The sequence below is a fragment of the Harpia harpyja genome, chromosome 8, assembly GCF_026419915.1.
Source record: "Harpia harpyja isolate bHarHar1 chromosome 8, bHarHar1 primary haplotype, whole genome shotgun sequence".
NCBI lineage: Eukaryota > Metazoa > Chordata > Aves > Accipitriformes > Accipitridae > Harpia > Harpia harpyja.
The window spans coordinates 36,274,415-36,407,389 of record NC_068947.1 but is presented as its reverse complement, the minus strand read 5'-3'; the positions used below and the strand labels follow the sequence as shown (position 1 = coordinate 36,407,389).

Sequence of the window (132,975 nt, the reverse complement as noted above, 5' to 3'; positions counted from 1 at the left end):
AGTGTTGCCTTTACCCGACACAAGCATTTTTCACCCAAAAAACTCCAGCAAGTATTTTGAAGTTTCAGAAGTGCATCGATATCTCTCTGTTACAAATAAAGGCACCCAGCAGTTAAACAGAGCAAAGTCACAACGGCAGTCGGTAGAACAGGAAACAAAACCCAGGAGCACAGAAGCTAGAGACCTGCTCAAATCCAAGATACGGATTTCTGCTTATGTTTTTCCGCTTACGACCCTTGCTCATAAAGAGAAAAGTACATAAGCAGTCTTACCTCCTGCCGAAGCATAATTACTGATGGTGCTTTTATTGCGGTACACAGACAGACCAGTGCTTGCCATGCTGCAAAGATAAGGCACAGAAGAAGTCAGCAGTTGCACATGGAAGAAGACAGGTAGCAAAACACAGCCTGAAATAAAGCCGGATTTCATTAAGCCAACCCTCAGGTTGCCTCTAACTGCCTTGTTGCCCATCTGTCCAGAGCGCACACACCCCAGCCACAAGTGCCTCGATTTCTGTGACTTTACTGCAGGCAGGTGCACAGCCAGAGGCCAGGGAATACCAGGATTCCCAGCCTGGATCTGGGATATTCTTTTTCTTTTTTTAATCAAAGATTTTTTTTTCCATCGTATATTCAAGGATAGAAGGAATTGAGCAATGAAAAGGTCCTGTCAGTCAGCCAGTCCCGATGTAGGACCTTACCCCCAGAAGCGGAACCCATGTGTCGGTAAGCACTTGCCTGAAGACAGTCCCCACCACTAGAGCTAAGTCACACTCATGACGTCAGCAGGGTCACCTACTCTTGCAGCATGAGATTTCCCACCAGGGTAGGTACACCATCTCCTCCAAAAACATCAGCAAAGCCCCAAAACACTCTCTGTTCTCAGTTCAGCAGCCACATCCTCCCCATCACTTCAGCAAGCCTCCTGCATGACATCTACAAGTCAACAGCAATCTTCCTCTCCTTCCCAACACCGTAACGTCATCCTAGCCTTTGTACAAGGTAAAACGAAACAATTTGGTTTTAAACTGCGAAACTCAAAATTCGCACAACTGCAGGATGAAATCTTCAACTTGGACTCTACAGAAACAATTAACGCCGAGTGACGAGTATCTTCTTTCAAAGCCTTTTACAAAGGGGTAGTGGAGAAGGGCGACGATCGGACCTCAGGGGAGACACCTGGTGGAAGATGACGCGGTTACACGTCAAGCCCAGGAAAAGCTAAAGAAATCAAAAGTTCCAGGAGAGAAAGCAAACCGTTTGCTAACTAAACCTAAGAACAGACACTAAAGCAAAAGGAGCCAAAAAACCCAAGAGAGATCGAGGAAGAAATTCAGAAAGGAACAAAAAAATTAGGGAGATGATGGAAATACAAAACAATGCTAGTCAATATTGCTGGTATGTTAAAAGCAGAAGGGGAATTTAAACAGAACAGACCTGCAGATATCGTCAATGCAGGTTTAGGACTACATATAAATTTGCCATTTTGAATGTTAGGGAAGGAGATACTCCTAGTTTAAAAGGGCTTTATTCAGAAGAGCATGCTTAGTTTGATGCTATATTGTCAGAAATGCACTGACACGTCTGAGGGAGAAAATCAGGGAAGCGGAACAGTATCTCTGCGGTGGTGGTGCGTGTAGGAAAAACGTGAAGGCCCGAATAGGTACATACAACTGGTAGGTCTGATGTTCAGTGACTGCTTAATATCAAGATGATCATCTGCAAGCATTTGAGGACAAGAACAAAGAATTGTGAGTAATGCTAGTGTATACAACCTAGGAGTAATGAGACCTAAGAAAAAGGAGAAAAATTAGCATGGGATAGAAAGCTCTTCCAGAAACAGCCAACAGACTGTAACACTCTCCCAGAGAAAAACACAAAAAAAGAGATGAAGCAAAAGCAGAACGAAGCCATCAAGTACAGGGAAGAACAGTATTCAAGTCAGTAACAGCATGGATTAGACATAAGGAACAGGGCTTTTCCAGTTTTAGTTTTTGTGTTGGTTCATTAGAAGATTTGAATTCTGGGATAATTAGAAAAGGTTACATCCTCTTCAGGTTCATGTCTTATTAATCATCAGACTCGCTATTAACACAACACTTTGAGCCTCAATCAATCACCAGCAGTCTCTCAGGGAGCTGCGAGCACTGCTGGCACAAAGGGCTCCTTGCTGCTAGTGCTTAAGCATCAGCCAGCTCTTCTCCCACTACCACCGGGAAACACTTACTTACTTGAATATTGTCACAAAAGTGGCTACTCTCCAGCTCCAGCGCCAGCCGTAGCGGATGAAACTCCTGAGACCAGCCCGATGCGCAGATTGCTAGGGGGAGAGAGGAGACAGGTTACAGATGACAGCCCTGCTCCCCCTCGCCAGCACCACCAGCCCGCTGCAACCCTGGCTATTCATGACAGGTCATGGGACTGATGTCACTTGAGAACAACACCCTGACCCTCAGGGATCAAGTCGGCCACCTTCAGAGGAAGAGCTGCTCATGTTTACCCCAGCCACCAACAGGAAAACCAAGAATTAATTCCGGTTTGTAACATCAACTGGTCTTTCTAATCCCAGTGCAGAAACACATCTGGGGGGACAGGGAGAGCTTTCTGAGGACAGTACGGGAGAGTGGCAGAGAAGAAAGGGGGATGAACTAGAAACTAGTTCTCAATTATTATGAGTTTATAAGTATTAATAAATAATAACCATTAGCCATAATAAGTAAATAATAACCACCTACTTTAAATGTTACGAGACCATGAAGCTCTGCAGTTTAGCACTGGCACTTAAAAGTTTGGCAAGAATCGGCTTTTAAAACGATGCGATAAACAGAAGCTTCATAAAAATTAAAAATATTCCAGTTAATACCATGAAAGAAAATAAATTCTCTCTTGCAGTGCCTGTGGCGTAAGTAAGTACGCCCAGGTGCAGATACACAAGAGAGTCAGCAGAAGGACAGTGTGAAGCCACGCAGCAATACTTTGCAGACAGCTATGTCGGGGCCAAATCTAAACAGCAAACAATGTAAAATTCAGATTTCTAAAGGGTTTTTTTTTCTAATAATCCAGGTAACCAACATTTTAATTGAAGGAGAAGCCCCTAAAAGTTCAAATACACCTATAAAATATCAAAAATGTTAAAAATGTTCTTTGTTATGCGGTACGGTAATAAGCCAGAAGAATTTTAAATGGTCTTAAAATAACTCACATTAATGACACTACCAATTTGACGCTACGGTGTGAAGTCTCTTGCCAACATATTAAAATTCAAAAGCCAAAAGGCTGTTCAAGACATATTGTTTACTGAGCCACGTAACAGAACGGTAAAAGTTGTCACCAACTTTTTCTATAACTAAGGACAATTTCTTCAAGTCAACCGTGCAGAATTCACGTAACACGGGACAGCTAACTTACGCAACAGGTGACTAGGCAGCCTGCACGTATTCACGCGCGTGGAGCGAGCACCGCGTTGGTTTTTTTTTTTGCCACAAACCGTACAGAACCCCGGCACGGGCTCAGCGCTGCCTGGCACGCACCTCACAGGAACGAGGCCGTTCCACTCGCTCTCCCACGGAGGCCCGTCCGCCACGAACCGCCGGCCCCGCCGGCCGCTTCCTCCGCGGCCGGCGCCGCTCGGAGGCGCCCGGCCCCGCACGCCTGCGGGGGCTTCGGGGGGGGCTGCCCCGGGAGGGGAGGACCGGCGACGCTTCCTCCGGTCCCCGGAGCGGCGGGCGATGCCCCGCGCTCCCCCGACGGCAACCCCGGCCGCTCCCCCGCGCGTCATCCTCCCCCCCTCCACACACACGGACACGGACACACGGACACGGCGGGGCTCCCGGCTTCGCGGGTGGGCCGGGCCCGCGCAGTGGCGTGGGGCTCGTACCACCGCATCGGCGCGGTTCTGGAAGAGCTCCCCGTGGCTCCGCTCGATGAAGGCCTTCCGGGCGTGGTAGAAGGCCGGCAGCCCGCCGTACATCCAGCCGACGACTCCCCCGGTGAAGGCCGACTTGACGATGTTCACCGTCTCCTCCGGGTACTGCTGCCGCTCGCTGCAAGGGAAGGGCAGGGCTGGGCTCCGGGCTGGGGCGGGGGAGGCACGGGGGGCCCGCGGGCAGCGCCGGGCCCGGCGCCCGCGGACGCCCGCAGCCGCCCGCCCCGGCCCGGTCCTCACTCTCGCCGCCAGAGCTCGCTGAGCCGCTCCCAGCCCGTCTGCGGCGGCGGCGCGGGGCGGCCGAACTGCGGCTGGGCGCCCACCCCCTCCGCCATGGCTCTCCGCGGCGGCGGCGGCAGCGGCAGCGCTGGGGCTGGGCGGGCGCGGCAGCGCCCCCTGCCCCCCCGGCGGGGCACGGCGCCGCGGGACAGGACAGGACAGGGCCGGGCCGGGCCGCCCCGCCGGGAGCGCCCGGCCTCCCCGCAGGTAGAGGCGAGGGTCTCGTCCTCTCGAGGAAAAGCAACGAGTCAGAGCCCGTTCAGCAACGCGAAAAAAAAACCGGCATCGGACCGAACAGGCCCCCGCTCACGCAGGCGACCGACCAGAGGAAGTTTCCAGCCACCGAGACTGGAAGTAGAGACACCCTAAACATTGCTGTGACAGAGCAAAACCAGAACGCCCCGCGTCCCCATTTTGGCAGAACAGCTGGGGGCTATCCAGATCTTTTAGTACGGTTCTGACTAAGCAATGATGCATCCAACAAAACTTCATTTTCATGTTTTATTCCAAAAACACTTCATTAAAAAGTTTAAAAATATTATACATAGCTGTTTCAGTTTCTTAGAGCGCAGTCTCTCCCTTAACTAAAAATACACAACCAAAAACCCTTTCCACTCTCGCACAGTTATTTTCCTCGGAAACTAGGCTATTTTAGTACCCTGATTCGTTTCCTTTGCAGGCTGGGATAACCCAGGCGCCAGTCACATAACTGGCGTGCTGCTCCAGCAACTGGCACTTGATGAATAGGTCTGGCAACTACGTCCCTGCACCGGGGCTTGGCAGTGCTGCAAGGCCTCTGTGCGAGCACAGACACGTGTAGGTGCACTTAGCGTTATTGTTCCTTGTAGCGTTTTCTCCTTCTCTGATCCAAACTGACTGCAGAGGAGACCTGAGCTGTGGCTACCACTCTCTTCCATCAATGTGCTGCTTCCTACAGCCTTGAGGCCGCTCGGCATCAAGGGTGCTCACCAAGGAGGCAGTGGCCCTCTCCTGGGACCCCGTGCCCCTGCTCAAGCTCTTCTGAGCACCTGCCTGGATGCCAAAGACACTGCTTCCCACCAGGCCTCTCAACTCAGGGGCCACAGAGCATTTCAGAAATGGCACTCCCCCTGGGCTGAGCAGCCCATAGTGGGTATAAATACAGTGAGTCCACGCAACCTGTGACTGAACTCAAAACTAGCTGCCACTGTGTGGCTGAAGACATTCCCTCAACCAGACTGAAAGAGATGAGAAAAGGAGTGCAACGGCAGTGTGAAAGAAAAGCAAATACTGAAGTGAGCAGATGTGTTACCAGCCTCAACCCCCCCCCTACAACAAACCAACCCCCCCCCCCCCCAAACAACCCTAGACAGATTATAGAAGAAGATCAGAGCAGAGAATCTGTGAACATCTGGGAAAAAGAAGAGCTGACTCTACCTCTGCATATACTTTCTCTGGATTCTTAAGGATGTCTGGCCAGGCAGCTGGCAAGAGCTTGTTAACAGGGGCTCAGTTCTGTGTGGCTGTGCAGGCACCCAGCTCATCTGTCAGAGGATGAACCGTCTTTATCTCAGTTGCCAACTGCTTGACTGTCTGCTACTCAGGCTTAGCGCTGTGGCAACATCATCATCACCAACTGCTCCCCTATGAGGTAGTTTAACTGTGCAAGGATCATTTGTCCTTTCAACGGCACATCAAAGCCCTACCATCAACTTCTAAAACCTGACATAAACATAATCTCTAGGCTATCTAAAAAGGTTACCCCAAATCCCAGTAACTGCTTCTGTCAGGGAACACCTAATATCACAGGTGAGAAAACATTGACCATTTGCCAAAATAGGGGCATGTATCTCCCAGCTGTGCATAGCTGACAGTCTGCGTACCTTGCCCATGAGGTACAGCGGACTTGGTAAAAAGCCCAGTAAAATTAACATACAGGCTTCTCATTGACTGAATGGGATTTAGGATCATTCTGACACAGGTAGTAACAAAGTCCCAAATGCTAACAACCCTCTCCCAGGCATGACCATAACCACCCCATTAAATAGCCATAATCCAACATTCTACTTAACATTCTTATGGTGACAGCATAACTGGGTCCCACTGTATGGGAGCAATTTCAAAGTTAGCCTATTGCTGTTCTCTGTAGTTGCAGCGTGAAGGATAAGAAGTCTGAAAGAACAAGAAAGAAGATACACTGATCTTCAGATTTCCACAGAGATCAGTTTGAGCTGAAGAGAAAAACAGATTAGTCTCTACAGTTCTGTTTTCAGCCACTCAGAAGTGATCTCGCTGTAGCTCTTCCTCCTTTTCACTTTGTAAGTCAAGGCTTGGGAATATTCAGACAGCAGATGCTCCCAGTAGCAAGAGACATCCTCCATCTGCAAGTGCTCGGTGATGAATTGGCGTCCCCTAGAGACAGACAAGGCACAGTCAGAACCAATTTCCAGTTCCTACAAGAGTCTTTGGTTTTGTTTTATATGTATATCAACTTTCACTCTTCTGTGTTTCAAATGAGAAACAACATGCACTGCTCTGTACCATCTATTTTAATATCACAATCTTCATTCACGGTCACAGCTCTGACAGTTGCAGTGCTTTTGTTATCCTCAAGACGGTATTTGTTATCTGGGAAAATAAATATCAGATTTCAGATATCAAATACAGCCTGAGCAGCACTGATGCATGCTGCTTCAGAAGCCAGTCGTGGCCAGTCTGGATACGTAGTGCTTGCAACGCAGACACAGTTCCCAGGGGTCAACTCACCTCATACTGAGACGAAAGCTCCCAACTTCTGACGGCTTTCAGTGGGGTTCCTGACATGGGTCACAGCTGAACCAAAGACCTAAGCATATAATCTTGTTCGCTTGTTACGAGTTCGCCAACCCTCCTGCTGTTATTGCAGGTGATCAATTATACTGCACCCTATTAATACTAGGTTGTCTTTGATAGGTAACCCCTTCAAAAGCTGCTTAAGAAAATGCTTTGGAAGAAGACTGCATGACAGCCAGAAAGGACGCACAACTTACCTCTCTGAAATTTCTTGTGCTATGGCATCATTTTCCTTTACAAACTGCAGCAGCTCCCTAAAATGAAGGCCAAAAAAATGCTATGAAACGACTAGCTCAATGGAGAACATTGTCCCTTAGCTAAATTATTGCAGAGGATGAGATTAAGAATCTACAGCTGAGCGAGGGACTGGTACTCCTTGTTTCAGAGCACAGAAGAAACTTGCCCTTCTCATTTGTTCCATATCAGTTCTGGACAGCATGCTGAAATCTGGGAGCTAACACATTATTGGCCCAGTGATAAGTTACTCTTCCCCCTTACCTGTGCTGCAGGGCCTGCTTGCAAATTTAAGTGCCTAGTGCCTGCTAATTTCAGTGAGGGCAATAGACCTACACACTCCAGTGAAACTGTACTCTCTAAGTAGGACCAAATGATTCTTTGGGGGCAGTAATAAAGAGAAAAGAACATGACCTCCAAGAGCCTTTGTCTAGGAGACGCCTAGGAGTGGAGGCACTACTTGGTGTAATACAAACCAAACCACCTTCCCAAACACAGCAGTGTTTTTCCTGTGGCATGCAATGCTCCGCTGAGCACACTTGGGGTCTCACACCTGACGTTAGAGAGGTCTGATCGGACTGGGATGTAGTGGACCCAAGGCTTCAGCTGAGGGTAGAAGAACTCCAACCACTCTTCTCCAACGTGAAACACAAGTGAACCACATAAGAAAAGGTGTTTCAACCGGAAACTGGCAGCCACTCCCCGGAAATTAAACAGATACCTTTAAAGGGATAAGCAAAGAGAGGGACCTGATTATACTCGGCATTTTGTGAGGAAACGCACTAAGAAACTGGGTTTCAAGTAGCAGTCAACCTTCCCTCACAGGTAGCAGCTGAGGCCGGGGGGGGGGGGGGTCTCCCTCACACCAAGCTACGCACTGGTCGCTAAAGGGAAGACATTTATTTGAAGCTCCTCACGGGAAAGGTGAGCTGAAGTTAAAGATATGCTAAGTGAATTTCTGCTGTCTCTCAAAACTGAGGAAGAAAATCAATGCATGAGGCTTTACCTCCGATAAAGACACCTGCCTGCAACAAACCAAAGAAGGCCTCATGGACAACTGCCAACAAGGCATGGAAGGTCACAACGTGGATGCTGATCCTGTGACTCTACGCTTCAGAGATGCTGTTACCATGAGAAGCTTTTTCCCAGTTCTCTCTTGTCTTGCAGTGAGCTTTTCTGTTCATTGTTCAGCTTTGCCACATCTCTCTCAGTTGGGTTTTTGGTTTTTTTCCTCTGGGATTCTGCTTTAATCTGAATCTAATTGTTTCATATTAACTTAGGAATGCAACCCTAGGAGGTTAAATAGGCTAGCACACAACAGATGGACTTTGCAGATAACAAAGAATCCACAATTTTGTTTTCAGTATTTTCTGCCAAGTTAGTAAAGTGGGCTTGACTGGGGGTGGATTTCTCTTAGCAAACGGTATCTCAGAGGGATGTTTGTTTGCTTACTTGCTTTCTTTTTTAAACCCACATTTCTCCAATTATATGGAAAGCTGTTTTTCCTGTGGGTAAAACCCCTCAGTACATATAACTATCTTTGAAGTCAAACGTTTTGGGCTGGGGGAAGGGAGTTCTTCCTTTAATGAAGCTATTTTGGGCGAGATGGGGATTATATGTTTTATTTATTTTGGGTGAGATGGGAATTATAGCTAAACTTAGTTCAGCAGTAAGTGACAAGGAGTAAATCTCAAATTGTTCTGCATTCTTTGTATTGCCTAGGAGCTCAAGGCAGGGATGAGTAGCTCATTGTATTAGGAACTCAACAAATTCGTGCAGAGATGTAACAAGAACAGTGGTCTGGAGGTGTGGAAATGCCTCTGTCCAATTCCAGACATAGCTCCCACCATCTGTGACCTCAGCCAAGTCACTGAGCGCTGCTCTCAGACAGCCTGCTATAGCACCTACACTGAAGGAAGCAGCGAGAAGTTCATGTTGATCCTACAAGACCCTGGGCTATGACAAAGTGTGTGTGAATGTCTCAGCCTATACTGTACGAGGACCTTAGGAGGCATCAGGGTAGCGAATTCTATGTGTAACAGAAGGGAGAAATCTGGGCAACAGTCTAGTGAAATATAAAATGAGACAAGTCAATCACATTTTGCACAAAAACAGAGATCCAGCCAAATGACTGAGTTCTTGTATCGGCAGATTCTAGCTGGCAGAATCATAACTAGGTAATTTTAAAGCAAAAGAAAAAGCACAACATCAGACATACAAGTGCATACGTACTAAAAGTTTACATTTTTACACAGAAACCTGCAAGAATACTACACCAAAAACCCCTCCCTAAAGTAGTTAAAAAATAAAAACCTTTGTAAATCAAAACCACATTCTCCCAAACAACATACAAAGTATGAATCAATACTGTATCTGCTCAATCATATTTCAGGTTCTCCCTTTTTCTATATACATCCAGTGGCAACACTTGCCCCCGTATGCATATGAAGACATGACTCCTTAGCTCCTTATGTCTTTGAAGACAGTAATGCTATCACTGTAGCATCAAAAAAATAATTTTGAACACACAGCTTGGTACAGGAATATAAAAAAAGACTGATAGAAAGCCTTTTTGATTAAAAAAAAAAAATTATCTTTAAGTTTATTAGTGATCTAAGACCTTTACTTTCCCCAAAGCACTTTATTTCTCCTGAACTGACAGGGGAAAGCTGGCACTGAAACAGGCCATGCTAAACTCCCAAATTTTCAACTGCCTTATGTCTGTTCACAAGCTTTCTTATCTGCATGGAGCTGGTTGCTGGAATTAGACCCTAAAATAAAATGAGGCCTTACACCATGCAAGGAAAGAAAAAAACCCACAGCCCTTGAACAGTTTTATTAATCAAAACTCTTACTTGTATTTGCAGTGATCAACCAGTGGAATTTCCTTTGCAGGAGGCTTCCCTAAGGTGTCCTTAAAATAAAGGGAATTTAAAAAAAAAAAAAAATCAGTAAGCTTTATATAGTGATTTCATATTTGTTTTCCTTCTCAGTTAGAAACAAAGCTGAAGTCTCAAAACCCTCCATTCCCACTTCTGAGAAAACCTTCTCTGGTGGGCTTTTAGAAGTATTATGAAGAATTCCCAGACCTTCAAACAAGAAAAAAAGTTCAGTAAATTACACACTGCCTGTAAGCAAACACCAGCACAAACACATTAAATGATAATGTTTAGTTGGCAGCTACAGAGTGGAAAACAGCTTGGGACAACGTGAAGCCAAGTGTAACCAGACTAGCCAAGACTGTCTGGAGAGAGCTGGACTGTAGACTAAGTATGGAACTAAAAAGAAGTTATCAGCAACAGTTACCAGAAAGTTATCAACAAGAAGACCAAGAAACAGAGATGACAGAAAAAGGTTTAAAAAGACTGACAACAACACACAGGCAGCTCAGGGCTAGAAGGAGAAGAGTTGGCTAATTTCATTGTAATGGAAGAGTTGGGGATTGGCATAGATCCATTTTCTTATGTATGCTGGTTTCCTTGAACAAAAAGTGTAGATGGAAGAAAAATGTTTGGCCTGCCAGGCTCTGGAAGACTCCTTCCTTTCATCTGTCAGAGAGGTGTGGCCATCAAGGGAACTACAAGGCTCCCCCACTCTAGAGGATCACCCACAACTCTCCAAGATGACGCTTCTCAATCATCAAAGCCACCTTGCAATGCTATTCTTTCTGGCCTTCACACTCAGGAGACAGACACCCACGCACCTTTTCAGATTTCCAAGCCTGGTTTTTAGTGTACTCAGCATCAACAAGTTCTGGGGTTTCTCGGGACAGCAGAATGAGAGGATCTCTCTCAGGACTCGTTCTGCAAAAGAAATGCTATCAGTAATTGCCAATCCACATGACTCAACACAGCTAACAAACTACAGGACTCAAGACCCTGCCTCTTTATGAGGCTGACCTCCCTTTGTGCCCCCAAAACATTAAGTGCCTACCATACAGTGTATTTCTGTCCAAGGGTACATTAGCAGAAGAGAATGAGTTATGTGTACCAAAATGATTTGAGGCCATGTTTCTTTATTTCACTTACTAAATATTTAATAGTATTATTCAAGCAATTCCCAGGACAAATCAGCAGAGATGTTGTTTCCTTCAGGCTTTATCCTGATGGGTGCCAAATAAACTCCCTTCTAAGTCAGAGAGAGCTAAGAAATGCCAAGCATCTTCAGCGCTGATCTCTCTGACACCAATTTAAAACACTACTGATAAGCAAGGTTATGACATCCCTGAGACTCACCCCTCATCATCTCCTGAGCCCATCTAGTAAGATATCAAATCCTTCCCTATTGGGGATGGGGGAAGAACAAAGTATTAGGTTTAACATTGTTTTCAAACTGTCACTGGAGAGAGGGCAGACATAATCTACTCTCTTATCCCCCACTACTCAGGTAACTTAAAGCAAGAATATTTTTGATTCAGCGTTGAGCACCTGCATAGCAAATAAAGTATTCACATTGGCAAGAAGCAAACACATCAATATCAAATCTTTAAATTTGTATCATGCACCTGCAGTTCCCTTCACAGAACAAAACAAGCTGGTTCCTAGTGCGACAGTTTTACTCATTAAGAAATAACTTAGCAAATCCATCACAACTTCTGTTTCCAATATTAGACTTATTATAATAAACTAGTTGCAAATGGCAATTCTTATGGAAAATCACTAATGGTGAAATGCTGCTGTACAAAATGTCTCCTTTCCTTACTTTTAAAAAATACATTCTGGGTTACACTTGTTTAGGTCTTGGAAATACAGAAATTTCTGCATACAGACAGCTGTCAGCATATGTTGGTAGAATCTCCTGTTACAGGAAAATATGCTCACCTGGATCCTCGGAAATATCCTTTAGAGATTTTTTTCATCCATGGCCATTTTTCTGCAGATCTGAAAATATTGTTTATACATGGCAATAAATGATTTCATATAACCATGAAACAGCACTCTCATCAGTTTTCACAGCATGATCTCTTTTTATTATTCTTCATTTTTGATGGAAATCACTTTCTTCAGTACAGCAGAAAAAACTCTCAGCCAGGTCCAGTGAAACATGTTTTCCTGTGAATATCATGTTTAAGGCAACATGGTATAGGCTACTTTTCAGAATACCTTTCAGTCAAAACAATGAATTACACACAAGCCCCTCATCAAACCTTTAAGGGTATTAAAATTTACCTAAAATTTGAATCACTTTTTGTATCGTTGCTTTATTTTTCTGTACTTCACTGAGTATGGATAGTGCAAAATGACTAGAGAATTTCTAACCACTGTCATTTCCCATGAAAAACAAACAAACAAAAAACCCGCCTAGCATTTTGCATTTAAGATACAGGGGTTCATTGTTTTGCCAAGTAACTTTCATTTTATATCTAAGCAAGTCCTTCAAAATAGCTGTTCACATGTTTTATTTCTGTCAGTGCAGTCACCTGCCTCCCTCTGGGGAACTCTTTGTTGTACTTTTCTGTTGCACCTGGCTTGACAGGTAGGTCCTGATCCCCAAACCAACCTGCACAGGTCAAGCTTTGCATCTGTTTATAACCCAGTGACACAAGTGGCATTCACTGAGAAAGCAAGGATGAGTAAATGCTTTGGACCTTCATTCTATTATATGGCATTAGGCTTCAGCTATGATTAGTCCCACAGACCTTCAGATTTTTAAGAGGGAATCATTCAACCTTGCATTCTGATGTCAAGTGATTGACATCAAGGTGTTTTTTCTTGTTATGTTTCTATGTTCATTGCTGCACACTTTGTTTGTCACTTTCCATGGGAAACAGCCCCTTATTCTGCTAATAGTCAAAGATCCTGCCAAAAGAAAGACTCCCAGTCAGAAACCTCTTCTGTCTTACTCTCAGCCCAGTAATGACTCTTGATTCTTGGGAACGACTCCAGGTTTCTCTATTGCACAATAATACTCGAGTAAAAGCAGATCTAAAGAAGGCTTTCCTTTACCCTTCCAGAAGCTTATACAAACATCCCTGCAGTGAAAAAAACACAGCTCCTAGAGAAGTAGTTGGAAACAAAGGAAAATATTTCCATGTGTCAGGGGAGATTTCTGCAGGCAAAAGATAACTGCTACTTTATTGACAAACTCTATCCCACCAAAAATGATAGTAATCTGGCCCTGACAGCATGAAGAATGCTTCATCCTCTGCATTCCTTACTAAAGTGTTGGAAACAGAGAAGCTAATTATAACTTCTGGTTACATCATCCAAGGTTTCCATGGAGAACTCTTATAGAGCAGTTAGGCTGTATGTAGTTAATGAGGGGCAGCAGGACAGATCACAGGCCAACAGACCTATGGTCTTAGACTTCAATATTGGCCCAATGCTAGACGGCTTTTACTGTGAGTTTGTCTTCTGTTAAACCTCCCCACACACATAACCATTTCCAAAACATACCTTCTGAGGTCCTCTCTCATGAGGTCCCAGCGCCCTAAACCTGTTGGGTAAATTGGCCAAACAGCTGGTCCTCCTTCCCAAAATGTCCAGGCAGGATACATGATGTCATTGTATTCAGGTGTCTTAATAAAAAGGAGAGTAATGTAAGAACAAGAGTAATATCTACTTCAGTTTACTGACTGAGCCCACCAGTAATGAACGTCCCTTCTGGGAGTTCTGTCAGCTTTCTCCGTTACTGTTCCATAAGCAGCCACGAAAGCTTTGTGGTCACCACAGTCTTGCTGGGGTTCATATGAAGACAACCCAATATTAAAGTGTTTCAATTACTTTAAAAAGGCTCTGACTTGCTGCATGACAACACAGGACTTTCATATTAGAAAATAACAAAAGAGGTCCATGGTATAGCTGATTAGTAAATAGTGAAAGACCCGAGTTCCACTCACCTTTCTAAAAACTTGTGCCTATGTGTAGCTACAAATGTTTTCTACTGATGGTAAGTTAAGAGGCATTATTATCACCTCAGAGATACAGGTGCTTATAGACACTTTGACATTTAGGTTTCCGACACTTCAGTTCATTCCAGCCTTCCTAGAGATTGCTTAACAATTCACTGTAACAAATACCCAGGTCATGTATGAATTTCAGTTCCTCACTCCTATTTGGATGCTTAAATCCCCATATAATCAGAAGGGGGGCCAGCACTTAAGTAAGATAAACCCTTTCATGAAACCAGACTATAGGCTACTTCCTTGCACTAGTAATAAAATTCCTATACAATTATCCATCTATCTGTCACCTGGAGATACTGGAGACAGTCCAAGGCCACCAAGGTAGTTAGGAGGTTGGTGCAAATGACATATAAACAGGGGCTGAGGAATGGGTTTGTTCATGCACACGAAGAGGAGGCTTGGGGGAATCTAAATGGTGTCTCCTACTACCTAACAGGATTGTTCAGAGAAGATGGAGGCAGACTCTTTTCAGAAGTGCAGAGACAGAATGAAAGGCAACAGGCTTTGATTACAAGAAGTGAAATTCCAAGTAGATATTGGGAAACATGTTTTCATTCTGATGGAAGTCAAACATTTTCTGTGGACACTGTCCTTGGGGATGCTCAGATCTGGGCAGGACACAGCCCTGAGCACCCTGACCTAGTTGGTCCTGCTCTGAGCAAGGTGCTGGACTGGGTGACCTCCTGAGGTCCGTTTCAAATTAAATGAGTGTGTGCTTCTATGATCTGCTCCTTCTCCGTCTTGCTACAAACAGGCATTGATAACAAACCATGACAGCTCCACCACCACCCCAGGGTCAGCCTTCTGAGATGCAGAATAGGACAATCCTTCAATCCCTTACGCTTTCAGCTTTAGAAAGCACCCTGGACCAGCATCCTGGAACCTTCCTAACACTGGTTGGTTAAGTGTGAGCTGTGCCTGGATCACTGGGTTTCAGTTAAGGATAGGGCTGAGACTACAGTTCAGATATTGGACAACGGTGACAAAGAACTCAGTTTCTTGCAGGGTCCTGCAAGGCACCCAGGGGCAGGATGATGAATACGGTTCCAAAGATTAAACTCTCGCAACCTGCTCCGCATCAATTTGGGTTCTGCTGGCTAGAGTTAAGGCTGTGCAATGGTCAAGGGGCAAGACAGCTAGCTTTGCTACTACATCTGGCAGGAAACATGGTTATTGAATAACATATTGAATGCTTGCAATGCTGTACTGAAATTCTAGAGAGTTTTAGGATGGCTGAGGACTACGTGATAGTTATGGATCATATTATGGTTCAGACTATATGAGCTGAAGACCTGGGTTCAGAGTAAGATGCTACAAGTTAGCAGAAACAGAATAGGGCCTGAACTAGCAAGAGCAAATGGTTTATTGCCTCTTTTTGCACGCTACTGTCTGCTGGGCTTCAGCCAAGGACAGGATCACAATCAGGGTTAGGTAGCAAGGGTGCAGGACTTGGGCACACTGGTCATACACTAAGGCAAAGCAAGATTAGCCAAAGCTTGAGGTGTAATGATATTTTGTTGGAAAGGATGAGATACTATACTACAGTCAGGTTTAACAATGGGAGAAGTAGGAAAACATACAGGAGGGCTCTCGAGTCTGGGAACAGAGAAGCAGAGAGCAAATGTCTCTATGCGTGTGTGTGCCTCTGCATGTGTGTGCACGTTTGCAGATGGAAAAGGGAATCCGAGGGAAAAGTGTTCACAGGAGATAGCAATATTACAGAAAAGAAAATAAGAAACACTTATTTGTGGTACCAAAAAAGAGGACTAAAATATTCACATTAAATGAGATTAACTGTATGACAGCTGACTGATGGTCAAAAATCCTTAACGATGCTGATAAACTATGGTTACAATTTTAACAGAGACATTGTAGCAAATGACAGCAATGCTGGCACATATCCCATCCAGCTGTGCATCATTCCACTGTGGCAGAGGTACATTTTTTGACATGGAAGGGGAGCTAATGAGGGGCAAAACTGTTCTATTGAATAAATCTGCAAATCTGTCTGCCAGAAAACTGGAAGTGAAGGGAAACATAAAGAGCAAAAAAGAGCAAGCAATTTTGACACAGAAAATCTGTGGGGAACCATCCTCAGAAATACGTTCCCAAGAGAAAGGATGACATGCATGTCTCAGAAATGCTCAGCTTTTAAAGATGTGTGCACCTTACTGAAGGAGAAGACTGGGATAATGGGTTTCATCCACTTGGGGACCTGGGGGTAGTCTCGCACATTGATCACCATTTCCATGTCAGGGAGGCGGTTGATGATCCCCAGAAGGAAGTGCTCGACTCCACTGCATCTGTGCAGAAATGACATATAGCAAAAGAGCTGTAAAGAGAAGGCAGAATCCTACAGTCTCTTGCAGGCCTTTCTCTCTGCACAGGAGCAGAAGAGATGGTAAGCCCAAGCCATACCATGATGCAGGCTGGGAACTGCCTATAGCAGCCTGTAAGCCCCAACGCAGTACAGACACCAGTGAAGCAATCCATCCTGTTAAATCTGGCCTGATCTGCAGCTTTCTCTGCGATCCCACAACCAACCAACCCTTTGTACACTGAAGTGCAACAACGACACTTATCTCTTGCTACATTTAAGGATGTACATCTAGGCTCCTGCTCTAATAAGGAATTCAGACCTCTGAAATACCATTGTGCTCAATGACTTTCAGCTTGGCAGCGTGGGAAGCACTCCTGCGTCCCAGCTAGGGAGAAGAGATCTTCTGTACGGCTCTTACCTTGCAGGGAACAAGCAGTCCTGCTCACGGTACAATTTGTTCTTAATGATTTGGTAATGTGTCCCGAGCTTCCGGCTCACCACATCTGATATTATCTCCTTGGAAACGCCACCTCGAAAAGGAGCCAGGTCCTGCTTCCAGACACTGAAAACAAAACAATCAACCATTATTATGTACAATAGGGAGGATACTGTGCATTAAATTACTGCAGTGTACAGAACAGACTTCTAGCTAAAACAAGCTCTGTGTATCTTCCAGGAGCTCTGCTACATGTGGCATAACGGAGAATTTAAGTCACTTGGAAGAGCTGTTACTCAGAGACTCAAAGGTCCGAGATTCACTCTTTGACTATCTATGTGCTGTTTGCCCGAACAGAAAGCCCAGCACAGGACTCTGAGGCTAAATCAACATGAACAACTCTACTCTCCCAGAAAGGACCTTACATACCCTGGCAGGTTATGGGTAAATGCCTTTGGCTCACTTAACCTTTGAGTTGCGAAGCTTGTGCTCTGGCCTTCCATGAATGATGGGCCACACCAAGACCAAATTCCTCACACAATGTCATGCTATTCAGACATTAAAAAAACAAGGTAAGAGTCTAGTTGCAAGGAACAGCATCGCCCAGTAATGCTGAGTACAGTGAAAGCCAGCCCAGGAGGACAAGTCTACATAGCACATGTTCTGTGACATCTGCACATCACCAGTGAGCTCCAGGAATGCAGTTTGAAAACATAAACCTAATGAATATAAGAAAATACAGGAGGAAGATGCGGTTTATATAAACTTAGTCTAAAGGCCCTCAGATCTAACTGCCTGGAGCATTTAACAAACACTGTCAGATTGTAACAACCCCACTTTTTGGTAGACACTACATCAATGCCTTAGTTTAATACAACACTGTCAGGATGATCCCACTGGGAGGGTGGTCAAACATTGGTACAGGTTGCCCAGAGAGACTGTGGAGTTTCTATTCTTTGAGATATTCAAAACCTGACTGGACACAGTCCTGGCAACACTGCTTGAGCAGAGGGGTTATACATGATGATCTCAAGAGGTCCCCTCCAACCTCCAGAGTTCTGCTATTTTATAATCAGGTAGAAAACAGCAAAACTACATAAACAATTCCCATTGTGCAGATGGGCTGACCACAGGATAAGCAGTCTGGCAGGGATGCAAATGTTATGAGCTTTAGAACAGGAAGAAAGTTGCAGTTCTATGGCACATCCATGTCACTGTACAACTGAAAGGTAGCAACAAACAAGTTAGGACCTTCAGTCCTTGGCCACTGAGTCACAGAAGACTAGACATAAGTAGAATCTGTTATATGGGGAAAAGTACTGGCTTTTAGCATTCTGCTGCATATTGACATACCTCCAAATCAGCTATCAAAATGAACTGAGTTTCTTAAGTGTCACACAGCGTACATGCTGTATTATCTTCCTGGATTCTTTTGTAATGCCTGTCACTATAGCAGCGCTCCTTAACAACCCTTAAATCAACTACTGCTTTAACGAAAACTAGGTTTCGAGACCCACAGCAACCGCAACTTCATGTTAGTATCAACTGTCATGTTCTGAAGCAGATTTGGAGGTCGTAACCACTTGGGAAAGTGTTCTACCCAAAGGTGGGCAGGAGCAATGAGGATCAAAAACTCCAAACAGAGCGTATAAAGAGTTGCCCAATATGACTCATCTGATATTAAAAGCCAACATAGCACTCAATCTCACCCCCAGAATGAGTGAGCACATCTGGTACTTTTAAACAGGAGGCTTAAAGTTGGGCATCTGTGTTTCTGCATTTGGAATCCTAATCCTAAAGGCAGAAGAATATGTTGACTCTTCCCTGAATTCCCTATTCTCCTTTATATGAAAATGCTGCTTAAAGGTATCAGAAAACCCGGTCCTACAATCCCTGCCCGTATGGCAATGGTGACCATTGTAATGTTTGCCATGCTGCAGCCGTGTTCTATCAGTGCGAACAGAAAGGAAGTTTGGTTTGGCTATGTCTACAAGACAGATCAGCCTGTACTTGTATGGCCTACAGTGGTCTTGCATCACATACATGCCTCTAGCTCTCTGCATTAAATTCACTGCAGGAAGATCAGGCCAGCATTTCAGGTCAGAGTGCTGGCATTATGCATAATGCTCTGTAGTTATAAAAAAAAAAAAAACAAAACCAACAGGACTTGCGTCTACCTGAATGAGCTCCTCTTGGATCATGCTTCCGTTATGTGTCAGGTAGCTAAATATCCACCAACAGTCCAATTCTCACAAGCAGTGAACTAAACTCCCTAGAAAGAGTGCTAAAAAGTACAGCACACTATCACACCAAATGAATGTGTTCTGTAACAAACTTTCTTAATCTAGCTATTTAGAACATTTTGCACATACTTGACTTCTTCCACTTTTGAAAGCCCATGAGAAAGACTTTTTAGCAACACTGCACTGAGAGAGAAGGCAGAATTGGATTGTTAAGACAGAAACATCACCAGCTGCGTGTATGGTTTATTGTGTGATCATACATGAAATGCTGACATAGCATATGTTCAATCGCAGAGAACAACAATAAGTGTGATCAGTTTACAGGTGGACACACCTTCTAGTGGAACTATGGAGGTCAACCTGTTTCACACAGGTTGCTAGTAATAACCTCCTCCTTGCAAGCACCGTGACCTATGATGGCTGCAGACGCGATACCTTAGAGCCCAAATATTCTCTAGCTAATTCCCAACCATCAGTGCTGGCAAAAGTATTCCCTCTCACGGCCAGAGGCCTGTGCAGTCAAAAAGGAAACCAGTCTCTCTCACCTTTGGTAGCAGCTGCAATTCGCCTTTACACATGGCTTATAGACTTCCACAGCTTTCTTAATTTGGTCAGTTATTGTTTTCCATTTGGCATCTAAAACACACAGGAAGGAAAAGTCAAAGGAATTAATCCATTAAAGTACCAGAACAACTAGCAGTAGCTGAAGAGCATTTCTGGTCCGGCTGGCAATAGCAATGCACCAGGGTCCCACAACACACTCCCGTACTGCTCCAATCCATGCGGCTCAACGAGAGCATGCCTACAGCAAGCGGGGGGCAAGAAAAGCCTCCACGGGCAAGGAAAGGGGCCACCCACCTGAGAGGGGCCGGGGAAGGGGCAGCGGGTCGGGCACTTTCAGCCCGGGGGCCGTCCCGGGGTGCCGAGGGATCTGCCCGGCCGGGCGGAGGAGCGGGAGGAGGCAGCGAGACTCCCTCGGTGCCCTCACAGGACGCGCGGGCTCCCGCCCGGGCCATCAACCCTCCCCGCCGGCCGCGAAACCGCGTCCCGTTCCCCATCCCCCGCAACACCCTCAGGCCCCGGGCGACGCAAAGAGCCCCGAGCCTCCGCTCACCTGCCGGGCCGCCCGCCGCGGCGGGCTCCGACCGCCACACGGCAGCCGCCGCCGCCGCCGCCATCGCCCACAGGGCCAGCGCCGCCCGCCCCATACCGCCGCCGCCACCGCCGCCGCCGCCGCCAACACGGCCCTGCGCATGCGCGACCCGCCGCCGGCGGGCGCGGGTGGGCGGGAGGTGACGCCCCCACCAAGGATGGCGGCGGCCACAGCCGCCAGCCCCGCACAAAGATGGCGGTGCTAGCAGCGGGCCTTGTGTCGCGGCGCTTGATGGGATCTGTAGTTCCCGCGGCGGCTCAGCGGCGCCGCTGTCCCTCCCCTCACAAGGGCTGTGTGTGGGGAGACCCCCGCGGGGGTCGCGTCGTGACCGCAGACGGCTTTTGTACCTGACGGAAATAAAGGCACTGGCGGGGGGGGGGCCTACAGCAGGGGGTGACTGTGCTGCAAAGACAGCCACTGCCCAGAGAAGGTCCGAGTGTGCGTTTGCGATAGTCCCTCCAAATAACCTCCTGGCTCCGCTCGAATCCCACGCACGAGCCTTGTGCAGACCTTGTGTAGCTGGTGGCCCGCGTTCCCGCTGGGGTTTTTTGGCGGGGGGGAACTTCTCTGGACGCCTGAATTCATCAAGCAGTTTGTCCAACCTGTAAGAGGCTCCTTCTCGTGGCCCGACCTCTTGCTGTTGCCAAGGCCCAATTAAATTTGATCATTTCGAATTAAGTCATGAATCTCATCATTACGGTATAAAGGTTTAGATTGATTTGTATAAACTTCTCTGCAGCTTTAGGGATGTGGACTGCAAGAAAGAGGAGAAACAGCAGGACCGAGAATTGGTGGTTGAGTGCCACCAACGTAATGCGTAGGTCCTTCTCTTTGCAAAATGGTTTCTAAGAATACAGTCTTCAAAACTACCCTCTACTTAGTGTTTGGGTCAGCTCGGTCATATTTGGCCAGCCTTCAGGAGACAGGCTCATTAACCCAATGCTGGATGTAATAACCATGCTGATAAGCAGCCAAATTACTGTAGGTCAGAGGGGCTGGGGCTAAGCAGACACTATCCTAACACGAATCTGGACCAGTCGATCGACGTTTCTTCCTTAGGGTGAGTGTGGGAAGGCCTGTCCCCTCTTTGTGGTGTCTGCATATTCAAATGTCAACACTAAACCTTCATCATTCCTAGCCCAGAACCAGCCCGGTAGTTTGGGATTCCAGGAAGAGGTGCTGTGGCTGTTCGTTAATAGGAAGGAGCCACATTTACATTAAGGTTCTACCTATAGAGTGAACGCTGAGTGATTAGCCGCACAAGCCACCAACTCAACTCGTCATAAAGGCCTCTTTTGCGTGACACTGAATTGGTCCTGTAGGTATCTGTAGGTTTAGGTGGAGAAATAATTACCAGAAAACAGACCAAAGAGGAAAAGCATGTGCTGAGAAGGAACATGAAGGTTTCCCAAGGACAGATAAATTCTGGAGACTGGTAGTCCTTCTGAATCTGCACAGCTGATAAACTCCGGGCACCAAGTGTCTGCTCAGTCTGTGCAAGGCCACAAGTAAATGCTGGTATCAACTGTAGGTTGTGTGACTGTAGGGCAGGGGCTACTACATGCAGACAAAGACTGCAGGATTATGTGTACATCTCTTGAAATAAATGACTGAGGGACTTTCTGAACATCTGCTTGGAAGCTGCTAGTGTGTTAGCACAACCCTCTACTGAGTATGCAGCTGGGGTTGTCCTCCAACTGTTGCTCCAGCTGGGTAACTGAGTGATTGTATGAATGAACTATGAGGGAATAAGTGAATGTTGTGTGTATTATCTGCTGTTAGTAGTAACAGCTTCCTAGAGTGAAAACCTTGAGTACTTCTGGCTGTCTCATCCTAAACTCCTGTCACACAGCCAAAGAATTTTTAAGCAAATCAGGGGAATTAATCCCTTCTTTCCATCTTCTCCTAGAGTGCCTCTGTCTTCCTTTTGATTTCTGCATAGGGTCTGCTTTCTTCCTTTTCCTCTATGGTCTTTCTCACAGCTGCAGTAGTCATAGATCCCAAACTGGAGCCTGATCTGAAGACTCCCCCAAAAGTGTGAACCTTAAGTAAGGTGAAAGCAACAATTGCCAATACTCATATATCTATATTTGCCTCCACTGGCTTCACTCAGTCTTAGCCATCTCTATATGGCTAATCCACCCATTATTTCTAGCACAGTTTTCTGTCTTCCCTCTCAGGTTCCAGACCAGATCTTCCTGCTTCTTTCCCATCTGACTGAATAGAGACATCAGTGCGCTGTTCCAACACCATTTCTGGTTGTTTCTCACAGCTTCCCTGCTAGTCTTCTACACAGCCGGTAGAGCTGCAGTAGTTCACTCTGTAACAAAGGTTATTTCGGGTGCTTTCTCTGAAGCAAAGAGTAGGAGTTGTAGTCAGCATAAATGTTTAATAGGCCCTGAGAGCTAAGACTTTAAGATGAAGCTCCTTTTGAAGCTACATTTACAGCCTCTGCTCTCCCAGGCTTTGTATAATGAAAGCACCCCAGGCCACTGTGGTGTGGTTTTGGCATTCTCTGTAGTTCCCCCAAGCACCTTGGATGGTTGTAAGCTTCAGAACGCCTTGACTCTCACTTCAAACACAGCCTTTGCCTCACCTTCTCTACCTTCTTAATTTCCTGCAAATCCAGAGCTCTGTGCAGGAGCATCTGGCTCTGATCTTTGATACCCTCCCTCAAACACGGTCCCTCCCTCATATTTTTCTCTGCCAAATCAAGCACAAACACCCACAAATTTACTTTCATCATGTTCCATGTACCTGGAGTGGAAAATCACTTGGCTGTAAGTCTGGTGTCCTTGCTTTACATATTCAACATAGGTTAGAAGAAGGGTGCTTGGGAAAGTGTTTGGTTCTCTAAGCTGGTTATAAGACTGAGCTAAAGAAAATGTGCTTCCTACATCTTGAGTTTCTCTCAGAGCTGTGGTCTGGCTTTTCTAATTGCTACTATCTGCTTGTGCACAGGTGCCGGTGGGGGCTTTTCTCCTTTAATTCACCCTTTTGTGCTAAATGGAAGTCCTAGGTTTTCTGAACTCCTCAAATAATGGTGAATTTTTCATATGAAGAATGGCCATCCTGCCTGCACTGAAGTTCTCCAGAAGCATGGACAACTAGAGAAGGTTTATGTGCAGCTGGAAAAGGTGGTGCTAGTAAAAGGGGAAATACCCAGACATTTTAAATGAAGCTTCCAATAGTTGAGAGGTAGCTGATGTATGGCTCTTCTTATAGCTATCACACTTGATCGTCACTGGGGCTAGGCTGCTGCAAAAGGCTTCGGTCGTCTCAAAGCTCAGCAGACCGAGGAAGGAAGCTATAGAGGCTGCGGAGGTTCAAAACCTGTGATTGACATTACCAGGGCTTCTGGGGCTGAGTCCAGCCTTTCCCATAAGAAGCCACATGGCTTCTAGAGAGTCAAGATTGTTTCCTGTTGGTGAGCTCCTCGTGGAGGTTCTTTTCCCTTTGGCTCTGAGCTGTGTCCTGTAACACGCAGCCCTGTGGAGGTGTTGGGCTGTGGCTGTCAGGATTCAGGAGAGCTGGCCACATCTGCAGTATGTGGCTTGGGGATGTTTGGTATTGAATATTCAATTATTTTATGCAAAGGAGGCTAATTATGAAACTGTTACAGCAACTGCAGCACTGCATGAGAAGTGTAGTACCAGAATATGACACCCAGTAAAGGCTGGGGTCATGAACTAAGTCTCAGACTAAGACTCTGCAGGGCCTGCAGAACTGCTGAGTTGGACTGGGCAAAAGAAGTGCAAGAGATCCCAGAGTTCGGTCTTGATGAAACCCCATCCGAGTCTGCCAGTGAAGGAAGTCAGTAAACCAGCCCTCAGCCCAGCCTGTGGGTTTATGAAGGCAATGGAAACAATGGAGGATCCAAGAAAAAGTGGGGAAGGCATCTGTAGCTCAAGCCTGAGGTCAAAGTTTAAGTACTTGTGCATGCTGTGGGAGCAACACAAACAAACTACATCTGGTGCTTGAGAGAAGATGCAAGAACTGCAGTGGTTTCATCCCCTGAGGAATTTCTATGTGCCAGGGAATGCCTGTGCTCATGACAGTGATGACAGTATTATGAAGAATTTTTTGTAATGCCAACATTGTGTAGCAGCCCAAAAAGGGAAGAGAGACACCTGTTTAGTGTGAACAGTATGTGTAAGTTCACATATAAACATGGGTGCAGGAATACCTTTAAGCCTTTTTATTCATACCCCTAAAAAAGGGAACTGGCAAATCCACCTTTCTTGGAGGAGTTAAGAAAATGTCGGGGTCTTGCACAGAAGGATGAACTGATGGATTAAAAGTCATCAACACCCCTGCACAAACGACAAACTGGAAAAGGCACAGATTTGTAATGGTGGAGCATGGGGGGATCTGGTAGACTCAGAAGGTAAAAAGCCCTTTGTCTCATCAGGAGGATGTATTCAATACTTGTACCCATTTGCCTTTGCATTTGAGTTGCAGGGCACCAACACAAGCTAAAATAGAGTATATTCCTGTAGAAAAGGCCTTGGCATTGGGCCATGGCTGTAAAGACTTTTAAAAATCTGTTTGAGAGGCCATGTTAACTAAAACTGATCATAAATCACTTTTTGCCATTGCCAGTGGGGATCTGGCAAACACCTTCCTGCAAACAGAACGTCTCTTTCTCTAGCTACAGTTGTATAACTTGCAAATTGAATGCGAACCTGAGAAAGATTTAGTAGTTTCAGGCATACTCTCTAGAGCCTTTGACAAAAATGCTGTGGAACAAAGTCCCAGGCTAGATTATGTATATGTCAATTGGGGAAAACAAAACAGAGAAACCAGCCCTGTCGGTTCTCAAATGAAATGCAGAATTTTATTGCTAGTGGTTTGCTGAGGACGAGACACTGCAGGATGTAATTAAGGTTCTACTAGAAAATGATTTGCACAGCTTATTCTGTCCCCGTTTCAGTTTAAAACGATTTAGATACCACTTCTCTGAGGCATGAAGAAAACTGATCCTTGAAGTGTTGCAGGAAAATAAAGATACAGAATGCCATTTAGAGCCTGAAGGCAGTGCGAGACATCTCTGCCTCCCTCAATAGTCAGAAATACAAGTGATGTTAAATGGAGGAGCGCATGCTGGTGGAGAACACTCACCCTCTAGAAGGAAGTTAACGAAGTAGGCTTGCATTAGCTTGATGTGGGAGTCCTGAGCAGCCATTTTGACATTGCCGGGCAGTCTTTACTGGAAGGCACTACAGCATTATGAGGGAGCAGGTCGCTTGTTAACAGTGGATTTCATATACATAACAATAATGTCTGTCAATGGACTACAGTTCAGTACAACCTTATGTGTATCACAGCTAATCCCCAGTGCCTAAACCTACCATGCTGGTGGAAAGCCATGCCGAAATACTGCCAGAAAGGGGGCAGTGTCAATCTGTTGCACTTCTGGCACTACTCAGTTGCAGTGGATTGTCACATCTGTGCTAGCAAAAACTGATATCATAATACGGGTGGGTTGGTTGAGATAAGTAAACAGAAAACGTGGAACAAAAACATGGTATGATTTTGTAGTCTGGGATTGGCAGTGTTTCACAAGTGATATAGATGCATAGTAACAGCAAGAAATAACAATTAAGGATGGGGTGTGCTCTGTGGAGACTTTGTGATCATGTGAAGTCGTTGTTGCAGGCAGTGCATGCTGTGGAGAAATAGATTCATGTTTCCCAAATTCCAGAGGGCAGTGGGAGAGTGTAAATTGCCGCCTTTCATGGTGGTGGTGTCAGTTTAGAGTGGCTGTTGTTCAGAAAGGCAAGCAGCTAGAAGTAGTGGGCTTTTTGCTAACTAACCACGGTACAGGTTTTCCAGAGGACACAGGTGATAACACAGGACATCTGGGACAACAGGATGTTTATTAGGGGGAGCATTGTATGCAGCTTGAATGTACTTGCCATGGTCCATTAGTTGAGTGTAGTTGAACTTGGCTCCCCAGGGAAGCTTTGGGGACCTGTACCTTTCAGAACCTCTCAGAGGAGGTGCCATTGTGCAGAGGCTCACGCTGAACAGCACCGATCAGCTAGAGTTCAGACAGTGATTAATACAAAGCTCTTTGGGGCTCCTGGTTAAGAGTAATTCCTGAACAACGTGGAATACAGGAGCTCTTACGCGCTAATTCAACTGGCAACAAATGGCGTGTTCACGTACAAAGTGCTGAGTGTTGAGAGGGCTCTAGTTCCTCCTAAAGTCCCAGCATTTGTCACTACCACTGTCATTGCTTCAGCTACTTTATTTCCTGAAGACCATCGTCGCTGGAGAATTCCTAGATGTTTGTGACTCCGTATAAGTTAATTCATTCAAGTTGTTAAATCATTGAAGCATTGAACTGTAATTGTGAGCAGCTTTGTTTCAACTACTTTTTTTGCAGATCTGCACAAAAATTGTGCTTTTCTGTATCTTAACATTGCTTGAATGTAATAGAATTTCCTTCTGCTAATAAACGGAGGCATTAAGTTTCTAATTTAGGGACTGGATAAAATGAGTTGTGCTGTGATTTCTAATCATGGGAGAACGATTCTAATGTGCACACGTTCAGTGTTTGTCTTGTAAAAATGGTTCCCTAACAATGCCCATTGCAGCTAATTTGTAACTACATAGTGTAAACATTGATTTCTGAAGTTTTTTTAATAGATCCCCAAGCTACTTAATTATCACTTACTGACCCTTGTTTTCTAATGGTGATTAGTTTCCTCAAACTTTATAAGAGCTGGGTCTCAAGTGGCAGTAAGATGGACAACTTCTTATTCCATACCTAATAGGATAGGAAGGTCTCCAAAGCATTACTAGTTCATGTCTTCCCAGGAGTAGGATCTTCCCTTCTCGGTGATACACCTCATAGCTGGACATCTAGAATGTTCTTTCTGGTTCAGCTAAAGCTTGTATTAAAAACAGTGAGAAGCAAATTCAAATCAGAACTTCTCCGGGGTTTAAAAAATCCTTTCTCTCACTAAGCTTCTTGCTTGTGGTAGGCTTCTTTCAGGTCTGGTACACCTTTTGGTCTATGAACCAGCTGGATTCTTCAGCATCCATGTCTATGTGAGTTGAGGGGAGAGATCAACCTGCTTTCTGAGAACAATTTGCCATGAGGAAAGTCTTTAGGCTAACTTAATCCCTATTACAGTTCCATTGACTTGAACAGTTATCAGAGCTGAACTTCTCTTTTAGAGATCGAGTCTTCCACTGCAACTTTGCATCCCACTGCACTATTTAAATCACTAGCACATTGGCTGTAACATCGGAGCATCACATCTTACTCTGATTTTCTTACAGAGCAGATGGTTAGAGAGCAGTTCACAGACTTGGCCACCTTGAATGAGCTATCACCAACAGGAAAGGGGAAGTATGTAGAAAAAGTTCATCAGTCTCTACCCGCATTTGGAAAAATAAAAGGTGAGACACATGGAGGGAGATTGGGAAAGGATAAGGAAATTATAGAAGGGTCATCAGAGACATCAAAAGCTTTCAAGGCCATTGCAGACCATAAGGTACATTTCTTATTGTCTTTGTTTTGCTGTATACTAATCACCAATCTGTAGTGGGCACTAAGCTAGCAGCTCAAACACATGACCTCAGAGTACCCCCTGCACTGCCTGTGCTATAAAAATAATAGTTGTACTTTTCCTGTCAGGTAAACCCTACTGTTTATAAAGGGTGAATAATTACCAGCTACTGAAGGTCTGAGGAGCAAGAGATGCATGCATCCAGAAGAGATTTGAAACAGTTGGCACAGAACTCAACAGATGGCTTGTACTCCTCTACAGCAACCTGGGACATCTTCTTGTAACAGGACTGGAAAGAATGTCCTTGGGCTAGGTACCCCAGGCCCTTGGACCATGTGCTGCAAACAGCTGTGTTGTGTAGAGTACCCACAAGGCTGAAAGCACTTGGCTTATTCAGTCCTCAAAACAAGATAAATCCTGTCCTGATAGCATTGTTGGTTACTGAAATATATTGAGAAGACTAGAAGAAAAGTAGGAAGCGTGCGGAAAAGTGCTAATTAAAGTAAGGGGCATAAAAGAGAAAAAGTAGAGACTGATTTTGACTCTATTTAGATAGAAAATTTGAGAAAGGTTTTTACTGATCAGAGAGGAGAGCTTCTGGAAGAGACTTCCAAAAGCAGTTGTTGGTTTTATTGTTACCTCCTATTGTAAGAGGGCTAGATCTATCTTAAAAGGGTTACTGAGGCGGTCTGTCAGTGATGATAGGGCATGGCTCAGAGATGCCCACCAGTCTGAAACAAGCAGTGAAACTTTTTTTCTTGTCAAATACAGTATCACTGGAAACTCAGAAAATAGGACTGAAAGATGCATTGGGGTGCCTTCTAGTCCATCTCTCTATCTGATAGCATGGCTAGCTGTATCTGTCATTCTTGACCAACATTTGCCCTTTTCTTAAAGACATGCAGTGATGGAGCCTGCTCAGACTTGTAGGAATTTTTGGCTCATTTTGGGCTTGCTTCCATGGTAAGCCCAAATCCTGTCTTCCAATATTGGCATTGTAGCTCCCGTGTAGCTAGTCCTACCCCTGTCTACTGCATTTGAATAGCTGATTTTTCCTAAGTAACTGTAGCATTTTGCATGTCTTTTTTGAATAACATCTTTTTATTTTCCCAGACTTTTTCAGATAATCAAAATTCTTTTGAATACTAAGTCTGTTTTCCAGCATATTTGCAGCCCCTCCCAGCAAGGTGCCATCTAAAAGTTTAATAAGCTCAGCCTCTGTTCCTTCATTCTTGTCATTAATGAAAATATTGAATAATACAAGTTCTGGGAGAGTTCTCTACAAAGATCTAGCTTGATGTATCTCTCCAGTTTGATGGAGAAGTAGCAGTAATGTCACTGGGTATGAAATTTTCCTCTCCCCCAATTGATGATCAAGAACAATTTGGTTTCACAGACTGTGAAATGTTCCAAGTTTAAAATCTTTTAGGAAGAAAAGTCTCCAAAGGCTGGGGAAGTGTAGAATATGCCTAACAGCAGAATTTACTCATAGATTGTAGAAGATCCATGCTCTAGCTGTAAAATCCATAAACATTTAAAGGAAGACGATCTGCTCAAGGAAATTCTTTAAGTATTCATGGCACCCTGCCAGACAGCTACCAGGCCAAGACACCTCCTGGCCTTAAAGCTGGAGTGTTACAGAAATAGTCCCAGCAAATTGTTGAAAAAAAACCTGTGGATTTAAGTCTTTTGGAAAAGGTATGACCTCTATAGAAAGCTTGGCAATTCCTTAAAGCTTTTATTTCTTTGAAAAAAGCTCTCATGATTTGCTACTTTTGACTTTTGAGTCATACAGTGATCTCCTACTGATGTTACATTGATCTGCATGTAGCTAAGTACTTCTTAGACATACTTCTAAGGGTGCTTAGACATTCAAATGACCAAGAGGAGTGCTTGAATTATTCACAGTAATGATGCCTTGTACCTTCAAGATTTAAGCCAACCTCTAACTTTTTGGTATCAGGAAGAGTGCTCTGCAGAAGGCGGATTATTCCAAATGGTTGTGCTGCCATTCAAAGGGATCTTAACAGGAGATGAAAGAAATGAGCCAATGGGAGTCTCATGAAGTTCAGTAAAGGGAAGTGCCAAGCTCTGTCCCTGGGCAGGAATAACCCCATGCCACCAGTACAGGCTGGAGGCTGAGAGGCTGGAAAGCAGCTTTGCAGAGAAGGACCTGTGGGTCCTGGTGGACATCCAGATGAACATGAGCCAACAATGTGCCGTTGTGGCAAAGGCAGCCAACAGCTCCTGGGCTGCATTAGGAAAAGCATCATCAGCAGGTGAAGGAAGGTGATCCTTCCCCTCTGCTCAGCACTGGTGAGTCACACCTGGAGTGATGTCCAGTCCTGGGCTCCCCAGTACAAGACAGACATAGGCTACTGGAACAAGTCCAGCAAAGGGCTAGAAAAATGATTAAGGGCTTGGAGTGCTTCTTATATAGGGAAAAGCTGAGAGAGCTGGGACTGTCCAGCCTAGAGAAGGGAAGGCTCAGGAGGATCTTATCAATGTGTATAAATGCCTGATGGGGGAGCAGTAAAGAAGACAGAGTCAGACTTTTCTCCATGCTATATAGTGAAAGGACAGGAGGCAACAGGCACAAGCTGAAACACGAGAGGTTCTGTCTGAACATAAGAAAACACTTCCCCCCCCCTTTTTTTTACTGTGATGAGCAGTTAAACATTGGAACAGGTTGTCCAGAGAGGTTGCGGTGTCTCTGTCCATGAAGATATTAAAAAATCTGACTGGATACAGCCCTAAGCAACCTGCTCTAGTTGACCCTGCTTTGACCAGGGTTGGACTAGGCAATTTTCAGAGGTCCCTTCCCACCATAATGATTTTGTGATTCGTGGGGACACTCTTACTTGTTCCTCTGAAGCATCCGTGTGCGGCACGATCAGAAAGAGGGCACTGACTTGAGTCCCAGTTTGCACAGAAGTCCAAAGGAGGAATTTGCATTTTGATGTAAGGGAATGAGAGAAAGGTGTCTGTTTCCCATGTCTCTCACTCTTAGCAGAGACACCTCTATGTGTGCCAACTGATGCCAAATTAGCGTTTTACACATAACTAACTCTGGAAAGGCAAAAGGAGGCAGTGAAGAAAGCCCTGTGTGATATAAGTGCAGACCTTTCTATACACGTCTGTATACATAATTAAGAGTGCTCTCACTCCGTTATACACTTTATCCTTTATTATTACAGTTAAGGTTTTCCTATCATTTTGTTTTTAATTACAGGCATAGATGGATATGTAAATCATCCCCAGTCTGACCTAACGATGAAGCAATTGCATTTTCTTTCCCATAGTGGGAGAGGACACAGATTAAGCCAGTGCCCCAAGCCACAGCCCTGAGCATAAGGTGCCAATAGTTTCAAAGGACCTGTTTGAAAAACAGGGGGCAGGGAGCTGTGGACCTGCTGCTGGAAAGGTCCATGGGAAGAGCTGGGAGCATGGTCTGGCGGTGGACAAGAGACAGTGCTTGCTCAAAAGGCAGACTCCAATTCCTGTACAGGGAAACTGCCTGTCTTTGTGCATTTCCACAGCATGTAGGGAAATGGGACTGGAAAGAAAGGCAGAGACCATGTATCAAGAAATGCTTTGCTGATGCAACTGATTTCTTCTCCACATAGAAACAATCCAGCAGAGCCTCACAAGCTAGGCAATGAGCAAACAGCATATTGGATTTTTCTGTAAGGTATATTAACAGTATGTACTTTTCTCAGCTTCCCAGGTAGACCTTTTCCTGTTCTGTCTATTTCTTATTTCAACATCCTTTTTTTCCAGGTTGTACAGTCTTTGTGTGCACTGCAGAGATGCTTCTGTGAATACAGTCTGTCTGCTAGGCCCCCAATATGTAGTTAAATGCTGCTTCTGAAGGCATCTATAGGATTCTGAGAAAGAAATAATTCTTTAGTTCATGAATAGGTCAGAGAGCATTACCTATTGCTCAAATGTAGGATTCCACTCATACTTTGGGGTGCAGAACCTGGAGCTCTGCTTGTGCTCTGACTTCAGGTTGTTCTGTGACAGAGCTGCTTGGGTTACCCTATAACAAAAGTAAGGCAGCAAACATTGTAAGGGACATTTTAACATGTACGTAGAGTCTGATCTGTATTTCCATACTGCCTCTCTATATCACAGAGCAGTAGCGGTCCAATCTTTCTATACTAACATCCAACAATTCTGGACGGAATTTGAGGGCTGGCCTGTTACTGGGATGTAACTGGTGCTGTGGGAGGGAGAGTAGCAAAAGAGGCCATTACATCACTGCCTCTGGATGCCAGATAGATTTTCTCAACGACCTGTGGTCAACAGGTGGCCTGCGTAACCAGGTGGTTTGAACTGGAATTGTGAAGTGCTGCCATGATGCTGGTATCAGCAAGTTCTGGCTGCAGAGGCGTTAGCCTTTGAGTGCCACCTTCTGTGGAGCTGAACTGGCTTTCTGTGACGGCTTTTCAAACAGAGTCCAAGATGCTGTGACAACAGCTGTCTGCCACCATGACGCCCAGACAACATAGCATACTCTCTCTCTCTGTTACAACTAGCTGCTGAGCTCTCAGAATCCCAGTCCTGCCATCCTCATAGGACCTCTGCAGTAGAATAAAATGGTCTGCAGGTCTGGGGTAAGGCTGCTGGAGCTTCTCCTATTATCCCAGATCTGAGACTCCAGGAAGAAGGAAGAACTTCTCCTTCCCAGAACAGTGTTTCTCATTAGCCCTAGTTTCAAGCAAACAATTTTTGGATGAACTGGTATCCTTCAGCGGGACAATAGTACCTTAAATGTGCTTCTTTCGGGGTGGTGTGCTTTGTGCATTAGTCCCTCCCACCTTGAAAGAAGAGATGTCTGTATTTACAGGTTTATCTAGACAGTGTTGTCATATCCACGTGGAGTAGCATACACTGAAACTTTAAAATGTGCCAGATACTCTGCCTTTTTTTCCCTTAAGCTGTAAGGTGCTTCTGATTTGTTCTTTACTGTGCCCTCCTTGAGAGGGGGGAGTGTTGTGTTGTTGAAGTGGCAGCCTTGGGCAAGATGTGGTACGTGATTTCTCTCACCAGCTCTGGGGTTAAGTGCCAGCATCAGGGTTCTACGCCTTGCTCTCCCCCCCCCTCCTTCTTTCCCTCCCAAGAAGCAGGGAGAAAATGCTGCCCCTGTCACTAACCTGTATCTATTCGGGACAACGGGGGCTTCTCCCTCAGTCTCCAGAAGTGGAAGCTGCCCCTGCTGCTGGAGCATCTTCAGCTGCAGCCCCACTGAGGTGCCCCTCCTGCTGCTGAAGTGTAAATCCCCAGTAGTTCTTTTAACCACCCTTCTCATACTACTTGAAAAATAACTTTCTCTTGTCATTAACGCTGATCTATAGCCGCATTAATGTGTGAAATCACTGGGTGTGAAAATAGTGTACTAACCACTACTTAATGTAATATTACCACAGTAATGTCTCTAAAAATATCTTGTCCACTTGATTGCTTTCATTGTGAGCTAGAGATAATGTACCACTTACAGCTGATGATTAAAATTCATAAAGCTTTGGTTCTTAATTACAGCAACTTGCAATCAAAGTGAAATGTCAGATCCTGAATGTTGTTTATCTGTATACAAATTCACAAAAACAAGAAAATATAAGGATCGTCTACACAACAAAGCTGAGCTGCTTTGCTTTAAGGTTAAGTAAAATAAATACCCATGTGAGTATTTATTGAGACAGGTTGGAATTGGTGAGCGCGAGATCTTTGACGTGGCAGAACTCATCTCATATGAAACATATATCTTTGAGAATATTCAAATGTTTAAATTATGGAAGAGATTTGGAAAATATATTGATGAAGATGGAAATGTAAACTTCATAGAAAGCTGTTGTGGGTGGATGGAAGTAACTATTTGATGTGCTACGAATAGAAATTTTGCATTTCAGACTCAAGGTTAAACCAAAGATGTATTCCCACTGCCATGGGGAATTACCATGGTGGCTGGCAGGAGAGGGTAGGGTCCTTGGTTTCAAACATCAAAATGACGTAACTATAATCATGCTTTTGGTCAACAGTGGCACTGTACAACAAAATCACATTCTTTTGGGTGCCCTTAGCTCTGCATTTCCAGAGCTGTGGTATTTCTTTTTTTTTTTCAAGTTAATGCTAAGCTCTGAGGGTTTACAGTGCTCTGGGATGTATCTTACCCTAAATTTACTAACACATATTCTCAGCCCTAACTCCATGTCAACATAGCTCCCCCCCCCGCGCCTTTATTTTTTGTTCTGGTATGTAAGATACAGGCATAACTTACTGTAGAAACTACAGTTTTATTCCATTTATAGTCCTACTGGCATTCTTCATTTGTTGTATCTGTCCTGTGCCAGTCTGGAAAAATCTGAACCAGAGGGAGCCAATTTCTCATAATATCAGTAAAACAAAATAACATTAGAACAATAGGATCACTTCCTTACTAAATCTGAGTAGCTCCATTTCTTTCTTCTGATTAAATGTCACTTTGAAGGAGATCTGGCCCATTGTTTAGAAACTTCTTTAGAAAAGCTAAGTTTTTTCCCACAGGATACTCCCACTGTCTACACACTGATTTTTTTTTTTTTTGCATACTTTTTGCCAGTAGATTAAAAAAATCTTTGCATAAATGGGAAATCAAACCTTGACAATGCTATTCATTTTCCTAGGCTTCCACCACTCGTCCCTTCAAGTGTCACTCTTCCTGGTGGTTTTGGTCATATTTGCAGTGACACTGATGAGGAAAGTGCTCAATTTTAGAACTGATCCAGTACACCCAACTGTTATTCCCTTGGCAGTTTGTCTCATAGACATTTGCTATTTGCCTGCCTCTGTTCCAGCTATACTGGTGAACGTTTTTGAAACAGGAAAACCATTTCCTACACTGGCTGCATCATGCAGCTCTGATTCACTGTGACTTATCCTGGCATGGAATCTGTCCTGCTGGCTGTTGTGGCTTATGACGATTTTGTAGCTGTCTGCTGGTGTTTACACTACTTGTGTATCATGAACAGCATGGCTAGTTTGCAGCAGGAAGGATTTCTATGGCTGTGTGGCTTGGTGAGCTCCTTGGTACGTGCTCTCCTAATGTCAGCCTTAGCCGTCGGCAATTCCTAACAGCTCAGCGCTTCTGGGGTGTCCTGCTGCTACCAAAGCTCTCCTGCTCGGACTGCTGCTGCAGCAAAAGCTACTCTCCACATGGATCGTGCTTCGACTGGAGTGAGCCTGTTCCTTGTGCTCTTCTGTACCGGTTTCATGGCTGCCATCCAGAAGACATGCTCAGCCACAAGTAGAGCAGAAGCCTCTGAGCAATGCAGAGGCAAAGTAAGTCACCTTCCCTCCCCACTTCTGCCCCTTTGCAACATCAGGCTAACCCCTTTGCCTGGGGCACGGTATGAGCTTGCTGGGGTGTTAGCTCTTTATAGCAGCTTCAAAAGGTCTCTCACTGAGTCCTGCTTGGAGCTTTCCCCTACTTAGTACCTGATCCCTGTTTCAGTGTATAAGGTGTATGTGGCACAGTCCAGGCCAAAGAGGAACATTCTCATAATGAAAAAAACTGTCTTGTTCCTCCTCTTGACATCCCACCCAGAAAACTAGTAGGTCCTGTTCATCTTTATGTTGCAGATAACTTGGCTTCTCACATCTCAAGCAATGGGCTTGCAATATATTACTTCCTACAAAATCTGTAAGACAGTTACCCATCCTTTTTAGTGCCAAATGCATCATGTTTTATGTCAGGTGGCTTGCAGCTGAAAGTGACCACTGTGTGTACCTCCTAGTCTGCTTCCAGAGCCTGAACAAGTTCATCTGCAGATAACTCAGGTATCCCTCCCCTCCACGGCAGTGTGCACTGTGGACATATCCCTCTCAGCTTACTTTTCAGTCAAACTCTTGGGGCTGTTCACGGTCCCTGGGAGGTTTAGGTGCTTCTCTTGGGACTTTGCAGCTGTGGTGAGGTTGTGAAAGGAGATACATTTAGCTAAGCTGTGTCTACATTGAGCACAGAGATGCAGATAAATGCCCCAATTTTCACAGTGCAGTAGCAGCAGGCAGAACCTGACACAGTGGTGCAGAGATGGGTAACCGGGATCTGCCTGGCCCGGGGGAGGAATCCAGGATTTTCTGAGCAGCCCGAGCCCACTAAGGAACGTGTCCTCAAGAGGCAATGTCTGACAGCTATCCCACTCGCATGAAACACCACATGTCGAGGAATTTAATGTGAGCACAGCGGGCCAGGTTTGCATTTCGCCTGTTGCCTCTTCACACTTCCCGAATGCTGCAAAAAGGCCCAAGCGTCAAAGGGAAGGCAGCCCCTGGCAGTCGTGCTTCTTGCCACTGGAAATCCTGCAGGCTCCTGCTGCCATATGCTGCAGGTTGCTCAGGGAGGGAAGGCTCTCTTGTGCCTCTCACGTTAGCCTTTTATTCTGTGTAACAGCTTCGGGTCTGGTGATGACAGCTTTGCACCTAGGGGTAAGACAGTTAATTTAGATTGGGCACCTGTGGCTCCCTTGTCCTCTCTGGCTGAGGATAGATGTCCTTTAAATACTGTGTTCATTACCTACTCCGTGAGCAAGAAATCAGACTGTGCAAAGGAGGCGAGGAGGTACAACATGTAAAAAACATGTCCTCCCACTCTCCCTTTTCTGCAGGATAGGCGATATTTGACTTCACACTTGAGGAAGGAGCTGAGAAATCCTTCAGATGGTTAAACATTTCAAATGGTTTGGATGGGTAAATGTCCTAGATTTTAAAAGATTCGCAGAAGTACTTGAGTTACAAAGTGGACCATGAAATGTTTGTGGAGATGTTCTTACCCTCCTGCCACTGACATCAGAACAAATAATGGGGTAAGGGAGGGGAGGCGGGAATTCTAGGGTAACAGGAAAGTAAATGGGTAATGCTAGGTTTCAAAATGAATTTCTCATCCTTAGAAAGGACATGCTACACTTGCCTGGTTTTGGTTTCCCTTGTTTCAGAGAATATTTCATTTCTGTGAAAATTTGCCACTTCAGTTTAATAGCATTTATGTTTTGAGTGATGCTTTCCATCTCAGAGGGCTGCGGTTCTGGTGACCATGGGCTGAGGCTTGGGCTAACCAACGGTCACCGGGGAATCCAAAAGGACAAATTGTCAGTGCTGGTAAATTACCATTTAGCAAGAGGAAAACGTGTATTCTGGAATACATAATACTGCTCCTCAGCAATGCTCGGCTTCAGCTTCTCATTCAGCAGCACAGACATGAGTGATTTTTCTTTCACTCTGCAGTGAATATGATGTTGGTGAAAGGTCCTGGCCTGACCGCCCCGGGAATTGAGCCCTGTGGAAGCCCTCAGCAGAGAGGCAAACGATCCTGGCTACAGGCTGTTCTTCTCATCCGGTTTCAATGATGGAAGAGGAAACAGAGTTTATACAAAACCTAGCCCAACCCCCAGAAACATCTTGCTTTGTTTATGTTCCCGAGCTAAGCCTGCGACTCGTGCTGTTTGGAAGAGCTATCCAGACATTTCTCCATCTGACTGACTTCACATCTATTCCTTGATCTCATCGAGAGATCTGGCTTTTAGCTCCTGCTCGTGACGCCCCACTTTTCTCTCTCGCTCTGCTCTCCAGCGTCTGAAAGATCCCTGTATAAAGTGATTATGCAACCATGCAAATGGACACGGTTCTTTTCATTTACTGCAAACCCCGCTTCGGGTCTCTCGTTATGAAAATAAAATCATCGGTGAGAGACACACTGTAGAAGGTAGCAGGAAGGGAGTTTCATGTGGCTGGGTTTGAATGCTTGAAGGTGGTATTAGAGATGGAAACAGACTATTTGAAGTAAACCAGTGTGCCACCATCTCTCCACGGGAACCAGCATCAGTTAATAGACTCAGACAGTTCTCCTCTGAATCCCTTCCCCCTAGGAAATGGCAGATACTCGCCTTCCTGGTTGTTTTCCTCAGCTGGAGGTCTCCCCCTACCCCCCCGCCCGATCCTCAGCTGCAGGGAAATTAGCAGCACGCTCTCCCAGAAGGCTAATTTGCACCCTCCTACTGTAAACAGGCAGTTGCCACCTTCACTTTGCACCCAGGCGGGAGGGCCTTGGGGGGCAGTTGACCACGCTGCTGCTGCTGCTGTGCCCGGTGCTCAGCACAAGGGCTCCCAGCACCGGACTGAGGGTGACTGAGGAGGAGCAGTGAGGGATTCCCTTATACAGGGTGGAAAAACCATAAAAATAAAAAGTACAAAGCTTGTACTACTTGGTTCATGATTTGAGACACCTTGGCCACCTCTTGTTATCCCTGTAAGTGAAGGTATCCCTCTCCACTGTGGTAGGAGCCAGACCTCTTCAGTTCTGGTGGCCTTTCTCATCACTGTTCCCAAGTCCCTTGCCAGGGCTTCGTGGCCCTTATCCTACGGGATGATCCCGTGGATTGTCCTTGCATTACATGGGCTGAGAGCAAAGGTACAGGGCAGGCAGGCCAAGGTCTGCCATTGATGGGGGTTGCAAACTCGTGTCTGTCTTCCTCGGACAACTCCTTCCTCACTCTCTGGCGGCAGTGCTACGTTGCCTGCAGAGTGAAAGGGATACGTTAGCGCTCTCTGAGCCTCTCCAGAAAAGCTGTTTTTCCATTTGAAGGCCCTTGAGGAGGGTCTTATCTATCCGGAGAGCTCCCCTTATTTAGCAACCAGGGCTCCTGTGTCCATCCAGTTCTCCCTACTGAGTGACCGGGGCTCCTTCCCGGGTTTGGGCTGCAGTTTGCAGCTCCCGTGTTCTGCAGAAGCAGCGGGAGGTCCTCCCGCGGCCGCTGCTGCAGAAGAGATGCCAGCCCTCGGCCTGGAGAGGTCAGAAGGTGCAGGTGAGGCGGCTCGGCAGGACGAGCTACGGGGAGAGAAGGCAGAAAGCAGCGGGGCCGCTCGCCACGGCTCTCCCGCTGGCGGGAAGAGGGGGGGCTCGTCCCAGGTCCTTGGGCGCCCGCGGCGGGGCGGGCCTGGAGGGGCTCCCCGGGACGGGGGGGGGTCCCCGGGACGGCGGACTCCCCGGGACGGGGGGGGTCCCCGGGACGGGGGGGGGCGCTCGGCGGCGCCGCCCGGCCGCGCCCCGCAGCCCTGCAGGGGGCGCCCCGTCCCGCCGCGCGCGGGGCCGGCAGGGGGCAGGCGTGGCCCCGCCCCCAGCGCCGCGGCGGGGGCGGGGCGGGCGCCGTAAGGCGGGCTGGTGCTGCCCGCGGGCGGCCCTGCGGGGCGGGGGGCGCGCACCTGGCCTCCCCCCGACGCCCTTTTTGCCTCCCTCCCTCCCTCCCTCGCCCCCCTTTTTTGCCCCTTCCATTCCCCCCCTTTTTTTCTTCTTTGGGGGGGCCGCCGTCGTTGCTGCCTCTTCCCCGTGAGTTGCATTTGTCTCTCGCTGTCCTCGCCGCCTGCCTCCATTTCCTCCCGCTCCCTCTGTCAGCTCTGTGTAGCCTGGCGTGTTTCGCTGTTTCTCTCCCCGCCACGCAGCCCTCCCTCTGTGCAGCTCTCTCCATGAAATGGAGCTGAACAATTGCACCGGAGCAGCTTTTTCTGTTCCTGCCATATGTCCGTGTGCCGAGGCTCCATTTCTCTTGCCGTATTTTGAATGCATTCGTGCTGGAAATACTAGGACAATAACAAAACTGTGAATTTCAGCCTGTCCCTTTTTGGGTCATAACAAGATTTGAAATCCAGCATGAATTGAGATTTGATGGATGGTTGTGCTGATATTTTGAGCCGGTTTAGTTCAGAGTCATCTGAGATGCCCGAGCTGGATCCTGACGGGAGGACCTTTCAGGGGGAAAGGAGAGTACCCCCCCGAATATTACCTGCCGTCTGAGCACCAAGAGGACATACAAAATCACTGAAGTGGCATCATCCTTTTTTCTTTTTTTTTTTTCCTTTTCTTTTGGAGGTAGATACGGTTCTGCAATCAAAGAACCTCAAGTAATTGCCCAGTTCCTTAAATATGAAAAGATGATGCCTGCATGTCTGCAGGGTACCTGAAATGACAGTAGCTGTGATCAGTGTACACTGCCCCATTCACCTTAATATGGTGTTAGCTGAGGCTGCCTCTCTAGCACAGGGCTCGCTCCTCTTGTCCCCTGATCTGCCCCATTGAAATCCCTGCTGGAGCACCCTGTAGGTCTGGCCCCTCTCATGCACGGGTGATGCCCAGCCCTGTGTCCCTCCTCCTAGTGAAAAGGAGCTTTGAGACTGGGAGCTGTACTGCCCTGTAATTAATGTACACTCAGCCTCAAATAAGCAGTGACAACAACTTAAATGTCAACATTCCTAGTTAATCCCTTGCTAACAAAATATGCCTGGAAAGAGATGGCTCTGCATAATCTCCAGTGAACAAGATCTTATTTTAGCAGTACAAGCACTTGGGAGTTGTCCTCAGTTTGACCAATGAAACCGAAAGATTGGCTTTGATAATTGCAGCTGTAAATGATGCGTTTGATCCCCTCAGTGAAGAAACCCACTGCATGTGGCAGAGCATACAAACCCTCCTCTGCCCAAGCCCTCCTCCAGAGCAGCAGCAGGCTGGTCTTCCTGGGTGGTGTCTGTATGACAAGGGATGTGATTTCTCTTCTCTGATGTTCGCTGCTCTCCTCTCTGCTCAGTGAGATGTCCACAGACTCTTCCTGAGTCACATTTTCCAGCCCAAACAGCTAGCAATATTAAAAAGGAAGTTATAGGGGAAAATTTATTTTAGTACCCTCTCAAGAGCATTGGAGCAGGGACCACAGACATGTGGTGTTTGGATTCCTCTCTTTATGTGTTGACGCCAGCCTTGCCCTTATCCTGGGGAGCCCAGGCAGACCCTGAGTGGTGTTCACGTCATGTCCCTGCGGCTGTTTTAAGCCTTCGGTGTAGGCGAAAGGCAGAGCACCCAAGGTGAGGAGACGAAGCTCCTCACTGTTCAAAGCAGTCCGATGTTTTCAGTGCCCTGGCTCCCTGCAGGCAGGATACCTGTGCTTCTGCGGCTGGCATCCTCAGACGCAGGGCAGCAGCATCCCCGCCCCAGCAGGCTGCAGAGCCAGGGGAGCACCGACACAGGGTTTCTTGCCTGGGGTGGCTCGGTGCCTGAGCTCTAGGCCCAGCACAGAAACACAGTAGAAAAGGCGGTGGGCCATTCTTCTGGGGATCACCCCAATTTAACACGCAGTCCTTGCATCCCCTTGTTGTGTCTGTGGTGTGCAAGCACGTGTTGGGGAATTTCGCCGTTCTGCCCGGGGTTTTCAGTCACTGGGTTCCTGCATGCCAGCGTCACCTTACACTCAATGATAAAATGATATCCACTTCTTTCCCTTGTATTCTATGGTTTTTTTTTCCTTTTTTTCTCTTTGTCACTTCCTTTCTGAAGGATGTCTGAGGGGTGCTCTCCCTGCCATTATTTCAGTCTCATTTCAGCCTGACTCCGTTCGTGCTCTCTTTCTCACACCGCCTCTTTTATTCTTCTTTGTTCTTCCACCACCACCTGTCACCAAAGCCTCTTCCTTCCCTACTGCGTTATCTTCTAGAGATCTATTGATCTGCTTTTTCTCCATTCCTAATCTCTCCCTTCCATTATTTTCTAAAATATCTTCTCCATCTCCCTCTTTCCCACTGCCCAACACTTGCCCCTGCCTTAGCCATCCCTCCCCAGCTCCCCGCCATGGAAACACCCTCCCACCGGACTCACCGTCACTCCATGCCTGTTGTATGCCACGACTGCGCAGCAACGCTCCCTTTCGCAGCACTTCAGCCCTGCTCGTGTTCACCCGGTGCCCTGCACGAACAGGCTACGCACCCACCGCCGTCCCTGTTGCAGGCAAGCAGCCGCAGCTCAGGCTGGGAGGACAGGCAGTGGGAAGGCTGCTTGCCCAACCCTGTACTTGCTTGTCCTCCAGCATCTCCTGCTCACAGCGATTGGAGGCAGGCTACTGGGCTGCCCGGAGCTTTGACCTGGTCCAGCACAGCTGTGCTTACGGGTGGACCTGCCCTCTTCTCTGAGTGTTCCTCCTGCAGCCTCTCACCCCCTGAAGGAGTCCTTCCCCAAGGATGTATTTGCCCCGGTATTCCCCATCGCTCCTCCATAGGGGCTCTTGGGGGCTGCAGTTGTTGCCCCTCTCCACCGCCCCTGCCCGCAGCTGCCTTCCTCTGCCTTGCCCGCTCCTCACCTCTGGGGCCCCGAGCCCTGGTAGAGCCCCCGCGCTGCTGGTCCTCTGGACCCTGGTGGCACAGAAATGCAAGGGCCTCGTTCAGCTTAAGTCAAGTGGAAAGTTGTGACTTCTGGGTGAGGATGGGCTCCCTAATTATTTCGTAATGAGTCTAAGGTGCCTGAATCCAAATAACTGTTAGAGATGGCTTCATGTAGCCCTGAGCCACCCTATTTACCATCTTGCTGTGCCGAAACAAGCGTGCGGCACACTCAGGCTCTGGAGATAATTGGATATTTTCGAAGCCTCCATTCTTCTGCAGAACTTGTAGTGCTTCCATCTTTCTCTGCCCTTGCCTTATTCCTGACTCTCTTCCCATCTACTGTGACTGTTTTCTATTTTTACTCTTGACAAAGGGTTGTGGGCTTAGAGGCTGCTCTTATAGCTGTAGATGTAAAATGCCTGCTGCGTGGTGTTTGTAATGAAAGAACCGCTCCTGGAAATTAACTAATTCACAGACCTAACTAATTAACTCTGCAGCCGCACGGAGCTGTGGAGGAGTGTCAGTGTGGTTTCATTGCCAAGGGCGCTGGGCTGGGGGAGAGGGAGAGAAGGGAGGCAGAGAGACCCGTGTCTGTGATCCCAGCTCTTCCCCCTGCCCCTGCCACTGTAAGTGAGTCGTTTCCCATCCCTGTCCCCCTTCCCCATGCCCTCGCTCTCTTCTTCAGTCGAGCTACTCAGGGCAGGAGCTGTTTCTCATTACGCCTATTCAGTGCCTTGTACAGGGAGGCCTTGACATTGGCGGGGGCACTAATCACTGCTGTTGTACAAACAATAAATTCCAGAGAGACAAAGAATTATGCAGCCAGATAGCTCCAGATGTCAGTTTGTCCCTTTCTGGATTTTCTCCCTTTGCTATCTCTGACTCCAGGAGAACGGCCTCACGGCTTTGACAAGGGCAGGTGGATTCCTCCATGGTGGCACCGCATCCCGTCTCTTCTCCTTCCCTCAGGCCCAAACCCAGTTGTCCCTGGAGCCAGTGAAGAGATTCCTGCAGAAATACCTTGGAAGTGGACCAGGTTCTTCTGCCCTAAGCAGCATAGTTTTGACATCAACCCGCCAGTGTTTAGAGTACATTGGGAGCCAGACGAGGTCGCCCATACTATTTCAAGGCTAGGAGAGTTTTCCCTCCATGCATCCTCCCACAGAGGTTGGTATGTCCACGCTACTCGCCCTGGCTCACTCTCCCCTCCATGCATGTGACTGGAGGTCCCTGGGGAGCTCCACTGGGCACCTGTGCGGCCATCGCCGGCAGCACGTGGATGGGGCGAGCCCGCTGCCCAGGGGCTTGCTGAGAGACTGCCAGGAGCTTCCCTGACACACAGGAGGGTCACCCCCTCCTGCCCACCGCCTGCCCCTGAGCAGACAGCACAGTAACTGCAGCTTCTCCTTGCTGGGACAGCTGTTAGGACTGGGACTTGCTGAGTAGTGCACAGCTCGGATGGGTTTCTGAGGCTTGGGGTTGCCAGAACGTGCAAACTAGAAAAACCCCCTTCCACCGAGTCCCAGCGGGTCGAGGCGGTGACAGCTGGTGGTGTTTGGGATCAGGGATCATGCCTGATGTTGCGGCTGCATGCACTTCCAGCTGACATGCAGGGCTGAGCACTGCTGGGACCGCATCCAGCGTGCAAGGAAGCAGAGGCATTTAGGCTGGGAACCTAGAACGAGGAGAGGAAGCAAAATAATTGCTGGATAAGGGAGGAGATATATTCAGCTCCTCAACTTAAGCATGCCTTCCCACAGGATTCCCGGGCTGTGCTTGCTGAATGTGAGCTCTGGCCACCAGGGACAACAGAGCGGGAGCTTTTCTGGCGGTTGACTGAAACTCGAGGAGAAGGCTCAGAGCTAGGCAGTGCTCACTGAGGGTATGCATGATGATGACTGCCAGGCTGGGAGTACATGAGTGTGTGTGCTGAGGCATACTTGGCACTGGGGCAGGTGACAAAGCGTACCTGAGATCACTTTGGAATGAGCCCTCTGGATTCCCCCATCAGAAACAAATCTCCTGATGTCACCCATGCCTCCTTTAATTCCCCCCGGATTTTGCAAATATCTTGACACCATAACACAAAAGGTGGTACAAGGATGTCTGTGCCAGTGAAGACCCAAGACACTATGCCCCTGCGGCACTATGAAGCCCTGTAGACTTCAAAGCCCTGGCCTTGATCCCATGGAGCCATGGTACCTTTTTGAAGCTGTGCACAAAATAATAAGGGTAAGGCTTGTTACAGAAGACATACTGCTGAACTGAGGAAGCAGGACTAGTACTGGACCCAAGCCTACTCATGTCGCACCAGCTCTAGTATGCAGGTATGTCCTGGTACAGGGTTAGCAGCAGCAGAGCTAACTCTGTACTGCATAGGTGTCAGTGTCACCAAGGTGGCAAACACTGCAGGACCATGTAGATCGGCTCTTCAGGGCATCGGCTGCCAGATGTGTGAGGTGTAGCTTTCATAAGGATTGCCTTGTCACCAGGTGTCCTCCCCATAGCTGTAGAGATGTATCCAACTGTGATTCCCGAGTATCTTTGGACCTGCCTCTGGTTTGGCAACCCTGCCTTGCTTCATAAGGATCACCCCGGTTATTGCTGTGGTTGGTGACTGTGAACCTGTAGAGAACCCAAAGACAAATGGAAGTAACTGGAGTGTTGAAAGCCTCCTCTTTGCAATTTCATTCCGCAGGACTTTACATGTTTGTCAGAGCAGATGGTCGGAGGTCAACTACAAGGGCAGAGCCAGAGCTGAGGAGATGTAAGGATTAACCTAGCAAAACCACTATCTGTGGTTCAAGACCACTTGTGCTTTCAAGTTCTGCCAGGCTACCAAGGCTGGAGGTGATGTCAGTCTCCTGTACCCAGCTTGCATATGACTTAAAGGCTGCCAGAGGTCTGGAGAACCAGCTACTGCGCTGGTCCTTACTATGCCCACACAGGTAGGCTCTTTCTTTGACCTGGCAGTGCTCAGCACCGTGCCTTATGCCAGTCTGGTCTTGCCCCCAGCAGCTCTGCAGTCACCTAGATGGTCTAGACACCAGCTCATGCTGAATCTGGAGCGGGTAGCTCAGGCTAACAACAGCAGAGAACCATTACTGCAGCAGAGTTTTTTTCCAGCAACTGTGGTTGTTAAATTGCTTGATAATAGCAACAGATATTCGAGCAGGAAAAAATCAGCAATAAAACACCAGTTAGTTAGCAGTTTGAAGTTTTAATTCCCCTACTGTCCCCACTCGTGGCACCCAGCCTCTGTGCCCTCTTACTCTGGTCCTAGCTGTATGCCCCAGCTTTGCTAGGTTTCTTTGGACCATCACACACACATGTACATGCCATTCCTTTGCCTCATCCCAGTCCCTGCTCTGTTGTCCTGGCCTGATGCATGCCCCTGAGCTCGCCCTGCAGCACTGCACCATCTCAGGGGCTCCTGGGTGAAAGGTTGGCTGGGGATCATTTGGGCTGATGAGAGGGGACATGAGGGACCTTCCTACAGCACAAACCGTTCGCTCGCAGGTGATTTGGGAGCACTCTGCCCCAGCTCTGAGAGCAATTGGCTTAGCGCTCGAGCACGATTGCTGGAAAATCGGTCGCTGGTTACCAGCTGTGATCGAGGTTCATCCACCTGAACCCAAGCACGGACCTCTGCCCGTCGCGTAACTGCTGCTGTGCCGGACGAGCGGCTGGCACGCTGCAAGCACCCGGGCACCACACCTGAAAGGTGCGCAGCCCTGCCCCAACCCCCAGTGTGCCCCTGCCTTGCGTGCAGCGGCGTCGGTGCTGGTGGCCCGCTGCAAGTGCTGGGTGCGGGCAGGGGGAAGGCGGCCGGCCGGCTGTCCCCGCTGAGCTGAGGGCTTGGGAGCGGGAGCACTGTCAGCTCCAGCCCCAGCCCCACCGGCGGGAAGAGGGGGGGGTGTGCAGCTGCAGCGTTGGGCAAGAGATGCTAATGGAAAACAGAAACAATTCAAACTGCATGGTGGCGGGGGGAAACACTAGCAACATTATGAGCTTGGAGCTTGTAACAGTCCTGCTAGTGAAATAACTGCCAGTGAAATCACTTTTTTTTTCCTTTTCTTTTTTTCGTTAGGACACAGAAGTTTTTCAGCTTGTTATGCCAGGGCCAACAATATTCTTCAGTGTTAACAGGGTCTTGGGTGAGCCAACATTTTCCTGCTAAGCACTACCAGAGAAAAAAGAGCAGCAAGTTGTATCCCCTTCTGATGAGCTAGTCACTAGGAGTATTGCCCGTCTCCTCGGTCCAGGGGCAGGCAGAGGGTGCAGGGGGATACCTGGCAGGGCAGCAGCAGCTCTCAGTGGCATGCTGTCCCTCTTTCCCAGCAGAAGCCCACAGGGCAAGTGTGTTGCAAATGGCACCCTTCGGAGAGAGAGTCTGGGAGGGCTGGAGCGAGTCTTTTTTTTCCTCTGGGAGGTGACAGCACATTCTGGATAATCATTTCATGCTGCTTGGGAGTGGTGCGTAGTTTGGTTTCTCTTTGGTTGTGTTAATTGTGTGGTAAGGTGCCTAGAGCCTTCTATTGGCATCTTTTTTTATTTAAATACAAATGAAGAAGGCATTAAATCAATTGTTCCTTTTCCTTTGCTCTCTCTTGTCTTATCGTTGGTTCTATCACGTACTCTTAGCTGTACTGGGCTTTTGATTTTTCAGCTGAATCAGGTACACAGGTAAGTGAGAGTCCCAGGCTGAATTTCCTGCAGACCCAGTGAGGCTGCACTGAGGAAACACACCTTACATCACTGGCTTTCCCCTACTGCTATTTCACTTACATTTTAGGGCATTTCCTAACCTTATTTGTTGGCCAAGGCTTTGGTCTGTGACCCCTTGCATGCTTAACCCTCCTGCAATGCAAAAATAAACAAAAAAGCTGCACAGTATGGCATTCATTTGACACTAGAATACAGTTCTCTTACCCCTTCAGCTACTCTGCCTCTCATCTGGATGAGCTAAATCTATGTGACTCAGTTGGCCCCTCTGCTATTTTAACCTCTAGGTCCTATAGCTAGGAGCGGAACCCAGGATTCCTGGGTTTGATCGTCCTTCTGCTATTTAGCAAATAGTTTGTAACCAAATGGCAAACTGAGTCAAGGCTCTCTCTTCTCGCCAAACTCCATAAAAGATAATTACTCCTGGAGTTCAAGTGGTGGCATGTTTTGGGAGAGATCTGGAAGCCTAGCATGCAGCTTTCAGACAGACATTGTAATTGTGCCTATGATTACCCCCCCTCCTTTTTTGTTCCCAACGATTTATTAAATTCGCACATTGAAAACTTGCTGGAAAACTACAATGTCTGTCAACAATCTGCTTATCGTGGTGTGCCAGAGATCAAAATACCTGTATGTTGATTTGGGGGCATTTGTTACACATATGGACTGGTGAAATCAGAAGTGCGTGGTCCTGAAGGCTGAGGAGTCTGTGTCCATCGTTACGTGGCAGTAGCAGGACGAAGGCAGACTTGGTCTTTCCCAGAGGTACGACTGTACGTCTGCACCATGCAGAGGTCAGAGCAAGAGACGCTCTTCATTAGGGACTGGGTTCCCTCTGCTTGCAGTCTACACGTTTTCTTTTAAACTTTGACTCTTCTTTGTCTCTGGCGATATCTCCTGCAGATGGATGCTGGCCTCTTTGCTTGCCCTAAATTCTGTTGTACTTACCTCATTACTCTCCTAATGACAAGCTGACAAATGCTTTCGCTTGATTTACTGGCAGTGTTACAGGTGTGTGGAACACTTGTCAGTACCTTGCTACTACATGCCTAATTTTTCAAACGGCTGGGTGTGCTAGCTTCCTTTGCACATCCCTGCACATTTACCTGGTATTATTCCCCTGCCGTGGGCCTTATCACATACCTGCACCCAAAGCTTCCAGAGCCATGCCCTGGGATTTCCTTCCCCCCCTCCAAAAAAACCCCAGGCCCTACGTGCAGGTGTTGATGTAACTGGCCTTCCCATAAGGGGAAGTGAGCAGAGAAACGACATGATGCAGCAGCCCTCCAGCTGGTTGTGGGTACTCTGGACCAAGGCTGGTCCAGCACCCGCCCCGGGACAGGCAGCAGGGCAGTGTGTGTCCCAGCTCCTCCTAGCCTTGCGAGGAGCTCCTGGCTGCTGCAGCCCACGGCGCAGGTTTGCACCCTGCCTTTCACCTCTCATCTGTTTGTCTTTTTAAACCAGAAAAGGACGTTTTCACTGATCAAACCCCAGAAAACAGACCTCGCCACCACCTGCATGAGCGTGTCACTGACATCAGAGGGTTTGGAGCGAGGGAGCGGGGCAGGTGAGAGGTCTCCAGGCATCACACAGTGATGGAGCGGGAACTGCTCGGGAAGGGAGGAACATCAACATTTTGTGCACACATTTCTTCACCAGTTGGGCAGACCTCTTCTGCTCTTCTTCTGGTTGTGTTGCTAGGAGAGGAGTGCTCTGCCCTCTTCATGGCTATGAATAGCTCGCTCTTGTTTATTCAGCTCAGCTCCGCCTGCTGGTTACAACCACAACCGGCACCATCTCATTGCATGACACCACCATAAAACAATGCAACTGGGAGAGGAACAGTCCTCCCTCCGGCTGGGAAGACTTCAGGATACCTCTCTAGTGCACCGCTCCAGAGCCATCCTTCTCCTCCTCTCGCCACACTCCACGGCGCATCCTCTGCCTCCAGCAGAAAGGCCTAAAACCAGCCGAACAGCGCACTGGCACCCCCAGAAAGCAACACTGAGAGGCAGGACCTGCAAATCAGGGCATGAGCTCAGAAATCCGGCTTGAAAATACATGCCTGATCTCTTCAGGGTCCTTTTCTGCTATTCCAGTGTCGGAGCCTTTCATGAGCTAGGAAAGTTACTTTTCCTTTTTTAGTGAGGGCTGAGATTCTTGCATAAGCCTATGAATCCAAGATCAGGGACTTCAAGAAAAGTAACAGATGGCTTGAAAATTGGCAATAATGGGGTTCCCGAGATTTTCTTAAGAATATTTTATCTGAGTTTTGACCGGGAATGAAGCACCTACGGCAATGGAATCAGATGGACTGTGTTGACAATGGGAAAAACTAATGGGGCTGAGCAAAAGACTCTCCAAAGTGCTGCAAAATGTGACCAAGCACAGCATTTCAGAACGTCTACTCCAAGGGACAGAGGGACAGGCAGCAACCACAACCAGCCTCTACACATTATGAGACAGGATGTGTGTGTACAGGCAACCAGAGAGCCATGCAAGTTCAGAGTAGCAGAGTAGACACAAAACTCCCAGCTTTCAGAACAGCCTGGCCACTTGACTGAGGAGAGTAAGTACTAGGCAAGGCAGAGCAGCATAGATCAGAAGAGATATGAATGGTTGCTGCACCCGCACAGATGAACCACCCCTTCTTTTTCAGCATTGTGAGCTTCCACGTGTGCGTATTTCCCTGGACTTCTCGTCTTCTCCACCTGGGAATTTTGTTGGGATGATATCTCAAGACTGCGTACGTTTATCCAGAGTTTCCACATGCCCATCAGGCCTTTCAGATAGCCGGGCTGCTGAACGTCCAGAAATTCCGGATAGGTCGACTGCACGCTGGGGAGGTGAACTGTATAGCATGCATGCACTGTGTCTAACGAATCCAAAAATTGTCAGACCTGCTGTGCATATGCTGTGCAGATGATCTGCATATGTACAGTATGCCCAGCGCGCTCTAAAGGTGTCTGGTCTACCCTGCATGCGCAGAACATCTATATGGTGCAGGTGTATGTATTCCTGCTTGGGAAACAGGACAAACATAGGGTTTTTTTTACACATTCTTGATGTATTTGTAGAGGACGGAACAGCTGAATGTTTCAGTGCACTAGACAAGGAAACTTAGGTATATTCAAATGGAGGCTAGTCTATCAGATTACATGCTACTTGTTTTACAGCAGCCACCTAAACAATATAACTGGGCTCGGGGTCCTATTATATAAGACATTGTACATGCACATAGTGAAAAGGTGTTATTTCCCGGCCCCCCCTCCCCCAAATCCCCCACCATATAGTCTAAATTAATAGAAGTGCAAGAAAGGGGCATTGTAATTCCTACTTGACAGATGATAAGCCAAATAAAAGGAAGCTCTTAGTCTCTTAAAGCAGGACACAGGTGAACTTGAGACATCTGAGTGCAAATTATGATCCTGGAAACCTTTGTTCAGCTCATGCCTGCTGCTGGGGATGCCCAGACCCCTCAGACCCACCAGATTTGACAGTGAGGCCCCATGGCTTCAGCAGCTCTGGTCTGCACCTATCTGGGAAAGCCTCCCGCATGACAAGGCTAAGCAGGACAGCAGCAGCAGGAGGAGCCGGACACGAAACGCCTCTTTGCCTAAAGGAACATACCTCCAGGATGGGCTCTGTGCAAGCCCCCAGAGAGGATGACGCTTCTTTTTAAGTTGCAGTGTCCAAAGGGGTTAAAGCACCCGTGGAGGATATGGAAGACCCAGCCTGCACTACCTCCTCTGCCCCAGGGCTTTCCTGTCTGCATCTCCCATGGACGCGCTCCAGCTCCTGAGCTGCCGGCTGTTTCGGGGAGAGAGGGCATGCTCACCTCTTCTGCTAAAGCCGCTTTGATTTTCTTAAAAGAGTTGTGGCTTCCCTGGGCACACACACACACCACAGAGGACGCATCTGCAGGAATCGCCAGCCTGGCTGTTTGGGGTTTCGGCAGAGAGGAGGGGGAAGCCCACGTTCCAGACCACTCTTGGGCGACCTGTTCTGACTTTTACCTCACGTTTCTTTAACATAAAATTCATAAACAGGCACTGGGCAAAGGGACCCATGTTTTCTTTCGTACATGGAGTGCCATGAGATCAATGAGATTAAACATGTACTTACATGCTGTCCTGAATTGGGGCCATGAGGAGAGCAATGGGAAAGTAAACAGAAGAGAAACGTTATGGAAATGAAGGAATAGGGAAAATCCACCCTGCCAAGAGCAGCAGCTCTCATCAGCTGCAAGAAGATATGGCCTCACCCAGAGCTGATTAGGCATTAGGAAGTCCAGGGACTGGAAGAGAAGACCAAGTCATCTTCATCAAGGTTCAAAAACAACCTGAAAGAGTGACACTTGGACTAGTGGAGAAAGGCTATCTATCCGGCACAGCCATTCCCAAAGAAGGTAAGTTTAGCCCTGGGTTGTTTTTCCCCATTAGCAGAATGTGGGTGCTTAAAATGATCAGGCTTCAACCTGTGACAATACAGAGAGGCTTTTATTCTCCTTTAAAAGACTCAGAAATCTTGAGCTGGATGTTAGGCTCAGGAGATGTGTCAGAGCCTTGCTGCAGACCCTGTGCACCAGTAGGCACAGCTGCTGCCCTACATCCCGTTGCAGAGACTGCTGGAGATGAAGCTGGACGTGATGACCATTCTGTGTATAATTTGGCTTTGCTTTCAACAGGTCGAGTGTGGCAGTCATCCTCTTCTGAGGACCTGCAGTGCCAGCTCCCAGCACTGACACCTTTGCCCAAGGCTTTGGTGAGAGCATGCTCTACCAACTCACAAGTACCTGACCACAAACGGTTTGATTTGTTTTTCCTGCCTGTCAAATTCTAGACTGTACGTTCTTCCACCTTTTTATATTCTCCACGTTGCCTTCAGTCCTGTCACCCAGATCTCTTGGCACTACCCTGCTCTTCCAGCTGGGAAATTTATAAGAGTGTCACTAATTTTCCAGCCTTCTCTCCTGGCTTTGCTCTTCCCCTTCTCCTTTCTCCCCAGCCATTCTTCGTTGCAGCCTTCCTCCCCTGCTTGACCTCTATTTATTTCTTTTTCCTGGGAAGCACCTTATTTGCATCTGTCCTAGTATCCAAGCTACAAATTAGACCTGGTTAAAATTTCTCACAGTCAAACCCTGACTCGTATAAAACTTTTGAGTTTTGGGGGGATTGTAGGAGCTCTATTTTTGGGAAGTAGCTTTTCTTTTGAGCACTTGAGTTCAGAAATGTGCATTCTCCCTTCTGCTACAGGTTCAGGAGATGACCTTGGGTAGGTCACTTCATCTGCCTGAATCTGTTTTACCACTTGTTAAATTTAGATAAAAATACTTGCCTGGGTTAGTAAAATGTCTTTGAGATCATTGGATGAAAAAAGCTATCCAAGTGGTGATTATTATGATTATTATAATTATTTTTATTAAATTTAACCAGCTGATGCTTGCGCAACACTCTTCTGGGCTCCGCAGACCTTTTCCGCTGAGACTCACAGAAAAAAACTTTTGTTGTCCCTGGACAGGGATGTGTTTTTTGAGATTCAGTTTTGTGGTTTCGTTATGAAACGTATGACAGTCGGTCATGTGGTTTGCTTTCTGGGCCGACTGAACCCTGCTGAACCCATATGTAAGGCAGCACAGAGTTTAATGATTCACACTGGCTGCGTTTTTTAGCTTTTGCTGGACGGAGGGTGTACGAGTCTGAATATCCATGGAACTCTCTCAGCTGAAGTCACCGAAAAAACTTTGCCCAAATCTCTGCGAGTCTGGACCCAACGTGGCCCCACTGTTGGGTGAGACCCTTTTTGGGAGCCTTGGGTTGTCAAGAGCTGGCCATGCCTGGAGACACCCAGACTTTCCACTGGAGAACTAGGCTCCCTTGCCCCCGCTGTTTACAGTGCTGGGGGCTGCAAAAATTTTCGGGAGCTCACGAGGGCTGGTTTTTTTGCGATTCCTCTCCACGGCCTTCTCCCCTGCCTCCTGCCACCATGCTGCCGTGAAGCGGGCTCACGGCTGCAAGATTAAGTTGACCCTGAGGCCGGGTCTCCAGCGTTCGACGTGTGCGGTTATTTGCACGACCTTGGAGGAATCGGGCAAATTCTCCGCCGGCTCCTCTGTCGATGACCGCCCTCGAGGAGCCGGAGCGCTGGAAGACACAGCGGCAGCGCTCGCGAGGGAGGGATGCGGCGGACCCGTATTATTTACTTCGCAGGTTTACCCCTCGCTTTTCTGCTGGAGGCCGGCAAGCCGGCTGAGGGAGGCTAGAAACGCCGCCCCCCCCCCGGCGAGGCCCGGGGCCGGCTCGGCGGGGGGAAAGCGGGGCCGGCGCCTGCCATTTTCCCGGGGAGGCGGCGGGCGGCCTTCTCCCTGCCCCCGCGCCCCGCCGGCTGCGGGTGCGAGGAGAGGCGGCGGCGAGGCCCGGCCCGCCCGCCTGTCACCGGAGTTGGAGTTCACATGGAGGAGGCCGGAGGAGGAGGAGGGAGGAGGCAGGCAGGCAGGAGGCAGGCAGGCAGGAGGAGGCAGGCGGGAGGAGGAGGAGGAGGAGGGAGGGGGACGTCTTGTTTGTGGCTTGTCAGCAGCCGCTGGAGACAAGCCTCCATGTGTGAAAGCCGCTTGGCATGAATGCCTGGGCCGTACCAAGCGCCGCGGCGCCCGCGGGGGGAGGCCGCCCCGCCGCCCCGCCGCCCCGCGCAGACAATAGGCCCCGCAAGGGTTCCCCCTAAGTTGCCTTGATGCTGCCCTAGCGCCCGGCGAGCGCAGGCCGCGCCGCCGGCAGGGTCCCGCTCCCCGCCGCCGCCCCCCGACATGCCGCCCCGCGCCTTCGCCGCCTGAGGCAGGTAAGCGCCGGCCCCGCCGCCCGCCCCGCCTCGCCTCGCCTCCCCTCGGCCCCGCCGCCCCGGGGCAGCCTGCGCGCCGTGCTGCCGGCGGGGGGCCGATGGCTGGCGCCGCCGCCCCCGGGGCCGCCTCCTCGCCGCCGGCTCCCCCGGCTCGGCTCGGCTCGGCGCGGCGCGGCGCGGCCCGGCTGCCAGCAGCGGGGGGCGGCGTGTGCGCGCCGGCATGTGTGGATGCGGGCAGGCGGCTGCGGGTGCCGCAGTCCGCCCCGGCAGGCTGCCCGCCTTCCCCGGCCCGGCTCGGCCCGGCCCAGCCCGACCCGGCGGGGGGGTGGCGCGGAAAGTTTTGCAGCGGTCGGTCGGCGGCCGTCCCCGCGGCGCCGTGCCTCAGTTTCCCCCCGGCGGCGGCGGCGCGCGGGGAGGGACCGCGGCGGCCGCGGGGGGAGGATCCCGGGACGGGCGCGGGGGGAGAGAGCTGGGACCGAGCGCGGAAGGGACAAAAAGCGCTTTCCACCTGTTGGCTTCGGTCCCGGCGGGTTTGGGGCGGGGGGGGGGGTGGCGAGGAGGGCCGGGGGCGGCCGGACTCCCCGCGGCCCTGCGCCGGGCTGAAGCCCCGCGGGGGCGGCGGGCGGCCCGGGAGAGGGTGGAGAGCCGGGGTCTTTTGTCGCTCCTCCATCCCTCCGTCCGCCTCCGGAGCCGGGCAGACCCGGGAAGTCTGCCGCGGGGATGGGAGATATTTTTTCCCTCCTGGATGTCGGGAGATTAAATGAGACGTATTTACAATTGCCGTTTATCAGCAAGTAAATATCTAGCTCGGCGTGAGAGCAACAATGTGAAGCCTGCTTGCTTGCTTGCTTGCTGGAGGTTTTGTGGCTGTTAACCTACTGTTGGTGAGGTGATAATGTGCAAGAGCGGAAAAAAACATAAAAGGCAGAAGGGAGAGAAACCCCGATCCTCACGCCTGGCCTTATTACAGCATCGGCGCTGGGTTTGGTTACATTTGGAGGGTTATTTTTCCCTTTTGGTGTGAGATGCAGAAAGCCTCCCAGTACGCTAGGTGCATCCTTGCGAGGTCTTTTAAGTTTGTTATCTGCCATCATTTAGGTTTCATTGATTCTAGTTGTTTTGTTAAAAAACAGCCTACAAGAATCTGAGCTGCGCAAATGTTCGTCATCCTAATGTCCTGACACAACCTATGCGAGGCAGGAGCCGAAAGAGCGGGAGAGAGTGAGGATATGTGCTTTCCCAGTCAAGGCTGGGAGGAGAGCATCATGTGTTGAGGAATATGAGCAGGAATGGGAGATGGGGGAGGGAGTCTAAATTGTCCTGAGACCCTATTCAATCCAGCAAGGAAGATGGAGGATCTTGCTGCTGCAAAAAAAATGTACAGCAGGAATCTCAGCCAGCTTCTCTGACTTGTTACCTCCCTTCAAAAAATAAATAAATAAGCAGAAAAAGAATCAAAGCAAACCCCCATGATTTGCTGTAATGTTTTCCATGACATGTTTATCCCGCACGCTTTACAGTGAGAGAGTCCAGTGATGGAGGTATGTGAGAAGCAGGGAGAAAGACTCTGAGGTTTATTGTCACAGGAGGGGGAGAACTATCAGATCATGTTTGAAAGGAGACTTGTCAGGCAGTGAGGTAGGGAGAAAAAATGCCTGTTCAAGCAGCTGGACCTGGGAAGGAGGAGGAGGAGGCATCTCCAGCACTGACGGTTCTGATGCTGGGTGGAAAACCTGTGGAGAGAGGATGTAGACAGATGGGGGAGCGGGGAGGAAGGATGTCCAAGGAAGACCTTGGACCGTCTCCTTGGAGGGCTTTAAAAAGAGGGGGCATTTTGAACTGAATCGGGCCGCGAGCAAGGATGGAGTGTAGCTAAGCTGAATGTAATGTAGCAGGACTTTTCAGCATGGAAGAAAACGGAGGTTGAGTTTGCTGACTGCGCAGAGTTTGGGGCAGTTGGTAGGGGGAAGAGATCTTTGTAGCCAGCTCAAGGGGTGAATAGTGACTTGGGCAAGGATTGCAGCTGAGGGGATGGGGAGAGAGCATGTGGCTTGCCTTTTCCATAGGTGTTTTCTCTGGTAGGGAGACCTTCTGTTAAAATGTCTTCGTAAGTTTCTGTTAATTATGTTGGAATCTGGCAACAGCAAGGACAAAATATCCATCCCTTGTGAAAATACGTGTGGGAATGAAATAAAGCTTTATCACTAATGCTCCCATGCACCCAGCCCCTCCGCATGCACAGAAACAGCAAGTTTGTGCAAACACACCTGCTTGTGTAGCACATTCTTCCTCCTGAGGGGCCATGCGCACATGTTGTAAGCGTGGTTCCTGCACAGACATGGCCCAATTCTTGTGTTTTCCTCAGTTTACATAATAGCTTATTCTATCAGCCTGGTAGCAGTAGTATTTGACAGCCAGCTTTGCAATAGCACAAATTACAATGTGAGGCAGCTAAGACTTAAAACCTGTATGTGCCATGTTTTAGCTTTTCCGTTCACGGCAGCATTCCCGTGACGGAGCAGGCACATACCAGAGACATCGCATGCACAAGCGACGCCATAAAAATGTTATGCACATACACATGCAGAGGATTGATCTCAGGTCAAACATACTCGAAGTTGCTCTCTTTGGGAAGAAGCTGAAGCAGCGCCTGCTTGTCACAGACAGAGCTCGCACGCTGCTCCCGCACACGCAGATCACACGCGTGCATGCTCCACCTTCCCTCTCCAAGATCACCTGTTTGAATTCCAGCTGGGCTGGCAGCCTGGGGGAGTTTTGCACCCCCCCCCCCCCCATGGGGATTTGATTCCCTTTCTGTTCCAGCTTGGTGCTGGATGGGCTTGAGCCACAAAAGCTTAACAACAGGGAACACTAATGAGCCCCCGCTTGGCATGCTGAGAAGAAAGGCCAAGGGCTGAGCGGGCATAAAAACAGTGGCGTGGAGCCCCCTGGCCAGAGCCTGAGCCTCGTCATGAAGGCTGGGGAGGGAGAGGAATCTCCGGAGTCGGGAACAAGACGGCAGCACTGCAGCAAAGGCGCAAGAGGAGACCATGTTGGGGGGAGGAGAGCAGGCTGCTGTTTCCACATCATCTGAAAACTCAACCTGCTGTCAGGACAGAAGGAAGGCTTGTGCATATTTTATGTCACTTTTCTCCTTCTAGGACAAGCTGCTGATCTGATCAGCTATGTGCTTTAAAATCCTTGATTTGCCTATCAGCAAGTGTGACTTGAGGCCAATAACCAGCCTTGGCCTCCTGCCTCCACTCCTTTGTGGACAGTTGGTTGCATCCCATGCTGCCCTTCCCCGGAGACCGCGTGCACAATTAAACCCTGCACTCTGCTCCTCAACTATGGCATGGGATGTGACTAGCTGCATGGAGACGGGGACAGAAAATGGCAACGTGTCAGGGCTGGGGCGGGGAGGCGGGGAGGGGAGCTGGCCATTTCTTACACTGTTTGCTGAAGGAGACTAAACAGGTAAATCGGTTTTCCTTTGAACTGGTTGTGCGTTGCTCTGGTCAGCTGCTCTTGCCTCTGAGATCTTCAGTAGCGGCTCAGGAGTTGGTGGGGGTGGCAGTAAACAAAAGGTATTTCGCTCCTTCAGCCTGGATTTTGTGGTGTTGGGGGCTGCCAGACAAGAGGATTTCTCCTCAGCAGTTACTCGGCGCTGCTCCTGCGTGGCAGAGCCGCTTGAGCCACCGACATTGCTCCTGCCCCTGGAGCTGAGAGCATCACTCACTGATACTCCCTGCCCTACACCTAAGGGTGCAGGCATCTCGGGCATCATAGTTTTGATAAGTCTTGCACACAAACCCACATTATTCCTATGTCCTGTAAGCAAACTCATTGCCCTGAACACCATTTTGGGATACACGGGGAAGCAAATATTTCTGCTACGTGATGTGGACTTATGTACGTAACTGAGTTAACGTCATCCCTGCTTTATCCTTCACTTGTTCCGTTTGAGAAACGGTGGTCTCGGACATGGAGATCTCACAGAACGTGAGATCCTGACGCTGATTTGATGGGCAGCCTTAGCCTTAAATTGCTTTAAAGCTTGGATCGGTCTTCCTGCTGAAATCTGTAAAATGGGGGTAACGCTTGCCTGCCTCCCAGGGAAGGAGCAGCACAGCAAATTGCTTGCATACGGTTGTGAAGTGCCGTGTGCTCCTGTGCAGACACTACGGTGGGCTTGCCCACCATCGCATGAACAAAGCATGCGGTTTTGCACTGAGCGTGACTCGTGCTATGATAAATTTTGCTAGAAGTATGTGCACACTCGGCGCTCTGTTGGACAGTGAATTCTGTTTTGTCCTTCCAACAGAAAACAGCGCAACTTGCCAGTGACACGGACTGTACATGTATTCCCATAACAACAATATTATAAACATATGGTAAACCTGGTATAACAACTGCTGTCCGCGTCTCCATGCAAAACAAGGAGCCGATTAACAAAAACTTGAGGCTGGCTGAGGCTGTATCTCCCCAGACTGTGATCTCATCAGCTTTCCCAAGCTAACCACAACCTGGTCACTGCTTGGATTGTAAATTCTGTGTGTGTGTGTGTATGTGTGGAGAGCAGTTTGCAGGAATGGCTATTTGTGATTCAGTCCGCTTCCCTCTGACTCAGTACTGAACCATCCTTTGGTAGGGTATTTGGGGATAGTGCGCTTAGGACATCGTGCATCAGTTTAGTTCTTGGAAGAAATTCTGCAGTACCCGGGCTTGCTTACAACTGAGTTTTGTCTCGGCATCTTTTGTAAAAACAACCCTAAAAACTACTTCTGACTATTAAAGACGCCATGGTAATTTTTGCCAAAAGAAGCGGGGGGGTGGGGTGGGGGTGGGGTGGGGTGGTCTTAGCCCTGGGCACTTTGCCAGACTCGAGCTCAGGAAATTGCAGTCTATCTAGGTAAAACTCCCCTATAGTTTAAATGAAAAAAAGTATTCATCTCTTACTGTCTTAAAGGGTTAGTGCTGTGTTTCTCTGAAGCCTTAAACAGACAGTACATTCTAGCTGGAGAGGTGGTTACAGTTGCTTGCTGGGAGAAGAATTTTTTATGCAAAAACTGGGGTCTTTTTTTCATTTTGGGGACACTTCTAATTGCAAAATGCTGTATACATTTTAGGTTATTGCAAGGCTCAAATATGTGGATCAACATACAAATGTAAGTGCAAGGAAATATGCTGGTGTGGTGTTTGTGCAGGGGGCAGGCAGCTACCAAATGCATGGTTTTTCTGTAGCAGAAAAATAAGGACCAGTATTTCAGTCTTGCGCGTGTGCATCTGGGGGCTGGATTTTGTATGTTTAGCAGCAATTGCTTTTGTAAGCTGCTGCTAAGGCACGTAACTGGCCATGTGCAATTGCAGTAATGGAATGTGAAAATGCAACTACACACAGACCTGTAATCTTGCATGCAAAATACTGCTGGTCTAGTTCTCCAGGTACAAAAAATGGTCTGAGATTGTACTTGCCTTTCCATTTAACTGTGTTCACCTGCATTTTTCAGGTGGCAGCTGTGTGTATGGAGTACTGAATGATTATTCTTGCTATTTTTGCTTCAAGAGGACGGAGGAAATTAAATCGTTACTAGTGATCAAGGCAGTACATGTGTCGTGGTAAGCGCAGGATGAAGTTGGGGGGGTGCAATGATAATTTTATAACTCTCTGAAATTCTGGGGAAATGCATGAGTGAAGAAGGAGAGCGAAGAGGTGAGCTTCTGTTCCCACTACAGACAAGGAGTATTGAACCATTGAGTTGGTCAGTGGTGTCAGGATCTGGCCTTGTCTTCTGCCAAATCTGGTACTTTCAGGGTTCCCCAAAACAGAATATGCATTTGGGCACAGATGGACGCGGGGCTGAATATCGACACCGTTGAGGGTGTCTTTGGATATTCCTGCCCAGGGCAGTGCTGACCCCTGAAGTGTGGAGCAGGTTTCCTCCTCCCTCAGCAGGTGCGTCTCAGCCCTGCCCTGGTGAGGCGGGGGTGGCCGGGGGACGACGACGAGGGAATAGCTCACTTTCTCCACCACTTCACTCTCCGGTTTCTCTGGTGACAGCGATAACAAAGGGCCGCTCAGCTTTAGGTGATACGGATCTCTCCCAGCCCACTAAACCTGAGTCCTGCAGGCTTCTCACTAGCCCTCGGGGCTTGGGTGTCACTGCCCACTCACTGCCTGGGGTGGCCTGGGACAGTCCCCCTGGAGACAGAAGGCTGCACCTTCTCCACAAGGTCTGGAAGCACAGATTTCTTCCAACTGAAAAACTGTGATTATATATTGGGGTTATTTCTTGCCATCCTGGATCCTTGACTGCAGTCACTTCCATTTTGCGTGCTGCTCTTTGTAATTGAATCTATCGATGTATATTTAATCCACTTGGCACCACGGTTCGTAACTAGGCACTGCTTCCCAGCCTTCTGTCACTTGTTTTCACAATTACCATCTTTAAGTTAGGGTGGATGCCTGCCACTCAGCTTTTCACCTGATTGCTATACTGTCTTGGAGGACCTGCGCTTGCAGTCAGGTCCACAGTCGGCACAGCTCCCGTCCTTTGGTCTGGACATCAGCCAGGTGTGTAGGACTTGGGTAATGGAAGCTAAGCCTGTTGGGTTTAATTCTCGTCTCTACCACTGATTTTCTGTGTGTGATCACAGGCAAGTCCTTTAACCTCAGATGGCCTCAGCTGACTTATCTACTCCAGAAAGGTGTTGTAATGTTTAATTACTGCCAGCTCTTCAGAAACCCCCCGGGAAAAAAAATGCATTTTATTCAGAAATGTCTCTGACCTCCCTGGCCTTTCTAAGCCGTCTTGGTGGTGCTAGGAGGTACTCTCTTTCCTCCCTTACTAATGTTTCTTCAATTTTTCATCTGTACATTCACCCACTCTCTCAGCTGCATGTAAAAATGCCAAGCTGTCTGAAGTCATGGAAATATTTTTATAAACTTGACAGCCACGACAAACGTTCCTCCTCAGCAATAAACAAACAAGGTACACAACCTGCCATTAACATCAGTTTATAGCAGAGAGACCTTCGTCGCTCATTGATGAGGGAATCCTAGACAATTCCTGTGCTAGCAAGCCATAAAGTAGTGTTGTCTGAGGTTAGGAAAATACTGGATCCTTTGGATGCTTGTGTGCAGTGAGTAACTGGGAAGCTCTGTTTGCTCATGTGTATATGGGAGTGCAAGCAGGCACCAGGTATTTGGTTTATTCAGGACTCTTACAAACTATATTTGGCTTGGGCGTACGTGGCATTGGGGGCTTGGTGTTGGTACGCACAAAAAGCCTGTTTTCCATAGTGGCAGTTGAAACATAAAGGTGGTACAAATTAAACTGGATAAATATTAGACACCTAAAAAAAAAAGCTGCAAATGAAAGATGTTAGCATTGCAGGAGCAGAGCCTCCGTCACGCAGCCTCCTGCACACTCCTCTTCTCTGTTTTCCTTGCAGCTGGCTGTAAGCTGGTAGGGTTGGCAAGACCTGAACCCATACTGCAACATCTTCTCCCTGCGGGTAATTCTCCACGTAAGCACTCAGACACTGCTTGTTTTGGTGTGTTCTAGGTTAATTTACTCTGAATGCGTCTAAATCCAGATCTCCAGGGACTTTGGCACTGGCGAAAAAGAGCAGGTGCCACTCTTTTTCCTATGTTACTTTGGGTTATCTCATTTTCTTCTGGCAGGCCCTCTTCCTACCATCTTTGGGTAGTGGGCTCTCTCTGGTGTGCTCAGGAGAAGAAAGTCAAGACTGTTCTTCACCTTTATCTTTGATGGAAGACTCTAAGTAGGGAGCTGAGCTAAGCTCCTTCCTACCATCTCACTCATTCACTGCCTCCTTCAGTCTCTGTGCCTTAGGTCCTCGCTTCTTAAAATGAAGATGACAACTCTTAACTCTGCTTCCACAAAACCTTTGAAAGCTAAGGAGAAAAACATGCAGGGTTTTCGTCTTCCTTCTCTGGGAGACCGTAAATCCCTCTCCCCTCTCCCCTCTCCCCTCTCCCCTCACCCCTCTCCCCTTTCCCCTCTCCTCTCCTCTCCTCTCCTCTCCTCTCCTCTCCTCTCCTCTCCTCTCCTCTCCTCTCCTCTCCTCTCCTCTCCTCTCCTCTCCTCTCCTCTCCTCTCTTCTCTCTCCCTGCCCCCTTTTCCTCTCATTTTAAGAGTTCTTATTATATTCTGTCCCTCTAGGTCTCCTCTACTTCCATCGCTCTTGCAATCTGTCTCTCTCTGCTGTTTCCACATCCCCTTCTATTTGCAGCTCCCTTCCTTCTGTTCATGTCATTTTCTTCTCTCACCCTGTATCTTCTACCCTCCCCCACTATTCATGCACCACACACTCTTCCTATCGCCTCTCTCTGGTTTCTCCCCCCAAATTCCTCCCTTATGTGTCCCTCTGCCGTGGACCCCATTTTGTTGTCCCTGGCTGTGTGTCCCTGCAGCCCAGCCGCGGCCGGCCGGCCAGGGCCCGCCGGACAGCCCCCGGCCGTGGCCATGGCCTGGCTGCCAGCCAGGCAGAGTGGAGGTTGCCCTCTGATGGAGCGAGGTGAGTGATACTCCCTCCGCTTGTGTGCTGCTGGCTTTGGATGGGGCTGCCTCGGGTCTTGTTCTGAGCTGCAGCACGGTTGTCACTTCAATGTCCGAGTACTTTATTTCTGCCTGGGAGCCCGATGAAGTCTGTAGTCTCAAGTTTGGTCTTCTGATGTCACCTTACCTCCTTGGATGTGGCCTCGTGACTTGTTCTGGTCCTGGCCCATTGTCCTACTCCCATTCCCCCAACTTCCCCCTGACTGTAGGCACTCTGCTCTGAAATCATGGGTCGTGTTCTGCCTGGCTGCTTGGAGACATCTGTGGTTGTCAAGAGGAGAGTGACTGTCCTGCTGCATCACTCCCGGCTGAGTTCAGGGTCCTATGCTCTGCCAGGGAAAGCAGTGATGGAGAAAGGAGAGGACCAGCACCAAAGGCCTGGCGAGGCCTCTGCATCTTGTTGGAGAGTTGCACTGAGCCCGCAAGCCAGTGCCCAGCAGGTCAGGATAACTGTGCTCTCTTCCTAGGAGACCTGTGCTTAGCGGGGGAAGAGAATTACTCTTTCGACAGGACAAGAACAGCAGGGTCACTGCGTTAGGGAGAACCCCTCTCCCAGCTGCCTGAGAGAGCCACCTGATCCCACGCAGAGGCTATCCTGCTATCTGATGTGGGATAGAGTTTCCTCCAAGTCAGCCAGAGTGGATGCAGCATATTTAACCACCTCCCTGCAGGAACAGGATTTTGGCTGCAAGGATCCTGACCAGCAGCGACAGTTGAAAGGTTGTGTTTTTTTGGATATCCCTTCATGGACTCTGTTTTGCCTCCCACAATGGGGACACGTGGTGTGGAGAAATCCTTTCCCCAGGGCAGGGAGAGGTGTCTGCAGCTGGGCTGATGGGAGAACTGACCAAATCCGGGTTCTTCAGGTGTTCCTGACAGCAAGGCATGAAGAGGTTACACAGATGGCCGTGTGTTGAACTTCATCCAGTGTCCTGCAGAACAGGACATGGCGACTTTCTGGCCTCCAGTGGAGTTTAGCTCCATTTCTGTGTAGCACCACATTTGCCCCTGCCAGGGCAGGTATCACGCTCATCAGTCCCAGGCTCATAAAAGTCATGAGCCTCAGCTCTCCTAAGCAGACAGTTCCTGATTTCTCCCTTCTGTCTCTGTAACAGACTGACCCTTCCTTAGCATGCTGAGATGGTATCCCTCGTGCTCCATGCAAGGTGCCGTACACCTTTTCCCATTTTTCCCACAGCCGTTTCTCTCCCTCTCCATACCTGCTTCACCTGTTTTACCTGCTCTTTCCCTCCCTCTCTGCCTCTGGGCTAGGTCTCTCTCCAGACTCTTTCCAAAATTGTGTTCCTCTGCCTCGTTTGCCTTCCCGTCTGGCTTGCTTGGCTCTCTGGTCACAGGGCCATGAGCTGTCAGCAGCTAGGGGAGAAGGACCATTGCAAAAGCAGGGCAGAGACCGGGAGAGCAGAGGGGGAAGGCAGAGTACTACTAGATCAGGGTCCATTGTTTGCTGGTGTCTTTGGCATCTCCTAGGTATGTGCTGTTAGCAACATGGCAGAAGTCCCTTTTCCCCAGAAGAGTGATTTTCCCATTGCTTCTACTACACTATTGGCAAGCTCCTGAAAGGTTAATGAAGTCATTCACTGCAAAAGGAAAAAGCACGTCTTCCCGTGTTTTGCATAAATTAATCTTGGAGATTATGGAGCAGCCTGTGTACAGGGCACAGGACATGCAGTTGTGTCCTTGAGTCTTGTCACCCAAAATGCGGCTCCAAAATGCTATCACGTAGGTGATACTGTCCACTCCTGTCCTTGAGATCAGCTTAGGTTAAAACTTAGGTAAAAAGCTGTGGCCTCCCCACCCATCTTTATTCATGTTTCATTGTGTCTAATGGGGACTGGGGAGGAGGTACCCAGGAATGCCCACAAGCCTCCCCTTCCTCCCATTGCGGTGGATCCTCGTTTCCCACAGATTCTCTTTAGAAAATGCCCTGTATCAGGTTTCATTCCCACTGGATTTTTTCTGTCTGAGAGTACGGAAAAAATCATTCCATTGGCTTTGAATCACATGAGTGGGAGCAGGAACCAACCCCAGGAGGTAAGTGTTCTGACCTTTACTGCACTCAGATAACTGAAAATAATAACAAATAAATGCATCTTGTTTCTAAACCTCAGACTTAGGGATGCGTCCCTGCCTTACGCAACAAGAGCCTGAGCCAAGGCTCTTGGGAGGGTTGAGGATACGAACCTGGCAGCTGCCTGCAGTAAGCAGCAGCCCCTTTGCTTTCCTTTTAGAAATGCAGCTGGTACCAACTCAGATATTCAGGATGGGAGGAGACAGGGCCAGTGTCCCCACTCTCCTGCCATCTTGCTGCTGGGACCCTGGATGTTTTCCTGTGGCTGGCACTCTGGGAGAACGAGAATTTGATTATTTCTGGCCCATATCTGTTTCCTTGCACTTTCTGCCTCTTCTTTTCACATACAGGGTTGACCATATAGGGCCACACAGGGCAGGCCACCAACTGGACCTCTGCATGTAGGCAGACCCTGGATAAGAGTATGGGATTTGCTCTGAAAAAAACATGTTAAAACCCTCAAATCTGTCTGTGAGTGTTTGAAAATAACTGAGGGAACCTGTCTGGAAGGAGGACATACTGAACTGTGACTCACAGTGAGCTCCCCAGGTCTGGGTCTTAGGTCACTGACTCAAACCTCCATCATCCCTTGCAGATGCCCCTGGGGAGGTCCATCTGAGATGGTGACAGTAAATATTTGTACACTGCATAGTAAAGTGCTGATATGGGACTGGGGTCCTGTTGTGCAGTGCGCTGTTCAGACACTGGAAGGAGACAGTCCATATCCTGAAGGACTTATTGTAGTCCCAAATTAGAGCATTCATGGTGCTTTCTGTAGCGGTTGTGACTTGATGTTCCTCCACCAGGACGTTGCTTCCCTTCCCTCCTCTGTTACGTAGGGAGCTTGAATGCTTGGTTTCTGCCATCCAAACCACCGGCAACTGAAGAGACGCCTGTATGCAGAGCTTGGGGAGGATGTGAGGAGGTTTCTGGCACTCTGTCAGTATAAAGCATCTTATTTATTAGAGTCTAATGTCCGCTAGGGATGCACTTCTGATCTAAAGCTCCTGAATTCCTCCCTTTTAACGCTAAAGATGCCATTCAGAGAGGCCCTCTGGGCCCATTGTGTGCTTCTGCTGAAAACTGCCCTGATCATACATCTACTGCTGTCTTGCTCAGTCTTTGGGTTCAGTGATCTTGTTTGCATTAGAAGATCTCCTCCAACCCACCTCTTCCTGCAGGGGTTCCAGCAGATACCCAAATAAATATGGTTCAGTGGGCTGTGGGCTACTGTATTGCAGTGTATGGAAGCATGTGCATTTTCAATATGCAACCTGATATGTGTATGGATGCTTGCATTCGTGTCTGCTAGTGTATTTGGGCTGGAGGAGGTAGCAGCAAAGGCCTTGGCAGCTGGGAAGAAAGGAATGGCAGGCTTGCCAGGGGAGGGAGGAGAGAGTTTGGTAGCTGAGATGAAGATTGGGTAACAACTGGAGGAGGAGATCAGATTTAGGATCCATGTTGCTCACTTAAGAGAATAGGAGAAGAAGTAGTACATTGTTTATTGGGGATTGTGTTATTCCTGTGCATTATTTATTAATCTTCTGCTAATGGTACTGCATAAAGAAGTGGCACTTCTACAGAAATTTCACAGACAGCTGGAGGATCAGTTCCAGGAGGTATTGTAACCAGGTCAGCTTGGAGTAGGGAATCCTGCTGGGCTCAGTTTTGACAGGCTTTGGAAAAGAGAAGATTGTTCAGGAGGCATTTGGAGGGGAGAAGCAGGGGGTGTCTGTGACTCACCAGGGAACAATAATCTCTGTGAGGATAAAGGGGCAGGCTGGAAGAAGACCTGGAGACAATGGTGAGTTCCTGGGTTCAGTGGCTTCAGGATTCCAGCCTGAAGTATGAGAAAGCATGAGAAAACTAAGTGTTTAGGAGGAAGCTTTAGGAATAATAAAGGCAGCTGGTGAAAGAAAGCCAAAAGTAAAGAGAATGCAGGTTTTACTACATGCTACACCTTGAAGCGGATCCTGGAAGGCTTGAATTTGAGGGAGGAGTTGGAAGAAGGGGTGTACAGAAAAAGATGGCCTGTGCAGTGAATGTGACTGAACCATTCTTGCCTCACTTGTACTGTCTGATAGCACAGACCCACCAGTTTGCAGCCTCAGCAGATGTGACAGGCTAAGCAGAGGTGTTGAGGTACTCTGACTACCCAGGGACAGGAGGTCATATAGGTTTGTAAAGTTTGTAGTGCAGACAGATGGGTGGCAGGATGGGTGCTCCCAGCCAGTTCTTGGATACTTGTCCTTTCTTGCATTTGAAAGATGTCCAGTCACTTTGAAAGGTGGGACTGGTATTTTAGTAGGTGGCATTCTTCTTTCACTCAGCCATGAAACTGAAATCAGCAAATACTGCAGGAGGAAATCACGCTACTGGTGCAAACCATCTTTGGGTGAGAAGCAACTGTTGAAATGCTGACCAACTCGTAGTCCCCCAAAATACCCAGACAAAAATGCAGTGCTCAAAGGTTTTGTTTTTAAGCTTTGTTTTACCTACCAGTTCAGCCATGTCAACATTACTGTACTAACTAACCCTACTTAACTGCCTGCGACTGTTTCCATAAGCCAAGGCCAGGTCAAAATGGTAGTTGCCTTGGTGTCTCTTCTACCTGAGAATCTCAGCATTGAGCTGGTGCAGAAATTTTGGGATTGGAGGGGAGGAGGAGAAGCTGCAACATAAACACAGCTTCACAGGCTGTCCTTTATTTTTCTGACTGCAGTGTAAAGCCAACTTTGTTAGATAGAGTCAGACTGTGTACATGGGGCGTCTTGTAGCACAGATGGGCTTTGCCAGGAACTCCATTAGCTAGAGTCAGCCTCTTCCCTCAGCCATCACATACAGCACAGCTGAGGCACCGTTACTAAACAGTGTTGGGATGCAATTTCTAATTATACGCAGCATTGATGCAAGTCATGCAACAAGTACATATGGCTATAGGTGTGTTTAAGAATTTTTTTTTTTTTTTAAGTTATTGTAAGTCTTAACACTGCACAGCACCCTACAGCAAACCTTATTCTGTGCAGCAATGGTGGTGGTTTAGGTAGTGCTAAGTGCATTGAGAAGTTGTAACCATAACTGTGTGAGAGCAGCCTGTAGGTTTTGAATGAACCACGCCATGAAGGGACACAGCTCTGTTAATCCACTGTGTCTATTAGAGCAGAAGGTGACTTGGGCCAACCAACCAACACCTTCAGAGAGTGTTTCTCTGCCTCAGGAGAATCTGAGATGATCTGAGATCTGGGACTTGAGTTTTAACAGGGCTTATCTATTGGGGAGGGACAGTCCATTTCAAAATCAAAGTGCTGATGAGTCCAGGAATGATAAAATCACGCTTGGATTTTTTTGTGTGTGTGAACTCCTAGAAGTCATCTATGTTGGTATAAATGAGATCATTTGGCCTAATTAGTTCCAAGCTTAATTAGCAGTAATTATCCCAACATGGGAGTAATACCCGAGTAGGAAGTACTGAGTCCTCGATTAGATAGATCTCTAATTGGTGTTACAATATTGTAATTAAAGCATGCTTATACGCCTCTGCCTCTGCAAGTGATTTGTTTTATGTCTGATTAAACAGGGAGTCCGGCAGCCTCAAGGAGGCCAGGACATCACCACTGATTGAAACAGCATATTATTCTTTGTTATAGGAGAGAAATGATGAATCACATATACTAGGAAAAACTATGGGCCAAATTAATCCTTTGAGTAATTGCTACTGGAGTTAGGGAAATTACAACAGGGGTGAATTTGGCCTCAAGTGCATAAGCTCTATCTGTATATCACACAGTTAAACAAATACTCATTTGAATGTGCAGTCTGGCAATTACACCATCAGACAAATGCAAGTAACTTAATCTGCATTTGCGATCACTGGATTGCACGGGTGAGTTTGGCTGCTGGGTGATCATTATTAGATTGCACATTCTGCTCAAATTTTGCAGGAGGTGGTGCCATGTGTCCAGGATGCGCTATACCCCAAAAGACTCAGTAGAGTTTCAGATGGCCATTGCTGGCTGCAGCATCTTCTCCTTGTCGGAGTGAGACCTGAAAAGTACCGCTAGGGTCACCAGGAGCACATTGGAAATGGAGGAGATGGACAGTTAAAGTGTCCTTTTTTCTTCCAGCATTGTTACCTTTAATCTAGCCAGTCTGACCCTCCCTAGCAGAAGACACTTCAGAAGAGCAGGTAAACAGATGTTTTTTGAAGAAGTTTAAGAAAAAGAGAGTGAAATGGGAACTTTCTGAAATTAGTCAGCTTCAAAACATGAAAGCTTCCTATGTCTTTTTAAGAAACCACCTCCTTAGGAGTTGGCAAGTGCACTGCTTTATTACTTATCTGTTCGCTACATGAGTGGGCGACTGTACTTCCTGATTTGGTTCTTCAATATAGAGAGATCATCAGCATAGGTCTGTAGAGGACAGTAACTCCTCGCCTACGGAAAGTAACAAATAGGAATAAGGATGCATGTATCTTCTGGCTGTCACAAAGGATTTCAAAGCACATTCGAGTTATACCCGAAGTAAAACGTCAGCTTATTTCCATTTTACAGCTGCAGAAACTGAGGCACAAATCAGTTACTTCTCTTGCTGTAGCTCATGGAGCTGGTGTGTATGGCAGCACCAGGAATGCGGTGCAGATCTCATCACCTTCTGCTTCACCCACAAAAACATCTTTCATTTCCGACGGGGAGAGTCCAGAAGGAGGGAGATGACTTGAGCAAGGAAGTAAAATACACAAAATTCTGTTAAAGCAGTATTAGGGATAAGAATTTAAACACCCCATATACAGGAATTCAAAGCAAGGGTTTCCATAGCAGCATTGCTTGGCCATATTGTATATACACTATTTTGCATTGCTCTCATGATGTCAAAGGCATATTCTAATATCTGTGTGCAATATGTCTGAATCAGAGTTGCTATGAAACTTAAGGCTGAATTACACCATGGAGGCATATTCCTGTGTGATGCTGGGAGGAAATAATAGAACTAGGTTTTGTTAGGATTTTTCTCCAGTGATACATTTTTCTTAGAAAATTGCTGATTTGCCAAAACTGTTGCTATTTTCAGGAAAAGTTGATTCCAGTTTCATGTCCCATCTTGAAAAAAAATGGAGACAAGTTTTGAAGCTGTCAAAATGAAGTGCTTCAAGAAGGTAAAATGAAATCTTGCATTTAATTAATTTGGTCATAGTTTCTAGGTATAAGTTTTGAAAACTATTCTTTTTCCTCTGATCAGATGTAGAACAATGATTTGAAATCTCTGAAAATCTTGAAGGAGTAAAAAGCATTCCTTTTGACCGTACATAGTCCCGGGCGGTCCTGGGAGTGGGGGCTGACAAGGGAGCAACTGCATCACTCTACACTATGTGTGGCTGCCTGGTGCCTTGCCGTGGGAGCGGTGGGAGAGGTTGCCCCCTGAGTACCTCTCTGCCTACCTGGTACAGGCAGTTGTAAGTAGAAAGAAATGCCCGTGCAGTACTGCTCAAATCTTTCACAAAGTCCAACTGTCTCTAAAAAACCCCAATATCACGTGGGTATCATAAGGTTAAGCCTTTGGACCAGGAGGGTTTTGGGTGGGAGCCACTGTCTCTCACATTGTTAAACCTCCCTTCAGCAGATGATGGGATCTCAGTGAGGGGGGAGCCACTGCCTCTCCCTAATTGACACCCCACACTAAGGATGACGGGACCTGTTCTTCTCACCTCCCTATACACGGGCAAAGGGCCTCCTGTGTGGCAGCATGGCTCTTCTCTGCACTCGCCCGCTTCTGCCCCTCGATTTCAGCACTTCGCCCGTGCTCTGAAGCTCTTTGGGGCAGAAGGAAGGATGTTGTGCCCAGGGCTGTGAAGGAGTGCTTGCACTCATGGAAAAGCCCTGTGAGTTGGTTTGGCATCACTGTTCCTGCTGGCAGCAACATTTCCTCACTGCCAGTGTTCCCAAACGTTGGGGTAGCCTGCATGCCAGCGTCTCCTTTCTCCCTGCTCCATGTTGCAATTGCTAATTTCTGTGCCTGAAGAGCTGTAGTTTAGACTTGCTTTGCCATGCATCGAAGCCATTCTTGTTTAGGAAAGAAACTGCAAAAGGGGTGTGGGAGAGAGGAAAAAAGAAGAGAGCTTTTTTTTCCTATGTGGCAGCAACGGATGCTGGGTATTAGAGAGAGACAAGCTGACAAACATCTGAATGAGTGGAAGAGACTCCTAACCCAAAGGGAGGAGTTGTGGTTTAGGTTAAAGCCACAAAGGAAGTGAAGGAGGTTACCACTTTCCTGTCTGTGGGCAGGAGGTTCTCCTTGTGCTCATTTGAAGGCTTAGCTCTAGCTCATTCTTCCCTAGGAACATACTCATATGTGTACTTCTTGAAAAGCATTTGATCTAGCATCTGATCTTGGGAGTGACAAACATCGCCTTTATCCACAGAAATCAGCAGGAGCTGGGAGCTAAAGAACTGGGAATCGCAGTCTAATTTATGGAGCCAGATATTCTAAAGTGTCTTGTTAAGCCAAGTATTTTGTTTGGTGCTAGAGCATGTAGTGTATTACTCCATGTGTCTTCCTCTTACTGATTCCACTCAGACTTTTTGTTGTAAATATCCATACCTCCGGGGCCTGCTGGCTCCCTGCAGGTCTCACTTCTCTCTTGTTCCTGAGCGATTGGCAAATTGCATAGCCATCCTGCCTGGATCTAGCAGTCTCACGTGCTGATACAAGGTGGATTCTGAATGCCATTGGGTTCCTACCAGCATGGCCTGTGATCAGTGTTTTCCTTGATTTTCACTGTGTGCTTTTCTTTTAATGGCTCAGAGGCTCTAGCTGTATGCGGTCGAAAAGTTTGTTGTCTCGGCTCTATAGCTTCACTCTTCATCTGCGAGGAGAGAGTGAGTGGTTAACCCTGGTGTGCTGCAGAAAGCATGCCGGGAGGGAGATGAAAGAATACAGGATTGCTCTTGCAAGAGAGTGAGCCTTATCCTGAGTCTGAGGACCGCTGGCATGTAAGCCAGCTATGTGAACCTGAGCTATCAACTGGTGACTCCACAGTTAGAACCACTGTCAGTGACAGTGACTTTAGTATGTGCCACCAGTGTCTTCTGATCACTGTGCGTTACTGTACATGAAAAGAGCATCTGAAAGGTGCTCCCTGAAGAGCCGTTATGTGGTCTCTAACCTTCCATTAGCAGCTCACCTTAGCCCCTAACCCTGGCCTCGGGATGCAGCAGAGTCATTTCATTTACCAGGTGTGAAAATCATATTTTGCCATGTGAGGATTATTGCTCTATCAGGTATATTACAGTATCTGGTTGGTTTTTTTTTGTTGTTGTTTTAAAAAGGCTTTGTTAGAACTACAAGATATCATTAAAGATTTATATGTGGCAAATGTGTCCTTTTTTGCAGAGTGTTTCCTTTTAGAGACCTTCACGGTATTGATTTCAAGTAGATTTTCCTCCTCTGTTTTAAAACATTTCCTTTGCCTATGGATTTTCAACATTACTCACTGGATCTGTGTGCAGTACGTTCCCCAGACTATATTATCAAGCCAAAGTCCCTTACTGCTGGCCTTCAGGGACCACTTCTGAAGCTGGAAAGACCATTCATTTGCTATGTTCACTCAGTCATGAGCAACTAGCCAGCATTACATCCTCCTTACTCCAGGATGTATGCTGTCATCTAACTGAACTGTGGGTCTGCTTTCAGCACGTGCCAGTGGATCCCAAACCTAGTCTGGCAACAGCCTTGAGCTGTCCCTTGCTTAGAGTGAGCGGTGTTTGGATGTTTTAGATGTAAAGGGAAAACAAGCTGTATGATGGGGAAGTGAGGAAACTGAAATGATAAGCAGCTGAAGTTGTAAGGTCATTTGGTTTTGGTATCAGCATTTTATTGCTCGAACTCATCCTTATGGCCATTAGAGCGGGGTGCGGGGTTTCTTTTTGGATAGGGCAGAGGACTCAGCAGGGAGGCTGGGAGTGCTGATGCAGCACAGAGCCTAGAGGAGCAGGGTACCGCTGCCCTTTCAAGGGGAAGTGCCTGTGAGGAGCAGGCTGAGGTCCACCAGCCATCGCCCTGCCTCAGGATGAGGCCTTACGATTCACGTTCTGCTGGTGGGTGAAAGAGCTCTGTGACAGCCAGCTGAAGGTGTGGGTTCAGCCATCTTTTGGTGGATCGTATGTGTATGACATTGAAAGACTTGGATTCAGACCTTATAGCATCTGGCTTATGGTATTTGGCTTTGTTTACTGTAGTGTTATAGCCTTAGGGCCACAGAAAGTGCAGCTTTATTGAAATCATTGGAGTTGTGCTTGCTTATGGCAGCAGGGAGCTGGGGACGTGTTTTTTTGGAACGTGTTGCCAGGAACATAAACCCTTTTCTTTCAGAGATGCTTTGTAAGGATGGCTCAAATAAGTGCCTGGGAAACATTGTCCTAATGGAAACAAGACATGGAAATGATCAGGTCTCAGAACAACTCTTATTTCTTCCCCACATCTGTGAATTTCAGAGTCCACCATCCTAAGGCTCAGTCCTTCTCTCCTTCCTCATTACCATCAAACCTTAGTTTTGAACATCACATACACCACCAAGAGCTGGGACACCACAGGGGACACTGCAGTCTCTGCACATGGGGGAAATAGGAACCTGGATGAGGAAGCCAGCTGACTTGCATGGGACCCAGGCAGGCTGAAGTTGTGTTACTGGACAAAGCAGCAGCAATCTTTGTTATCTGATTCTTAAGTGGAAGGTACCTGTTCTTCAGCATTTAAAAATTTACAAGAGATTTCATGCTACAGCTTTTGATGCTGGATACTCATATAAAAGCAATTGCCAAAAATGCAAGTCGTTGTTAAAGACACTGTAGCCAGAGTATTACCTGCATTCCTCGCGTGCTGGCTGGACTGCTGGCATTCATTTTGTCTTGGTTTGACAAAAAGAACAGGCAAAAGGTACAGGTTGGGTGTAGGAAGAGCCCATCCTGTAAGCAAGCCAAGGCACAGGGAGTGTATCCCATCAGAGTTGCATTACCAAGGCAGGTCCCCTATACAGCACCATCTCACAAGTTAAATGGATGCTCTAAAATATAAGGATATAGATAGAAAAGAAACATGCTGTCCTAGGTGTCTCTCAGGAACTGCAAGGCAGGTATTGTAAGCAGATGTATTCATGCTAGGGAATAAACAGATACGATTTAAAATAAGCTGGCAGATTTTGTGCTCAGATGGACTAGGAACATTCACGCAGTCTGTTATTGCAGATCAGCTGTGAGAGGCCAACACCTTCAGCAGAGAGGGACTAGCAAAATGTTTGCACAGAAGTATGTCCAGTCATGACATCTGTTGCTAAAGTGGTCCAGAGTTTGCACCATGAAAGTGCAAAAGAATGAGAGTGAAGCATTTATGTAGCTAAGCCAAAACTCTCAAGTGCCCTCTAATAATGAAGACTCCTGTTTTTCTTGGTATTGTCCTCTATCATCTAGGATCTTGCACATCCAAAAGCCACTGATGATTACTGCAGAAGAAAGTCAGCACCACACTGATGATAAGCCAATGTCTAAACTAGAGAGCAAGGGGGAAGTCTGCTTGTTTTCTTTGGAGGGATCTCACTGTTTTATGTAATCTTTGTGCAGCACCTGTAAATCAGTGACTGGTACTTTTGAAATGTATTTTCTTCATCAAAAGCTATTTGAAACAACAGGTAGCACCTATCCATTCAGTCTAAGCTCCCTTGACATTTTAAATGACAGATAATGAAAACTGTCTTCATTATAACTCAAGCAATTTCATCAGACTGTCACCAGCAAACAATGGCAAATTAAAGACTGAACAACCCTCAACTCTACACTCCCAGGTACCTGTGCAAGAATACCCGATGTCTTTTCTACAGCTTCTAGGAAATATAAGAAGTGATTTCTTAGGTGGAAAGGGTTCTGGTATGTGAGGCACTGGAGGTCAATAGGAACATGTTAAAATCTGTCTGGAAACCAGTGGTCAGATGGCATAAAAATGGAGCACAAACATGAGATTGATTGTGGGTGAGAGACACGGCTTATCTAACAGAGTGCTGAATTCTGCACTGCCTTCAGTTTATGAATGGATTTAAAGCATGGTGCCAAACAGAGCATATTGCAGTTGTCTAATCCTTAGGTGACAGAGGCAGGCATGATAGTAGACAGAGCTGCATCCAAGAGGACTCATCAGAACAGCCCAGTCAGCTTGGCATTATTGCTACCTGATCTGTGGGAATCGGTCCAGGCCCCTGAATCTGAACTGCCGAAGGGAAACCTAGTCAAAGGAGCAGCTGTTGAGGTATAGTGCTAGCTTATCTTACCCTGCTAGTCTCTCCCCAGCCAACGTTGCTTCAGGCTCACCTGGGCTGAGCATCAGTCACCCAGGTTCTTCCCCCAGCCCCCCCCCCCCCCCCCCCCCCCAATTCATAACCAGGCTACCCCCCACAGTTAGATTAAAGGGAGACAGAAAGCAGAAGGACCATTTCACAGTAAAACACCGTTTATATGAGATGGCCACGGTATGGAAGAGGCTAGCACCAGGGAGTGAATTATAGGGGTCCAGAGAAGAAAGGCTGTGGCAGAGAGAGGGTTGTTATTGGAGGACACAGGGAGCAAAATGACTAAGATAAAGGATGTAGATAAATAGTTAGAAATAGTCACAGTGGTGTGATTTGGAAGGAAAATCAGTCACTACTTCAGTCACCAGTGGTGGTCAGTTTAGGGAGCTGAGTGGTAAATTACAGGCGGGTTAGGACTCCAAGAACATCTGTGACCCTGTGAAATGCTGGAGAGAGGAAAGTTGCAGTAACAGTGAGTAAGATTCAGATCTCATCTATCTGAGCATGAGTATCTCAAGGTGAAATAACAGAAGGAGAGGAGGCGGGAATATTGATTTCTGCCTCACAAAACAGACAACAACGCCTACTTTTTCATAGCTAGAATTTAACCATTCGCTTTAATGGGCCAGTCTGCAGTACAGTGGGGGCTTGGTTTCTTCTTTGTGTGCAATCTAGAGGGGAAATCATGCTGAAGTTATTTTTGTTTTATTGTAGCCTTGCAGGAGAGATGAGCAAAATTTTAGCCTCAAACACCTGTGCACTGTCTGTAGGGGCAGCTGTAGTCTGTGAGTGTAACCCGTCTGCGCTGCTGCCCTGTTGTACAGCAGGCCGGTACCCTGAGCAGCCGGATGCTGGAGGAGCAGCGCTGGAAGGCACAAAAAGCCTGTTATGCCAAGAGAGCTGTTGTATGTGTTGGCAACAGATGACTTCTGTCTGTCTGTCTGAGGGCAGACTTAGCCTCCTTCTGTTTATCCTGTGAGAAGGATGCTCCTAATGAAAGATGCTTTCTTCAGCTTGGTCATGGCTTTCTCAGAAATATTCCTTTGTGTATGAAATTTTGTTTGGTTGGTTTTACACCATGAAAGTGCACACGTGCATGCCCTGGCACTGTGGGGCAGGCATTACAGAGAACGTAGCTGTGTGGCTGTGCAAGGGGGTTTGCTGTCTTGGACTAGACTCAGCAGGTGGCTGAATGGAAGTGGGAGGTGAGTTTGGCAATTTTCTGAGCTGCTGCCATGTCTTCTCATTGAAGTCAAAGATGGTCATACACATACAAAAGGGAGTGTAAAGTCATGGCTGAGAATCTTAAAATGCTCAAGAGTCAGGCAATTCCACAGCCAAATTCTCCTGGTGGCACCACAGCACTCAGTGTGTGTTAGTGGTTCCCTGTAAAACATGGGGACAGTGTAATGGAGCAGTGTTCCTGGGCAAAAAATTGATTTTGGAGTCTCCTTTATGCCAAAATTTCCCACCTTTGTTTAGTATGAATTCGTATTTTTCATGTGTTGCATGAGCGTGTTTCCCCAGATTCTGTTTACCTGATTTCCCTTCTGATTCAGTATCTCTTCTCTCCTCCTTCTCCCTTTTTTTTAATCATAGGAGATAAAGCTGAGCGTTTATCTCTATGGCTGCGTGGTATTTGCCTTGTACCTGCTTGTTGACTTGAAAGATGACTTTCTAAATAGGGCAAGAGCTTCCCGCAATTGGAATGTTATAATACGTGGGATTTGTTCATCGCGTCAGAGTTTTGATGTGGGATAATGTCTTGAAGGGGGAGGCAGATGAAATAGAAGGCTCTCTGGAGATCCAGAAAAGTATTTTAACCATAGCTCCATTTTAACCATAGTTCCGTGCTCCAGCCCAAACTCGATTAAGGCTCAGATTGTTTGGATATTCATGTGCGAATAGGAAAACACAAGATCAACTGTTTCTCTCTTTTGAGTGTAGATAGGAAAAGTGAGAGCAAGGCCTTTCTTGCCCAGCTGAATTTGCCATCATCTGTATACTGTTGCCATAGGGTGATGTTGTGCAGCCAGTGCTGGTCAGATCCATCAGCCAGTCTCCTTCCTAACAGAGCTCTGTGTACTGTGCGGCCAGCGAGGTGGTAGTAATTGGTATAGGTGGTCTTATGCCAGCACTGGGGACAGAGGTAGGGGTGAGTCTATGTGTGTTTTGGGGGGAGGTATATGTGTGTCTGTGTGTGTGTATATGGATACTGACATTGATATGGATATATCTGCATTTCCCTCCTCTGTGAGTCTGTGAAGTCCCACACAAGTCAGGGTGCAGAGGGACTGTTCACCTGAACCAAGTTACGAATGTTCTCTGGTGTTTGCAGGACTGAGGTTCAGCACAACGGGGGAGACTCAGGGTAATGTCTAATACCAAAAGACACTGAACTAGAAAGAAAGCCACAACAATCTCTCCCCCTCCCCCAGGCCTGATTTGCTAATCTTTTAGGAATGATTTACATAAAAGACTTTCTGAAAGAAGGGGTTTTTCTTTCCAAGTTAACAGTGGATGTTAAACTACCCTTCCCTGTGGTCCTTTCCTATCTCTTTCACACTGTCCAGTTTTAGACTTCATCCTGCTGCAGCAAGACTCATGAAGGCAGCTCCCCTGTGCCCATGCAGAGAGATCACAGTGGTATGCGAACCGTAATCACCTGGATTCCTTACAGAAATGGGTTGTTTCCTTTTGAGAAGGCTCATTAGAGCACGTGGTCATGTAAAACTCAAAGCTCCTAAGAAAAAGATTTCATAGAGCCTGATCTCTCATCCTGCAGCTCCTCTGATCATTTACACCAGAGCAAAAAGAGGGTGCCCCCCCCAAACCTAAAGTAAACAAACAAAGCAAAACATCCTCCCAGTGATGTGTGTTCTTCACATCCACCAGTGATAGCGTTTTACACCCACTTTGTGCAGGTGTACATGAATGCAGAAGTCGGGACACAGTATAGAGAGCAAAGCTCTTAAGGAGTTAGTGGAGCTTCCTTGCTGGAAGGTTATAATCACACTGAATGAGGGGCATCTTGCCTCAGCAGACAGGAAATATGTGATGCAATTTCAGCACAGAGTTGCTAAAGGTAAAATAGCCCATAAACTGAAAAAAATTGTAGGGAACACTTTGGATGGCCCAAACGTGCCATGTCAAAGGTAGTAGCAAGGGATCCTTTTGACTGCAGAAGCGGTGTACGGGCTACAGATGCGCATGGTGACTACATCCTTTACCTGCAAGGAGGAGCTCACATCCCTGATCCTGGGTATAGTGACTGTTGGCAGATTCTTCTTAATGGTGACAGATTTTCTTGAGGGAAGGTTTTTAAGCATTAATGACTGAAAAGTTCAATCTGCTGTTGCATTTGAGGTGAAACTTGTTTCATGTTGGAATGACTGTGTGGTTGAGGAAGAGGCTCTGCTTCAGAGAGTGGATGGTCAGGAGCAGGGTGTAACTTCAGAAGAGAGCAATGCCTCCAGCCTTCACATGCTAAGGTTCCATGTCGCCATTTCGCCTGCCCGGAATACCATCTTCAAAAGTTCCTGTTCCTCAGATGTTTCCTCCTCCTCCAGTTGTGCCAGTTCAGCTGCTTGTGGGGATGAAATCCACATTGGAGCTGGTCTGGCATTAAGGATTTGTTCGTGTTAGGGTTTTTAAAAAAATGTTGGATCATTTAAACAGCTTACCTATGAGTGTGGCTACATAAATAGTTTAACTGGCACAAGTGAGCGGCAATAACTCTGAGAGAGCACCGCAGGATCCTCTTAAACTGGGTCTGCTGCAGATGGAATAGTGAAACAGAGCCACAGCCCTACACACTCTTAACATTATTTGCATGAGTAGCTCCATTGTGTTTCAGTGGGACTCTACTTACACATGTAAAATTAAGTGTTTGCAGGGCCGGGCCCTTCAAGAGAATAAAAACCATGATTGGGGTGTGCCATGCTCTGAACCATATATAGGAAGTGTAATGCAAATGTATTTTGCTGGCTGGCCTATCTTGTCTGATCTGTCTGTTCTGCAGAACTGGAGCTCCTGTAGCAACTTTCCTTAGGCTTGGTTTGCTCTGATGGAAGAGGACCCTGCTTTTGAACAGAAAGGCTGATCTTCTGTCCCTGCTGCAGCCAGGGAGTTGTGAGGAGTGTGTACACAGTGTGTTGAGAGCTGTAATGTTTCCAAGATGTTCTTGGATTTGCCAGAGTGCTCTAAAGAGCCGGGACAGCTGGCTTCTCTGGGGCAGCTTTTATGAGCTTGGCCCAGGGAGGGCAAGGCCCCAATATGGGGGGATGCTTTCTTGAGGTTGGCAGTGGTGGTCCCATGCTCAGGGGCTCTGCTACCTGAAATCCTGCCTCACGACCTGTCATCGCAGTTAAGATCATTTGGGAGCCTGTTGTCAGTTCCCATGGTAAAACCCTTCAAGGACAGCAGGAGGGATTTCTCAGCTGAGAATCCCTGCCTTGGGAATTCACTGCTCATGGCAGTTTGCTGTGGCAGATTCCTAAAGGTGGTGGGTGAAGTAGCAACTTAACTCTTGAGAGTGAAGCAAAACACCTTGATAGTTGCTATCCGGAGCCCCAAAGAGAGGAAGGAAGAGACATAAAGCCGTTGGAGGGGAGAGGCTTGGTGTGGTTATTTGAGACTGCTGCCTGCAGAGTTGCACAGTCATTTATAACTGTTTGAAATGTGGGGGGATGGGGTTGGGGGGATGGGAGGGGAGTTGGAGGAACCACAGCATCTGCGAACTAGTAGCATTTTATGCTCCTTTTCCCTGGTCTAACTCCTCAAGGGACAAGACAGCAAAGTACCGGGTCAGAGGAGGGAGGAGAAAAAAAAAGGCAGTCCGCTAACACCACGTATTTTATCGCTGCTGTTGTATGTGTCAGGATTGAAGCACAGGGTAGGATTTTCAGAGGTACCTTCAGGAAACGGAAGTTGGGTGCCTGGCTTCCTTAGGCTCCTTAGAAAAATCCCAGCCTCTACTGCCCAGGGGAAACAAACTTCCTTTTAAGTGAACCGCGATGGGTCCCTGACGTCGGTGAGAGTGGGACTGGGTCTTCTGTCGAAAGCACCGTGAGGCATATCTGTTCCTTACGCCATGTTTTGCTGCCTGGCTGGTCTACTCTGTACAGCTACTGCTGTTGCAGCCTTTCCTGTGCTCAGTCCACTGAGCCCTCCCTGGCGTAGGATGCAAAAAGGAGAGCGGGAATTGTAGGTGTTGCATAAAGAAGGACCCATATCAATGTAAAAATAGAGAAGGTTTATTCGTCAGGTAAGGGAGCGGGCTGAACTGATGGCAACAAAGGTGGTGGTTCAAGTGGAGCTGATCAGTCAGGTTTCACCAACACTTCAGCTTTAGAAGGTGCTGCTGTGATCTGTGGAAAGGTACAGGTAGGGCTAGCCTCGATGGATGAGTTGAAAAAGACTGGCCAGAGACCAACGGTTTCTGCCTTTGGGTCGTGGATCCTGGGAACTTGTAGCCTGAGGCACTTGTCTGGAAGAGGTAACAGAGTGAAGCAAGCAAGAGGCATCAATGGGCTGAAAGCCTGTCCAGCTCGAAATGTTCAGGGGGTCTGGTCTGCGAAGCAAAGGGATTGAAAACCAGCTGTTAAGAAGTATCCCCCTCAAGGAAGAGTATCTATCTGGGGTAAGAGGTGTGAATTAGCTACTGTTGCAGTGCTCAGAAAGCTGTAAAGAGTTCTTTAACGATGTTACCAAGTAGGCACGGACAAGGGACAGAGAAGAGGGTCAAAAAGAGGAAAAGCCCCTTAGGGATTGAGGGCTGAGCAGAGAGAGGAGGTGGTTTATCTGCCAGAGCAATGCCCAGGCCCAGTGTGAATGTGCAGTGCTGAAAGGGTCTTCTTCCAAAGAGTTGGGTTACTTACAAGTGGGAGTTGGACAGAGTAGAGTGGGTCATTTGAGGATAAAGAGAGAACACTGCGTTTCTCTTCACTTATGTTGTATTGGCAAAACAGGTTATTCAGGCATCAGGGATATGCAAAAATGATCAGCCTGCTTTCTCTCATTAGACTGCAGCGGTTCTGTGCATCTGTGTGCCACCCATGGTTTGGAAAGCTCTTGCTCACAACCCACAAGATCGCCCATTTTAAGAACATTTTGTGGAGGTGAAGGAGAAGGATTAGTGGATGTTGAAAGCGCTCTTTCCACAGAGTAAGTCGCAGACTGAAAAGGGGGATTGCTACAAATTTTCAAAACCCTTAACTGCCAGCCGGTTTCGAACTACGTTGACATTTCATCCCCCAAACATTGAGCATTTGTTCAGGATAGGGCCCTTGAGCGTATTTAGGAGTTGATAGGTTGTGTCTGTTTGTCATTACTGTCTGGTTCCTCCCTGTTTAGTTGCAAGCTGCTGCTTAACCCAGTGCTTTCTCCCATCAGAAAAGGCCCTCAGATCTCTCAGAGCGGCTCCATCAACCCGCTGCCAGCTGGTGTGCAGTCAAGTTGCTCAGCCACCAGGTAGGAGAAACGTGCTTGTCCTCCAGAAGTTCCCTCCTGCTTTCTTCCTGCCTTGCCAATGGATGGCCAGCCGTCCCCTTCCTTCATCATAAATATGTGGAGGGGAAATTCCACGCTTGGTGCCAGCGGGCTGAGCGAACCTGCTGCTCCATAATGCTCCTGCCTGCCTGCCTGCCTGCCCGCCAGCTGTGCCCCTTTCGGGATGAGGACTGGGCCCATGGCTGGTTGCGATGCCCAGTGCCCCCCTCGGCTTCCCAGTGCGTAAAGCCCCTCCACGGGCGGCTGGCACCTGCCGTGAGGCCGAGGCGGCGCCCGGCGAAGGTGCCATGGCGCAAGCCGCCCCGGCAGCCGAGGCGGCGCTGGGCAGGACCGTGCCGAGGAGGGCTGCCAGGGCACCCGCTCCGGGCCGGGCGGACGCCTTCCCGCACCCGCCCGGCCCCGGCGTGCGCCTCCCCCGGGGGCCGTGCGAGGCCTCCGGGCTGGGCGGCGGGCGGGCACCCCCCTTCCCCGCGGGGCCCGCGCCGTTTCCGTTAGGGGTGCCGTTAGGGGGCGGGTCCCGCGCGCCGCCTCAGGGGAGCGCGAGGTGCTCGCGCGCTGCCGGGCGGGGGGCGCCGGATCCCTCGCCCCGCGCTGACGGGGGCCCGCGCCCGCCCCTCCCCGGCTCACCGGGCGCCTCCCCTGCGGCTGCGGGCACCGGGGCACGCGGAGCCCCCCCCGCCGCCGCCGCCGCCGCTGCGGCGGCGCGGCCCCGCCCGGGGAGCGGGGCGCGGGGGGGGGGGGGGTGGTGGTGGTGTACTGTCGGCGCTCGACTCCGCGGAGGAGAGTTGGGGGGGGGTGCGCGGGAGGGCCGGCCCCTTTAAGAAGCGCCGTGGGCGCCCTGTCTCTTTAAAAGGGGAGGAGGGAGTGGGGCCGCCCCGAGGCGGGGGCCAGGCTATGTTAATGGCGGGGGCGGTGCCGCGGCGAGCGGAGAGGGGTGGGTGGCGCTTCCCGCGGGGCGCTCGCCGCGGCTGGCCTGTCCCTTTAAGAGCCCGGCTGCTACCACCGTGTAGGCGAAGGCGGGAGGAGAGCGTGTGCGAGGGGGAAGGGATACAGTCTCCGCCCTCTCGCTGGGGAGGGGAGGGGCGGGGCGGGGCGGGGCGGGGGGCCGGGCGAGACCACTGCCCGGAACGGGGAGTAAGAGGCGGTCCCGCCGGCGGAGTGAGTAGGGGACAGTACCATTCCCGGGGCGGGGCGCGCGCGACGGGCGGTACCATTCCTCTCTCCGGGTTGCGGGACGCGGCGGGAGGGGGGAGGGGGGGGGAAAGGACGGTGTGGGGAAAAAGGGGGGGGGCGGGCGGGGGGAGCGGGAGAGAGGGGCTGCGATGGGCGGTACCATGTGTGTGGGAAGGAGGGGGGGGGGAGGCGCTGGCGGACAATGGAGCCTGTGTGTGTTTGCGGGAGGGGGAAGGACCCGCCGTCGCCGGGGGGAGACGCTGCGCCGCCCCCTCCCGCCCGGGGTTGAGAGGAGCCTCGGCCCCCGCCCCTCCCCCACGGCCCGGCGGTGAGTGAGGGGGAGGCGGCGCGGCGGGCACCGGGCGACCACCGGCACCGGCCGCCGCCGCCCGCCCAAAGTTTGAGAGTTGGGGGAGGCCCGGGGATGGCGGGCGGCCGGGGGGGCGCCGCGGGGAGGGGGCGCCGCGGACGGCTGAGGGGAGCGCTGACCCCGGGACGGCGGCGCCCCGGCGGCTCTGCCGGCCGCCCCCGGGCGCCCGGGGCTCTGCTCGGCTCCGCGGCGTGTCCCGGGGGCTCCGCTGCGCTGCGTGGAGGGGTGTGGGGTGCCCTCGGGGTGTCCTGCGTGGCGGGGAGTGCAGGATGCTCCGAGGTGCGTGGGTTGCCCCGGGGCTGCGCTCTGTGGAGGGCCGTGTGGGGTGCCCTGCCGTGCGGGGGGTGCGCTGGGGGTGCCTCAGATGAAGGGCTGGGGGGTGCTCCGTGGCGCAGGGGATGCCCCGGGGTCTGTGCTCTGTGGAGGGGGGTGCGTGGGGCGCAGGGGATGCCCCGGGGTCTGTGCTCTGTGGAGGGGGGTGTGTGGGGCACAGGGGATGCCCCGGGGTCTGTGCTCTGTGGAGGGGGGTGTGGGATGCTTTGGGGTGCATGGGATGCCCCAGAGGTTGTGCTGTATGGAGGGGCATATGGAGTGCTTTGCATTGCATTGTGGTGCAGCAGATGGCCTGGGGGCTGTGCTATGTGGAGGGGTGTATGCGTTGCCTTGGCTTGCAGGGGATGCCATAGAGGTTGTGCTGCGTTGACAGGTGTGCGTGCTGTCCTGGGTTGCATTGTGGTGTATGGGATGCCCTAAGAGCTGTGCTACACGTGTGTGGGATGCTCTGTGGTGCAGGAGATGCCCTAGGGCTTCTGCTGTGTGGAGGGATGTGTGGACTGCTCCAGGTCGCACTGGGGTGTATGGGATGGCCACGTGGCTGTGCTGTGTGGAGGGGTGTGGGGTGTGGTGGGTTGCAGCACTAGGATGCTCTGGAGGCTGTGCTGTATGAGTAGGTGTGTGGAGTGCTCTGTGCTGCGCTGAGGTGCACTGATGTGCTTGGGGTGCCCTAGGGGCTCTGCTGTATGGAGAGGATGGTGTTGGGTGGATTACAGAGGTAGTTCTGAGTTTTTAATCCCAGTGAGGGTCGGGACATAGGATAAGAGGGGCTGCAACACCAGGGCTAGGCTGTTGGGATTGGGGGTCCGGGCTGTTCTAGGAGAAAGAAGCTGGTGCAAGTGGGGTGAGAGCTGGGTGTGTGGACTCTGTGGTGAAGCTGTATACAGTAGGGATGTAGGGAGTGGAGTACGAGGTGAAGCATGCAATGAGGAGGTGGGAGATGGTAAGTGGGATCTGGGATGTGCTGTGAGGAAGGTATGGGGGGCTGTGTTGCAGGAAGAACTGAAATACTCTGTCTGCAGGAAGGGATGTGGAGAGGTGGACAAAGAACTGTGGAGTATGAGGTATGCTGGGGAGAAATAAGTTGATACATGAGGGGATGGATGTAGTGATTGGAGGATGTGAGCAGCTGGGACTTGAGTGACTGGGAGAAAGGGATATGGGAGTGGGGTTGTGGTAGCCAGAAGCATTGGGAGCCAGAATATGGGGTAGGAAGTGCTTTCAGCACGAGGGAGGTGGTGCACGTGGCTGTAAAGGGAATTGTAGGGGTCCAGAGCTGGGAAACAGTGTAGATACTTCAGGGGAGCAGGAATCCAGGGAAGCTAAGCATGTAGTGTCAAACTGGTATGTGGGATAGTTGTGCAAGAGGATTTTGTGGGATACTAAGAGTGTAGGAGGGGATCTTGTATATAGGGATCATGGGGAAGAGCAGTATCTGACAAGGCAGGGGAAATGCGTTTATTTGGAAGTGTTTCTGCTAGGTAGAGAAGAGGCACTGCGTGTGTGCATGACAGTGAGTCTGTGCCCTGGCCTACTGCAAAGGGGCGTATGGGAGGCTGTCAGTGAGATGGGAGAGGCTAAACCTGTAGACATACTGCAAGTTCATGAGGTTAAGGGTTGGATGATGGGGGAAAAAACCCCAACACCGGAGACCCCAAATGCTTAGGGAAATGATGGGACGGGTGGATGCATGCAAGCAGCAAGGCTCCAATTCTAGGATGAGAGAGAGCACCCTGTATTTCTGTGTTGTCCAACTTTCTGTCCCTGAGGCCACCGTGTAGGTGACAGGATGATGGGACTAAAAAGGCCTCTGCCAATTGAATATTTGGGATGTGGAAGGTGGATGTTACTCTGGGAGGGTAGACAAAGCATGAGGACACAGATGGGAAGAATCCGATGTGACAGTCAATTGTGGGTTGTTGTTTCAGTATAAAATATTAAGGTGGGATGATTATGTGGTTAGTGGTTTAATAGTAAACAAAATGAGAAATCAGGAAATTGTCATGCAGCAAAGAAAGTAAGTATGAAATAATAAGTGGCAGTAGGGAGCTGGTTGTGGAACAGTTCAAAGACCACCAATGTGAAAGGGAAGATGCTTTTATTCTCCAGATGCCAAACCTAACTTGGACTCTGAAACTGGTCCGGAAATAACCATCAATCTCACTTACTGGGAGAGGAGTATCAAGTTTTTTGTAGCCCTTACCTTGTAAAGTAACATCTCTCTAGTTCGGGCATTAGCCTCACTGACTTTGGGGCAGAGAAGAAACAGTTGTGCCAAGTCAAGTTTGTCTCATTAAGCCTCCCTGTTGATGACTAGTTGCTCTACTGTCAAAACACAGTTGGAGGAAGCGGGGGAGACGGTTCTTCCAGTTTTGAGGGGTTCTAGTAACATTTTTATTTTCCTTGAAAGTATTTTGTCCTTGATTTCTCTGTGAAAAGCCCACACAGACATCATAGGATGCTCTGAAGCATCCTTAAATGTATCAAGCTTTAAAAGCAGGAGGGGAAAAAAAAAGTAGACTGTTTTTTTCTTCTGTTTTGTTGGAAGATAATATTTGGCCAGTGATTGCTCAAAATATTACAAAAACAAGTGTTGGAAAGCTAGGCAAGGCATTACATGAAATCAAATTAAAAAAATCACAGGATATGGAATGAAAGAATTAACATACCTAAACAGCTTTATTGCTGTCTTCTTTTTGTTTACCTCTCTTCTGCTTTATATTAGGGCTGTAATGCCTGATTGCTGTCTACAGTGGGGTGTTACAGGTGTTGAACTGGTGAAGTGAAATAAAGGCTAACACACAGTTGTTTTTTGTTCATCCTATGCTTGCAGAGCTTTGCTAGCAGAAGGGCACATGCCCATATCCCATAGCAGACCTATCTGCTTTCTCGTGGGAATCACAGGAGTTGCTTTGGTGAGATTTTATAGCCATTTTGGACAAGTTGGCATGATGGCTCTGTTGTGTGGTGGGCTTTTTTGTTTTGTTTTGTTTTTTAATAGTGATCTCCAAAGAGATTATTTTTAATGAATGTGTCCTTTTTTCTTACTCGGAGCATAAAAATGGCTCAAGGGCTCATATTCTTTCCCTGTCTCCCTTGCTGGCCTCTCCTCAAACAACAAAAGAAAGGCAGCTTTCTTTTTTTAACTTCGGGTTAGCAACGATGTCAGTTTTGGGATTTTGGAACTTTCCCAGTGGGGTGGGTGTGGTTTTTTTGTTGATCTTTTTTTTGGGTTGGTTTTTTCTTGTGGAGAGGGGTCTGGGGATCTTGGGTCTCACTGCACTGTTGTGAACTCTTAACACCTTAATTGAAGGGGTGGAGATGCTGAATCACTAACAAAGACCTCCTTTATCCAAAATGTTAATCAATCATTGATGTTAAATAAGTGTGAACAAAACCAAACAAAAAAAACCCCACCCTAAACAAGTTTTTGTCTAAGTCCCCCTCCTATTCAGCTGCTCATCTTTGGTCAGGTTAACATCAGAAATTCTTTTGGGGATGTATTTTGTGTGTGTGTGTATGTACTTGGTTTTGGCAATGTTTGGTAAAAGTTCTGTTGCTGACTTCCCAGTATATTTTCCCAATACAAATTATTCAGCTCAGAGATGCAATAGAGATGTTTTGGGAGAAACCATGATCGACTCTAGTGTGAGGGAAGTAGCTGGACTATGACAGTACTGTTGTAACCATCTTTTTGTGGGCAAGGGGTGTGTATAGGTGTATTTTCAGGGTTTTTTTTTGTTTGGTTTTGGGGAGGTGTTTTGCTTTCCTCTCTTGTGATCAGTAAATTTGTTTATTAGTCAACACAGTCTTCTAAGCTAGGCAGGACCTGAATTTTAATGTGAAAGAAAATAGGTTTCTGGTCATAAAACTAGCAACTTTGTAGATCTCCTCTGTATGTTATGAATACAAAGGGTGTGGACTCTTTCTTCCCTATGCTTCCCCCCCCCCATCTTGCATTTCATCTTTACAGTTCGTGTACTTGGATTGTTTTCAGTTAGGGTTAGTCCACAGCCAGAGAAACTGCATTTGTCACTAAATATCCAAATATAGAAACTAAGGCAACTATAAGCCACAAGGCTAAAATACTTGTATACAACAGCTTTTCTGAACAGTTTGTATGTTTGAGGTGGGTAAGAATGGACTACCTTTGATCCATATTTCCTAGGTATTCAAAGGCTTGCTACTCTCTAATATGTTGACTTTCCATACTTATTTCTATGTGTTTCTTTCTAGATTTTTTCCTCTTGAATTCCTGACATGCTGTGTCAATTCTGTTGCCTTACAAACTGTGCCTATAGCTTAGGAATTTTGTTGTTCTTTTATAAATTCAATGGAAGAAAAAACCCCAAACCCCACAACAACTTTATCCTGTGGAGCAATTTATACTCAAGTGTGTATTCAAACTAATTCTCATCTTAAATGTCAGCTGTGTTACCTAGCAGGGTTTGATCTCTTCTACTTTCTAGAAGTTTACCAGAATTTCTTCAGAGCAATGCAGGCAGCCTTCATAAAATCCTTCTATCTAGTTTGCATGGCCTTGGACTTCACAGAAATCTCTGTGCCTCCATAAGGTCTGTGGTCTGTTTACATAGATATGAAGTCCTTTAACCCAGCAAGATTTGCTGTGGGCTTGGATTTCCTGCTTACAAGCTCTGCCGGAGTCCCTCTAGTCTTCCTGCTGGCAAAATGAAGGTGTTAACTCAGGTTTTCAGAGAAATTTGTGAATGGAAGGAGATTCCATTGCAGAATTTTTGTCTGAGTACTGGTCTGCCTATTGTATTTAAAATAGCTTTCCGCCTATACCATTACTTGTCTGTTAGGTTTTTTTCTGTTTTAAAAGTTTGATCATTTTGGTGCTGGACCTCCTTTGTGGTAGGGACTATACAAGTGCAGAAGAAGAGGAACCTTATTCGTAATTAGGAATTCCAGATAATCTTGAAGAACTCAAGCAAAAACCCCATCTGTTAGGAAATTTCTGAAGAGTTGCCTTTAAGACTATGTGGACTTACAAATGCTAGTTAACAATAATAGCAAAACATAAGGTGACATTTTAATGCGTGCTGAATCCAAACGAACTGTTCCAATGTTGACTTTAATTTATATTTTTGAAGAAGTGGGGTTGTACTTTGTGACCATACCTGTACCTATACACCTAGACACTGTTAGTATGCCTATGAGCATTTCTTTTGGTGCTAGAGTTGGCTTTTGAGGGGTCCTTGGTGCTTGCCCGTTTTTGCCTCTGCACCACCCCTCTGTGTGTGCTGGTACTGCTGCTGGAGCAGCTGTATGCTGAAACGGATTGAGGAACTGATCTGGATTATAAGTAGCCTGGCAAAAAAATGTTTATACTTAGCCTGCATCAGTTTGCCAAACTGGTTCACTGTTCGGTCACACAAACGGTTGTATGGGCACATCAGACAATGTGGTGCAGGGGTGGAAGTAAATATTGGTAGCAGCAGTTTTTTAAGCTGGCATTGCTGCCAAAAGGAATGCTCATCTGACTATACCCCTAAGAGTCTGCTAAACTTGCTAAATGTTATTTACACCTATTTGTTACAGCTTCCCTTGCCTGAGAACAGTTCCTTCAGCTTACCTTGTTCTTTTTGCCAAAAACGTTTCTCATCTCTGAACATATATGGAATGTATAAAAAGAGAAACCCTCTTTAAGAAGCTTTAAACAGGGCAAAAAATAGAGTATGGTGGTTTAGCTATGGAAAAGTTTCTGCTGCTTCAAGACTCTCTGATGATACAGAACATGTAGTGTAAATTGATGATAGACTATTTAGTATGGTTGCAATTAAGCAGCGAAACTCACGCTGTGAGAATCATCAGGAGCAAGGATTCAACAAGAGTGAAAAAGGATCAGATGTCTGTAGAAATATGAAGAATATTCAATTACCATAATCAGTGACAGTAGAAATTTTGCAAGAGGTATTAAGCCCATGGTCTAAACCTTGATTTTTTTTTTTTTTTTTTTTCCCCTGCTCTAACAGATGTACTTCTATATTGGGAAATAGAGGGAGGGAATAGCTTGTTGTGCCTGGGTTTGCTGCGGGGTTCTTGCTCACTTCTCTGGAAACTTGATTGAGACCAGTGTGTGAGATGTGCCATTAAACTGCATAGGCTTCTGGTTGGATCCTGATGACCCATCCTGAAATCTGGTCTGAGCCACCAAACTGTGGCTATTGCAAAGTGAACTGCTGCTACCTGACTTTTTACATTTGTTCTACTCCTATTTCCGTGGGTTGTTGTTACCTGCGCTTCAGCAGAGTCAGATCTCAGTGCTCTGTTTTTGATCTACTTTGACAACACTCATTGAATTTATTTTAAAGATTGTTATGAAATTGCAGTTTATGATATCTGAAGAATGGATGTTATTTCTTTAGAGTAGACAGATATGCTCCAAGATCCCTTTTTTTTTTTCCAGACAGACTTAAAAGCAGAGGTGAGCTTTTCCTTGTTTGGCCTCTGAGAAGGAGCTTGTGGAATAGGGAAGGGAGATGAAAAGTGGAACTGTAAGGTGGTTGGCTTGTTGGTTTGTTTTTAAAGCCCAGGCAGAATCAATGAAATCCTTTTGAAGGAAGGAAAATGGAAAGTATGCTTTACCAGTGCCATAATTTCTTTCAACAAAGCAGGACTGAGAGGTGGTGGAGCAACGTCCTCTGAGAGTTCACAAAAAATTGGGTGCTGTAGCCTTGAAAACAATACTGATTTTAAGTGCTCCTTAGTATTACAATCTATGGCAAAAAGAGTGTATGATACATGTAATAATTTAACTGCATATAGAATTGAGGGAGAGCTTGCTGCTTTCTGTATTGAGTTTGGAGCAGTTGTGATTCAGGCAGGGATAGCCATACAGCTGCCTGCTCAACTCCTAACATTTGCAATTATTCTGAGCTGGTTGTCCTGTTTTCATGGCTGTTTGGCCTCTTAAGAAAGCAGTGCCACTGTATTCTTGCTACTGAGCTTTCTGGTGGGGCTGACTGCATAGTAGCAGAGCAAGGGAGCTTTAAATCGCTGACCCATCTTGTCACCGGATGGTCTCCATGTGTCTGTTGTTCTCTGTGCCTTCTGAACAAAGGATGCAGATATCTGTTTTACCTTATCAGTAGGGTGGCAGGGGCCCATGGGCTCTTTTAAAACCAGGTTAGCTTGGATTTGGTGGCAAACTTGAGAACAGAACCTGGTTCTTAATGTGCCTGTGATTTATCTACTCGACCATGTTACACTCTACAAATTGCTTTAAATCTGTAAGTCTGCTCACGTATGTTGCATGAAGCCATCTTTGCCACTTTTGCAGTGTGTATAGAATTATGCAAAACCTGAAGGAAAATTCTGGTTTAGTGGTTCACTGATAAAAACACTGGCTAAGATCAAGCAGTAGACCCTTTTTCAGGTTGCTCAGAGCTATGCTCTCTGCATTTTGCTAAACTGACTTGTTCAGGTGTCTTTATTGCTGTTCCACTGCCTGTGAAATGGCAGTATTTTATCTATGTACCAATCTGGTTTTGTTTGAGGATTGATTAGGAATGTATTTGCAGTGTAATATAGAACAAAGCCATAGCCCGTCGAGGTGAGCAGCCACAGCTTCTACAGTGAGAGCTGTTACAATGCAGAGTTTGGGCAGTCTTGTGTATGGAGAAAGTCTTCCTGGAACTTTTGTTAGTGGAATTGAAGTTTCCCACCACATTTTATATGTATGTATGAGAAGGGAGTAAAGAACTTCAGGCCAAAATGGCTTGACAGCTTGTTAGCAAGAAAATGCTTTCTTCTGTGTCTTAAGGAAAAAAAAAAAAAAAATTAACCTTCTTGTGGTTGGGATAGAAAGTTGAAACTGTCAGGCAAATAGCTACCATCCAGCAGAAATGCTTCTGAATGTTCTTGTGAAAGCTAGCTTTGATTTGACAGTTATGAGTCTTTGAAAATAGCGCTCTGTTTATACAGTACAGTAAATACTTTGAAGTACATTAGGCTTTGCTGTACATGCGTGGCTAACTAGAAGAATATTAAATGCGTACATCTTGTGTTGAGTGAGGGAGGATCCAGCAGCAATTGGAATTGCATGCTCTTCATACTTTTATAAGATCATGTCAAAGCAGTAGATTTGATAATAGACCTGATTATACAATTGCTTAATTTCTTGTCAAAATAACATTTTTACATGCAGTGTTTTGAGATCTTTTAGGTGACCTCATGTTATTTATCAGATGTCAGTTTTTCATCCCAGCAGCTTTGATATGATCATGTAGCATCATGGAGTACTGTGTACATGCAGTCTTTGCTTGCTGGAGTTCTTTGAAGTGCCTTACTCCTTAGAAGAGTCATTGCTCTGTTGAAGATCGCACATTTAATGACTAGGAAACCAGTATATAGAAGCACTGCACTGTGTCGCTAAAGGCCGTGTTACATCTAACATGCCTAATGTGGGTCTAAAAGTAAAGAAATGAGAGGTTCAATGCACCAGGAACACATACCCCTTGACATGCATCTTAGCCAGCAATCAGCTGCATGGGATATAGTAATTCTTCAGCTCTGCCCCTGTGGGAATGCCTGCTTTGCAGTGCTGAGCTCCCCAGGTGCGAGCGCCTGGTACCATAAAACAGCAGGAGGGCTTGTGTAAGGGAGGAGAGCAGAGGGATGGCTGGTGGTGAGAGTCCTGAATGAAACCTGGTCTCGCGGGCAGTGCTGGAAGGTAGCAATGCTTGGGGGAGCCTTGAAAATCTGCTCATTTGGGATGAGAGAGAGACCAGACACCTGTTAATGTGAAGGTTAACTTGAAGGAAGGTGTATGGTTTGCCCCCAGGAATTCTGACAGGTGTTGTGTGTGATGTCCCCTTGCAGCATAGTGGGGAATTACTGCTTGCTGTAGCACTGGGTTTTCCTTCGAGGAGGTCTGTCCTATACTGACCCAACCCAGCCCCAGTTAGCTTATGAAAACTGACAAGATTGGAGCCTGAGGAGTTATGCCTGAGGACTGTTTCTTATCTTTCATTCTGGAAGCCTAGTGAAGGGATGCTGAAATGAAAAGAAAAAGCGCTTGGTTTTTTCTGTGCTGAACTGATAGGTGGCTTATTTCTCCCAAGCCTTCCTTCTGTTTAAATAGTGTGGTGTTACTACATGTTGAAGAACAAACTGGTGTCTCCTTGGTCCTGTCTTCCCATCCATTACTTCTATATCCTTTTTTTTTTTTTTCCCCCTCCCCCCTCTCCACAGTTTAGTTTCTGGCTAGCTTGATACAGGCATCTTTTACCTATGGTTGTTCATGCTGATGTCCCTATTTAAATTTTAGAAAAAGTAAACCCAGAGAAATAAGGGAAGAGAGATCACCTCTGGCTCCGAACATATTACCTACTTCCCGAAAAGTAGATGAAGTTTTGACAGAAAGCAAAGCTATGAAAGCAGCCCACGGAAAGCTCTAGTGTTATCCAACGGAGTCCTGCATGTAATGCTGACTGATGCTGGGGCTGTTAACTGCTAACATGATGTAGTAAGCTGCAGCAGCCTGTCATATATTAGGGAAATACTGTTAAAACATTTCTTGAAAAATCCCTTATTGCTAGAGCTTTTGATCTTTATCAGTGTTAACAATAGTTGGAACTCTAGAGCAGACAGGCTGCTGCTAAGGTAAATGATGCTCCACGTAAAGTGCTTAAAACTCCAGTTGTAATGTACATAGACTGCTCTCAGCATTGCTAACATAGGTGGAGCTGAACTGATGTTGGCAGCTGTGCTGGAGTACACCGAGGCTGAGCTGAGGTCAGTGTGACGTCATGGCGTGCTACGGTTACGCGATAGCGTGCCTAATGCCCTGGCAGCAGTGTGGCTGACCTGCACCTGCAAATGCCACTAATGGTGTGTGGTGGTTTGACCCTGGCTGGATGTCAGGTGCCCACCAAAGCTGTTCTATCACTCCCCTCTCCTTTGCTGGACAAGGGAGAGAAGAATATAACAAAGGACTTGTGGGTTGAGATAAGGACAGGAGAGATCACTCTACCAATTACCATCATGGGCAAAACAGACTCAGCTTGGGGAAAATTAACTCAATTTATTACCAATCAACCAGAGTAGGGTAATGAGAAATAAAACCAAATCTCAGAACACCTTCCCTCCACCCCTCCCTTCTTCCCAGGCACAACTTCACTCCTGGATTCTCTACCTACCCCCCCCAGCAGTGCAGGGGGATGAGGAATGGGGTTTACAGTCAGTTCATCACATGTTATTTCTGCCGCTTCACCTTCCTCAGGGGCAGGACTTACCACACTGTTCCCCTGCTCCAGCGTGGGGTCCCTCCCATGGGAGACAGTCCTCCACGAACTTCTCCAACGTGGGTCCTTCCCACGGGCTGCAGTTCTTCACGAACTGCTTCAGCATGGGTCCCTTCCATGGCGTGCAGTCCTTCAGGAGGACACTGCTCCAGCGTGGGTCCCCCACGGGGTCACAAGTCCTGCCAGAAAACCTGCTCCATGGGCTCCTCTCTCCACAGATCTGCAGGTCCTACCAGGAGCCTGCTCCAGCACGGGCTTCCCACGGGGGTCACAGCCTCCTTCAGGCACCCACCTGCTCCGGCGTGGGGTCCTCTCTCCTCGGGCTGCAGGGGAACAACCTGCCTCACCATGGTCTTCCCCACGGGCTGCAGGGGAATCTCTGCTCCGGTGCCTGGAGCATCTCCTCCCCCTCCTTCTTCACTGACCTTGGTGTGTGCAGGGTTGTTTCTCTTACATGTTCTCACTCTCTCTCTGGCTGCTGTTTCTGTGTGTCCCAGCAGCTTTTTTTTCCTTCTTAAATATGTTATCACAGAGGCGCTACCACTATCACTGATGGGCTCGGCCTTGGCCGGTGGCGGGTCAGTCTTAGGGCCGGCTGGTATTGGCTCTGTCGGACACAGGGGAAGCTTCTAGCAGCTTCTCACAGAAGCCACCCCTGTAACCCCCCCCACTACCAAAACCTTGCACACAAAGCCAATACATGGTGGCAAAGCTGAAATGGTGTTACCAGTGAGGGGAAGCATTCATAGCATTCCTGTGCAGAAGTGGATAGTTGTAGCTTAGGCTTTGGGTTTTTTTTAAGGTTTTTCTTTTGGCTTTTTTCCCCAGACTGATTTCTGGAACTGTGTCAGAATTTACCAAGAAGTTGTCCTAGTCCCAGGTGGACCAAGTAGTTCAATCTTTTTTTTTTTTCTTTTTACATAATAGCAGCTGGGAAATTGAAAGGGACTTCAAGTGTCTGGCTGTATACACCTTGAATCTGCTCACCAATGTCCTTAAGTGTCTGTTTCCTCCCTTACTTTGGGGAAGGAGTTGTGGAGAGAGTTGCACAAAACCAGAAACTGTCTAGGACAGCCGTTCATCCCCACTGTATTAAAGACACACTGAAGTGTTCAATGCACTAAAAATAAAGTTTAATGGACGTGTCGTTGTCTTTTTGACAAAAAGTTAGTGTTACAGCTCTTAAAAGTGATGGTTATGAGTGTAGTGAACAACATGCCTGTTGCAAAAGATTACTTTAGAATGTTTTCTGTAAATACCTAAAAGGAATAATTACTTAAACAGGCTTTACATCATGGCTACTGTTGGTTATCCATGTGCTTGTCAGAAGGAGAAAGGAAGAGAATAGTTGGTGAAGATACCATTGTCTGAGAGCAGGGGATGGTTACATGAGAAATGTCATAAAACACTTTATTCTCTGAGCCTTTGGGTTTGTATTGTGCTTTGTTAGTGATTGTCTTGGCTACACTTTTTAAGAATGGAGAGCAAAAGGGACTTTTTGTGGTTGTCCCTGTTTTGAGTGGACTTCAGGAGAGACTGGTTCTTTGGGAAATGTCCATGTGTGTGGTGATAGGAGCTGGGGAGGAAAAGAGAAAAGAGTATCTGCACTGTCTTTCTCAAGATCTGTGGATGGGCAGGCATAGGTAGGCTCAGCAGAGCTGCATTTATATGACCACACATACTGAATTTGCACGGGGATGATTAAGTATATTGTTACAGTTCCTGGGAGGTTTATCCTGTGGTCCTAAATTCTTAAATTAATCTGAGCTACTCTTCCTTGTAATGGCATAGAGTCTTGCCTGCTCTTTCCATGTCAGTGTGCTTGTAGGTCATCAAGGTGTTAATTTTAAGTGAGCCTATCTTTGCTCAGCCCCCTTCTTTGTGCTTCAAGGCATGGAGGTAGTTGCAGGCAATAACCTGCCTGTGTTTTAGAGGTTAACAAAGAGGTGTATACATACCATGTGTACAAGAGGAGTTATATTCTCTGTGGAGGCTATAATGAGCCTGGTGAAAATTGTGTAGTCCCCACATTCCAGTAGCAAAATGAGTTTAGGTGACAAGTTCTTGATTCTTCTTTTGATTGAGAGTCACTTCTGGTACAAGACCATGAGCAAAGAGGTAATGCTGTGCAGACTTGGGATTAGCAGTGATTTCTCTGACATGCATAAGGAGAAATTCTTGGCTTTAGGAAACTGAGGACTTTGCGTATGATGATGTTTTTTACTGCCAAGACATAAACAAAGAAGAGTCCATACTGTTTCAGGATAAGTTAAGACCATCTAGAAATTGGTGACTGGCTGTGAGTTGCTGTCTAATCAGCTTAGTAGTAACAAGTTAGCTCCTGATGTTGAGAAAACGATTTATAAGTAAATGGGATTTGTGGCTTACTAGGGAATGACAGAACATGGTATTTTCCCCAAATCAGCAGCTGTTTTGCGTAGAATATGGTCCATGTACCATATGAGGTGCCCCTGGTGCAAGTGGCCACTGCCTTTCTGGCAGATGGAGCACATGAGCAAATCATCTGAAAGTCTACTGTGTGATAACCCTTTAGTTTGATTAAAGGATGAAGTCTACAAACCCTGCAATGGAAAGAGCTGGGACAGTAGGTAGTCAGGCCATCTACTGATGACTTGGTTGGACAACCAGAGTTGTGTCCAGATGACGTGCGTACTGATACTGTGTCTTTAGCGCCAGCAGTTCTTTGGGTACCCAATGTATTTTCTGTCCTTGTTTAAGAAAAAGAACAGAGGGACCTGGCAGGAGAAGGATGCAAGTGTGTAAGTCTTTCCATGCCTGTGCTATCAATCACTGCTGCCTCCTTTGTGCCAGGGCCAGTGAGCATGTGGCCACCTGGTTGGCTGAAACAGGAAGCTTGTTCCCTGAAAATTAATCACATCGTATCTAGAGTTAGTTTTCAGCTGGATCGCAAGTGCTAGTGATGGCTGGAAGGAATAGAGTTGGATAGACTTAAGCTGGTTGAAGTTGATTTCCTGGGTCCAGCATGCACTTGGTGTACAGAAGGTAAAGTGGCATTTTTGACAAACCTGTTTGAATGCTGGTGGGTCCAATACTAGCTGTGTTACAAGCACATGCTTTATGCATTCATGAGAAAGGATGAAGACGACAGCTTTTGCTAAGAGGTAGGGGCAGATTTAAAGGTGTAGTTAAAAGTCCTTAGTAGGGGCCATATCTAGAAATGGGGACTGGTTCCAGGGACTGAAGAGTGTCCTGTGTCCCTGTATCCTCAAGTGTCATGGGGAGATGTGTGGGGTATAGAATACTCATGTCAATTTATCTATTTGCTTTTACTTTTATATGATCTTAAGGGAGTCATCTGGTTCAATAAAAGCATTGAATAACACTTCCTGCGTCCTCCTTGTTTCCCAGTTGCGCTCTTTATCAATGAGGTGTGTAATCAAGCACTTCATTAAGCAGCAGCTTATTAAAAAGTAACATGTGCACTTCAGCTGCAAGTGTGCAAAATAAGAAAATGCTTAACAAAACTGGTAAGCACAGCACGTGGTGAAAACCAGTGGTAGCTCTTGGGATGTCTTGGGTGTCGTGGAGTCACCTTTTGCCAGTGCAGCTGTTCTCCCTCTTATGTGGTTGAATGAGGGTCGGAGAAACAAGATGTGCCCTTCCCAGTAGAATTGCGCTGAAGGAGCGCGTCGGTTGATTCATTGCCTTACCCCACCTCTCTGGTCATGCAGGGAATCCACTGGTGGATGCACATGCAGAGGTTTGCTTCCTGGTGGCTGTCAGGATGAGTGGTTGCTCAAACAGATCCTGCTGCTGGTGCTGCTGTTCTTGGTCCCTCCTGAAGCTGCTGCTCTTCCCAGACCAGTCTCTTACTCCTCTTTCTCTCCCCCTCTCTCCCCCACCCCCCCCGCCCACCTTTCTTGCCCACTCCACTGTCACAGCTACAATTCAGGGTGCTGGCTCAACTTGCGATCAAAGTTATCATTTGTTTTCTGTAGCAGCAGGTCTCTAGCCTTTTTTTCTTTTTCCATGCTGATTTTGGGCTCTCACCGCCCTCAGTCCAGCACAGACTGACAGTCTCAGAAAGGCCACAGGGAAAAAAGAAGTGTGCTCTTTCTTGTACACAGAGAAAGAGGTTTCTTGGCTTTAATGCTTTGTGTCACAGTAAGGCCACAAGTTTGATACTTTTATCTATTTGGTATGCCTTTATTTCATCTCTCCACATTCTCCTTCTCAAAGAGGGAGAAAAGACTGAAGTGAATCAGTGATAACTGCAGCTGTTCCTGCTGAAGCAGTCATAATGCTGTACACCTCCAAGTACCTGACCACTTGTCACTATCAAGCTTCTGCAGTTTAAGGGCATAAAGTAGGAATAAGCTAGTTTGGATGGTTTTGGTTTTTTTTCATTCTGTTTGCAGTACAATAATGTGGTAGCTAGTTCATAGAAGTACAGGGATGGTTCATGAATACTTTATCAAAAGGTAAACTAAGATGTGCATTTGTGTCTTGTTAGTTACTCTGTGGTAGCTGCTTATGTACATGCTCTCACCCTTTTGCTCTTAAATTCACTGTGAAGCAAGCTGTCTTGCACTGACTGTGGGCTAAGACAGTGCAGGTGAGCAGCAGAGATGGTAAACTGGGGGATGGAATTACATTGCAGTAGCTGTCTGTGTAGCCTTAAAGACTGATCGTGTCTGATCATTTGTGTCCCTTTTGCAGTCCTGAGCTGTGGTCTGTAAGGCTGCCCTGCTCCGGTGCTTTGCTGAGTTGGACTTGAATGTTTCAAGCAGTAGAGCTCCAACTGTTTGCTGTGATAGATTAGCTCCATCCTGACTGATGTGTGCTGGTGTTCCCTTTCAAGAGAAAAGGTGATTTCTGTTGCTTCTTTGATAGAGGTGTGTCAGTATTGGCACTGGCATAGTTTAGCCTGTATTGTTTCATTGGGTGGGGTTGGGGAGAGGGGAGAGGAGATATAACTGGGTAATTGGATTCAGGGATGATTGTGCTGCTGTGGTAGGTTTTACTGGATGAAGCAGCTTGTTGCGATAGGTGTCTGTTTCAGCTTCTCTCTGCAGGTGTGACTTGGCTAGATAAGGATGGTCTATCATGTTGATGATTTCATTGTTTGATTTGGCTGGACTGGGTGGAGAATGTAGCTGCATTGTTTGGGACTAGCTTTGTAGTTTGATTTTGTTGAAGTGGATTACATGGCAGCGCATTGCTACATTATTAAGGGGAAGCTACAGTAGATAATAGTTGGAGAATGTTGGAGGGAAGAGAATATGCACAGGGTTTCACAACGCGTAACTAATTGAGCCTCGCAACAGCTCCTGTGTTCCTGTTGGGAGATCTGGTCAGCAGAATGCATTGGGATCACACAAATAACCTCTGGTAGTGATTTCAGTTTGCAGTTGTAGTTTAACTGCAAGGCTATCCATGCTGTGTAAATAGCTGAGAGTGCTCTGAGAGACCATGCAGGCTCCGACAGTGTCAATGTTGTCTGGATTCATACTGTTCTTGCAGCCTCTTCAGTTTTCACAGTGGGTGAGGGAGAAGCTGGCAGGTAGCTGCTCTGTCTTTACTGACCTCAAATTTACCATTAAGCCATTCCTAAGAGCCTGCGTTTCCTTGTATTACTGAACTTTTTGGCACTTAAACTTGCTTTAACATGTGAGTGAACGTTAATTGATGCAGGGTTGTCTCTGTTACTGAAAGTGTGTCTGATTGGTTTTTGGGCTGTAAACTCTTTTGGCCTTATGGGAGATAATCATAGTGCAAGGTGGGGCTAACCCCTCTATCTTGAGCAAACTTGCAGTATGTCTTACTTGGGAACGTTTGCAGTTGGATTCCCTTCTCCCTGTAGTGTAGCACGATGATGTGAAGTAGGAGCTGGCAGACAGTAGATAGTGCTTCTTCCTTCTAAAACCTGCCTGGTTTTGCCCTAGATGTGATTGCCTGGCTTTACCTGATGCTTGATGTTTTTATTTATACGTTGTCTGGCTGTGGAGGAGGTTACATATACAAAGCACAGGGGTTTGGCAGATGTTGCTGGGCACGTAGTGAGGGGAAGGTGAGCCTTTGAAGAGAGATGGGTGCAGAGAAGGGGAGGTTACACGTCCAAGCTTTGTGCCAGCTTCTCTAAACACGGGTGAGCTCATGGGAATCCAGCTAGCTCAAATGTGGGAGTTCTAAAGCAGGTCTGACCTATTTCCCCTCCATGTGCAGCACACATCTTCAGACTCTTCCAGTCTGATAGTGGCTTTTTCAGTGCTGACAAATCTTGCCAGTCTGAGCAGTACTTCCCCTTGTCAGTGGTTCAGAGCAAGTTTTGATTCCTCTGCTTCTGTGGCTGGATGCATGGGAGGGACACACGGCTTGGCTGTGCATTCTTGTTGGTGAAACTCTTCCTCTCTCTTCTTTTTCCAGGTGATCTTTTCTTGTGAGACAAGTGGTTCGCAACTCATGGCCTCCACAATGAATACTGCAGTGTCGTGACACCAGGGGTCTTGGTAAGCTACTTGTTGGAAAGGCGAGGACCTATCATATCTCCACAAATGCAGGTCTATCTCTTTTGTCTCTGCAATTGAGGTTTGAAGTAATTTTAAGACACCTAAATTGTAAGCTGCAACCAAGTGGGGTGAGGCTACTTTTCACCTGTTCTCACCTCCTCTGAGCTTGCAATGGCACTGATGTGGTTGCATGATCAACTAGAACAGGGGACTAATCCAGCTGAACAGAGATTTCTGCTGTTTCCCTTGGGTTAGTTCCCATTCAGATCTTTCCCTGATCTGATGAGAATGAGTAGCTAGTTGAATGATCCTTTTCCCTGCAGCCGTTGCCTGGCATACCTTAAAGCAACCCTGAAAATACAGCCTTGGATGTAGCTTTCCAAAATGTCTTGAAAAGTGGCTTGACCATTCGCTGTCAGTGACCCTACCTCTAGTTTTAGAGCAATGATAAAGGCTTTGCTATGACAGGTAGACTCCAGCTGCAAAAATGCATTTCTCTAGAGCTTTTCCATTATTAAGCCCTAGATTCCCAGACATATGTATGTTAGAAGTGTATTTAGAAAAATCATGAGGCATTCCATTTCACATTATAAAAGATGGTACATTCCCAGTGTGCAGAAATGAGAATTGGAGGAAGTTGAGTTGCCATTGTTCCACCAGTAAATATATTGATGTATCCTTTATAGTGCTCTCTGGTAAGAAGAAATTTAAACTGAGATTGGAAAATACAGTTCCCTTGCAGAGCACATCTATTCTAATAGATGGAAGATACATGCATGTAGGATAATAAAGTAGGGTTAAAAATTTGGAGGTTTTTTTTCCTTCCCTGTGAAGAACCTGAAAGTTTGGTGACATCAGAAATATTGTGCAGCCAGTGTGTTCCTGATTTCTGTTCTTCATGTTTTCTCATTGCACTGTGCAAGACAGGGAGTCTGAGAAAATTCTCATCTTGTAATAAAAAGTAACATGATAATGCGTAAATATCAGAAGTAGGAAACTGGAGGGTGAAACAACTAGAATACTTAAGTTCATCACACAGGCATCTACATTCTGCTTTTAGCGTTGAGCTCTGCTTACTTTAATGCTATTATTACTTTTTTCTTTTACCTGAAATTCACTATTTTCAGTCACACCTTCACGTTAAGTGAGGACCCCAAAGTATCACTGAGTTCCACTGTCTTTTACAGATGCATAAACCTCTTAACGGACATAGGAGTCAAATTTGCACGCAAAGATGGTACAATTTACATACTTGTGAAGATGTTCTTTCTTGTCTTTAATGTATCTGTACAGCACTAGCTCCAATTACAGCATGATGGTAGTAACAATAGTAATAGAATAACTCCAACATTGTTCTCAAAATCAGTGGGATAACCAGCTGATAGCCCCAGAAAGGCATGTGGATCCTGTGGAGTGTGTGGCACAGACTGGATTTCATCTGATTGTGCCTGATAGGAGGCATTAAAAATGAGAACTTTATTGAAGAAACATTCCCTTCATTAATGGGTTTGTGCAGCACAAACAGGGAACAAGAGAGAATAGGGAACAAGATGATTTCTCTGGCTCCTGAAGGAGGCATGTGGTAGAGAGGAGAATTTTTGGAGATGATGCAGAGCTTCATGGAACAATGGCAGCGTGGAGCACTATTATGTTAAAGTACAGCAGTGCAAAGTCACTAAAAAGTGTAACGGCACAACCTCACAACAAGATAAATTTGGGGAACTGGAAAACCATGGTGCTCAATACTACAAGTTACTGATAACTCTCCTTGGCCAGAGGTGGTCATACAGTGCCTGTGTTTCTTAACCCTCTCGTGTCAGTGCATAAGCAAACCAATTTTTGTTTTCTAAATGCAGTTTGAACAGGAGTTTCTTCCCAAAATTCAAGACACACTCAGTCTGAGATTTATTTTGTTTCATTTGATATACACAGGAGGAAACTGTTTCTTTGGTGCTGAGAAGGAATACCAGGAATATTTACATTTGAGTAATATTTAACTAGCAATGCTTAATACATTAACAATAAATCTTGGTTAGATTCTAAATTAAGTGGATTTGCATCTGAGTAGGTGAGATGAACAGGAGAGATTTTGTTGAAACATAAACAAGACAGAAATTTGTTCCAAAATAATTTAGCCCAAAGGATGTAAACAGTAATGTTCAATAGTTTCCTCCTCCAGAACAGTTTTATGTGCCTTATTGCCTGCGTCATGCATATTGTTTCTTAGAAAGAAGCTGAAAAAGTGCTTATTTTTTGGGTCGGGCGGTTTTGTTGGGTTTTGGGGTTTTTTTTTTGGTTTTGGTTTTTTTTTTTAAAGCCTCAATAGTCTGAATAGTGTTGCTGAGCAAATTTAGAGGGGTAGTTCTCTAGTGATCTTTTGGCATTTCTAATAGATATAATGAGTGACTAACCTCTGTTATTTTTGGAGTAATCACAGCATAGCTGGTTGCTTACAGGTGGTCAGGAAGGCATTTTATTTGATTTTATCTTCCTCCCTTTGTGCAACCCTTAGCACACATCATTGAACATATGTCTAGTTATATTGGACCAAGGAGACAGAAGATTTGAGCAGAGTTTATGTTCTTAAGAAATATCAGATTACAGCCACTCACAGGGGAATTCTGGATAGCTAAGTCATGTTGGGGATTTGTAATTTTGGCTTACTACTGACTTGCTGTGAGGTGTCTTCAAGCTGAACACAGATGCGGAATCAAAGTGTCCAGATATGAGGGAGGGGCTTCCCTGTTTTGTTGACTCCAGAGTGATTTGCTTTGGGTGAAGGGAAGATGGCCTCACTGCCTGTAAACTGAATGGCCAGTCAGGGCTGCCTCTGGTTTGAAATACACAGCTGTACTGAGCCATCTGAAAGCTCTTCTCCTGTGTCTTCTCAGTAATGGGGGAAGAATTGCCATTTACTGCTTTACACCAGACACATCTGCTTGGAAAGTTCCTCACTGGTTTTCTGTTCTCTTCTTGTGGGGTGGTTTTAACAGTGTGCCCTGGAGATGCGAGACTTCCCCTGGGCAGCAGGAGGCAAACGTCTAGAGAATGCTGGAGCTGCAGGAGGGAAGCGCCCAGTGCAAAACCAGAGAGGAGCAAAGAGAAAAAAGGCAAGCAGACAGCCAGCATTGAGAGAAGCAGGTGGCAGAAAGTGCTTTGACGCTGCCTCTGGCGGCACACTCCCCAGAGGAACTTGACGAGAGTCCATCTGCGTGCGTGTGAGACTGTGAGCTCAGGATTTCTGTCAATGCATTCCAGTAACCCCAAAGTGAGGAACTCCCCATCAGGCAACACGCAGAGGTAAGAAGAGCCTGCAGTCAGCTGCTCTGGATTGGTGCATGATGCTGTCCCTGCTCTGCTGCAGGATTAGCCAAGGACTGGTGCATGTGACTTGCTGGTCCTCCTTTGTGCTCCCATCAGACCCGCCGAGTACCTGAGTGCTGGCTGCACAGTGCTGAGGAGCCTCCATGTTTGCTAGGCTTAGGGTGAACTGAAAGCTGTAAACCTGTGAGGTGTGGATTCTCCATTCCTCGCGCCCTTCTCCCTCCCATCAGGTGTTTGAATAGGCTGTAGGAGAGTAAACATGCTGTTTCTGTCTGGTTTTTGTTTCTTTCTTCCCCCTCTCCTAATTATCTGTTTCCCCGAGGGGTAGTTGGGCAGCAGAAGGTCTCTCTGTACTTTCACACAAAATGCTTCCTCTGTATTATTGGCCTGAATGGTCTGGAGAACTGATCAGCTGTGCACTGAGATCCTCTGCATCATTCACCTGCCAGTGCAGCAGGTCAGCATCTCTCCTCTGCTAATTTGGAAGGGGAAAAATATGGAAGCAAAGCAGTGTCCAGGGATTTAAAATGGTCTGATTGACAGCATTCTCAAGTTTGATTATTTACTCCTAGAGGTCATCTGGAGCTTAAGAGTAATTCAGAGGGAATGCCTCTGGGTCAGATGTCTGTCCAAAGGAGGAAACGGCTTGTGTGAGTCCCACAGTGAGGATCCTAGCAAGCACTGCATGCTGGAAGTGGTAGTGATGATGGGAAAACACAATGCAGAAGATCCGATAGCAACAGAGTAACTGGAGGGTGAAGAGAAAGGGGTGGTTAATACGTCTGTAAAACCCAGAGGAGCAAAATATTTTTAGGATGTAATTTGCTGAATGGAAGAGGGAAAGAAAGACTCTGAATTTCCTTTGGCAAATGAAAGAAGCTTCATCTGCCCCATTTTGCAGGAGTGTGCAGGGAGATGGTATCCTTCTCGTTCCTTATTCGGAGGCAGGTTGTAGCTGGTTTAATTGTTTTCACGGTCAGAGGTTTGTGTTTTCCTGGCAGCTCGCCCCAATGTATGATGAATGCTGCAGTAATGCTGGGTTTTCCTTGTGTTCCCTGTAGAACTGGATAGGGAGGTGCAAGGGAGGGGGCGGGGGGGGTGTCTGCTCTGATTAGAGCTGCAGTGTATAGTTGGGGTCCAGGAGAGTGGTGAGGTGAACTTTATTGTGCCTTGTTTGTTTACTCTGAGCTGGTCTTGGTGTGAGGCGCTTCTCTGTGCACATAGAAACCGTTGTCTTTATTGACAGAAGCCCCAGAGGTAGGTCCTCATGTGACAGCAGTTCCTCGGATCTGGCAGGTCTGTAGCTTGCCCTGGTGCCTTCTTTAGCAATGAGATCCCATCTTGGATAATAACCCTTTCAGGGCATGTTCAAAAAAGCAACTGCATGACTCTAAGCTTGCAGGCATTTTTTATTTGTCAGCAATTGTCTTAGCTTGCAAAGGTGGCAGTGGTTATTTCTGCTTCTCTCTAATCTGTTCCTACAGGGTTGAATGAATCAACGGTGTGATTTGTCACTTTTTTTCTTTTTCTTTTTTTTGCTCTGTCCCCAGCAGCCCCAAATCAAAGCAGGAGGTGATGGTCCGTCCCCCTACAGTGATGTCCCCGTCTGGCAACCCCCAGCTGGATTCCAAATTTTCCAACCAGGGAAAACAAGGGGGCTCCACCAGCCAATCCCAGCCCTCTCCCTGTGACCCCAAAAGTGGAGGTCACCCCCCCAAAGTGCTCCCTGGCCCAGGTGGGAGCATGGGGCTGAAGAACGGGGCTGGAAATGGTGCCAAGGGGAAGGGGAAGAGAGAGAGGAGCATTTCAGCAGATTCCTTTGAACAGAGGGAAGCTGGGACTCCTAATGATGACCCTGAAATCAAAGGTATGTTTGCTAGGATTCATGTGCAAGTGTAGCCAATTAGTCTGAGTCCTCTGTGAGATGGAGAATTGCTATGCAAGTGTTAGCGAAACATTTATTTGTCTGGGGTTCTGTAAGTTCCAGCCAGTGAAGTCTAAAGGTCTTGAGAGCAGGTGAAGAGGAGAGGTTGTCATAGCTGGTATCAGTAAATGTCCTGTTCATGCTCAGTTAAAGTGCAGACCTGACTCTGGTGGGAAAGTTTCTTTGTAACTCTGAAACTTCCCCAGATGATTTGAAAGTACAAATGCAACCTGTTGGTTTCCTTCTGGCCTTTGGCCTTTCAGGAACTGCTCTGTTGTAACTGAGGTTTTGAACAATATGCAAGCCTGTTTTGTCAACACAGATACATAACCCATAGCACCCTGACTGGTAACACAAACCCGAGAGCTGGGATTTCTGTGTTCTGTTCCTGGCTCCAACATTGCCTCTGTGAGGCAGTGCAAAACAGACTATATGTGCAGTTGTCCATCTTTCCTTTGTTGTCCGTTTTACTAGGTCACCTGGCTAAGGTGGCTGAAGGAAGAAAAAAAAAAAAGTAAAGTTTTGCACAGGGTGTTCTCCTTGGGTGCAGACATATTTATATTTGTTCATTTTAGTATGTCATTTTCCTGCTACTCTGTGTGGCCACTAGAGAATTCAAAGGGATTGGCTCTTGGAACTGCCACTTGCCTTGAAAAGGGACAAGATGAGCTTTCTCCCAGTGGTGCCTGAAGGGCAGCATGGCATTAGAGGGAAGATGCATAGTGTAATAGAAGAAGTGCCTTTAGTAGTGCTTGAGAGAGAAGTGGGAAATTTCAGAGAAGGAAAATCTCTGATCAGTTTCCAGAAATGGTTTCCAAAGAGCTCCCAAGGTAGAGATTCCCCTCTTTTCTTCTTTCTCCCTTTCCAGACTGCAATTCTGCTGATCATGTGAAATCCCAGGAGTCTCAGCACACACCACACTCCATGACTTCTTCAAATGCTTCAGCCCCAAGGTCTTCCACACCTTCCCACGGCCTGACTGCTGCTTTGGAGCCAGCAAGTGGGCAGAAGACTCCATCCAAAGTGGTTTACGTCTTTTCTACTGAGATGGCCAACAAGTAGGTAGATGCTTGAATGTCTTCAGGGAGCAGGGCTTATATTTGTGCTCCCTTTTTAAAAGATTCTCAAGTGCACTTTCTCCCATCAAGTGCATTCTTGTAGCAAAAGGTCATTACTTGTTTTGGGGATGCTGAAGGGGCTGGAGTGGAGAATGTCACTACCTCTTGCCCTCTGAGAAGTGATTATTTATTCCTCCAAGGTATGTGTGTTGGATGTTTTTGGGTTTGGTCTTTTTTTTTTTTTTTTTGCAAATGCTGGTAGATGCTGTTTTGCAATCCATGCAGTGAGTAGCAGCCAGGATGGCTTAAACTGAGACATGAACCCTGAATGCTGATGAGCTTGTAGGTGTAAGCATTTTTCTTTTGCTACTCATCTAGAGTGAAATATGTGTGGTTAAGTCTTTCTCCCTTCTGCCAGCTGAAGGATAGAAGGGAGGGTTGTTAAGAAAAATTGGTTCGTAGCTTCAACTGGATATGTGCGTCTGTCTGTCTTTGCAGGGCTGCAGAAGCTGTGCTGAAAGGACAGGTGGAAACCATCGTGTCCTTTCATATCCAGAACATCTCAAACAGCAAGGCGGAACGAAACACTGTACCCTTGGTAGGGAATACCTGCATGTGGGTGGGAAGGGAAATGGTAAATGTGCTTGTCTGTGTGTGGTTCAGAGAGATGGATGATTATTTACACTCTGAAATAAGTTTTAGGGTGGAAAAGAGAGAGACAGTTGTTGTTGTTCTAGCCTTCTGCAAATGTCTTGGATCATCCAAAGAAGAGCTTAAGTCTTGCAATATTTGGGTAGTGTATTTCCAACCTATTGCTCATGCAGAGCTAGCACAGAAGCAAGGGGTACCTGCTGTAATGCTTGAGCAAAATAGGTTTCTGCATGGCCGAGATGCTGCTCTGTAATTGCTGCATGAGGGCTACCCTTCCTTGCAAAGTGTGGGCTGTTGGGGTTGAGACAGGACGTTTCATTTGCACTGCTGCTTATTTGACATGGCTGTAAGAAAAGTGAGTGACGGTGTGTGGCTTTCTCTTGCAGAACCCCCAGATCACTGCCCTTCGGACTGAACCCAAGCCCCTGCCGCAGCCCCAGCCCCCCACTGCCCAGGATCAGAACCCTCCCCAGAATGCTAAAATGCAGCCGACTCCACCCGTGTCAGCGCCGGTATCCAAATCCACTGGCCCCCCGTGTCCCATAGATCAGGACAGTCCCGGTGTGGAAAGCAAAGTCATGTCTGTGGGCAGCCCTGCCAACTCTACCCCATTACAGACAGAAGGATTTGGGCAGAGTTCGACCCCCAATAATCGAGCAGTTAGCCCAGTTTCCCAAGGTAGCAATAGCTCTGCTGCAGACCCCAAAGGTCCTCCCCAGCAGGTGTCTGGTGGGGACCCATCCAATTTGGGTGAGAATCCAGATGGACTGTCACAGGAGCAGCTGGAGCATCGAGAGCGCTCATTGCAGACCCTGAGAGACATACAGCGCATGCTCTTCCCTGATGAGAAAGAGTTTGCGGGAGGGCAAAGTGGGGGGCCACCCTCAAATGCTGGGGTGCTGGATGGTCCCCAAAAGAAACCTGAAGGGCCGATACAGGCCATGATGGCTCAATCCCAAAGTTTAGGCAAAGGGTCAGGGTCTCGGACAGATGGAGGGGCTCCGTTTGGCCCTCAAGGACACAGGGACATGCCTTTTTCCCCAGATGAAATGGGGCCACCACCAATGAACTCTCAATCAGGACCCATAGGCCCAGACCACCTGGACCACATGACTCCTGAGCAGGTGGCCTGGCTCAAGCTGCAGCAGGAGTTTTACGAGGAGAAGAGAAGAAAGCAAGAGCAGGTGGTTGTGCAGCAGTGTTCACTGCAGGACATGATGGTCCATCAGCACGGGCCTCGTGGGGTGGTCCGAGGCCCTCCCCCTCCCTACCAGATGACCCCTGGGGAGGGCTGGGGACCTGGGGGTCCAGAGCCCTTCCCTGAAGGCATGAACATGTCGCACTCTCTGCCCCCCAGGGGCATGGCCCCTCATCCCAACATGCCCGGGAGCCAGATGCGCCTGCCTGGTTTTGCAGGAATGATGAACCCTGATATGGAGGGCCCCAGCGTCCCGAATCCTGCCTCCCGGCCTGGGCTTTCGGGAGTTAGTTGGCCAGATGATGTGCCAAAAATCCCAGATGGCCGAAACTTCCCTCCTGGCCAGGGTGTCTTCAGTGGCCCTGGCCGAGGGGAGCGGTTCCCCAATCCACAGGGCCTGCCCGAAGAGCTCTATCAGCAGCAGCTGGCTGAGAAACAGATGGGCCTCCCTCCTGGCCTGAACATGGAAGGCATCAGGCCTGGCATGGAGATAAACAGAATGATGCCCTCCCAGAGACACATGGAGCCTGGGAACAACCCCATCTTCCCTCGCATGCCAGTGGAAGGGCCGATGAGCCCCTCCAGGGGGGACTTCCCGAAAGGAATACCCCCACAAATAGCCTCTAGCAGAGAGCTGGAGTTTGGGATGGGCCCTGGCAGCATGAAGGGGGACATGGGCATGAATGTCAGCATGGGCTCCAACCCACCCCTGGTCCCTCAGAAGCTGAGGGATGCAGGAGTTGGGCCAGAAGAGATGATGAAACTGCGCCCCGGTGTCTCGGAGATGCTCTCCTCTCAGCAGAAAATGGTGCCGCTGCCATTTGGGGAGCATCCGCAGCAAGAGTATGGCATGGGTCCCAGGCCTTTCCTTCCCATGTCTCAGGGCCCAGGAGTCGGTCTCCGAAATCTCAGAGAACAGATTGGGCCTGACCAAAGGACTAACAACCGGCTCAGCCACATGCCGCCACTACCTCTCAATCCCACCAGTAACCCTAATAGCCTCAACACTGCTCCCCCTGCGCAGCGGAGCCTCGGCCGCAAGCCCTTGGATATCTCTGCAGCTGGTCAGGTGCATTCGCCAGGGATCAACCCCCTGAAATCCCCCACGATGCGCCAGGTCCAGTCTCCCATGATGGGGTCTCCCTCGGGGAACCTCAAGTCCCCTCAGACGCCCTCCCAGCTGGCAGGAATGCTTGCGGGCCCCACTGCCGCAGCTGCCGCTGCCTCCATTAAGTCTCCCCCTGTCTTGGGGTCTGCTGCTGCTTCTCCTGTCCACCTCAAGTCTCCGTCTCTCCCCGCACCTTCTCCCGGATGGACTTCATCTCCAAAGCCTCCTTTGCAGAGCCCTGGGATTCCCCCGAACCACAAGGCATCTCTCACCATGTCTTCTCCAGCCATGCTGGGGAACGTGGAGTCGGGTGAGTGCCGCCTCTGCTAGCCAGATTTGGCTCTTTGGTTTGCATCGCATTACCCCGAGGTGTGCAGCAAGGAGAGGGAGGAGGTTTCTTGCAGAGTGGCAGAAGCTAGACAGCGCTTTGCCTGTGTGAGGGAGGCTGTGCCGAGGGTCTGGTGGGTGGCTATGCGAGTGGAGCACAAGTGCTTTTCTTCCTCCTGCTGTATTTGTGGGTTTGCACCGTGCCTCCCATGTGTCAAGATGAGGGCTGGTCACTCAGAGGACATGAAAGTAAAAGGGTGGGGTCAAGAGGTGTGAAAAGATGTGGGGCGTTGATGGGAGACATCTCTCCTCAGAGGGGTTTTTGGCTGTTCTGCCATAGCTCCTGGTGATTGTAGCTTTGTGGAGAAGATCCCGCTGATGTTATGAAAACACTTTGAGATAAAAGGCTCCTACAAAGGCATACTGAGCATAGTTAGCCAGTTCTGTATCTGGGTATGGTTCAGGCATGGTTAGCGCTTTCTAGGTTTACCACCACAGGCAGAGAGAAGTGCTAACATTTGTTCAGGCCTCAACCATTTTGGAGAGAGCTAAACACCACCGTATGTAGCGTGCAGTAGCGTGCTGGAGCTCTGCCATGGCTGGCACCCCGGGTTGCAGATGCTGGCACTGCCCTATCTGCTCCCGAACGTCTCCGGGCCGTTGGTGGCACGCCTCTGCCCTCTCCTTCCTGCTCCCAAAGCCTCCCGGAGCTCACCCCGGAGCACGTTCGCCCCTCCGTCCCCGGGAAGGTCTCCTGGCCGGCAGAGGAGCCGTTTGCCCACGTTGCCCTCTAGTGCTGCTGCGGGAAACAGCGCGGTGGCCGGGACGTGCCTGCCGGGGCCGGGGGACCGGCCGTGGCGAGGAGGGTAGCACCTCGCACCAGCTGTCGGGATTGCTGGCCGGGTCTCTGTGCTCGGGAGGAGAGCCGGGATGTTGGTGTCCGTCGTGGCTGCTGAGGCTGTGCCAAGTACCGACGAGTCAGAACCAATTGCTTTAGTCTGTGCTTAAGGTTGTGCTTAACGAATGCATTTACACGCAGCTCTTCCAAAGCATAAATGTTTTGGCATTGCAGGATTTTTGTATTGTCTATTCTCCTTTCCTTTTTCTGGGGGGGCGGGGCTGAGGAACGTGCAGTGAATTTTCAGTGGCAGTACAACTTCGGTTTAGCATCCTTCCTTCACATGTGGTCTGGGTAGCATGAAATTAATCGGTGAAGAACAAAGGAGATTGGTAGTACAGTTCAGTTATTTCTAGTTTTGGGAGAGCAGAGGATAGTGTTAAGCTGGAAAGCTGCCCAGCAGAGAAAGACCTGGGGGTGCTGGTTGACAGCCGGCTGAACATGAGCCAGCAGTGTGCCCAGGTAGCCAAGAAGGCCAATGGCATCCTGGCCTGTATCAGAAATAGCGTGGCCAGCAGGAGCAGGGAGGTGGTTGTTCCCCTGTACTCGGCACTGGTGAGGCCGCACCTCAAGTACTGTGTTCAGTTTTGGGCCCCTCACTACAGGAAAGACATTGAGGTGCTGGAATGTGTCTGGAGAAGGGCAACCAAGTTGGTGAGGGGCCTGGAGCATAAGTCTTATGAGGAGCAGCTGAGGGAACTGGGACTGTTTAGTCTGGAGAAAAGGAGGCTGAGGGGAGACCTTATCGCTCTCTACAACTACCTGAAAGGAGGTTGTAGTGAGGTGGGTGCTGGTCTCTTCTGTCAGGTGGCTGGAGGTGGGACGAGAGGAAATGGCCTCAAGTTGCAGCAAGGGAGGTTTAGGTTGGATATTAGGAAAAATTTCTTTACTGAGAGGGTTGTCAGACATTGGAATAGGCTGCCCAGGGAAGCAGTTGAGTCGCAATCCCCTGGAAGTGTTCAAAAAGCGCGTAGACAAGGCACTCCAGAACATGATTTAGTGGGCACGGATGATGGTTGGACTCAATGATCTTGAAGGTCTTTTCCAACCTAAATGATTCTATGATTCTAATAGGTGCAGAGAACACTTCCTTAACTGGAATGAGCAGTAAATATGTGTACATAAAACCTGAAATGAAACATAAACAGGGAGTTTTACTTGTAGCTGCATCAGCAGCTAGTCAGAAATCTGCTCGCATGTCTCAGCATATCTGCTACAGCTTTCGTTCTGCTGCCTGTGCCTTTTGTGCTTGTTTGCCTCCTGAAGAAAAAGGGAAAGGAGTTACAGTTGACATTTGGTGGGTGCAAGAACAATTAATTGACTATAGATTTTGATTTTTATGACTAGACCTGGTACCTAAGTCTATCTTCAGTGTATGGAAGTTGAATAGTAGGATTTTCAGATTTACCTGATAATTCTTCATGTGGATTTGTAGAGGCTCAAGGTAGTTCCAGTAGAAATGCAGAATGCAGGATAACAAATGTTAACTATCTTAACCAATAGGCTTATTTTTCTGGTTACCTTTCACTGGCATTGACTGCGTTAGTCAGATGGTCTCTTGCAATAAAAGGGATTTCTAGTTTTTGAGCTTTCTAGGAGAAAAGGGTGAGATTTAAGGAGAAAAATAAGAAGGAAAAAAAAATTAAAGTCTCTTTCTTTCTCTCTTTTTCTTTTTTTCCTAAGGTGGTCCACCTCCTTCCACAGTCAGCCAGTCTGCTCCTGTGACTCTCCCTGGAAATCTTCCCTCTAGCAGTCCTTACACAATGCCACCAGAGCCGACCCTCTCCCAGAATCCCCTCTCCATTATGATGTCCAGGATGTCCAAATTTGCCATGCCCAGCTCTACACCGCTCTATCATGATGCCATCAAAACTGTGGCCAGCTCAGATGATGACTCCCCTCCAGCACGTTCCCCAAACTTGCCACCTATGAACAGCGTACCAGGTAAGAAACTCAAAGAAATATAAGCCCACACTGTTAGGCAATACAGTGAGGGTGATTTTTATGGAAGCTTCATCAAATGAAGATGGTGAGAGGGGAAAAACCTTGAAGAATGTATAGCCATGGGTTGTTTTTGAGGAAGACAGTTGCAATTCTCTGAAATGAGGGGATAGAAATTCTTGCAACCAGTTTTTTCTGTCCAGAAAGTGTCTAATCTGGAAAACCCTTATGTGTGGGAGAGATTTCCCCTCAGGCAGACTGGAATTACTTGTGTGAGTGAAGGCTGCTCATGAGAATAAGGGTCAGACCTACAACATGTTATCCAGAGGAAACCATTCTTCCCCTGTCTTAAGGCAGTGTCATAGAAGCTTCACAAGTTGTTTGGTTTTTTTGTGGTTTGTTTGTTTGGGGGGTTTTGGGGTTTTTTTTTTTTTTAGACTGAATCCTCTGGTCTTTTCCTGGGTTTTGTGGATTACCTTTGTTAAAGAAGAGATGTTAGAGTGCTTTCTCAGAACATACATCTTTTCATATAGGCAATGTGTAATGGCAGGCAACCTCAGCTAGGACTGAAGGAAAGTGTCCTGGTCTCTACCTGAGAGAGTTAAAGGAAAATAAAAAAATATCCTTTTGGGCTGTCTTGTGGATGAGCATGTTTATCTAAGTCCAATGCCTGCTGATAGCTTAATGTTCGTGGGTACATATTTAATACAAAAGTAGGCTGTAGCCCCTCTACCCAATTGAATTAACATAGTTGAAAGAGGGGATGAGTGGATGTTTCATGACAGTGGCAATTGGTAATGAATTCTCCATGAGTTTACCTGTAGCTTTGCTGTCTGTTTCATGCAGTAATGATCAGAGTGGCTGAATATACCTGGGGAAGCTGGCTAATTGAGTAAGTTAATGATGACAGCTCATTAACCTCATTGATCGCTGCCTCCTAGTCTTACGAGGGTTACCTGATTTATTGCCTCTTGCGTTTTGAAAGGAGATTCAGTCACTTCCCAGTGGACAAGTGTCCATATGCTGATAATCTGTCACAGACGTGTTTGTTACTGCCTGTGTCATCTAGACTGCCAGGAAAGTAGGAAAGGTGTGGGTTGGACTGAGATTCTACTTAGAGAGCAGGCTTTAGTCACTTTTTGATAGGGCAGTGACAAGCCTAGGGAGGCAGCTGTGCAGGTGGCATCCATTTTCTGATTAAAATAACATTTTCCAGAGCCACTACTAATGTTTTTTTACTAGCACGAAATTTTTTGTGTGTGTGTGCGGACTTGGTAACCTGCAGAATGCTCTCTGATAGCTTTATTATTATTGGCTGTTATCTAAATGTGATTCCTTATTTCTTCCCTAGGAATGGGCATTAATTCTCAGAATCCTCGAATTTCAGGTCCAAACCCAGTGGGTCCAATGCCAACCCTTAGCCCAATGGGAATGACCCAGCCTCTTTCCCATAACAACCAGATGCCCTCTCCAAATGCTATGGGACCCAATATACCTCCTCATGGGGTCCCCGTGGGACCCGGCCTGATGTCACACAACCCAATGATGGGGCATGGTTCCCAGGAGTCTCCAATGGTACCTCAAGGACGCCTGGGCTTCCCACAGGGGTTCCCTCCCGTACAGTCCCCTCCACAGCAGGTGCCATTTCCACACAACGGGCCCAGCGGTGGACAAGGCAACTTCCCAGCGGGAATGGGCTTCCACGGAGAAGGACCTCTGGGGCGTCCTACCAACCTGCCCCAAAGTTCGACAGATCCAGCACTTTGCAAGACTGGAGGCCCTGGCGGTCCAGACTCCTTCACTGTTCTCGGAAACAATATGCCTTCGGTTTTCACTGATCCAGAGCTGCAGGAGGTGATCCGTCCTGGAGCCACAGGAATACCTGAGTTTGACCTGTCCAGGATTATCCCATCGGAGAAGCCTAGCCAGACACTACAGTATTTCCCTCGTGGGGAGGTGCCAGGCCGCAAGCAGCCGCAGGGTCCTGGGCCTGGGTTCTCCCACATGCAGGGGATGATAGGAGAGCAGACCCCAAGGATGGGACTAACATTGCCTGGCATGGGGGGCCCCGGGCCAGTGGGAACTCCAGATATCCCTCTTGGGACGGCTCCATCCATGCCGGGTCATAACCCGATGAGACCACCTGCCTTCCTGCAGCAAGGCATGATGGGGCCGCACCACCGCATGATGTCACCAGCACAAACGGCGATGCCTGGCCAGCCCGCGCTAATGAGTAACCCCGTGGCCGCTGTGGGCATGATCCCAGGCAAGGACCGAGCCCCTGCAGGGCTGTACAGCCACCCGGGCCCTGTAGGGTCACCTGGTATGATGATGTCAATGCAGGGCATGATGGGACCCCAACAAAACATCATGATTCCCCCCCAGATGAGGCCCCGAGGTATGGCTGCTGACGTTGGCATGGGAGGATTTAGCCAAGGCCCTGGAAACCCAGGGAACATGATGTTTTAAGCTGCTACCATAAGACTGGATGTTCTGATCCTTGTCAAGATGAGATTCCAAGTCCTGAGGGCTTTTTTGGGAGCTTCAGGAGTACAGTTTGGCCATGCAATAGGTGAAAAGAGACCAGAGGACGCTTTGGGAAATCTCGAATGTATGGAATTACCTGAAAAAAAATTATTCATTTTAACAGGTTGTTTTTTTTTTTAAGATTTATTTTTTAAAAATTATTTTTGTGGACTTGGGTATCCTGTGACGGCACCTGCTTTGAGAATCTGTAGCTGTATTTTGAGAATTGCCATTTGTCACAAGTTGCACCATTCTCTGTATGTTTACGTCCTTTGGACTGGCTTCTCCCAGGACTCTCGGTTATTTTTGGGGTTTTTTGTGTACTGTACTATATTGTAAAAGGGATTTTAGCAGAGACTTTAGTCTTTGGGGTGAGAGGAGAATGGGATTCTAGGCTGTTTACTTTAGGTGGAGAATCCATCTTCAGAACTTCGGACTATTTTCCTTCAACTCCAATGTATAGAAAAACCAAACTACGACCTCAGAGCAGAGTATTAATGAAAAGCACAAAAAGGAACTTAAGTTCAGTGAGGGGAATCTTTTAAAAGAAATAAATAATAAGTTAAGGACATATTTTTCAAATTATGGCGTGCTGTCCAGCACCTTCTGTCTCTCCCTCCCACTCTTTATTAAATAGGCTTCTCTCTCTCTCTCCGTCCCCCTTCTGTCTTCTCCTATGGCAGCTGCAATACATTGTGTTATTTTGGGGAGTAAATCTAGGAGAGCCTCTCCTCACGTGGGGACTCTTCCCACTTTTAGGAAGGGGCTGGACTTGGACACTGTTACATCCTACAGTAGTCTCTCTCACTGTTTCCTATTCTCCTTTTCTTAGAAACCCCAAGTGATTTTATTAATGTGGGAGTGGAACAGACACTAAAAGTTACCCAGGATTTTTTTTGTGTTTTTTTTTTTTTTTCTCCCCAGCGTAAAACGTTCTGTGTAACCTCCATTAAATTTGGTACAAAACCACTCGCCAGGGCTGTGGTGTCAGAAAAATAAAATATATTGTTTCTTACAAAAATGAACTGTCGTCTTTATCCAGTCCTGTGTTTCTATGTACATCAGACAGCTGGCCAGATGACTTTTGCTCTTCCACATGATCACAGCCAGCCTAGAGGCCAGATGGGGGGTAAGCTTTGGCAGCTCCTAAAAGTCTGGTCTATAGGCAGCTGCATGCTTCTTGCAAGGCACTTCTGTTTGCTTAATCCTGAACTGAGCTTGTTTTTCCTCGGAGTGAGGTCTTATTTCAGAATGCCCCAGGGACGATAGTTACAGTCTTTCTTCCTCAATTTGTTGAGGGTCAAGGAATAGATGAAACTTGTTGTCTCTGTCACGTCTTCCTGGTGATTGCAGCAGTACAAGGTACGTGGTTTTAAGCTTTCCCTAAGCAGCGGTGTCTGTCTGCTGAGCGCCGGAGTCCAATGCTGTGTGGGGCCCTGGGGTTGTGTGTCCCCCTGGGGGCTTTGGATTGGGTAGGGTCTCTGACTGCCAGCGCTCAGAGGCTGAGATAGTGGGGAAAAGATGAACTTAAATAAAGGTAAGAGAGAAATCGTCAGTGAGCAGATTTTTATCACGACAACCCTGCTGGGTAAATTGTTGCTTTGCTGCAGTTTTCATCGATCGCTTCCTAATCCCCTGTCTTTTCAAACTTGCCTTTTGAGAGAATTTCAGCAAGAAGGTTTTATGGTTTTGTTTATGAGGATTGAAAGACTGGATGCTGAAACACAGATTAGGAGTTGAGCCCCGCTCCTGGAGAAGACCAGGATGAACCAGATGTGGATCTGTAGGGCAGGGTGTGGGCTCTGGGGCTGTCTGCTTTCTGGTCCCCCAGCACTGTATATGGAGTGTGTTATCTCTGTTCTTCCTTCCACTTACTGTTACTTGAGATTATTTCAATGAATAGTTTCCTCAAAGGGCTGGCTATTAGTGTGAAACTTCATGTGGAGAATGAGTATCTTTAATACGCTTGTGCGTGAGAGTTTTTCAGAGTTAACTGGTCCTTAACAGGTGGATAAAGAATTGCTGTCGGTGGCTGGCTTACCAAAGAAGTTTCATTGCTAGTGTTACAGAATGAGTGAAGCCATGCACCGTTGGAGGCACGCAAGCCTCAGAGCCTTCTGTTGCCTGCTTCCAAATTCACCTTTGTGCTGTCATGCAAATTTACAATGATTTTGGGTGAGAATTACTCTTTTGACAAAGTGTAGGATGTATGTTGCGGTGCTTCCCTCTAACAAGACAAGCAGCATGCCTGAAGCACGGGCTTGTCAAGATTTTGGAAAGAGCTGACAATGACACAGTATGTGTTATTTCTGTAGAGTGGAGTTACCTCTTCTTTAAATGGTTGCAGAGCTCCCTTTTGAGGATCTTGCATGGGAATTGTCACAGTGCAACCTTTTTAAGTGTTGCCACTTCTGCCATGACTCCTGACTGTTTTTACCATGTTGAACAAAGCAAACTTCTTTCCTGACATAGAAATAACCTGGAGGGTTTGGGGCTTTTTTTTTTTTTTTTTTTTTAACATTCTTTCTCAGTGCCTCCTATGCCTGTTGAGGTTATTTTGAATAGTAAAGGATTTCAGGTAACTGCAACTTATTCTAGAAAAATTAGCATAGGGGATTCACTGTTTCAAAGCCACTTGGTAGTGAAAGGATACATTTTAAAGATGCTGGATAATTAAAGTTCCTTCTGTGTCTGTCTAACTGAAAATGGTGGCATTTAGTATCTTAACAAGATTTTTTCCTACAGAAAATGCAGAAGATATGGATTCTCCTGTGTCCATGTAGGTGCACTTGACCTCATTGACGTTGCCTGGTTTGCAGCAGCTGATGGACAAGAGATGCTAATGCCTTGGCTGGCTCTGATGAGAGAAATGACTCAATAGATGTAGACTGAACTTCTTTGTTTTGCTCTGATTCTACTTCTCCCCTTTTTGCTTTGCAAATGAAAAAGCTTTCTAGCTGCCAGGTTTGCAAATTCACCTTGGGATCTCTAAGTCAGGCTCTGTTCTTTGCTGCTTATTTATAATCAATAGTAACTGTGACTCAGCTCTGGTAGTCATGGTGCAGTTGAAGATGGAAAGTGGGGTTGCCATTTTTAGTTTTCTTCCCCTCCCCCTCCCCGTCTTTTTTTTTTTTAAACCTTCAAATCATCCTCCTCCACCTTTGTTTGAAAGAATGAAATAGACTTTATTCATACATGCTTGGCTGCTCTTCCTCTCTAGTAACATGGGAGGAAACAGTCTGCTGTTCAAATTATCTCATCCCAGATGGCTGCGCAGCCGGAGTGCGGAGAGACTTAAAAGGTAAACCCAGCAGATGGTGAACTTCTGAAACGCAAAGTAATGCGCCTGCTAAATCAAAAGTTTAAAATATTTGAAATCTGTTTGTTTTAAAGTAGTAGACTGTTGCAAACAGGTCATCTGTGAAGTACACTGGCAGTTTTAAGCACTGTCCAAATAAACTCAAGCTTTGTACCTGTATCATGGACTAGCTAATCTACCAAAGAACATGACAAGCCAGCCTTATGAGTTTAGTCCTGACCCTTCCTAGTGGTATCTGATGGGTAGCATTTCAGAAGACAGACCAGTATGTGGAGATCTAATCTGCATCAGTCTTGGTTGGGATTTGAATGCTGGTGGTGCTTCTGGTACAATACATGTATCCTGACTTTGAGTAGATGCGGGTGCCTGACTCTTCCTGAGGGTAAGTGTGAATCCTAAACACACTTCCTAGACTGTTGGAACACAGCATTTGTTGTGCCACTGTTGGGGCTATTACAAATATGGTAGACACGGCTTAAATTTGTGGTGCTTGGTATGCTGACCATCTACTGTGCTGGTTTTCATTCTGGTGGCAGAAAAGGCTATGTTTCATTGGTCGTGCTCTTCTGCACTCATGATGGTGAATGCTTTCCTCGTGTAGCCTTGGCAGGCTGTTGGCTGAAACCTGTTCTCTATTTTGATACTTCTCGAGCAGAAATGATCCATGTTTGATATAGGCCTGTATTTAGTAGAGCGCACTTCACTGTATCGATTGGTAGTAATTCTTAACCTAAAAAAGGTAAGTTGTCTTGCATATCTGCTGTGTCATCTTTCTGGCGAGGTGACCTCTAATTGGAAGATTTTTCAGTTTTTAGCCAGTTCATGTAGTTTCCAATCGTTTCTGTTAATGCTGTTTGTTGTGGTAGATATGCAACACCTAGCTTTATCATGCTCTTTCCTGATAATGCGCTTTAACCTTAAGCAGAGTGTTCTTCAGGCCTTAAAAAGACCCAGACTCCTAGCTTTATGACGTTGGGTTTATTGACAAATATACCAAGCTCACTATCCTCTTGATCTCCTTTTGATTTTCAACCAGCAAACCTTTTGTGCTGAGAGATGTAGGTCTTCATGACTCATTACATGCTCAGGTTTTAAGCTTACGATTGATTTTGTTTGAGTCAGAGCATGAAGCAGGAAAGAAAAGTGATGCTGTTTTGTCTGGGATACTGGAAACTTTAAAAGATGTTTTACATGAGGAGAAAACAAAACCCTAAACTTAAGTTGACATCTTTCCTGCCAATTATGTACTATACTAACATTGCCTTAAATGAAACATACTATACAAGGATAGGTTTGCAATGCAAAATGGAGAAAAAAAAAAAAAGTCTTTTAGGCTTAAGTTGAGCAACCTGCGTTGACTACATTGGACTAAAATAGCAAGGGAGGCAGACTAATTTGGGTTAGCAGCTCCAGCTCAAGTTTGAGGGAACATGAGGTTGAACTTGTTAGCTGCTCATGTCAGCAGTTCTCATATTAACAGCCCAGGGTAAGAAAGTTTTTGGGTTTCTTTTTCTGTCCCCTGGGATTTTGTGTCTTTCCCAGTTCTTGCAAAGAGCTAGCCTATTCATGTAAATGCACTGGTTCCTTGGGAAGTTGTTAATTTCTGGAAATTTTTATTCCATGTTTTCAGAAATGCCACAGCTCTTCTATGTTGTGTTTGCAGTTCAGCACTTCCCACTTACCTGTGTCCTTTAGTCTTAAAACTCTTCCACTGCCCCACCAATCCTCTTCTGCTGTCATTATTTACACTAGTTGAGGTCAGAAATAACTCCTCCATACTGTGGGCCACGACTACCATGGAGTCGCTCAGTGGGATGAGACCAATGGATGGCCCAACCACTTCCGCACCAAGGGGGAACGGTAAGGCCGGAGCGGCGCACAGAGGGCACTGCAGAAGCCCTGTAAGAGACAATTATGAAGTAACCTGTTCCCAGGGGAGGCTTCTTCCTAGCCACTGCTAAGAAGCTGGCCTGTTTTTCTGAGGTCTTCTGCTGTTACTGAATGTATGTTACCCTGCTTAGAGTGATATGATTATTTTAATGGTGTGAATGCAGTGCCCTTTAACAATCTTAGGTGCACTAGGACAGCTCATGCTGCCAAGTTCTGTGGGTCTTGACTGTGTTGCAATTTTTAACCTGGTTGCTGGTCAGTTTTGCTGGGAGATGCTCCTAGCTCTTGTTTAGGAGAAGGTATGTGAATTCCCCCTTTGTCTACTGGTATGGCCAAAGATTCCGATACTGTTCCCTGATACCCCTTTCCCAAGCAGTCCATGCCTCACAAATAACTTGCAATCGTATGCCTAATGTTTCCATTGCTGTTCTCCAAATACTTTACACTGTGCATGAGAGCTTGATTAGAGCAGAACACGCTGTTCTTAAGCAAGGGTAGGCCATTGATTTTTATATAATGGCACTATGGTTTTAGGCTGTATAAAAACTTGATGGAAAATAACAATGGTTTGTTTGCTTTTTTGACAGCTTCTAATAGCAATTCAGTGAGACCTCCAGCAATGTATTTAGTATTCAAATTATTCTGTTCACTGTGCGTGGTGTCAACATGTAATTGTGGTGGGGGCAGGCTAATGAAAGAGTAGAGGTAAATCCAGCCCACGCTTCTCGGGGAGAAGGTACTGTAGTGCCTCCAGTCACATATCTGTCAATGACTTCTTACATTAACATCACTGCAGTCTGTTTTCGCTAAGTGATAAGGGGTAATGCAGAACCAAAACTGCAGGGCCATTTTAATAAGTGGTCCCCCTACTTTAGCCTTTACATATCCCAAAGAAAGTAGGTCCGGATCCAAGTTTTATTTACTGATTGAAAAATGGGGATTTTGGCAACAATAGTGATCCTTAGTACTGTCTTACAGGAAAAAGTGTCATCATCTCAGCTAGAAGTACTTCTGTTGGCTATGCTGGTGTATTCCTGTTTCAGCAAGTACAAAACAGATGCAACGCTGCCCAGCGTAGCAGCTCCCCGGACTTCCTTTTTTAAAGCACATTAAGCAGAGTTCACTAAGAGTGCATGTTCTTGTACTTGGCCCACTGTGGTTGTTTTGCATGTTCACAGCAGAATTTCTGTAATTACAGGAGTGCAGTGAAGAGGTTTGGAGGCTCTCTGTCCCTTTGGAGAGGTTTTGTGTGCACAGAAATGCCCTCAAGAAGATGGGGTAGCTAAATGCTATGCAATTTGGGAGGTTCATCTCTCTGCAGAGCAACCCTCCAACATGACAAAAGAAAGGGAAAGGCACAGCAGCTTCTGCAGTTCACCATACATAAAAGCAATTGTTATGTCAAAGCTCTCAAGTCTGGTAGCACAGAGGAAGCTTGGGCTTCATCCCACAGTCCCAGCATATGAGGAACAGGTATGTTTTCTCTCATATTCCTGAAGCAGCAGGGCAATTTAAAAAGGTCTCTTCTCTCCCTTGCCATTTTCAGCCTCTCTGTGCTTTTGTGTGGCTACCTCAGAAGTGAACTCGAGCCATTCTGTTACACAGCTTCTTTCATCTTGCTGCTAACAGTGAAAAGTGACACTGTGCCACCCTGTGTCTGGTAGGAAAAAGTTCCCTCATCTAAAATACCTTTAGAATACGGAAGGCTGGCAGGAATATAAAGAAAAATAGTCAAAGATTGTGACGATAAACTAATTTTAATTTAAGACAACTTAATCATGAGGCAGTTTGCTGATTCCCCTCCATTTGGGAGCACAGGTTATTGTACTCCTCTGGACTGACTGAGTACTGTGAGAGAACTTCCAGAAATTCTTTGAGTGGGCAGAGACCTGCTCTACATCCTTTCACCACTTGCTCCTGCAGAGGCAAAGAGACAAAATCACAGATCTCGTGCATTGCCAAAGCCCTTTTTTGCTGATACTGATGCATTCTGTGGCAGGAAAATACGCTAGTCGAGGCAAAGACACAGAGAGGCAGAGGTTCAAAGTCTTTGCCTAAACTCACACTAGATCAATAGCCAGATATCTTGGCTACCATGGATGTGCTGTAGGTGTCTTACTCTGTTATCTGGCTTGATGGCATGCTCGGAACAAGTCTTGCTTCACAGCTTTACACGCATGCATGGCAAAACCAAAAGCCCAGGATTTGTACGAGGGGCTTACCTCTCCATGGTAAGACATGCGAACAAACCACTCTTTGGACTGCCGGTGCTCATACAGTTCCAGGGTCACATCTGCAGCATAAGGTGGCCACTTGTGATCAAAGGTGCCCAGTGCCACCAGGACAGGAATAAGGGTAACGTCATGAGAAGCATAGAGAATGAGTTTTCTGATAAAAAGGGAAAAAAAACCCAAACCTAAAATGTTGGCTGTGCTCCTCCACAGACAGCCAGTAGCACTCATGCTTTTTCTAGCAGAGGAGTGCTCATTCTCTTTGCCCCACACATTCAACATCTTTCTGAACCAGCTTTTCACACTAACAGCAAGCCAGAATTTGTAACAATTAGAGATCTGCCCTGTACCTGGCCTTTTCAGCTGGAGATGAGGGATCTACTGCTTCTGTAATGTTCTTCTGTAAGGTATAGAAAAGGAGACCAACGCTCATCTGAAGAACTTCTCTATAAAAGAAGCAGAAATAAATCTACTAGGTTTTAAACTTTCAAATTAAATAATTTGGAAGAAACACCTGGGAACCTGCATTTCTCTTACAAATTGATAACATATATTGGGTGTAGCTAAGAACTATTAAATGTAATTCCTATGGTCACTTTTTATTTTGGCACTTGGCACTTGCATGGTCACCACAGATTTTAATGTGATTGCAGAATGTGTGTGTGTGGGGGTGTTAAAAAGCAGTCTCATGAGGTGTGGCCCACATAAAGGGAAATCTAGAAACTCCTTGATGTTTTCTATGCTATTTTGTTCCCTGTGTTGTGATTTTTGAATGCATGCTTTTCAGCTAGGGAAGATGACTGCAGCTGACTGCAAAACAGCAACTGAAGTGATTGGGCCCTTTGGTGGGAAGGGGAGGGGTGGGATTTGAGAAGGTGGTGGCTCTATTTAAAAATTAGTTTTTATCCCTGTATTGAACAAAGAGATCTTTAGACAACTTCTGGTGTGAAGAAACTCCCTCTACCTAATGAATACATCAGTGGAAATGGAGGATGAGTGTGACTGGCTCTCCTGGGTGTTGTGGGAGTGGGGGAAATCAGTCTTTCAGTACCTGAGATCCCTAACACAAGTTAAGGAAGAGGCTGAGGACAACTGCCCTAACAGAAAAGGCAGTCCTATACTACCACCTGAGAAGAGCTGGTGAATATGGCAGCTGCAAATGAATCTGAAAGGAAAACAGCTGCTAGGCTAGCAACTCAGCCACCTTTACAAATAATTGTGGAGGAGGCAATTAACTGCATGTAGCAGCAGATTCTTTTGCAAGTAGTTACATGTGTGCAGGGCCTGGCATCACCTTTTCCACTAGCACCAACACTTCTCAGCCCAGTTGTGCAGGTGCCATCCCTGGGATAAATTTCCCAGGTTGGAATTCAGATTGTAGTTGTGCATCTGCAAGGGCAGCCTCACCTGTGCAGCCTCAGGGTTCAGGCTGGAAGCATCTCCTATTCTCTTCTGCTTTTGCATTTGACACGGGTTAACTTAAACAGGCGTGGCAACTGAGGCATTCATTGCCTGCCTCAGTGGCTAACTCTCTCCATGACTGTCAGCAAAACAGGATGTAAGCCCACATCTTGGCCTCCTCAGTGTGGACTCCTTTTTCCTAGCTCATGTCCCTGACTCAAGGCACTGGACTGAGATGGCTGAGGCACAAACCTCATGAGGGAGCAGTAGCCTCTGGTGGGGGAATGCAGCAGATCAGAAAGGACTTCTATCTGCTGCAGTAAGCTGGTGCAGCTCATCCACCCTGGGTAAACCTAAGACAACCCCTAAGGCTGGAGGCATGGATACAGGTAATCACCTTGAACCATCTGCCAGAAGGAAAAGCAGCGAGTCAACAGATCGACGCTCAACTGTCTGCTGAAAGTTCTTCAGCACAGGGCAGCTTGGCAAATTGTGCACCTGGAAGGAGAAGATGTAGCATAACAATAGGGTTTGACCCTTTCTGAACACAGCCTGAAGACACATGGATGACTGCCCACAGAAAACAGCTGTTCATGTAACAGCATTTGTGCTACAGTATTCTACTATGGTGTTCATGTGAGGAGTTCTAGGAGGTTTTAAATATACAGACTTGCTCCGTCCACCAAAACGATGGATGTTTCTTCTTGAGGATACATTTCTATGTGAAGGGAGTATCATGCCTTGAGCTATTCAACTGACAGCCAGACCAATTACCATTAGCTCCAGCAAAAAAGAGGTACTAAGAGGGGTACAAATATGCCCCGCTCCCTCCCAGTAACAGAAGCAATCTGGCTCATGGGTAGTATGCTGGAACCTGGATTAAGATGACTCTCTTATGTGCTGACTGCCAAAGGAGGGAAAGCACTTTGTAATGGGGTAAGCAAGGCCCAACTGCTCTCTTAGCTGTACTTCATTACCCTTGAAAGAGATACTGGATTTCAAGGTAAGAACATAAATACTGGAGATGAGTCTTCATCCATCCTAGAGCAAGGCTGACTCCACATCTTGCTTTTTAAAAAGGCCATGCTATTTCTATAAACTTTCTGGATTGCACAGAAAGGTACTGGGGAATCCACTGGTATCAGTGGGTGTTGGCACTCCGTGATTTCCTCCATATGCATGGTAAAGGGATGTTTCTTTCTGTGACAGTGCAACAGAACTGCTCAGCTCACCTGCTCAGCAAGAATGTTATCAAGGAGGAGAAAAAAGTCCACAGACTTATCACCATCAATACCCATCTTCTCCTTAATTGTTTTCAAGTCATCAGAGATACCTGGCTGTTGCAGAGCATTCTTCAACTTACGCCTGTCAGGGAATTAAGAAAACAACCCAAAAACTTTTCACACATCAAACTTCCTGTCTTTTGGGTTTTTTTTTTTCATGACCCCAGCCCAGTGGAGTTGTCTTACATCATTGAGGGGTAGAAGAGAAGCACCACAGGATACTGAGGGATTCTTGATATTGGGAGTCTAAGTTGCAGAGTGGATGGACGCTGTGTCTAGATGTCAAGGATCAGAGCTGGCTATCTGCACTCACAGAGGTGAGGGAAAAAAATTAAGATGAGGTGTGAACACCTCAGAACTGATTCCCATAAGCAAGGGTTGTGTATCAGTTAACAGATCTAGTCATACTGGAACAGCACAAGTCTGTGTCTTCAGGGAGCAGCCTTTACCTGCCTCATGAAAGAAAAAAGGGTAGAAACTTTGAACTGGTTGCTGTATGGTGTGGGAAAAGGGAAACACCTAGATGCTCACTTGCAGCTTAAACTCACCTCTCACTTTGTTAGAAGCCATTTGTCTCTTTACACTGTTTAAAATTTTATTTTTAAAAGTTTAGCTGAGAATATCCATGCTGGCCATGTACTCCAAGCAAAATATGTTGCATAGGTTTTGTTTTCCCTGACCCTGATCTGTTGGGGAGGAGGTGGGAAAAGTTTAAGCTTGCTTTTTATTTTTTTAGGAACAGCTCTAGTTTCTGTTTGAAATCAAATATGCTGGAAGTTCTGGCTTAGGTAGCCTGTAAGCTGAGGCAGTGCTTCTTACTGCAGCTTAAAAAAAAATTCCACCTTGATGTGGTCACAAAATGTGCTCATTTGGTGGGCTGAGGGGGAGGGAGCAGAAGAACTTGCAGTTTACTCCCTTTTTGGACAGTTGATGTTACCAGAGGAGGCTGAATGTACTGCTTCTATGGGCTGTCACCTCACCACTGTCAAGAACAATCCTTTGCCTGCAGAGTCAAGCATTATATAATGAACTTTTGCAAGTGAATTCTGACAACTCTTGAATTTTGGGCAAAAATACGCTAATGTATAATCCAACCAAACTGTAATACATTTGCCTCTCTTGTTCAGTTTCCACCCCATGCCCAACCTGGCACAGGCATTTAGAGTACTTGACTCTGCAAACATGAGTGTTCTTTCTATGTAGGATGTTCCTTATTTTGCTTCATTAGTCTTTGTTAAATGTGTCAAGGCTGAGTATATTTCAGTTTCTTCAAGGTACAAATGTGACAGGAATGTTGTAATAACCCCCAAACCAGAAGCTGAATATAAAAAGGAGGCCCAATATGTTCACACTTGAAAGGCTTGTTAAGGGATGTAGATGACATTAATTCTGCCCTGCAGCAATGCCGCAGAATAGCTGTACATTAGCTAGTAATGAGTGTTTGCTAGACATAGACTAAATTAAATTGGTTTTTCAAGAAAAAGTTTCTATATTTTTTTTTTTCCTTCTGGTGCCACTGCTTGGTATATGACTCTGCTCACCAAGTATTTTATACAACTAGATAGCCATTCCAAAAGAACAGTAAGTGGCAGGGGAAGAAATTGGGAAATGGGAAGAAAATGTACTGTTTTAAATTACTACTGCTGAAATGAAACAGCAGTGAAATCATATGGGGAGGTATGGCTGGCAATTACCTGCTCAAGCATTTCAGGCGCTGGCAGTTGTGGTAATTGGGGTAGAGGATTTCAGAGCTTGCTTCATCAGTGACAATGACAACAGATCCTGTGGAACGAGAAGGAAGCTTCTGTGATCACTAGTGCACCTGTGTGTCTTTAGACTGCTTTAATCACTCCCACAGTCTTTGTGCTCAAGTCCATTGTTGTCAACTAGCAATTCCCCCCGAGCTATCACCTGTTAACACAAGCCACTGTGCTTGTTTCTCTGCACACAGCATTTAATTCCACAGGGATGTCTGCTGTGCACCTTGTAAAGCTTTCTAGTTGTGTATTCTTTTTTTGTAGTGTTTGTATGTGCCAAAAATTAGTTTCTGTCGTGAGCTGTAAGGAGCTCTAGCAAGTCACTTCTACTATTTGTTCCTGGAACTAAACAGGGGGGGAGCAGAGCTGACATCTTCAAAACTCAGAGCCTTTTTCTAGGACATACAAGTAGTTGTCAACTGTAGGATACAGCTGAAAGTTACTCCAGATACTGAACTTTTAAAGGATTTTGGCCAAGATACTTGGGTTTCTCTGAGAAACTTTTTTCAGATGTGCATCTTGTAACCATTAGACCTGAAACTTTTTGCCCTCTTGATTCTGAAGTGGGTTAATGCTAACCTCCTCAGTAGGTCTGAAATTGCAGCATTCATGGCAACAGATCCAAGCTGAGCACCAGCAGAAAGCTACACAAAGAGAGGGAGCAGGTGACAAGTTGACAACACGTAGAACCAGGAGAGCATGGGGAAGAGGGCCAGGCGCAAAGAACCAGGGAAGAAGTAACAACCAGAAGCCAGAGAGAGTTGAGATGTGTGAGGTGTGCACGTCTAGGGAAGACTGAGAAAGGAAAGGCACTGGTCAGAAGTCTCCCCAACCTTCTTTCTGTTGTTGGTACAGCCCAGCTAGCAGGCACCGTGTGGACTCCAGATTCCGGAAAATATTAGTGGAACGGATGCTGAAAGAGAGAAAGCAGTTTGTGAGGTAGCACTTTTTCTTTCACGTGGACGTGGCTGCAGCTGGGGAGGACTTGCTGGAACTGAAGGTTCTGCTTTCACTGTGGCTTTGGAAACCTGTGGTGGGATTCATCTTGCCTCGCTATAGCTGTCTTAAATAGACACCTATTATCTGAACTGCCCTTTAACTTCCCTTCAGAGACAGTGGAGATAAAGTTGGCACTTCTCTAGTGCAATTTTTCTCTCATCCTAAACCAGACACTCCCAGCATTACTGATGTGAGCAGCAGGGGTGTGCTTCATCTCACTGAACTTTAGCTTATTTAATCTACAGTGAGTTAAATTGTGCTCCAGAAATACCTGTTTCTCTTCACTCACCATAAAGGTGCATAATAGCACTGTCAATGGCTAAACCTAGGTGAGATGAATCTGTCCCTTACATCACTCTCAGGACTGCTGGGGAATTGGATGCTTTGTGTCATGAGTGAGTTCTAGTACAGGGCTGTGCAGGCTGAGCAAAGATGAAGGCCCAGGGACCAGCCGGTCCGCTATAGGGTGGAGAAGGGTATGCTGGTCAGAAAGTTTCCCTTGCACAGGGCTGCTTGTTAGGAGGGAGGAAGCAAGGGAAGGTCTGAGAGGGAAGCGAGAGACTCACAAGACCTCAGCAGGCTTAAATGTTGGTGAGAGAAAGTTGGCTTCTTCCACATAGCTTCTCCTCAGCCTTTGCCCCAGGGCAAACATCTGCTGCATCCCTACTGTTGTCAGCTGTCCTGCAATTGCACCACCCTAAGTGCAAAGAAAAGGAAGGGTCTCCAGTGGAATACGGAAATAAAGAAGTCTACAGAGGGAACACGAAACCACCACAAAATACAGCCTCACCTTGAATGTGGTCTTTTTGTATTGCTCCTCATAAGGTGAGGGAGGCCGAGGTCCTCCATTTAGGTCAGTCACCATGTAATCAAACTTAGTCTGAGCAGGCACATCTAGAAGAGTGGGATGCCATTCCACCTGTTTCCAAACATACAAACAAACAAACAGTGCTTCAGTGGAAAATGAGGACTTTCAAGAGCATTAAACCAGTGCTGAGCTGTTACTGTGTGCTGCCTTGCCAATACCACAACAAGGAGCCAAAGAGAACTGATCTCTTCATACAGCATGTACAGAAATGACAGCAGTGCTACATCTTGGATTTGCTGATCGGCCGTGCATCATGCACAGATGATGTGCATGAAACGCAGCACTTGCTTTCCTCCCCTTACAGGAGAAGAATCTCTAGGAAATCTCTGTTGCTGCTATTTGTTACTCACTGAAAAGCTTCTTTAGCAAACTAGCAGAGCTAGTATCTGCCAGCTCAAGAGGCTGCCTCGTTGGCAGCTATGGGGAGACAGACCAATCGCAGTAACACCGAGGCAAACAAGTGCACGTTTGCCGAGTATCTGCTGTAACGTGCAGTGCTGCGGGGAACGGCTCAGCACCAGGCGTTAAAAACCAAAGTCCCCGGGAGCAGCAGTAACTTGTGTTATCGCCAGCGGCCCCGGCCCCGGGACGCCCCTCCCCGCGTCCCTCCTCCGAGGGCTCCCTGCAGCCACACCGGACGTCGTTCCCTCTCCCGTCGCCCGTCCCGCCAACAGGCAGCGGGACCATGCTATCGCCGTTCCGCTTTAACTCCCAAATTCCCATGTTCTCCCCGAATTTACTCTCGGTAGGGCCTTGGGAAGGGGCGGGGGGGAACCAACCCATTTACAGGCTGGCGGAAGGGAGGCGGCAGCCCGGCGGCGGGCAGCCGGCCGGCTCGGGGCGAGGGCACCAGCCGCAGCCCCGCGGGCTGCCGCCACCGCTCCGCAGCCCCGGCCGCCCGCGCCCGTCCCGTTCCTCACCGGCGCTGCCCCCGGGAGGGGCCGCAGCGGGGTGCGCGCCCCGTGCCGGAAGACCACCTGCACCAGCTTCAGCTCCAGGTCCCGCCGCCCCGGGGCGGCCGCCGCTGCCCGCCGCCGCTGCGCCCACAGGGCCAGGCCGCCCAGGAGGCCCAAGCGCGTCCCCCAGCCCATGGCGGCGGCGGCGCCGGCCGTCACCGCCGGCCCCCGGCGGCACCGCCGCGCCGGCCGGGGGCGCGGGGACCGACGGGAAGCGGAGTCCCCCCGCTGGCTCCGGAGAGCGGCGAGGGCCCGGCGGCGAACTACAGCTCCCAGCGGGCGCCGCGCCTGACGGGGAAGCCGCCGTGAGCAGGCGCGCGGGGCTGGGCGCGGCCCCGGGGAGGGGCGGGGCCGGGCCGGGACAGGTGGGGCTCGCGGCGCCTGCGCCCTGGGGCCGTCCGGCAGCCGCGGCCCGCGGCCCCCGGCCCCGGTGAGGCAGCGGGGTTCGTCGCCGCCTCGTCGAGGGGGGCAGTGCTGTCAGACCGCCGGCAGGCCCGCCGGCCGCCGCCGCCGCTCCTCTCTGTCTTTATTCGTTCTTTTTTCCGTGGGGAAGCGGCCAGGTGGGCGCTCCCTGCGGGCTGACTGACTGACTGGCTGGCTGCAAGCGTGCGGCTTCCCGGGAGGGAGGAAGCCTTCTGGGTTAGGGTTTTTTTTCCCCCCTTCCAACTTTTCCTCCTGGAGGCACGCTTGGCGTCGGGAGTGGTGTGTTCGGGCGGAGGAGCCCGCCCCAGTGCTTATCGGTGGATGGAATCTAGTAGGGAGGGAAGAGCCTGCGAGGAGGGAGAGAGTCCCCGAGTTCCTCCCCATCTGGTTGCTTGCGCCCTCCTGTTAACTGCCCTTGATGAGGAAGGAAGTTTTGGGGAGGGGAGGATGTTGCATTCGGCTCAAATCTCGTATGGGACCAGTCACTTGTGCACAGCGCTTCGGTCTTTAGTCGGCCCGTGTGGATGTGGCATGAGCGGCGGGAGAAACTTCCTTCTTGGAGTTCCCTCTGGTTCACGTGTTAATGGCGACGTTTTGCTGAGGGAGGGCCCAGCTCTGCTCCTTACTCCTGTAGCTTGTTTCTTTCCCCACCCGTACTTGGTTGCCCCGTTTACCTCACCAGCAAAGGTTTGTAGTTGGGGCTAAATGTGGCAATGGCAATTTGTTTGTTGTTCTTGTTTAAGTGAGGGCTTTCTCCATCGTGTGTTTGCTAAACAAGGTCTTTTTCAGTTTGGATGCCCAGGTGCAGGCACCCTGGGAAGGGAGCAGTGGGCATTGACTGAGTCGTATCTGGCCTCTCGTTCCCACCACAGCTTTGGGAGCTGACGCAGCGCTGGCATTGCTGGGCCGGGAGACGAGCTGCAGCAGTGAGGCGGGTGAAGGCATGGCCCCGCCATGTAGGTAACCTGGTTTTACCTGGAGGGGCTCAGGGTTGTCTGTAACGTTGGAGCTGCCTCTTGGCATCCCCCAGCAGCACTCGGCGAAGCTGTCCCAGGGTGAATGTGAACCCAGTGCCTGGAGGTGCACGTTCCACTCCTCATCTCTTCAAACCGTTGCTTCTTGTTTCCTGACAGTGATGTGGACCAGTGAGTCTGTACAAATTCAATGCTATTCAGCATCCTTTTACCATGGTAGCTAATAACTTTGACATATGTGAAAGCTAGAGAGCTGTGCATTCATGAAGCCTTTATTGGACATCATAAAGCAATCACCAGGTTCCTGTCTCCTTGGTTCCTATGAACCTTCTGGTTCAAGACTTGGTGGTGATGTCACTCTGGCATAAGTAATATTTTTATCAGGGAATAAGCAGTTTGCTTGTTCCTTAGACCACATCTGCTTGACTTGGACATATTAGGGATTCCTGTGCTCCCCCTTGTCTGTCATCCTGTCTCCTTATATATGTTACAGGTTCCAGTACTTCTTTCCTGTAGGTTTGGATCTCTACTTTACCCAGGACCTCTTTTATGCCCCCCCTTTCTTCCTACTTGGGCTGATGGTCCTTGGCACCCTCCTTTTGCTGGTTACTGTTGTCCTCTGTCTTCCCCCCATTTCTCTTTACTCTTTCAAGATGTCACCATTTTAAAACTCTCCAAGGAGATCAGGGGAAGTTTTACAGAAATTTGGGATGTTGATGGAAGCTGACAGTTATTTTACTGTCTGTTAAGATCAGTTCTTTAACTTGTCCATATACAATTGCAGACCTGACTACACTGCACTCACTATCTCCCTCTTTCCCATTTTCCCACTTGGAAGCGGGTGCTGTCTGTTGGGAGCTGGAGCGCTCCCTGAAACACTGGAACTGGTAGATCGTGGTCTTTGAAAGGTAGCGCACCAGAAAAATGCTGTGAAGACTGGGCCAGAGAGGGTGTCTACAGTAAATGAGGTCTTCAGGAAACCTACCAAGTGGAGATTGCTGCAGTGAGGCTTTGGTGTCTCTGGGGCCTCATAAAATGCCTATGGTTTCTTACAAGGGTAAAGGAGTCCCTTCTGTGCTTCGTTGCTGCCCTACTCCGGAGCATTCCTTCCTCTGGGGAGGGTCTTGCCTCTGTTTCTAAGATTTTGATTTTCTGCTTGGTCTGAAACTTGAAGGTCTGTTGCCTGCCTGGACTCTGAACTTTCTGGTGTCTGTATGATTCCTGCTGCGTTTCCTTTGGTCTATTGTCAATGGCATGCCATGGGTAATGCAGAGCGTGAACACCAGAAAGCCATACCTAACACTTAACACTAGGACTGACATCACGGTCGCTGGCCTGGCATCAGCAGCTCTCTACACTAGCAGAGACCCTTTGCTTGGCCCCATTGAATTCAAAAGCTCAGCACCTACAGTGGGTGCTGGCAGCCTGCAGGCTGTCTGTGCTGCCTGGGGCCAGCTGGGACAGTGAGGATGAGATGACACAGTGTCCCCATCCCCAGCATACCCTCCTATCCCATCTACCTCTCCCTGGTTCCCAGTTGTCCCGCTTTCCATTTTTTTTGCTGCAGGCAATTAAAGAAATCCTGGAAAGAGAGACAAGATTGTTTCCCGTGAGGTTGCCCCTGAAAGAAAGAGAAGCCCTGTGTGGATACACGTGGCATGGGTGCCATGCTGATATCTAGGCTGGGAAAGAAGCTCAGTGCAGGCTGAAAGCACATGCCTGTAAATGTCCGCTTGGCAGACCCTGGATTGCCTGCTCCCAGGGGGACCCGCTGGAAACTCATCTATGACCCGTGTCACCAGAGCAGCTCTGTGCTTGTTAGACTTTAAAGGCAAGCTTCCTCAAACCATTCTGGAATACAAATACCACGTTACAGATAGAAATCTGTGGCAAAGACAACTGAATAATTTGCCTTTTGTTGGGAGGAAGACCTGGTGTAGAAACCAAGTTCCTTGAGTATCAATTCTGAGGATGCCTTCATCTGTCTCCTATGAGCAGTACCCAGTGTTGATTCAAGCAGAGCTCACAGGACCTCTGGTTGGAGGGGTGGTGGCAGGAGGCACCAGAGGAGTGACAGGCAGCTGCTGCATGCAGAGAGCAGGACAAGGGACAAGGGTGAAGGAGCAATAGGAGGGAGAGGATGGTGACTGGCACCAAGGCCAGAGGGAGGAGCTGCTGCAGGTGGTGAGAGGTTGACCCAGCCACCAGGGACGTG

The 132,975-nt window shown here is 47.6% G+C and overlaps 4 protein-coding genes across 20 annotated transcripts in view; 1 reads left to right on the top strand and 3 right to left on the bottom strand.

Moving 5' to 3' along the window:
• TIMMDC1 (translocase of inner mitochondrial membrane domain containing 1) overlaps positions 1-4,302 on the bottom strand; it is a 7,952-nt gene extending 3,650 nt beyond the window's left edge. Inside the window, exons 1-4 of the mRNA XM_052793961.1 lie at positions 4,165-4,302; positions 3,877-4,042; positions 2,231-2,319; positions 273-340 (exon numbers count right to left, since the gene is read on the bottom strand). Of these exons, the coding sequence (XP_052649921.1) occupies positions 273-340; positions 2,231-2,319; positions 3,877-4,042; positions 4,165-4,259 (418 nt within the window). The 5' untranslated portion in view covers positions 4,260-4,302. The remainder of the gene's footprint in view (positions 1-272; positions 341-2,230; positions 2,320-3,876; positions 4,043-4,164) is intronic.
• Positions 4,303-4,690: 388 nt separating this feature from the next.
• POGLUT1 (protein O-glucosyltransferase 1) lies at positions 4,691-20,444 on the bottom strand. 3 transcript variants are annotated; one of them, XM_052794560.1, is made up of 11 exons: positions 20,266-20,444; positions 19,697-19,787; positions 16,891-17,034; positions 16,320-16,455; positions 13,644-13,765; positions 12,069-12,128; positions 10,952-11,051; positions 10,104-10,162; positions 7,733-7,969; positions 7,212-7,268; positions 4,691-6,594 (listed from the first exon to the last, which is right to left on the bottom strand). In XM_052794560.1, the coding sequence occupies exons 1-11, from the start codon at positions 20,357-20,359 to the stop codon at positions 6,438-6,440; spliced, it is 1,257 nt and encodes a 418-aa protein (XP_052650520.1). In that variant the 5' UTR covers positions 20,360-20,444; the 3' UTR covers positions 4,691-6,437. The 3 variants fall into 3 exon arrangements, with proteins under 3 accessions (XP_052650520.1, XP_052650521.1, XP_052650522.1); XM_052794561.1 differs by having other exon boundaries at positions 7,802-7,969; positions 20,266-20,403; XM_052794562.1 differs by lacking the exon at positions 7,733-7,969.
• A 32,834-nt stretch (positions 20,445-53,278) lies between these two features.
• BCL9 (BCL9 transcription coactivator) lies at positions 53,279-115,309 on the top strand. 12 transcript variants are annotated; one of them, XM_052793879.1, is made up of 10 exons: positions 53,279-53,558; positions 97,915-98,063; positions 99,622-99,704; positions 102,698-103,004; positions 104,579-104,895; positions 105,821-106,010; positions 106,509-106,608; positions 107,048-109,277; positions 111,876-112,136; positions 113,485-115,309. In XM_052793879.1, exons 4-10 carry the CDS (start codon positions 102,952-102,954, stop codon positions 114,600-114,602), a joined length of 4,269 nt encoding a protein of 1,422 aa, XP_052649839.1. In that variant the 5' UTR covers positions 53,279-53,558; positions 97,915-98,063; positions 99,622-99,704; positions 102,698-102,951; the 3' UTR covers positions 114,603-115,309. The 12 variants fall into 12 exon arrangements, with proteins under 12 accessions (XP_052649839.1, XP_052649835.1, XP_052649846.1 ...); XM_052793878.1 differs by lacking the exon at positions 53,279-53,558 and adding an exon at positions 83,507-84,009; XM_052793876.1 differs by lacking the exon at positions 53,279-53,558 and adding an exon at positions 93,942-97,810.
• A 4,372-nt stretch (positions 115,310-119,681) lies between these two features.
• Positions 119,682-129,531, bottom strand: ACP6 (acid phosphatase 6, lysophosphatidic). Of its 4 annotated transcripts, none has more exons than XM_052793895.1 (10): positions 129,328-129,531; positions 128,330-128,458; positions 128,106-128,236; positions 127,374-127,453; positions 126,478-126,565; positions 124,733-124,865; positions 123,898-123,998; positions 122,450-122,545; positions 122,091-122,256; positions 119,682-119,877 (listed from the first exon to the last, which is right to left on the bottom strand). In XM_052793895.1, exons 1-10 carry the CDS (start codon positions 129,496-129,498, stop codon positions 119,785-119,787), a joined length of 1,188 nt encoding a protein of 395 aa, XP_052649855.1. In that variant the 5' UTR covers positions 129,499-129,531; the 3' UTR covers positions 119,682-119,784. The 4 variants fall into 4 exon arrangements, with proteins under 4 accessions (XP_052649855.1, XP_052649856.1, XP_052649852.1 ...); XM_052793896.1 differs by lacking the exon at positions 119,682-119,877 and adding an exon at positions 119,905-121,196; XM_052793892.1 differs by lacking the exon at positions 119,682-119,877 and adding an exon at positions 121,607-121,785.
• Between the last annotated feature and the right edge of the window lie 3,444 nt (positions 129,532-132,975).

Bases quoted from the DNA above. Each gene is read 5' to 3' on its own strand.
- POGLUT1 (XM_052794560.1), bottom strand. From the start codon at position 20,359: ATGGGGCGGGCGGCGCTGGCCCTGTGGGCGATGGCGGCGGCGGCGGCG. The intron at 7,269-7,732 runs GTGGTTTGGTTT...CCTTCATTTTAG, and splicing joins ACACTGCTGTGTTTGGGAAG to GGAGCTGCTGCAGTTTGTAA. The intron at 6,595-7,211 runs GTAAGTTGTGCG...GTCTGTCTCTAG, and splicing joins GCACAAGAAATTTCAGAGAG to GGGACGCCAATTCATCACCG.
- BCL9 (XM_052793875.1), top strand. From the start codon at position 102,952: ATGCATTCCAGTAACCCCAAAGTGAGGAACTCCCCATCAGGCAACACG. The intron at 103,005-104,578 runs GTAAGAAGAGCC...CTCTGTCCCCAG, and splicing joins CCATCAGGCAACACGCAGAG to CAGCCCCAAATCAAAGCAGG. The intron at 104,896-105,820 runs GTATGTTTGCTA...CTCCCTTTCCAG, and splicing joins TGATGACCCTGAAATCAAAG to ACTGCAATTCTGCTGATCAT.
- ACP6 (XM_052793892.1), bottom strand. From the start codon at position 129,498: ATGGGCTGGGGGACGCGCTTGGGCCTCCTGGGCGGCCTGGCCCTGTGG. The intron at 128,459-129,327 runs GTGAGGAACGGG...GTTTGGAAACAG, and splicing joins CCCTCCCGGGGGCAGCGCCG to GTGGAATGGCATCCCACTCT. The intron at 122,257-122,449 runs GTACAGGGCAGA...CCTTTTTATCAG, and splicing joins TCTCCAGCTGAAAAGGCCAG to AAAACTCATTCTCTATGCTT.